This window comes from Lepisosteus oculatus, chromosome 13 (assembly GCF_040954835.1).
Source record: "Lepisosteus oculatus isolate fLepOcu1 chromosome 13, fLepOcu1.hap2, whole genome shotgun sequence".
Lineage (NCBI taxonomy): Eukaryota > Metazoa > Chordata > Actinopteri > Semionotiformes > Lepisosteidae > Lepisosteus > Lepisosteus oculatus.
In genome coordinates, this window is record NC_090708.1 from 17,918,464 (window position 1) to 18,047,636 (window position 129,173).

Genomic DNA, 129,173 nt, shown 5'->3' on the forward strand with positions numbered 1-129,173 from the left:
TATCATAAAGCACATTGAAGGAATATTGAAGTCACACAAATGCAAACTGTGGTGCAATATTGGAAAAACCAATGTAAACATTTGGTAAACATGCAAATCTCCTGCTTTAAATATTAAGGTAAACAGCAGTGAGTAGGCATATGGTAATTGCACAGGTTAAATCTGTGCATATTTTACATGTCCTGGTCCTGGAGAGCTACACTGTATAGTCTTGCAGGTTTTATAGACATCTTAAAATGATCAGCAAACAGATTAGATATAGAAAGAAGAATAATATGCCCTAAATAAGCAACTGATTAATCCAATTGACTCCACTGCTTAACTGGAATGAAAACTAAAGGCACTTCAACTCTCCGGGCCCAGAGACTCAGACTCTTGGTTTAAGGGTAGAGTTAGGGTTTTGGCCAAAAAATTGCAAAGTTATGAACTTGACTTGAGAATGTGCTAGTGGTGCCAGTAATCTTGGCTGTGATCTTCACGTCAGTTTGTTTTTTGCTCAAACGTGTTGTTCTTATGCTTGTGTCCAACAGGGAGCTAAGAGATGCAGGCCTGTGTCCTGAAATTTGCCTCCCTGTTTTCTGAGACTCCAAAATATGGTATGAATTCCACTCAAACTTTTCCCTGATAATTAATTTGCACAAGACATATAATCCCTCACATGCCTTGACTCCTTGCCAGAAAAACTACATAATTTAAACCAGTGGCGACATTTCAATCAAAAGACCTTTTATTCCTGGCTGTTCAGTTAAATAATATAGTGTTTGGCAAGATGTAATCGTGTGTGTGATTATGTATCTTCTACAAGCTCCTTCTCCAAATGCACCATGGATTATTAATGCCCTCTGAGAGTGGAAAATGGTGTTATTCATTTGTCAATGTTCATCCATCCCCTATCACTGAACTCACAATATTAATGTGGCCTATAGACAGTGCTCAATAAGGCAGACACTGTTACAGAAGTATGTGAAACACGCACTCTGTCTGTACTAAATTAACACAGAACACAGCGCTCCCCTTTTAATTTCAAAGGACACCCTTATTAAAGTACATTCTTAAAAGGTGACACTTGACATACTTATTGACACACACAAGGCCTACAGAGTCATAACTCTCCAAAAGACTACATATATCAGTATAGCAACACTACCACAAAGATGTGACTTTACATGTACAAAACTCATGGACAAGATATGCCCCTTTGTAAGGTGATGCTCTATTGAGAGCTATTGATTGGTGGGTTACTATCAGACATGTTAGTACAACTGTTGCTCAAGGGTGTGACTCTACAATCTTACCCAGATAACTGCAGATGGGGAGATAAATAGGGCACTGGGTCTCTGTGTGCCGGTATCAGCACAGCTGTTTCATTTTATTTCATATCATTATTATGACTTGTTATATCAGCTCTTATTCTGACGGTCTACCACCTAAGGCGACCATCTCTCCCTTCTGGAGACAGCGTTGAGGTCGAAAGTTCAGGCTCTAATTTTGGCAGAGTCTGTCTTTGAAGTCCTGTCATTGTGAGGATTATGCAGTAAAAGCTTTTGAAATGAACACGCGCAAGATAGCCTCATTACAAATGTAATGCTAAGACCACGCATTTCAAATTGGCAGGTTGATTTGTAACACACAATTTTCTCACTTTGACAGGGTTAAGAATCACATTAGCATTTAAGGGTAAAAAAGGTTTTAAAATCTATTTATTTACAGCATATATTAAAAGGCAGCAGAACAAGCCTTCAAGGCACATCCCATAGCTGGGAGAGCAATACACAAAGGAGACTGGCATGGCAAATTAAGTTATTCTTAGCTTTTCTTTGTGTGCATGCATTTGTTATATACATCGCACCGATGTCTTGTATCCACGGCAAGCCCCTTCCTGCATTTCACATTTTAAACTTACAGGCAATCCTAAAAATGCTATATAACTGCAAGACTGGGGACACTGGTTTAATATGAATATAAAACATAAATAACCTGTGCAATATGTTCCGTAGGCAATAACAAGATGCAGCAAGCACAAAATATTCAAGTAGGGAGATGTGTCAGCATGCATAGGCTGCAAAGGAACAAGTGAAGGTCTATTCCACGCTGAAAAAAGAAAAACAGACACAATGTTTTGGCTGTGGAGCCTTATTCAGGTGAAATACAAGGTGAAGGCACAAAATATGTTGAGGAATTACAGCTCAATGATATAGAACAGTCAGACTGTTCAGACTGAAGCAGAACATATTAACAATATAACACATTGTACGTAAAATTTGCAGTAGTATTACGCCACAAAACTGATATTTTTCATGCAAAAAACATCCCATGCTGCCCAAGCCAACAAATGTTATGCTCTTCTTTAGCTATTAGTCCAGGGTTTATACATAGAACTTGTTTGCATCTTGAGTTCTTTAAATTTCCTTATTCTTTTTGTGTATGAAATATTTTGTTTACTAAAGCACGAGGATTCTTGAATGACAGAAGCCTGGTATTTCAGTAATAAGCTTTAAGCATTGAAGATGGGAGTAGTTTTTCACTTATATGGATGCCCACAAGGGAACATCACCAACGTGCTCCAGAAATGGTAGCAAAGTATATGTAAACAGTAGGAGGAGAAGAGTGGTGCAGAGTGTTTAAATTAACATCCAATGGCATTAGGCGGAGGGCATCATGAGAACAGTCATGGTGGTGCAAGAAGCTCTCAGCAGCACTTTCATTGGTGACTAATACATTTTTGTTTATAAAATAAATAAAATACATTCATTATAATTAATACTATTTTTCATTCCTATATCACAACTTTATTACTACAGTATTAAAAAACTGCATTATTATTTGTATTAGTAGTATTAAATACTGCAACAAGATCTATCTATCTGTGCATCCACAGTCTGTGCCCTATGAAGACTGCAGTTGCTGATTTCTTCGAAAGACTGCCAGAGAGAGGAGACGGGAGATGGAGTGATGGGGACAGAACTAGGAATGTGGAGCGGTTGTGGCTATGATGTCAGCGACTTCAGGAGCATTGGAAGCCCTTCTCTTTTTTCACTCTCTCTGTGAAGCAAAGTTCAGAAGTTCAGCACAGCGGGATCCCATTACGGCAGCCCACAATCCTGCCCGCCAGGATTACAGCCCTGTTTAAATGCTCCTTAATTGGATTTAATGAGCGATTTAACAACAACTGCAATCCCTGATCAAATCAAATTGCTGCTGTCCCAAGCACTTAATCCCAGCCCAGTGATTTCTGACACCTGCAACTCCAAAGTCCCCTGATTTCCCTGAGAGCTCACCCTTGCTGCCCCTCTCTTTTCCAGCTGATCCTTTTCTCTGTGCCTTTGGTTTCCAGAGTGAACACATCCAGTCACGATCGAAACCCACTGAGTAGGAGCAAAACAAAGAACGCTGGGGTCTGCTCCATGAATCTGTTATGATTCCCTGTTAGGAAGTTTGAACCCTGGCAAACAAGGGATCTACTCTGTGGATCTATCATGATTCCCTGTTAGAAAGCTGGAATCCTGAACCACAAATTCACTCCCTCACAGTTTTGTATCTGGGGCAGTGAAGATTTATACCTGCAAATTCAGAATAAGCTACAACTTAATAACTCAGTTCTAACAACATATACTGTCTCTTGTAGGTTCCTCTGAGATCTGAAATTGATCACATTTTTAAGAGTTGTATTTAAGTTCAGGATAGGCACTCGGCTTCTCGACACCCTGCCATGAACTTAAATACAACCCTCACTTTAAGTATTTAATCCTGCTAATTATCTGTTAGAAAACTAAGAAGTGGATAAATCGGAGGATTGTAAGGTCCACTTACACAGGAAAGGTCTCACACATGTACCCTAGATCTGAACTCAGGGGAACTGTGTAGGGTATTTAGATGCGATTCCTGTGGCAACTATCCCTAATAAGGATTAAATAGCTGTCTGTGGCTGCTGCCTTTGACTTCATGCACTAAAGAAAAAACAGAATTAGAAGTCAGTTAAGATACTTCTGCCTCTCCACATTGTGAAACAGTAAAACCTAATTAATATTAATTTTCACAATTAATATTGCAGTATCTGTCCATCCATTCATCTGTCTGACTAGTCATCTGTCCATCCTCTGGTTTGAATGCTGGTTGTCTATGAGCTTTTACTTATTCTACTCCCTGTGCAACTGTAGTCAGGCTGAATGACAATGTGCTGTATCTGACCCTTGCTTTCACACTCTGCAGGCTTTCCTTTTGAGTCTCCTTGTCTGTCTTGGGCTGGACAACAAACAGCCAGTACCGGACTGATGTTGCCTCCCATGTTCTGTTTCCCTGCCCCACACAAAAAAAAAACACAAGCATGGGCATGTTAAAAATGGGACTGAATGGGATCTGGGAATTCCCTCATTTCCTTTTACCCAGCAGGCTCCATTTCACCACATAGCTATCCTCACAGTCGGGTCTGTAATCCTGCCGAACTGCCCTGGGCCTTTACACATTTCATTTACAACAGACAAAAAAACCTCAAGTTCGGCAATGTCGTAGGACGGGGGTTTAGAACCCCAGTTCTGGGCTGCTGGTTTTCATTCCAACTGGGCTATTTATTTAATTCAACCCTTAATTGAACTAACAAGTCGCTTGACTGGGGTCATTGTAACCTTTCTTTCCAATCATGGATCTCACGTTACATATGAAAGCATTCAATTATGTAACTGAGACTCAGCTAGAACAAAAACTAGCAGATGTGAGGGTTCCCTAGCCTGGGATGGGGACCCCCTGTCCTAGAAGATCAGATATCTTTCCTCAGGTAGGATCCTTGACCTCTGCTCTTTGTCCATTCTTTTTGGCTACAAATTCATAATGAACTTCAGCTGCAAGCCACTGGGCTGCTTTTAAATTCTGTTCTGAGTTGGATGGTGTTTAAGTCTATACAGGTCTTGACTTTGAGCAGTTAGCTAAGCCACTAGGCCAGCACTTTGGTCTCAATACACTCACGTACTGTATATGAGTTCATGCTGTGTCCATTGAGTGGCACCTGTGCAAATGATTAAAAGTGAATTTCAAACTTCCTTTCAGCCTCAGCGCAGGTCTCTGCAGGCTGTAAATCTCCAGTACTTGAGAGAGTCATTATGATTGCCTCAATGCCTGTGTTCTCTGTCCCTGCGGCTGAACAGAGATCCAGTGGTTTGGTTTTACTGGGTTTTAATTATTAAAGATCCTGTGTAATATTAGGTGTTATTCACTTAAAGTAATAAATATTTCATCAGCCATCTACGATAACCCAGCCTCACTGCAGCAGAGGATGTGAGTGTTAAGTGTGTGTCTGCACTCTGTGACTATGTACAGTATCTGTGTGTGAGTGTGCGTTGAGTGCTTGGGCATATTTTTGCGGGGTGCGGTGAAAGTATTCCACCTTCAAACTTAGAATGAGGTTGACAAGATGGGCATTATGTGCCCCAACACCCTTAGCCATTTATTCACTAAAGGGACATTATGAGAAGAAAGTGTTTAAACTTTAGAATGTCCCAGTTAAAATTTAGTGAATCAGATCTGGACAATTCAACCCTTCACCTTTATAGAGCCGATATTTCTCAAAATTGTTTCAATTTGCATATACATATGTTTTTTTACCCTAGGACATCCTAAAATGCTTCAAATATAGGAGGAAGATACTTCAACCACTACTAACGTACAATAACCGAGCATGAGTCCTGCAGCACAGTGTCCTGGGTCACAAATGGGGCACTGGTTTTGGAAATATTGGTCCTAAAGAATGAGTGCCACCTGGTGGCACCTGGTCCATCAACACCACTAACTCACAGGTGAACAAATGAGAGAGAGAAACAGTTCTCACACGCTTTCAGGGACAGAACATGAAAACCAAATCCAAATGCACAGTGTCAAAAAAAAAAGTCGGAAGTAGAAGAACATGTGTTGACTCAGGTACACTGACTTGCATCTTCACAATTCGAAACTATTGTTTGAGTGCAGGACAGGTAGGAATGGCAAAGTGTTGCAGGCTCTGTGCAGGCATTTGGTGTAAGCTATAAGAATCTGCTTGTCTCTTGACATAGTAACACCATAGGAGAGAGATGACGAGAGAGATACTGTAAAAAAACACCCATTTTTCACTGAAAAATGCTACTACTAAGAAAAATTGCCTACTTTACTTTTTAAGTCTCCAAGCAGTTTTATTAATGAGCCAGACTAGAAAGTACAGGCTGAGAAAGGGGGAAGGGAGAATTTTGAAATACTTTGCAAAACAGCAAACAGGTTTTTAAACTTTTGACCTCGGTTTCTGTTTCTTTCCTGCTCTCTCAGTGCAGGAAGGTGGTGGGGGGAGGCCCACAGGCTCTCCCGGGGAGTAGGAGACACCCTCCCTCCCCAGCGCGCACTCATGGTTCAGTGGCAGGCCAGTGGGTCATGCCATGTGGTTGATTTTCACACCGTTTTCATCCAAATGCCACATCAAGTTAATCGGGGTTAACAAGCGTGGTGCTCAGTGGGCAGAGTAGCGGATCGGCTTAGCAATTCCTAACGCCGGTGACACAGATGGGATGATAATCCAGCCCTGTGTGTTGGCAGGAGGCAGGAGGGATAGGAGATGGGGAGGGGGTTCCTTTGATGAACTCTGAGCTCCTACTGTACCGAAGCCTGGCCACGGCAGCTGGCACTTCTCCACAGCTGCTGCTGGAGAAAGTAGTTCAGCATCATCCCATCCCACACTGTGTTGCCTCATTTCAGAGAGGTCATTGCAGAGGTAGCCCACTCCTGCTGGCTGGGAATTAGCAGTAGAAATACTCATAGCCACATAAGAGAGTGTAAGTCCTTACCAAACCTAAAGGGAAATGTACTACCTGCCCCTGATGCATAGATGGGGCAGAGCTATGAGTTTCATCCCCTTGGGAATCAAGGATGCAAATGGAAATAAAAGAAACAACGTGGAGTATTTTATTTTGGTTCCATGGAAAACTTTTGCTGCACTATTTTAATTTCAGATGATGTCTTATCTCTTTCTTTTCGAAGTCTCCTGTTGTCTGTGACTCTTGTCAACAAAGGGTGGGCAGAGGATCTCGGGGGATGAAGAGTGGTGAAGGTTCTTGCATTAGCTGGCCTCTTCCTCGTCTCCCTGTGGGGGCTCTTTGCCATTGGCCTGTTCTCTGGGCCCAGTTGGCCATTCATGACCATGCTTTCTGTTCTCAACTACCCCCTCTTGTTGCCCTGTTCTACCATCACCTGACAAATGGCCTTGGCAGCCTTTCTCTCTGCCTCCACAAGCCTCACTCCTCATTCCTGCTTCGGGTGCATCTTGCTATTCCTGCAACGCTTCACCTCGATCTCTGTCATCCTCCCCGTACTTTCGCCCACCGTAGGGGCCTATCCACTCTCAAACAACTGCTTGGGGTTTTTACTTTCGGTTCACTTCACGTACACCGGTATTTAGTGCAAGAAGATTATGCGAAGGCTTTCTGTATTTTTGTTTGGCAATCAAGAGAAAGATAGATGAAAAAAACAATCACATTAATAACGAATGACAGCGCTTTGTTTTGTAAAAACACAGCTGCATATTCCGAACGCCAGCACACCACGGCTCAGCCCCCCCCCCAGTCCCTCCCTCTTTCGCCCTGTCGTCTGAGGACACCGCCACAATCGTGCGTTTCCCAACTACACATGTCACAGCAAACAGGTTCCTAAACTTTTGACCCCGTCGCTTGTTTTACGAGTTCATGTTGCGGTCACCCTGAGGCTGATAGACCCATATACAGTATACCCCCCAAACACACACAAAACCCAAATGCTGACATCTTTTCAGCCAAGCCCCCCTCCGGTCGAGATTGAGTTCAACAAAAGGACACGGCTTTCCTCGCCACGCCCTCACCACGCCCACACGCTAGCGAAACAGAGAAGGAGGGTCCACAGAGACCCTGTGGTACTCCTCCCCCAACTGCTAAACCCTCCCCTGGGACACAATGTTCCTCGTTTCCGTCTCATATGGGGATGCAGCAGATGTACAGCGACATCCACTGGCCGCATGCCCCTACTGCAGCAGCTGTCCAGCGGCAGGCATGAAGGACTTCTCCAGCCCTGGTCCACATTGACCAAGGAAATAAACCGTCTGCTCAGATACTGCACTTCATACCAGAAATATGGATCAATATTTAGATATGAAGATGAATCCACCAGTGGTCAATTCTGAATCTATACATGAATGTCTTTATGTGTATATAAGCACGCAGTGACAAACATGAGAAATTATAATACTGTATGCTAAAATATGTAACCTGTTGTAACATCTTCACCATTTGTTACGATGAATTAATAAACTTGACAGCAATGCTTATTACATTTGTGTCTCGAGTTAGAGGCATGCCACGCCAATATCATGCCTTCAAAAATAAAGCTTATTATATAACTAAGTAATTTCATGTTTACAAAAGTTGATATTATAATGACAGATTTAATTATCTGTTCCATATATGTGAAAAGAAAGGTTAATTAAATTAAGCGTTAAACCACATTGTTTGCTAAACAGTACTCTATTACTACTAATATAACATATATTATATATATATACATAATGTCAGCTTCTTTTTAGACACCCATAGCACTAGACATGTTCTTTAATAAATTGAGAAGAGTCATCATTGTAAAGACAATTTTGTAAACAATTGTCATTACATTAAAAAAATCTGAATACATTTTTATATACTCTAATCTTCAGGTACAAGACACTAAGCATGCAATTGTAATGTTAGTAATTCATCGGAAAACAACTCATATTGTCAGTCTGGGTAGGGACATTTTTTTCTAATTATTCTTTAATACTTACCTTTTAATCTGTAAAATAGCAAATTAGTGGAATTTAGAATTTTATAAATGTAACAGAAGATTCTAACATGGATTTGGATCAATAAGTGAACCTACTGTACAGCCAACAAGTTCGATACCTGAATATTAGACATGAATATTTACACAGACATTTACTAATTAATTTAAAAATATTCAAACCAAGGTCAGAAATAATGGTGTATATAATACTCTTGGTTACAATATACAATATAAAAATATATATATATTTTTTAAGCTCAACTCTTCTACAGTACATTTACTGGATACTATTATCACAGTCTGGCAATTAAGATATTCCAATACATTATTTAAAAGGCACAGGACTTCATGTCAGTCGATCGGTTGATGTCTATTGCGCTAAATAGTTAACAAAATCTCGCTCCCGTTTGACTTTCTTTAAACGTTTGGTTTCTTAAAAGTTTTAAAGGAGATTTAATTTAAAATTATATGGTAAATATCATATATATAGATATGTTATTCCAGAAATGACTACCTGGCCATTTTGAATGTACGACTAAATATATTTAGAAATTCATACATTTAAATTTTGAACAACAAATTAAATTTTAAAACATACTGTAGCTGTTATTTAAATGTTAAATTGTAATTCGCTCTCCTATTTAATTCATACTTGTGAGAATACTGTAAAAGTCCAAATAACCATCTTTAATTAATAATTGCAATTTGAGAGAAAAACTCAAAAGAAAAAAAACATTTTTACAGATGATACAGATACAGTATAAACTATTTATAGCCTGTTAACCCATTAAAGAATATCACCATTAACAATTGCTATATTTTTTTTGTTAGATTTTTATTGTATGATCGATTTATATAAATGTATTTAATTTTTTTATTCCATGTTATTAAAGAACTGTGAAAATAAATGTTTATCTGGCTTGGTTCTTTATTGTTAAATTCATAATTCAAGAAATTATTACCACTTCTGTCTCATTCCCTTAAAATTCTGTCACCCCAGAGAGTGGCACTTACTAAGGTTTATTGCTTTAACTAATTTGAGACATTATGGTTTCTTCCCGTGAAATGAGCAATTCATTCTGTGTTTAAAAATGTCCCTTGTAACCCTGACCAATTAAAAAAAGAACTAAAAAAATATTTATCTTTTGCATTATTGGAAAGCTGTAAGATATATTATTGCTTTATCATTTATATAAACATAAAATTTAAACAAATAATAAGATAATCAAGTTTTACAACCCAGACCACAAAATAGGACATTAACGCCATTCAATTTAATTATTCCTCTTATAACATTATTATTCATTATTATTATTATTTTTATTATTATTATTATTATATGGCCTTAATAATTGCAATCATTGCATTGATTAAAGTCTACTGTAGGCAAGTAACAATCACATACTGCACAGTACAAGCAGGGTTCAATGTGAATATTCACCAAAACAAAACATGAAGACCTAAAACAAAAGGCATTTTTTACCACCGCTCAAACAAGCTGAGGACAGATTGCAGGTGTGTACTAAAAAAAAAAAATGTAACTTTTAATCATTACTAAATCATTCATATAATTCTGTTAAAGTGTTATTTAAATCAATTATTAATATTAATAGGTCGATAGCAAATAATCATCATCGTAGCTATAAAAATAATATGTCATATCATACAGCTACTGGTACTATGTATGTTTTTTGCCTTCAATTATTTTTTAACTTTAATAATTGCTTTTATGCTTTAAGTTGCTTTGATTAACATCTACATAACAATAAAAATAATAAAATAATAATACAACACTCTTGCAGTTACGAATGGCGGTTTGGATACGGTCTTTTCTTTGTGTCTGTGTGTTTCTTTACTATGGTTGGTGAACCGTGGGCTGCTTCACACTCAAAGGTGGTTCCAGGTCTGAAGATGCAAGAACCATCTGAATAACTGGGTGGATTTTCATTTTTTATTAAATATCTTTAGAAGGAATTTTCTAATTGAATGTTAGGTTTCGGCCATCATAATTGTTTCACAATTTCTAGAAAGAGCAAATAAGAAAACTGGGTCATTGCGTGTTTTTTTAAAAAAAACGTATTCAACTCAAGCAGAAAAACAAGAAGTATAAAGACTGACAATTATTGTAGCTTTTTTAAAGTGAGTATATTAATTTATTGTTGAAAAAGTGAGAATGGAGGCCATACTGGGGTTCATCACCGCTTGGAGCTCATCGGCGAATCTGAGTAAGGAATTTAGGAGAACAAAAACTCTTCACATATTATTTATTCAGTGCCGCAGGGGGAAAAAGTTCAATTTTAAATCAAAATGTTTTGGCTTTTTTAAAGTTATGAGTTCGTTTTCTTCTGTGGCAGACCGGCTGTAGATTTTTACTTATGGCAGTTGTGGCCAAAAATGTTATTTTTCAAGAGACGGGAATAATGTTTTCAATCTGCTTGTGAGCGAGCTTTCAATCTCAGGGGGAGGCGTTACATCCCAGAAAAATGCTTTCCACTTTTTAAGAAACAAAACAGTCATCATACCATTTTGGCACAGACCCACAACCGCAGAGGGAAGGGATCGCTGGCCCAGCCCCCTCAAGCTCTAGAACCACTTCATGCTGAGAACAAGCCATTCAGCCTTGCGCCGATCTCCAGTTTGCAGAAAGATTTCAACACAGCTTGTGTCAGAGATTGCCAATGACTAGATATTTGTCTTCTACAATGGTAACTTCTTATATAACAATGCAGACGTGATCCTAGAACGTCTCTCACAGAGCCTTGTCGGAGATGAGGAGGAGAGGGAGGGTCTTGAGTTGTTTGATCTCTGGCATCTTGTCATTTTCTCTCAAGACACCTGCATTTCAGGGATATGAGGGGGCACAAATATTCCATAGATAACCTTCAAACTCAGAAGGCAGGTGGCATTCTCTCTCAGGAGGGGTCCCAGGTGGGAGACTCTCTCGTTGTTGCAGTCAGCAACAGGATGATTTTTTTTAGTGTGTTTAGTCCACTCTCACCAATCTCTGCACCAGGATGACTTACCTTTGGTGACATTGAAATTTAAAAAATATATTTGAGTGGAAAAACAGTTAAAACAAAAACCCATATTTGTGATGACAATCACAGGACTGAACCCAGAACATTTCAGCTACGTCCTCCTTTTGATTAGACGAGAGTCCCTAAATTGAGGGCAAATGCTCACAAATCACAGGACTGCTGGCCACATGACCTATTATTGTAAAATGGGAACCCAATTGGTTTAAAAGACATTTCTCTGCATTACACATTCTTTTCAATTAACATACACCACAGCTGGTGATTTTCTGGGCATTGCAACAGCACAGAATTGGCCAACCCTGACCTGATAGAGCCACAGTCCAACAATTATGAGCAATCATGATTCTCCTAAATCAGAAACTGTCAGTTTTGCTTCTAGACTGTTGCAAGGTTTTAGTATTTTCATTTCAAATGATCTCTAATCTAATTGCCCAAGTGGTCAAGATGAAATTGTGCAAAATATTTTTACATTTACATTTATACTTATAAATATTAAATACACAAATTGTGAGTAAATTGGTGAGTTAACCTAGCTAAACTAGTTAAACTAGGGTTTGCTGGAACCAGAGTGGGCATAATAGTAAAAATGTCAGATATCAACAATTAGTGCAAGTTTAAAAGTAATGATAAGCATACATTAATGACAGTTCAACATCAGAAGACCCAAAGAGAAACTCATGACAGCACAATCCAGAAAGGTTTCTCATTACAGGTTGTACAGTGCACCACAGTCAGATACCTTGAGAACAGAACCTCCAGTCCTTTTAAAAATGGGGAAGATTGTCATTACTTTTAAAGCAGAATGAGCAATATGTTCTTGATAAACATCTTGTTCGGGAAACTGACGTAAAAAGGAGAAAGTAGTCTTCAATAGACAATGCTTTGTCATTGGATTTTTAAGCAAAAACACCCCCCTCCCATATGTAATCAACATCACTCTACTTAACATTCTATATTTAGCCAAGATCTCTGGCACATGATTTATTCAAGGCTGTGGAATTTGACAGAGTACCAATAATCTGTGAAATGCCAGGTCTGTGTACAGCCGGGGAAAACACTATGGGTAAATATTAATAACCTGATTATCTGTGTGCATCAGTATTTCTCAGGGGTGTTATAGTTATTGATCTTATCGCACCACTATAACATTACAGTGGAATGCTCACACTTTATGAAGCAATTCTTATTATTTCCTCATCACTCAAGCTGTGAAACAGGCAGTTTCCCAGACTCCACTGAGTTGATGGGCTCTCCACGGAAAGACCACCCACAGTGGAGAAACACAGGCCAGGGCATGTCTCTCTATTTTAGGATTGAGGTGCAGCTGACTCAAGGTGGAGGCTGGGGACAGTGATGGCAGATCAACACCAGTTGACGCACTGACAGGAATCAAGGCAGACAAGATCACATTCATCTACGGCAGTCTATGATGGCGATACCCTTGTTTCAAATGTATTCCATTTTTGGGTGCAGAGCAGTCATGGCCCTGTGTTCCATACCCACACCCCAGCTGCCGAGCTCCACTTGGCTGACATCCCCTCTCGAAGGAGGCAGGGAAAGCTGCTAACTTTGCAGAGAATTTATAGCAAAGTATGAAACATAATTGACATTGTGTGTCCCAGCAATCAGTGGGCGCAAGGCAGGGTATGCCCTGGTTGGGATGCCAGTCCATCACACGCATTCATGCACACATCCACACACCCAGGGCCAGTTTTCCCAGAAGTCAATTAACCTACCTGTATGTTTTTGGACGGTGGAAGGAAACCGGGACACCTGGAGGAAACCCAACTGCTCACGGTGACAACATACAAAAACTCCACACAGACAGCATCCCAGATCCAGAATGGAACCCAGGACTTCAGCACTGTGAGAGAGCAATGCTAACCAAAGTGCCACCCTTTCATAATTACAGCTCGTTAAAAATAATCCAACCACCCCAATTAATTTTCACAGGGTTTCAGCCACAGCTTGAGGAAACGAAAAACACTTTGCAACCAGCTTGTCCGTGTGAGAAAAGTCCAGTCTGTGGGGTAACAGCTCCCCCACTTGGCCAGAAGAGAGAAGCACAGTCTAAAAGTCAATCGTTTCAATGGGAACTAAAGCAGCAAACAAAAAATGCTTACTTTATACTTACTGTTGCTACCCAATGAACTAGAAAGGTTTCTTGTGGTAATTGCAAAAAGTAGAAAAAAATGTAACAATATAAACATTTAACACTTTTTGACAAACTTTATGAGAACAGTGGTAAGTGCTCTTCTGCATCTCCTGTTCCTGGTATTCTGGAAGCTAGCTGGGTGCCGTAACTGAACACTGCATTGCACCGATTATAATAAATAATTATATATAGTTACAGTAATTCCACAAGTGTATGTTTACATTATTTATATACTACAGCAGAAATACAGAGGTATTGTTCAAATGTAGGCCACAAGAATGACATACAGTAGCACCACTAGCAAGAGATAGCAAGGTTTTCTGTAATATATTCTGCAACATAAATGTAGTACACTGCAGTGGAAAACAGACAGACTGAGGGGGGTAGCATGTGATGCGTTAACAGTTTTCTTCCCGTTTGGACCCCTAATGCTTAGCTTCAACCAACATGAAAACAGTTTAATATTTTATTGACAATATATTTTCCACAGGAAATATACGGAGTTTAATTACATTCATTGTGCATCAATACAGACTACCCCACCAGGAGACTCAAACACTGTGCTGAGATTCTGTGCTTGCACTCCATACTGACACTGAAACTGTATATTAAAACTCCATATTATGTCTCTATAGCTCTGATGGACAGCAAAACCGCAATCCCAGCAGGTCTATGGCTCAGTTGTTAAAGACGTCTTTGCTTTCTGTGCTCTTGTGTTACGGAGGTTTTGCTTGAGCAATTTAGAGTAAAAGAAAACCTACAGAACTGAATTCTCAGAATGGGAGTTGATCACCACTGCGGCTCTGGAGAGTGGCTCAGCTTTGTGGAACACTGGACTTGTAGGCCAAAAAGTGATGAAATCCTCTGAATCTTTCTAAACGCAAATAAATTCATCCTTTCAAAGTGGAAAGACACCGGCTGTATCCAGTTCTACCTTTAAAATCAGCAGCAACTTTAAAAAGCAGAGAATTTTAAATAGGCCAAATTCTTGAGCCCTGAGACAGGGATCACGTGGACTGTGAAGTAAAATGCTAGTGGATCAAAATTGTGTAATTGTGTAATTCAGTGTATAGAAGGACCTGTAATGTTAGTGTTATGAGGTGAAAACAGGGATGCAGGATGCTCAGTCTGGAAAAGTATCCCAGTACACTAAGGTAGTACTCCAGCCCTGCCTTGTCCCAGTGCTATCCTGAAGAAGACCTCTTCCAGCCAGCAGTCCACAGGGTGGGCAGTGGATCCACCAGACACCTGTGTTAATCATTCGAGAAACACAGCAGTTAGACTGGAAGACAGAGCTTAGTGTGGGGTTCAATCTGACCCAGACACTAAGGTGCAGGGATCAGACTGACCCTGAATCGGAGGCAAAATAAACAACGTAAAATAGCTTTAGACTGGAGAATACAGACTGTTGAAACTGGTTACAGACACAAGGCTTCCACATTGTATGATTTTTGGCAGAGAGCACAACTAAAGAAAAAGCACATGAAGGAAAAAATTAAAGATAGGATAAAACAAGGTACAGAAATATAAGGCTACTAATAATTATGATTTAATACCATTAGCAATTATTTCAGTGTAAACCATCATGAAAAGCATAAAGTCCCACCCCTCACCTTCCACTGCTCATCTCCTTGGAGACCACAAGCAGCCCCTACCCACAGTCCTCTTGGACATCAGTATGGTTTATGATGACAGTGGGCTCCACTAATTGATCATAGGAGAACACCATCATCACCTAAACAAATATGCAAACTGCCATTAGTACAACACACATTTACCCCTATTGAGACAAACAAACACTCTGCCATTGAGTGCCACTACTGAGTCAGCCTCTACTACAACAGTGGGCATGCAGTAACAACAGCATGCACGCAAGTCGGAGGTCAGGTGTACTCACAGTAAGCATGAGGAGCAGGGCCATCATGACTCCCAGCATAATGTACAGGTTCCCTGTCAGCCCTCCTGCCCACAGTGGCCCCAGGATTGTCGCCAGTCCCCCGACAGAGCGCCGCAGCCCCTGACTGAAGCCTGCCAGCCAGACCAAGAGCAAAGCGAGACTCACTGCAGAGGGAGCACTTCACAACATACAGATACTGCACCACACAGGAGACTACCCCCATCAGTTATAAACTAAACAAGGAAAAGAACTGAATAACTGCCGAGAAACACAGTTAAAAGGAAAGTGATCTTATAATGGCTTAATCTCAACACTTGATGTGATCTATTGTTCAAAGTGCAGCAAAGTTTTTGACTGCCCTTATAAGTGGCTTAGGCTGTCTTGCCAAGGAAGCAGTCCAGACCTGATCATTGTGCCTGCATGAGCCCAAAACATGGAGAACCCCATCGTTATCTGTATCTGCATTGCTTATCCGTGAGGATGCCTAAAATGTTAATGCACATGCTAGCCTAGATCTTGGGCTAGGGTGAGAAAAATCATTGAAGTCAACCAGTGTTACAATTACATTTCAGTTGGCTTTACTAGAATGATGAGAGGACTGCATTGTGCTTACTTTGTCATTTAAACGCTAGTACCATTGTTAGACCTAAGGGCAACACCATTCCCACCCATGTTAAACGTTAAGTACAACATGGCATACTAGCAGTCTTTTCAACTCAACTTAAAATGTAGCTGTAACATTAGTGGAATCCTAACTGTAGTGTAAGTTTAACCCTACATCTAGCTCAACTTCACTGGATTCCAAAGTTTAGCTCAATCAGAGTACCAGTCTTAAAGAAGTCAGAGATAACATGAACACCACAACCACCTGGAACAATAACTGTAGTACAGTTAAACACAAACACTGATACACACCCTGAGTTTTCTCTGCCGTCACTTTGGAGAACAGAGAAACCTGAGAGACTGCCACAAATGGGAGCCCCAGAACCTGAAGGAACACCCCGATAACGAACTCTGTCAGCTGCCAGGGTAATCCGCCTGTGAGAGATAAAGAGAGAGGGCAGAGTGAGTGATGAAGCAATTAGTCAAGCATATCTCAATACGTTCAATTGAGCCTGTGTATAACCTATCATCTCCAAAGGCAACTGAGGCTGCCCCTTGAGGGAATCTGAATGAATCTCAGAGTTTTAAAGCATCTTAGTCTTTGAGCCTGAGTTTGTCTTAATATCTCTTGGTGTGCCTTAATCCATAATGTATATGGAGATACCACATTATATACATCTCGGTACCCCCTCAGTGGAACTGGCAGGCACCCTCACCCTGTGGGTTTGCGAGGAAGATGAGGCACCAGACGCAGGACACGTTGGAGATGATGAGCCCCACAGCGAGGACCACGCGGTCCGTGCAGCGCCGGCTCAGCCAGCGCACGAAGAAGAACCCAGCGATGACCTCCACACCACACAGGCAGTACATAATGCTATTCTCCAGCTCCCCAAAGTTAAAGTATTTCTGGGTCAGCGGGGTCACCATAGTCTGGGGAAAGAGAAAGAGAAAGGATGGTGAAGGCAGATGGATAACAGCATGTACATGTTTAAACTTTGCATCAAAGACCAACTTTATCACCTCCTCCCTTTTAAAATAACATGACTGCATAACATTTTAAACATTTTGTTCATATAACATGGCATAGTCAGTCATAGTCTGAAATAACAACAGATTAGGCTATTTACAGAGCACATCAGCAAGTCAGTTAATCAAGACAGAGACAGCTCACTCTGCTCTGCACTGGGAGTCTATCCTGTACACTCAGCGGCTCCTGCAGCAATCCCTCATACCTCCAGTGCAGTCTGGTTGAAGAGAGTGATGAACTGAGCTGTGAGAAGCACCACCACTTCCTCCCGCAGGTACTCTGGAGCACAGATCACAGTGTCACTCGCAGAGCAGCGTGTACACACACAGATACACACAGCGTGTCAGAAATAGACGGGGTCTACACGTGCACATACACCGCAACAAGACGCACAGGTACAGCATAAAATTACATGATCCAAGACAGACGCAGTTAATAGTACTGAGAGCGATTGTACCACAGGGGCAATGAGACAGCAAGGATGGGTTATGGTAAAATGTGCAAGCAAGCACTACGAGAGAGAGGGTACACGCCCGATCAGGAAGCTGAGAGTAGGGGACACAGACACTCACCTTTGCTGGCGCTGAAACGGTGGAAGGGGTTGGTGAGTGTGGATGGAGGAGGGGAGGGTGGGGGTGAGGGGGGGCTCACGGTGCCATTGGGGAGGACATGATTGTGTGCGACACCCACAGAGCTGGGCACACCAGGGCCAACACTGCCGTACGATGGCTCAGGGGTCACTGGAGGCACTAGGAGCTTCTCCTCTTCCTTCTCAGCATCCCCCTGGGGCTGCGATGCCCCCTGTGGAGGGATGTCCCAGTACAGGAATAGGACCACCAGCTGCAGCAGCACCCACAGGAAACACATGAACAGCTGGAGAGAACCAGAGGCACAGTCACTTCCCGCCCATCCTAAAGATGGTTGTCACAGGCTAGCGGGCCTAAACGTGACACTTCCGAGGTCACAGAGGGCACTATATGAGCACACTGCAGTTTTGGACTTGACAGCCTGTATGTGGAGTGTTTACAATAGTCACACACAAGTGTGCCTTCCTCATGGTAACAACACATTTACTTTCTAGTTGGTTCCTCCATAGTTATTACATTATCCAATATCACAGTTATTCAAATACGCCAATTAACTTTACAAGCACCTTGTATCATCACTAAAATACGAGATACCTAAGCAGACTTAACATGTGAGGCCAGAGGTAAAGATTGGCTCTTATTTCTAAAGAAGGCTTTTCTAAAGAAGGCTCCACAGCTGAAACATTGTGTTTTCTTTCTTCTTTTTCTGGAATAAACCTATCACTTGTTTCTTTGTAGCCTACGCATGCTGACGCAGCTACCCACCTGAAGATTTAATTTAGTTAAATTTTTTTTAAAAAGAGCACCATGCAAAAATGCTGGCACTGCTCCAGTTTAGTCAGTTTAAGTTCTCTCCACTTACCCCTGGCGATGTGTACTTATTCACAATGAATGGTCCCAGGTGGAAGTCGCACAATCTCAAGAACAGGTTGAAGGCCGGGCCTGTAGGTGTCAGAGAAAGTCAGAGATAAGCAAGTAGTTTTAAATGACCATGTACGCGTTTATGAGCTACTCCTTCCATAGCAATTCACACTATACTGCCACAGTTCGATACCTATACCTGGGTTAGAAAACATTCCCGGAATCATGTCCAGTTCCCAGCATTTTGTTCCTCATTTCCTTTCTGTTCTGCATTTCTATGTTCTATTTACAAAAACATTACCAGTTTCTTGCCCCTTGAACAATTGGCATCAATCCCTGATCAGCACAGGCAGACAGGTGGGTGTTGGAGGTGTGCTAGCACAGAGATCTTTGGCTCTGGACACATTGCAAGAAGCACTACACCATAAAGAGCTAGCATTGCATGGAAGAGGGGTGAATCTCTCACTGATACCTTGGGTATCTTACACACTGGTATCTCAGGCCACTGCTAATGGGGTCCAGTAAACCATGTGTTAATACCCACTTGGGAATTCCAGTCACTGGTAAGTAATGGCAGAGCTAAGGACGAAATTCCTGGAGAGCCTGGCGTCTTCTTGTTTTTATTCGATCCAAGGTTTCAGTTACCTGTGCAGCTAACGAAGTAGAACAAATAACACTTATACTTTAAATGAAGTTTCTAGTTGTTTTATAAGAACATTTTCTGTAATCCACTAAACCTTATTAAAGGTTGATCACAAATCACTTTCTTTATTAATTAATAACTTCCAAGTTTAACCGCTATAAAAAAAAAAGATTGCTTAGAATGATCTAGGACACTAACTGGACTGGGAATTACTAGAATAAGGGCTGGAAACCTCTGCATTAGGCCCACCAAAAACTGCATTTGATACCTCTAGCCTAAATTATAGGGAAGAACCATAACTTTAAGAAAGCAAGATCAGTGTTTGAGCCCCTTCGGAGACTTTTTTTATATACAATGCATTGAGCACCTTTACAAGAGTACAGCCACTTATTCAGTTTCTGGGAGGATTTGGGCATAACAATTTGGTTTACAACCCAACACCCAAACTGTGACTGACTTAGAAATAACACACTGCACCAGAAACCCCTTTCTTCCTCCTTTGGGTTCTGTACAGTAATCCTTTCAGACCTGGGATTCAATGGGCAGGAAATGTTATGGTTATGGCTTTGTGTCAGAAGATCACTATCCAACAGTGATTCATTGAGCAGGTTAGTGGACCTTCCTGTTGCCTTTCCTGTGGAAATCTGTTGCCTTACTGTAAGACAGCTGTGTAGAAGTACCTGTTGACAATTCTCTTCATAAAAACATCTACAAGTCAATTATTTTTGTATTATTAATCATTGACAAAATGCACCTTGCCATCTCCCACTCATAAAAACTGAAGGAACATGATGGTTTGTAGAGTTCAAATCGCATGTGGACAAACTAGTGAGCATAGTCATCTACTGCAATATCATGTAAAATTCAGTTTTAACATTGCAATCGGCAAAACATGACTGTAAGCTAAGGCTTAGATCTTAACATTTTTAAGCAATTGTAATATTTTTTAAAACACTTTTGCCTCTTTACCCACAGTTATGAAGATGTTTTTTTAAAAGAGACCCTTATAATCTGTTAAGAGTAGGACATGTAGCACTACTTCACAGAGCTTACAGTTTTAAAGAAGTTACAGTCCATTATTGTAATTCAGTAACCTTATCAGTTCCGATATTGTTTATATCTCCTGCTGAACAAAGCTCCTACTGAACACAATGGCGAACTGACCAATCAGGAGTCCAGCCTGCCGGCAGGCCATCACAGCTGCAAACACAGTGGCACGGTCCTCCGGCAGCGTGCTCCGCGTCAGGTAGCCAAAGATCGAGGCGCCTGCACCCGTCCCGATACCTAAACAAAAAGCACAATTAAACTCTCATGTCTCTGCTTCAACACCCAGCCACAGCCCTCCTCAGTACATCCAGACCTGGCAGCTCACTCACTGCCCTCTCTGATCTCAGTTTAAGAACTCCAGCACTCATCCCCCCACCTAACTTAAATCACTAGTCTCTCCGGAAACATCCCTTCTCCCGTTATTAATTGATTTATTCTGGTCTACATTATTCTTGCCATTATTTTCCAGGTCACAACTTATTAATGCTAAATTAGTAGCCAGACGTCATACATCTTTGGGCACACCACTAGCCACAAGAGGACAAGGGCACAGCATGACATATTAGCTTAACTGTACCACACAGACAGAGAGCCCAGGCTATACTGCATGATGGAGTTTATACACATCACAGGGGTTTGACAGGGTGTTACTGTTCCTAGGAAATAGGCCTTTGCACAGAGCCCATCTCAAAACTGACAGTACTGTAAAGTCATCTCTGAACTCAGTGTACACCTCTGGGCTCAGAACAGACAGCATAAGGAAAAAGAGTGTGTGTGACTAATCTTCTTAGTACACTCTGTGTGGAGATGAGTTTAACCCCTTACCTGCCACAAGCCTGCTGGACAATAGCAGCCATTTTGAGTAGCCCATAAAGTACATGATGTTTCCTGGGGGAGAGAGGGGGGTGGGAAGAAGAGAGTGTCAGAGTTGCAGCTGTTTTGACCTTTCCCAAATGCAGCAGGGAATGAGCAGGTCAGTTTGGCCCAGTCAGCCAGAGCAGATTTCTGCAATTTGAATTCCCCAAACTTAAAACTTAAGGACTGAATGTGAATATCTGCATTTAAACAAAAAGACCATGAAGGGAAACCAAATGGGGAAAAAAAAAATTGTAAGATACTAAGTAACACCCTACATTCCTTGCCTTAGCTAATGGATATTATTTTAACAGTGCAATAACCTTGAGAAAATGCTGCATCCAATCAGTTACGAGTATAAAAAAATAAAAGTAACAGAACAATTACTATTAAATGTTATAACAATGAATGTGACTTTGCTTTATTATTTTATAATAAAACAGAACAAACATCTGATTAACATCCGAGACAGAACATTTTGAACATGATCACCATAAGACTGTATGCATTATGTACCTGGACTTGGAAAGGCAAACTCAAATCTGCTGGATAGAATCTCTCTAAAGACAAGAGCTTTCCCACAACCTGATTATAAACACATTCGTGGAAACAACGCTGAGATTAAAAACAAGATTCAGTCACTTAAGTGCACTTAGGTACTAACTCAGCAGAACTGTGACCTCCAGTTGCCCTGAATCAGTGCTGATCTACAGATGCAGCCATTCAGAACATGCGTCAGAACTCATGGCTGCAGTTGTGGTGCGTTATATGTTAGTAGCTTCATTTGATCTGTTGTAGTACTTCTTAATATTCCATATTAAGTGGGTTTAAATACAAAATCATGTAACTAAAAGGACATTTTGGTAGCTGAAAATAAATAAAAAATAACTCAAGTACAATAAACATCTTAATTTACTAATATAAATATTTATGCAGGTAGTAGTAGCTGAACACTTTTTAGTTTAGGTCTTTTTATTTTAGCTGGTTTTCCAGCAGCGATCCATTTTGTGGCCGCCGAGAAATGGTGGCAGGAGGCTGCAAACTTCTGCACTCAAGTTGGTTTGTCAAATCGCAACACACCCAGCTTTCTTGAAACTTCTTTTTGCCTGCAACAATCTTGGGATCACTGTCTATGCTGTGTGTCCACCACTCAAAATATGAAATACTGGCTACACCACTGCTCCAATGTCAGATAATGGGTCTGACGTTATTTTAACATGTAAGCAAACCTGAATAGCACACATCGTGACCAGAAAAGACTATACAGTAAACTGTATATATCTGGGTAACTGACTTACCTTACTTTGTGAAACAGGCACACAGCAGCTGTACACTACATAGGTCCGTCCATGATATTGTTACTTTTATTATTTATATTTAACAGTGATATATAAAATTAATAAAAACATCAATATAGTATACACAATTTTTATTATATTATTAGAGAAAGTCTATTACCCCAATTTGTTACAAGTACAACTTATGCATTGGCTGGGAATCAAAACTGTCTCTGCCTCCCATATGGTAGAATGTAGGAGAATTCTTCCATTGAACTTCCAATGCATCATACCAATTGGACTAGCTAAAGAAAAAACTACACGCGTTTCATTTTCCATTACACTGAAAAGAAACATTAAAAGTAATATATAAATATATCTAAACAACAAATTACCTGCAGAGGAATTGAAACCAAATTACACCAAAATGTTTCAAAATGAAAGAAGGGGGTAGAACTAAGAAAAAACAGTTCCTTTCATTTCTTCTCCAAGATACTCGACCAACATGGTCGGCATGAGAACACTGTAGCCTTTGCCAGGACCGTTTCCAGAAAGCTCCATACAAATCAACAAATAATTGGCTGAAGTGTATATTCCACACTCATGCACCACTTTTTTAGGAAGTTCCAGTCATATGAATGGTTTTGCTGCTCACTTTGGAAACCTTGAGATAGAAGGAACAAGGGATCTGTTCTTGTTTGGAACAGATCCCTTGTTCTTCCTTTACACAGTACTGGGGGGGGGGAGTTGGGGGATTTCTAATACTTGACCAGGACAGAAGGGCTCACCAGCAATCTCGAAGAGGTTGGCGAAGAGGATGATGGCTTTGGTGCGGCGCGTGCGGTCTGACCAGTGCCCGAACAGCGGCCCGGACAGCAGTCCGGTCAGGCTGAACGCAGACAGGCCCAAACCCAGGAAATAGGGCTCTGCTCCCAGCGTCTGCAGGTACCGCCAGATAGTGGGCAGGATCACCGCTGGACACGGAGAGGAAAAGGGCCAGTGGGGACACAGGGAGGAGAAGACCATGAGAAGAAAAGGTTGAAAACGGTACACAGTATATGCCTGTTCCACACCAGTTTCTCAATGAAGATGAATCACCACTTTAAGAAACTGATGACAGCAACAGATCTGGCTTCAGGAACTGGGCAATGAGAAATAAAGCACAGAAACCAATCAAAACAGTCCTGATTAGCAGAACTGAAACAAATGCATTATTTTCCACATACTTGACGTAATGTGGATCAGACGTCTGTGAATGGAGACGTGGTCTTTTGTGAAACTGATGGAGACACGAGCTGTTTAATCATTGCTACTGTAACTGTACCTGGCTGTTTACTGCACTACTGTTACAGGAAAGGGTACCCCCCTCAAAACCACACCACCAACAGAAATAAAAAATTAAGGAACCTCTGTGCTGAATCAGCACAACCCAACTTCCCTCACGACCCCAGCTTCTGTTGGTTAAGCGCCTGCCTGATTATAAGGTAAAGCAAGCCAGCCTGCTAGATAGGCAAGCAAACACTCCCCACACAAATACTCTTCACTTCCACAAGGACAAACGGCGACACTCCCTCGCATTCTTCTCTCACAGCCCGGTTTGTGTCTCGGCATAAGCAACCTCTACTAAAGAGTAATATTAAACAACCCTTTTAATATCGCTGCTTTATTCCCCGCTAAACGAATACATAGATATTAATGTTTGAATACGAATCGTGAAGTTCACGCCTGAAAATGCAGCAATGCTGCGAATACCCAACTCGCGTTTAATCCAAGGAGAAGAGGCACTTGGTGCAGAGAATCAACCCGCTCTGGACATCAGTCACATCGGACGTTAGTTAAACCCCCATGACAACAGTACGGACTAAGTTCGGGTTATTGTATTAATGAAGGGCCCATCTGGCTAGTGATTACAGTGAAAGGCCAGCGTTAAAATGAAAAACTAAGTTCGATCCAATACAAACCCACACTATTAAAAAATAATTTCGCTCACCGTATTCAATGCCACTCAAAAGGAAGATGAGCCCGATAGTGAAAAAGGTCAGTTTCTTCTTCTTCTGGTAGTCCATCCTGCCGCCCTAATTTTTAATCTCTATTTTTATTTAGTTTAAACTTAAACCTATGTCGTCAGGATGGACAGGGAAGAAGAGCACTTTCCTCCCGTCCAGCCGGTTTAATAATGAAAGAGGCGTTGCGACCAATTACAACCCATGGGTCTATAGTGAGAAACGAGTCCATCCCTCACAGCACTACCTGCGCTCAGGCTCAGCTGCTGTCCTACCACGGTGCTGGGGAAAACACAAAAAGCCATAGACCTGACCTGGCGAAACAGGTAAACTCTTCTTCTTAATCGTTTTACTCGTTTCGCCTTAGAGCTGGAGCCGTATCTCCGCCCACTCCTCTATCGTGGTAAATTCTTCAACGAACATAATCTTCTTATTTTAATCCATAACACATAAAAATCTTGCCTAAATCATTATAGCAGATCTTTTCTACCGTGAGTATGAGTCTGACCGAATGTGAATAATATACCATTTGCACTATACGGAACGGATTACTTCATAGCCACTTCCGGTTCAGGGACAATCCTATGAACAGATAATGTGAGTCGTCTGCATGTCTAGTGTCGAGTATGGACGTGCACTGTGCAAATTCAAAATATAAAATGCACACTGAATACAGGTTGGATGTAAAAGAATCACTACTGTATTTCCATTTTTATCTGGTGTGTTGCATTTCATTTGCATTTGTGGTCAATTTGTTTGATCGCACTAATAGATTATTATGTGTTTTCAATTATCACTAACTAGCTTTTCTCTTCTATTATGAACCAGATTTGAGGGTGATTCACTGAAATGAACACACCACTGTATAAAAGTCCATAATTTCAGATGCATAGCCATCCTTTAAGAAATCATTGTGTGTCTCTGAGAAGGAATGAGATGAGGCAGATTTATGATTTTCAACCACCTGCAAAGTGACATAAGTATTAGAATGGACTGGCCAGCCCTGATCCTGGAGAGAACCAATATAGCAGGGTTTATATATCATCCCTCGATCTCATCATCTCTCAAAGTCACCAGTTTTTACACATGTGGAACGATTGCTTAATTAAGCACTGAAGTGAGTGATTTTTTAATTAAGTAGTTAGGAGATTATTTGGAATTAACATTACAAATACGTCACTCAAGGTCAATACCAAACCACTGAAGAACCACAGATTAATTAAAGCAGGTCTTCTTTACTCAATGAATGTCTATCTATATACTATATCTGCAGGGTTCTGTTCTGATGGTATAAAATTGGATGTCTATCCACAGTGTAAATGAGAAATGAATGCCAGATGGAATATGAAATAGATTTAACATGGAGATCCCCATCCTGCTTGACTGTGTTTCTTCACTGAAGCTGAAAGCCATAGCAGGCTGCAGTTGTTCTTGTGGGGCTCCAGCAGGGGAGAGCCAGGACACAGGCTGTATGGCAGCAGTAGGCCGTTTTGCTCCTGGCAGATCTGTGTGTCTACAGCTTCCAACACAGCTCTTGACTGCCTAAATCAGATCCTTATTGTCTTGATGGGACCAGCTTTACAACTTCCCCCAGCTCTCCATGGGCTACTCCTTTGAAAAGTAGGAAACTTGCAGGCACGCTTGTCCTCCAGGCCCAGGACTCCCTGCCTTGGAGCCTCTGTGTCCTGGACTACGGCTTTTCTGTTTCCCCGGAGAGGAGGGGTGGGTACTAAAGTGTTCATCCTCCTCGTAGTCCTGACTACCACCTGACACCCTGAATCCATTATTCAGCACAGCCCGCAGCTCTCAACTCCAGTTTCCTCCTGGACAGCAGCCCAGGGTCACAGCACTGCACCTCATTTTCTTACCTTGGCTGCAAAAGGACTAAGATATGTATATTGCTAATAATGCATACTATTTATGGTAGATGTCATCTACTACATTGCTGTCCAGTTGCATTCACTATATTCAATAATGGCTTAGGCTTAGTTTAATAAAGCCTAATGGTGTGTCGGAGTGCGTAGAAGAAGACCATGGGTGCAAGTTAGGATACACTCTGAACGAGATGCTAGTCTTACACAAACTGGGTGCAGTTTAGAGACCCCAGATTATTTAGACAGCATGTCTTTGCAATATGGGAGGAAATCAGAGCATCTAGAGCAAATCCTTGCAACCATTGGGAAATCAAGCAAAATAGAGAAATTACACCAAGCCAGAACCAAACCTGGAATCCTGCTGTGCTACCCTAATTGCTTTCACTTCCAGTCAAGTACCAGATCAAACTAAAACTGCTCCGGCTCATTCCGGACCTCTGGTAATGACCATCCTGTGACTTTTATTAACACTCTCACACAGGCCTCTCTGTCTTACAGGGGGACACACAGACGCTTGGTTTTATACTAAAACTCACAGCAAATTCAATTTACCTGAGCTGTGGTCTGTGCCCAGTTATCTGGACTGAAGCCAGGGTGGAGCTCCATGTCGCACAGCCCAGAGCTCTGCTTCCTGTGTGGCTTGTGCTCTCCTCCGGTCCTCATTGCTGTCGTCACAACTCATGTTCGGAGATCTCACCCAGGACAAACCACCTTCCGCATCCTGTGAATTCAAATCCTTTGCTGTTCTGCACGGCTTCTCAGCAGCATTAAAATGCTATGAGCATATTGAATTAAATGCATCTCCAATACTGTGTCTAAATTTTTTATAACCTCTTTGTTACACCAGCTATCTATACCGTGACTTTGCTGTCTTTCAATACTCCTGCCTGATCTGCTCAGTAAGTCCCAACAGACACAAATGCTGATCTAATGATGTGATTTACAGAAACTTGTGTCAGCAAAATGTGAATCAAGAAAGTGTGCTTTGACCTCATGCTCAGTTCATTTCATGTCAGAGGCAACTAGGAAAACCTACAGTATTGTGCCTCCAAGTTTAGAGTTAATATGAGCCCTGGCCAGCTGTGTGTAGTGTGTGTGTTGTGTGTAGTCTACAGTTTATATTTAACAGTTCACATGACCTGGAACTGTTTATATACCATGTGACTTTTTACAGTATGCTGTAAGTATAAAGCATGAAAGTGCAGTGAACTACTTAACCTGCATATCTCTTTATACTTGTTGTTTTTTTTGGAGATGAGGAGAGTTTGTCTAAAGTACATACACCTGTGCAAACAATTCACCCCATGGGAGTAACTGGCACGGTCTAGAAATGACATCTTGACACAAGAATTATCCACCACTTGATAATAAACTGACATTCATCCACTGCACGTGTTAATGACAATGTGAACTCAGAGGTCCATTCCTCAGCCTCACAGATGTGCTGCTCTGTCGAAGTGTCTTTGTGGGAGGGAAGAGGGCAGTAAGCTCGGTGAGTGCACAGCTGTGGGGGAGGGGAGCCCAGGGCCATCAGAAATCCATTTTGTCCTGAGCTGGTGTGTTGCCAACTGGTCTAGCCAGGGACAGCAGTAGCCGAGGAACTGCCACTAGAGGTCGTCCAAGGACCTCTAACAACTTGAAATAGTTTCACTTTGTGTGTTAAAGTATTACATTATAGGTCAAGGACTCGAGAGCATATTCTCACAAGATGGTAAATAGTGGTGTGCTGGTGTATAAGAAGGGTTTGTATGGTGTTCGTGTCAGTTAGAGTTAGGAAGTTGTTACAGGGAGACTGCACGTGAGATTAGTAGTAGAAAAGAGAGACTTTTCTATTCTTTCTGTATATAGACTTAATTAACACTGCAATAAAGCCTCCTGTACATTAACCCAATGGCCATTTTGGTGAGACATTCAGAGCCACACTACTGAATGGGGGTGTCAGGCACATGGTGCTTCTGGACAATACTCAGGATTTTTAGAAGCATAAGCCCCAGCATACATCCAGGTGGATGCTGCACATTAGTGGTGGTGGAGGGGAGTCCTCATTACCTGTAAAGCACTTTGAGTGGAGTATCCAAAAAAGCGCTATATAAGTGTAAGCAGGTTTGTTTTCAGTTACATTTGTTGCTCTTGACCAGTTGTTGGCTGCTGCTATTTTATTGGATCTGTAGCAACCCAATACAATACTGTTCACTATCTCCATTTACATTTTCTTTATTTAATATAGCGCCTTTTTTAACAAGCCTTTAGGTGTTTCAAATTGGACTGATGTATCCTCCCCTCCTACTGTGAATGCTCTCTTCTCTTAAAGTACCACAGCAATTCTTGACAGAGCACAGGAATTTTGTTATTAACTTCATTCAACTACCTAAAGGCAACACAGAACTAGGTCCTGCTATTATGTCTATATTCTACAGGTGATGTCTATGGCCTGCTGAAGTCCACAATGACACTCTGCTTTTTAATGTTGCCTCTCTTGTCTTTTATTGGACTTGCAACTGTTCTCAGGTTTTTAACATGCACTTCAAATCCTTCAAGGCAAGGTTTGAAGAACTGAACCACTTGTTGATCTGTGACAATTCTCAAAGTCACCACATGGTGGCACCCATCTCAGTAAACAGCACTTTGAGTATCCAGCTGATTTCGGAACCCTTTAAATCCTTTGCCTGTGAAGAAAATATTTAGGCGCGTCACGGGTTATCTTTCCAACCTAAATATATTTTTAGTTGCAAAATCAACATTAAAATAACAAATGGATTTAATTTAGTTCTGGCTACTTCATCTATTAATTCCCATTGCGGGGAATACATTTTTCCACCTTTTAACATGCATTTGCGACATGACCAGCTTGAAGGTTATTTTAAAAATAAGCATCACTTAATTTCTGGTCAATTTTAAATCCTGCCCCTGTCTCAAAGCATCATAATATGTGGTTATACTAATAATGTAATACTGCTGCAGTCCTCAGGCCTCTAGATCACACTCACACCCGGAGAAGGCTCCACAGCCAGTTTTCTTCCTTCTCTTTTCCGCATGGAATAAACCTATTACTTGTTCCTTCACATTATTATTAATGTCTTGCTTTATATAATTCTCTCTGCACCTTAACTGGAGCTGTTCCTATCTTGCTTCTTATGCAGAGCAAAGCTCATTGAGCACTTGATCAATCACTCGAGTCAGAACTTGCGCCACACTCACCTGGCCTGTTCAGGCTGTGGAGACAACTGAGGGCTGCGCAGGTGAGGGGAGGGACAGCTCTCAGCCCGAGAGAGACGTTTGGGAACAAGGAAACCGCAGTAGTGGTTTGAAGGTTAGAAGCAGCAGCCAGAGGCAAATCAGATCCCGGAAAGCTGAGTGTTTGACAGGATCTCTCGCTGCCTCCTGTCCTCTGGGCCACTTGCTGACCACTTGTCTTTGTCTTCAGGGTTTGTAATTTCACATTTTGAATTGATCTAAACAGCTGTGACAACCAGTGTAAAAGGTCCCTTCTTATTATAATAAATGTAAAATCAGCTTACAATGTGAGGTTATTTCTTTTTAATATTTTTTTGAATATATGTAAAAACTAAACTGGTCTGATTAGTCTAGCAATGTTGTTCACCCAAATTAAAAGTTCCTGAATTTGGCTTTAACCAATGAATGAAACAAGAGGAGGGAGAGTTGTGCTTGCAGTTTAGTAACAGATAAGAGCTCGGCTATAAATACAGTAGGAACTGTGAGAGTGTATTGGGTGGTGCTGGTGAGTAAAGAAACGTACAGTATTTTAAACTAGAAAGAGATGGAGGTCATCTTGACACAAGACAGCACAAACCACAGCGTGCAAGAGCAGGCAGATTCAGCTCTTCACATCCGTTAGAGACAAAAACCAGGGCTGAATGACTTTTTCATTTTAAGGTGTCTAACTGGTAACTTTTAATAAGCTCTTCTGTAAATGTTTATCATTTATAGGGCTGGCACAGTGAAGCAACGTTGACTTGCAAAGGACTTTGAACCCATTCCTTGAGTTCATTTCTTCCACAATAATGCACCTGTTGTTCAAATTGAAATAGACTCTGAGGTGTAGTGTGGTTTATGTCCGATTGAGATACTGTATAATAGATGATTGTGTGCTCTGGCCACAAACTCAGGTCTTTGATTGCTTGGAAGGACAGAGTCATATATGATGGACTGTGCTGAATTGTGTTAAATCTGGTCTATCAGCATCTTGATCAAGCAAGGTCATTTGTAAGGATATTATTTGTTGACTTTTCCCCTGCTTTTAACACAATACAACCATTGTTTCTTGCACAGAAACTCTCAGAGAACTTGAAGCTAAAGAATATCATAATGACATGGGTCTTAATTTTTTTTTAACAAATAGAATTCAAGAGGACAAACTATGGAACTGGTAATCTGATATTCGCTATACTTCCACTGGATCACGATAGGACTGTATTTTGTCCCCCTTACTGTACATTTTGTACACTAATGATTGTAAAGTTTGCTGAGTTTGCTGATGACTCAGCTATGGTCAGCTTATTAAAGGACCCAGAAAAACATCATGGTCCAATTCTAAATGATTTTGCTGAATGGTGTGATGAGTTGTCTTTGCAGTTAATTTTTTTTTTAAAAGGAGCTGGTCATTGATTTTAGGAAAAATGCAACACCTCTCCAAGCTACTGTAATTAATAGTCAGACTGTAGTTATTGTCAATGACTATAAGTACTTGGGATTGGTCATAGACACAAACCTGAGGTGGGACAAATGATGTGACACTAAGGGAAAAAAGCTAGTCACAAGGTTAATAGAACTATCCTAAAACTTTTCTGCATGTCTTTAATTGAAAGTGTCTTAACGTACTGTCTTATTGGTGCCAGTGATTGTGAAAATTAGTCAAAATAAGTAGCAAAATAATTGGGGCAAATTGTCTTAAATATCTTCTACAAACCAAGGGGTGGCAAAGAAAGCAAAGTGTATTCTGGATAGAGTCCCTCAGCCCCTCCACTGCAAGCTCACAGTTCTCCCACTGGGAGACACCTCTCTGCCCCCCGGTGTAATACTAATAGACACAGGAAATCTTTGGGCACCCTGCAATATCTCTTTCAAACAATGTATCATAACTAACTTCTCCTTTATCTTATTGTGTCACTGTTGCACTGACATCTTGGTTGGTCAGATTTTGTCTGTCATTGTGTTGTAATGTTGGGAGTAGCCTGTAAAACGGATTTCCATTCCCTTCCTTGTTTCATGCAAATCAGATGAGCACACCCCCAGTGACAGAGCGTGTCAGTGTGCGTGTATGCCAGTTCTGTGGTCTAGGGGACTAAGACGCTGCTTGTCGTGAGCAAGTCACTTTGACCACCAATCCTGGTCCTGCAGTGCTTTTCAACAGGTTTTGTAAGGAGCCATTAAACTAGTTTCTAAAGACTTGGAACAATTCCAGTGAGATCAATTGAACAAGTGAGCTGCTATATTAAGTAATTAACTGAGTCATTTTGAGATTGTTTAGAACATCAGCCATTGAGGACTAGAGCTGCTTTAAAACTGAAAAAATACTCCCTTAATGGATTAATTGCTTAGGATTTTTTTTCTATGTATTTGAATGTTTAAAAAAACAGGGGTTTTTTGGTGACTCATAGCAGACAGAGGTCTTCAATCCCGGAGGCTCACACACCTCCTGGTTTTTATTCCAATCCAGCTCTCAGTTACACAATTGAATCCTTAACTGCCTGTTGGAGGTTGCCTTTTAACTATTGTATTCCCCAAGTAACATACTAGAAGAAGTGTTATTGGGACCAGTAGGGGGCGCTTACCATGCAGTTTGTGTGGGTCCTAATGCCCCAGTATAGTGACGGGTACTGTAAATAGGCGCTGTCCTACGGATGAGACATGTAACCGATGTCCTGACTCTTTGTGGTTATTAAAAATCCCAGGGCATTCCTTGAAAACAGTAAGAGCATTACCCCGGCATCCTGGCCAAATTTCCCATTGGCCCTTACCAATTATGACCTCATCTATGAACTGGCTTCGTCACTCTGTTCTCCTCCCCACTGACAGCTGATGTGTGGTGAGCGTACTGGCGCACTATGGCTGCTGTCACAACATCCAGGTGGGGCGGCACGTTGGTGGTGGTTGTCTTAAACCTACACAGATCCAGTTAATTAATAAATTAATTCCTGAGCAGTATACTGGATGTATGCCGGAGGCTAAGAATGTACACACATTCACACATGCATTATTCAGAAATCGTGAAATATGTAATTTAATGTCACTTGCAGCAAAACTAGTAAAAATTATTTTATTTTCCTGTTGTTCTGTACAAACACCCTAGTCTCCTCTCACAGTAAGGGCAGTCTTGTTTCCAAATGGCAGAGTGTGTTGTGTACAGCTCTTCATACTGAGGTGGAGCAAGAAGTTTCCATTTCAGTTTGTTAACAACAGGACAGAATGCAAGATGCCAGAGTGTAAACATTCCCTGTGGTCACTGAAATAGAAACAAAAACCTTAATCTATTATTTGGTAAAACATCAACAACGAAGAAGCAAAAGTAAAAACAAACAACTCTGTTAGACACCAGTGCAGGAGAGATCCCTACAATGTTTTGTCCATACCATTAAAACATTATTCAAATTAACAATCAATCATTCAAACAAATATGACATTGTTTCTATAGCCATTTCTGGCAATTAAAACTCCCATTCTTTATCAAAAAAGAAAGTGCTAAATCGAAAGTGATATCTGGAATTTTTGTTTAAATTGTCAATTTAAATTTTTGAAAATTGCAGTTGTGGTAAAATTGTTTCAGATCAATTTCACATAAATAGTACACATTATTTGACCTTGCTCACTGCACTAGCTTAATTTCTTTTGTCTTATTTTCTTACGAAATTCAGAATCCTCCACTGTTCCAGGAGATAAGGAGAAGGACAACTCCACCTGATGTGAGACAATCGCCTATTGTTTGTGAGCACAGAGTAATATATAACAGTATTGAAGTCACAGTTAAAGTTCAAGAAAAATGACCTGTCTTTGTAACTTCTCAAACATAAAATCCTACTATAAAGAAACAAAAAAAGCTAATTTAATAATTAATAAATATCCCTTTTCTTGTCTTATTGACAGAGGCTTCTTGATTCAGCAGAGTGGGTGAAGGAGCCCATGAACATGTCCTTTCAAATGACAGTTCTTGAGTTATCTGTGGATTTCAGGGTGTGACCATCTGTTCTGTGTGTTAACTGTAATCAAAGGGCCACCTTTTGTTAGAAGAGAGTTGCTAATTGTCCACGGCTCCAGTCCTTACGAATATCATTTTAATCTCTGTGGTAATTACACACAAGAACTGGAGACAGAGATGCTTGTCTCACTGTTGGTGATCTGCCTTTAACATTTAACATCTAAAATAGCATTCATATACTTTGGCTGTGTAATTGTTTTATTAACCTTCCCAGAAAATAGGTGAGATTTTCTAGGATCCCAGAAAGTCAACTTGTCAACTCTGTGTGAAACAGTTTTCTGGCCCTTAGGCCCTTGTGTTACTGCTAATTCTGAAGCTGGTCCCTGAGTAGACTCATTGACTCTATTTTGGGGATTTTGGAAACGTGAATCAAGTTTCTCCATCATCTTCTCCTCTCCAGGCAAAAAAGCTTCATTTCCCTACGTTAAGTTCAATAAATTAACCCAAGCACACAATCGGTCAGAAAAACGAGAACAAAAATTAGTTATCAATTTGCATTGTGAATATATTTATAATTAAATATGAGTACTATAGTACTATTTGTATGAGTACTATACAAATAGTGAGAATGTGCAAAGTATATGATTCCTATGAACTGGATTCCTCATGAATAAACAGCTTTTTGTATTCTAAGTCCATGTCAGTTTAAGTGACAGACATACATGTATGTGAGATGTAAAACTGGTAAGTATTTTAAAAATCCCTTGGATCTGCATATACATCTCCTTATGGGGGGTGTCTCGTGTCCTGGTCCTGCAGAGCCCTGATCCACCATTAGATCACCATTCAATCAATTAAGCAGCTAATTTGTTTGGAAAAAAAAGTAAATTAAAGATCATCTGTGATCAAAATCCAAATTCTCTTCCACCCTCAAGGTGTTCTCCTAACTGAACAGATTGCTGTCTTAGTTGTCAGTAATTTTCAGGTGTTACCATCTTTATCAATAGATGTATAAGATGACTGACCCTTAGACACGAATCAATATGCTGAATCAATATACATTTCAGTGCAGACAGTGGATATAATCTTCATCCAACAGGTTCAATCATTCTCAAAATTCTCATTGCCACGTCTGCTCATACAGTACAGTATTACAATTCTAGGGTAATAATTATAGATTCTGTATAATATTAAAACAGCAGACTAACAAGATTAAGGATTTAGTCATTCATTACAGGTAAAGAAGGAATATTGTCTTTAGGTAAATTCCTCACTGACTAGTTTACGTCTGTCTCTTAACCCCTACGGCACCTGTTGTTGGCACATCCACGGTAAAAATGACATCTTTCCGGGTTTAGCACAAAACCTGGGCTTATAAACAGTCTTTCTTCTCTTCCTGCGACCAGGTCATCTTGGCGTGACCTCGATGTTATTATGATAAAAAAAACACGTGGTTTCCTTGACTCTCCCTTTAACAGCTGGAGTTTAAAAGGCTTCAGTTTACTGTCGCTCGCTCGGCCAATGGAATGACGACTTAGGTTTTCGAAAAGAATAATCGTCAACCGGCTGTTAGGTGTATTTTTGTAGGGCTGTGAATTGAGTGTGGGTCTGTGGAGATTGCAGTGCAGGATAAAACGCACAACTATTTGCCTTAATTTAATGCGTATTTCGTTTTTCTAACCTAGTTCGGGACAAGTTACAGGTTTTGCACTTTCGTTTGCAGAAAACGAAAGTAAAAAAATAAAGGTTTGTTACGTTTTGCACTGAGAACTCCACTGAGAAGATTTTAACACCCCTCTCTATGTAATCCATACTGTATATTATTCCCAGCGATGCGACCTTTTTTCATCTTCATCTTTTTTCAGACTCTGACTATTCCTGTCACTGCAGGTAAGGTTTTCATAAATTCCATTTTTCTTAACTAGTAGGATTAAAGCATACACAGAACCTTTTTAATCCTGTTAACGCACACACATTTCGTCAATATGTTAAGGTGGCGGAATAGGTATTGGACGGCGTGCTGCTACAGGTGTACTGTATTTAAAAACAGAGACGCCTGAATTGTTTTTGTAGCTAGTGTGTTGATTTTACTTAATTAATTCAACTGACAACCTTATTAACCGACATCTCTGAGGATAAAACAAAAACAGCAGTTTGTAATGTCTTCCCTAAACTGGAACGACTGCTTGTCACTTTCTAATAAGTGCTGGAAGGTACAGATCCAGTTTAAAAGGTCCACAGTTCGTAGAAACGGGAAATCCCTGTAAATCAATTAAGAAAGACCTATGTTTAATTAAGATAACTTTTCCACTTGTGCACTGAAGAATATCCGGCATTCGGTCTCAAATGTGCTCTAAAAGTAATTAAACAATTCACCAGCTGAACTGAATATAGAATAAAATTGCTACAGGAATTTAGATATTGACTTTAATTCCTTGCGACCTAGAACGTTTGAGTGGTTATCTGCGGAACCAGAGTTGGAGTCCCCTGTCTAATCGATGCACGAATCGGGCTAACTTGGTGCTTAGTCATTTCTGTAAAAGCGATTTAAAAGCCACATCCCGTGAAATGCAACCCGCTGAATTACAAAATTCAATTTGAGTTGGGGATGAGAAGACTTTCAAGTTCTGAGGATCCATCTTATAGCAATCACCAAGACAACTCCCCCAACTATTTTGAAAGTATAACTTTAAAATGAAGTCACACATTCGAATAAACTCGAAAATAAAAACGCAGTAAAAGCCAAAAATAACACAAGATCAAAGATGTGAAAATCAAGAATCTCAAAAATGTAAGCAGCTTTTAAAAAGATAAGCCCATTGTAACACTGGACTATAGCTGTTCCTTGTCCAGAGAGATGGTCTTATGATTGCTAGCTTTGATAAAGATTTAGGTGGAGTAGAAGTAAAGTGTCTTTAGATTGCTTTGTTTCTAACAGTGTGAAATTTGTCATAGCAATTTGCAATTCAAAGTTCCGCTGTTCACCTTTAAATGCTTGAAGGTTTTGGTCCTGACGACATGAGGGAGTTGTTAACTCTCGACACACTACACATCATCTGCACTCTCTGGACTCGGGTTTGTTTCATTTCCCAAATCAAGGATCCAGACACAGGGAAACCCTGCCTTCTGTTCTGTTGCTCCAAAGCTGCAGAATGATATCCCAGCCCATACTGGATCAAGCTCATCAATCAGCATTTTTAAATCCTGTCATAAAACTTGCCTTTTTGTACTCTAGCCTTTAATGTTCAACTTACTGCATTTTGTTCACCTGTCTCTGACTGTCTTGTTATATTGTAAAGTGTCTTGAAGGGTGCTGTATAAAATAAAGATTTCTTCCCAAAATTAATATTTTTTTTGATACACACCCGAACTCTATAAAGTTTCTCCTATCTGAGTGTTTTACTGTGAGGGTGTATGCTAGTGTCCCTGAAACATCCCGTTGCATTTGGAAAATATGTCTCAGAATTAGTGTTAAACTGACCACTAAGGGAGTCTTGAATCATATGAAGTGGACACACAGGTGACGTGGTCATGACTCCTCAGTCCAGTGTGCTTTGGATACACCATCTTCTGGTGGTGTTTACTTGGGTAATACTGTGTTAAAACAATTGAGCGGCCTCTCTACACATTCAAGTGCTATTTTTCTTTCTTTTAGGCACATTCACTCTGCGGTATCTCTACACGGGGGTGGCCAGAGATGTGGACAGATTCAGCTTCAGTGCAGTGCTCACTTTAAACCATGTCCCCATCCTCTTCTACGACAGCCGGACTGGAAACATAGTCCCGCGCCAGGAATGGCTGAGAGAGGCATTTGACTCGGCCTTCTGGGACACCGAGAGGATGAGGAACAGAGAGCAGTTGATTGTTTTTGAATCCACCATGCTACTGATGATGCAGAGCTTTAATCACACCACTGCTGGTAAGCAGGGAGTTGTAAAAAAAGAATAACCTACTGCTCATTACCATCCAGCCATTTTTTTCCAACTGCTTTATAGAATTCAGGGTTGTGGTGGGGAGGGGGTGCAGAGCTTATCCCGGCAAGCACAAGGGAGGGTACACCCTGGACAGGACACCAGTCCATCACAGGGCACACACAGACAATCACACTCTTGCGCCACAGTCAATTTTCCCAAATGCCAATTAGCCTACCAGTATGTCTTCAGGCTGTGGAAGGAAACTGGAGGAAATCCATGCGCAAACAAATCCAGAATTGATCACAGGATCCCAGTGTTGTGAGGCAGCAGCCCTCTCCTCTGCACCGCCCATGCTGCCCTGTAATTATTAGCAGTGGTGGTAAATCCCTAAGCAAAACTTTGGCTGCAGAGTTTGTACAGATCAAATGAAGCATTAGAAATGGAATAGGAACATAGTTTTGGTTTGTTCATATGCATGTGTGTGTTCCAGAGCCACACACGTACCAGCGGCTGCGGGAGTGCAAGCTGGAAGCTAATGGGGATGTCCGGGTGTCTGACCGGTTTGGCTATGATGGAGTGGATTACCTCAGCCTGGACCAAGGCACGGGCACCTGGATCCCAGCTGTCCCGCAGGCACAGAGCGTCAAACAGAAGTGGGACGCTGACACAGCCAGGACACAGGAATGCAGGGTGTACCTGGAGGAGGAGTGCATCCAGGTTCTGAAGACACTCATTCGCAACGGGACAGGAGCTCTGGAAAGGCCAGGTAAGGAGTGGCTGACACATTATAGGCAGAAACCCAGCAGGCATGTCCCTAACAAATACTGGGTGTTGATTAATGAGCTCAGGCTGGGAATTCCGTCTGGCCTCAAATTTGCTTAGTTTTCTTCTAAAAAGGTGTTTTTGTTCTAAAATAGATGTTGCAGTATGTTTATATGGATTACAGTTTGCTGTAATATAATTTAATAATATATGAAAGCTGCACAACAGCAGGCTGGTGTGCATAAGTGTGAATTGATTTGTCTTTGAGCAGATGATAGAGACATGAGTAAATGCTGTATTATTTTCGCAGAGCACACATTGATGTGCTAGAACATAGGAACATTTCTTGATAGATCCCAGTCAGTGTCAACCATGTGGCTGCTGTGTTTGAATCAAGATGGCCTTTTAACTGGAAGCTTGTTGTCTGCAGTGTACGTTGAAGTGTTCCAGGTGGAAAGAGAGCCATGGGAGTTCTGTTGCCTTGTGACGGGGATCTCGTCGTCGGGAGCAGAGGTGCAGTGGGTGGTAGACCAGCAGGGGGTGCTGGCAGAGGGCCAGTGTAGGGAAGAGCTGCTACCCAATGGGGATGGGAGCTTCCAGGTGAGGCAGGTCCTCAGAGTGAGCCAGCAGGAGCGGGAGAGACATAGCTATGCCTGCCAAGTGAATGGAACCTTGCAGGAGCCCTCTTTTCCTAAACTGCGGAGTAAATTTGGTGAGTACATCATTGCTCACCACCTCGGTAAGAATGATTGAAACTGAAGAGCAATGTAAAGAGGTTTTCTAGATGATCTGAAAACACTTTTTTATTGTTTAATTTAAGTAGTGTTTTATTTGGCATTAATAGCATTGGATGCAGTAGCAACTGAAATACCATTAAGCACAAACATAAATGATATACCATGTCTTGAAATGGTTTTAGTTCTTGTTACTATTGCATATTATTATTGTTTATTGCTCGTTGCTTGGTAATGAGTACATCACTCAAATGAATAATAAAAGTAAGGCTTTTCAGCAAAAAAAATAGTTTAATTGAATCTTCTTGTTTTTAACTTTTTAGCTGTGACGTTTAAGGAATGACAGTGTTTGCAATCTCCCATGATCAGTTTAAGCTCTGATTTAAGGGCGGCTTCAAAGAATACATCCATTCCAGGCTGGAGCCAGCACGAAAACAAGTGATTATGAAAGTGATCACAAAACATGCCTGGCCAGCGCCTGGCCTTTGAGAGGACATGAGGAGGGGGTGGGGTGTAGGGTCTGTGAAGGGTAATAGAAAGGCCCTTTGTGCCGCTGTGTCAGGATTTGAAATCTCTAGCTGGCACTGGGTGGAAGACCTCAGTCACAGCCAGGATTCGTGCGTATAATATACTGTCCTACCATCACACTGATGTGAGACTGTAATGCTAATAATTACAGTCCTCATTGTATTATGATATTTATATCATAATACATAATACATTTATATCTGAAGACTGTGCAAACTAATTTATGTTCTTCATTCCAGCCTTTTTTGCATTTTTGTTCACAATCCTTGCACTGTCTGTGCTGGTTTGTGCCGGACTGTACTATCTCAGTGTTGTGAAGACAAGAACACAAGGTGAGTGAGAAAGACACCAAGAGAAGACAGAATTACAGTATTAAGAAATTCCAGAGATCTGTCTCCTCAAGTCAGGTGCTTTTGGTAGAATTCTTCAAAGGGCAGTGCTTTGGGGCAGAATCTGGGAAGCATTAAGTACAACCCCCTGCAGACACATCCCATGCTTGAAGAGCTGCCTCACAGTTCCAGGGCTCTCAGCTTGTCTCTAGTTGTTTGGCTTTTCAACATTTTTCCTTTCATTGTGGCCTTGCAACAGGACGGAGTCCAGTCCATCCATGTACTTCTGGATTATGCTCCAACTGGCCAGAGCCCTCACGTGGATAAGCATCTTATTGATCACGGGTGGATTAATGCATTTTGCTTTGAATCAGAAAGTGGTCAATGTAACTGATCAAAGTTAAATTTTATATACTACAATATAAAACACATAAGTAGTTTATTAATAATTGTATTGTAAATTTCTTGCATTTACACATCTCTTTTCATCCCCACGGAATTCAAAGTGTTTTACAAATAGTACCTTGTAACATTCATCCTCTTCTAATATCCCATTTTGTTGAATACACAGATGTTGATTTTTCTTTACAGTGTTCAATTGTATGCAATCAACAAACCAATCAATGGAAAATGGGGAAATTATTTTGCAAGTCACTGTACAGTATATAGGGGTGGATGGCATGGTGGCACAGTGTTTAGCTTTGCTGAATCACTGCGCCGAGGCACTGGATTAAATTCTGGACCTGGAGTACCATCTGTGTGGAGTTTGTATGTTCTCCTTTTGTTTGAGTGGTTTCCTCCCATAGTCCTAACACATAATGAAAGGTCAATTGTATTCTGGGGAAATTGGCCCTGGTGCGTGTGTGGCCCTGTGATAGTCTGGCATGTCTTTACCCTGCCTTGCTCCTGGTGTTTGCTAGGATACGCTCCAGCCCCCCTGTGAGTCTGAATTGGATAAAGCAGTTAGAACATTGATGGATGGATATATTCACCCCTAACGTACTGGAGGATAAAAGTGTTACTTAGAAGTCCTAAATTGCCATACACTTCTTTAGCCTCACTTATTTACTTGTATCTTTTAACATTTGCATATCTTTTTGACAGGTTCGGATCAGCTCAGATATGTGCCAGGTAAGAGCAATTTAAACTTGTTTTACCTGTGTGTCATCCGGTTCTGTCACCAGGGTTTGTGGGGTAGACAAGTACATTCTCCCTCTGCAGTGTGATAGAATGCAGCCTGAGAACATGACAAGCCCGAGAGCCAAATATTTGGTTAACACGTTAATGAAGTAATGAAGTGTTAAGGCCTTCCCTGAAATAAAAATTAACTTAAGAAAGAATCATGGAATAGACCTATTGCTTGTTCCTTTGCAGCCTACGGATGCTGACGCAGCTACCCACCTAAAAATTAACATGCACACTTTACTGAAAGAAAATGCAGTTCTGCCTGGCTGCCAACTTTAAGGAGTAAATCAAGTTTTTGTGTGCCAGTAGCTGTTTGCATTATTTTGCTTACCATATCATTCAGAAATGAATGTTAGCCCTCCCACATGCACACAGATCCACAAGGACTGATAGCCTTTACTATGCTTTATAGTGGATTCACAAAATGAAGAACTGTACATAAACAGAGAAACACATTCTGTTTCCAAAAATACTCTTGGTGAATAGAGCCCAGGTTTTTATAAATATGTGAAAAATAAACATGAGATTTTTAAAAATATCTCATCACTTTGTGGTTTATTTACTCCAACAGTATTTTACATGACATTAATAATGATGATATATAGTAATGATTATAGCATTGGATTTGTCATAATGGAGGAGGATTTCCTCTGCATTTCATTCGTACTGTTCCACTGGGTGGGCTGTAGTAATTATCGGTGTGTATATATATATACTCATGACCTTTGTCTAGAAAGCAAGCCTCTGTAGGTGTAGGCTGCACTATTGCACAGCTACTGTATAGAATATACAGGTATAATTAGAAGCAGACAAACTCTTGATTCCAAATTTTATTCTTGCTTGGAACGTAGTGATGGAAAAACAGTCCACCTCAAAAAGAATCCATTGATTTATCAATGTAAAGGTCTTGATGGGAATAGTTTTCAATCTGAAAATTTTGCAACACTCTGTCAAGAAAAGAGAGAATTTTAAAGAGTGAGTCATAAGTGGGTTGGTCCCTCTGATTTCACAATGTTGTTGGAATGTAAGCACAAGCTCAAAATTTGGAATGGCTGCAGGACCTGACTTTGGAGAAACTGGTGTTGATGCGCAGAGCATTTTTAGTTCCAATAGATAAAAGCCAGACCACTTTCAAACTCCTTCTGGTCTGTGTGCTTCTAGTAATTGAGACAAGAATGGGGGGGAATAATGTTCTGACTTGGACAAATGCTTCAAAATATGTTTCTTTCTGTGACAATTGACTTGATTATATTGGAGACAAATATAACCAGGAAATAATCATAACTGTAAGCATTACTCCATATACTTTTAGAACCTGATCAGGTATCATGAATCTCTACCAGGGCTGCGAAACTACCTCTCTGCCTGTCAGTTCAGTTTATTGCTGTCTTGCTTCTTCTGTATTCATTCACCCTTTCTCCTCCTTCACAGTAGCAGTACTCCTCCTTCACAGTGGCTGTCCCAGTCGAACACTTGAGGTCCACCACTTGATACACCCTTATTAGCCATTTATTTTCTCCTGACTCTTGCTTGGCCTCATAACACTCCAGTATTAGCATCTGTACTAATTGCTTTCCTAAGAAGTGTCTCTCGCTGCTATTTGTAAATGGAAAGCCTAGCAAAAGCATTAGATTGTCTCGAGAAATACATTCCTTAATTATGCATTTTGTTGACAGTAGGCATTATTATCATCCTAAAGCATTATCAGACTGGGTGACTATAGTCACCCCAAGGCAGTTAATAACTTAAAAGGCACAGACCGAGCATTCACGTACTATGCTGAAGTTGTCAGCAGATTGAAAGACATGTGCGATCTGTCCACAAATGTCTGAACTCACTACACCAGTGGTGTACAATTCCAGTCTTGGAGGGCTGCAGTGTCTGAGAGTTTTCATTCCACTTCTGCTCTAAATAACTTAATTGAGATAGTCATTATCTTAATTGGACTAATTTAATGCTTTCCATAGGTCATAAGTTGTTGATGTTTTAAAGAGGCTTACAAAACAGGCAGAATTTTGGCCTTGAAGAACTGGAGTTCACCTCTACTGGTGCCGGTCATTGCATTTATAGATTTTCATTCCAGATCACCAATCACTGACCTCAGTTTGCTAAGTTCCACTTAATTTAGTGACTTTAACAGCTTCTCCTAGCTCTTCAGTGTTACCGCTTTGAAGAGATCTAGAAATCATGCAGACACCCACCAGCCCTTCCAGGACCAGGGCTGGACAGTCCTAAACTAGATCAGATCTATGTGAGGTGAATTTTAAATGAATTTGCAAATCTAGCAAAATCAATTAAAAGTGTTCAGGTTTATATGGAGATAAGGTCAGTGTGCCTCCGATCAATGAGCTTTGATAGTACATCCTTGTAAATTTTGTTTTATTTTATGAACAGGTCCATTGGGCTCAACAGGCTTTTATCACCCAGGAGAGCAGCACAATGAACCTTAGGTGTAAAGGAACAAGAAAGAAAAAGACTCAACAGCCCCGAATGCAGACAGCAGAAGAGAACAACAAACTTAACAAAAAATTATTGTGTGACAAATAGCAAGCCTTTGTACACCAACAAAATCGCAAAATCCACACTTTATCAAACTCTATAAAAATAATTATGATAATTCCTGTCCTTGTCTTGTGGTTCTAAAAACTTCACTGAACCTGTGGTAGGCATTTGACACTGCTTGATACACCCACTCTGCACAGGAGACCCAAAGCTGCTAGTTGTGAACTATGCATCAAGCAGCAGTGGATATTAATGATAAGACTGCCCGCTCATCTGAAAGACAAAGCACAAGGAAGCTCAGGCTGATGCACAGTGGATTCGTGACACAGCAGGGGTTGGAACAGTTCCAAAGCTTTTGCTTCAACCACTGGACCACAACTACTGTAATGTAACCAAGCTATTTCTGATTATGCATTCAAAATACTAAGCTTTGAGTTAGTATTTTGTTGCTTTCATGTATTTGTTGTAGATATGTACTGTACATTTTAGAAATGTAATAAAACTGTACTTAGGAAATTAAGTATGTTAAATCTGAAGGACTGATGATGGTTGAAAGTGTGAGTGATTGACCATGGTAATATTTTGTACTTTGTTCAGTGTACAATAACTTTGTATTAAAGTAATAGCTGAAAAGCGGAGCCTTTCAGCATATTCTGTGTGTGTGTGGTTTAGTGATCTGCCCAAGGAAAGAGGAAGTTTAACATTACTGGACTACGGTATATGTGGCTAAGAGGTGTGGGGATGTAGATGATGGTTTAAAACTCCTGTCCAGCTGAATACTCAACACCACTGTCCAAAAATACATATTTCCAACTTGCAGATGTGAAAATGATGATGTCCTCATTCTCTGCATTCATGTGGTTCCACAGATGTGAAAACATTTTTTTACATACTTGTTTTTGTTAATTGGTAAATTTTTGCATACTAATCTGATATATTTATATCAGATATAAATATATATCAGATATATTTGTGTGTGTTAACTTTTGCAGCACATGTAACCATTTTGTTTATTTTGTTTATTTTTGTAACAAGCGATTGGAAGAAAGAGCCCCAGTTCGATAAGGGGTTTAGAAGACAGAAACCTAATTTTCAACTGCTGAGATAACCACAGCATGGGATTTCTTTTTAGTATGAATTAAGGATAAATGGAACAGTTACTGTAAGTTAAAATTGATTGGGGACTATTTTAGCATCATGTGCTTGCTGCTGTTAATTTACCTGAATAAGAAAGGGTATGAAAAAGAGGGGCCCATTTGACCCATTTAGCCTATTCTGTTGCTGGTTCTAATGGGTCGGATCTCATCCAGCAATTACTGAAGGGATTCCAGAGAATCTGGCTATTTTTTCACTTTCCAAAAAGACATTTCTTGATGAAAGATAACATGATGCTGGTTTATCATCAAGTGATGGCAAACAAATGTGTTGGCATACTGTATATTCTTATTTAATTTGCTAATTAAATAAATTTAATAAATTAATTTAATTTGCTAATAATTGTGCCACCTTAGTCATTCTTTCTCAAATCAGGGCTGAAAGCTGGAGAATAAACGCAAGCATAGATGTAAACCATTTTACTGTTTTGTGACAGTGAATCTAGTTTTAGAAAGTGAAAAATTACATTTACATTCTTTTGCTGGTCCAAAAGCATAACTCTGTACTTTGTTTGGAACACGAGCTCTTTCACCATACCTGTTCTGTTGCATGTTTATGCTGAAAACACCATACTGAAGAAAGATGGTTGAAATTCTTGGATGAAACAGCTGCCATCCTTCCACAGTGAGAGAACACACTTTGACAATGCAGTACAACTTGACATGGCCCAGCTGTGAATATGTGCTAGTTTGTTTCTCCCCTTTACAACTTGCAGACAATGAAAAAAATCCCAAAACTGCTCCTGCAAAAGTTCAAAAAACTTTTTGGATGATAGTCAAAAGAAACAATTTCCTTAATAATGTAAACCCTAGACCCTACATATTCGGAATCCAGCAAAACTGGGAACTTGGAAGAAGAGCTAAATTCTTAAATTTTATACTTTCTCCACAGCCTTAAACTGTTGATGATTTACAGACAGAAGTCCTCCAGATATCTGTCCTCTGGTGTCCAGGTCTGGAAGCCCCTGAAATAGCCATGACGTTTGAAACTACTGCTCTTATCCACACTCTGTTGATTGCTGGCAGATTATCTTCATTATTATTACAAGATAGAATTTATCCTTAGGGCATGAATATAAACACAAGCCAGTGTGTACCACAGTGTGATAACCATTTTACAGCTATTGTTATGCTTACTTGTTCCGAAGAAAAGAAACATCAAGACAAATGTTTTGGTTTTTCCATGTGACAGGAAAATTTGAATTCTTTCAGCGCTCTTCATCCCAGAGGATCCCAAAGTGTTCTAAATATACAGCTCCACACAGGAGCTCAGGTGGAGGGTTAAGAAAGTGCTATAGCAATAGAATTAAGTAAGAATTTCTGAGATGCCAGAGTATACAAGCCCAGTATGGAAATAAGTAGGTCAGTTTTAACACCCTTTCTAACAATCAGTGTGCGGGGACCTTTCATGACTGGGTGGCCAGGGATCTGGTTTAATGTGGCATCCTTTAGGTTGCAATGTCACTGATCACCATACTGGGACATTGATTTGAAAATTGTGTTCTACAGGGAAGAGTACCAACTATTAGTCCACCAACAACACTTAGAACAACAACCTATTTTTCATTGAGGGTTTCCCGTTTTTCTGCCCAGCAAAGATTCACCCTTGCTGAGCTCCTGAGATGTGACGAAATAAGAATAGGAAATGTGAACACAACTTTCAGTTTCCTCTTTCATGTTGTGTGCTAAGCTTTGCAAAAGAGCAGACGTGAGGCAGCCCTCTTGGTTCTGTTGTGTATAACATCTCCAGTCTATGTTGTACACTGATGTTACACTACCTTTCTAGGATTTGTGAGCTGGATGTGGCTTTAAAAAAAAAAAGTGGAAGGACAACAGGGGGAGATGAACAGGATGTTAAATCACTGCAGCATTCATGTCTTAAATACAGCTTTTATTTCTCTTTTGTTACAGTCCTGTACTACAGCAGAATGCAAATGCTTCTCCTTCTCCTTCAATGCCAAACGTGGCTCATCCCAGCTAACTTCTTGCTTCACGAAATAAACCCAAAAAATTAAATACTGCAGGTCATCTTAACAATCTATCAAAAATGAACATCGATAGTATAAAATAAAATAATCACATACAACAGTAATAATTAGTCCCATTAAATTAAATAAGGCTTTAAACCAATATGTGATACCAACAAAAAAACTTGTAAGGTGAAAATCAACACTGAAGTGGCCACAGATATATTTTCTGACAGGACAGAAAGTGGTTTAAACACCACAGTCCCAAACCTGCCAGGTAACTGCAGTGTGATCACAGGGTCTCAAGGGACTGTTTTCCAGCACTTGGGTAATAACATTGGCCATTGCCCATTTCTGCTTCCTCAGCTGCTACTTCTGTAGTGGAGCTGTGGTGCCTCTCTCTGTCCCACAGCTTCAACAGTCAGTCAGTCTGCAGGAACAGTACTCCGCTGATAACAAAAATAATTGACTTGGTCTCCACTCCAAATAAGGAGGGTCTCTCACACTTTGGGGTAGACCTCTGTATAGTACACAAGAATCTAACCCTAGCATCTAATAACATATTACTGACGTACCTGTTATGGTCTTTTAAAACAATCCTAAACAACTTTGATTTTACAGCATCATGTGTAGTCTACCTAGGTAAGACTGCATTCAAACAAAGCAAGATGCAGTTATTTCCCATAACAATGTTCGAATTGTCCCATTTTGTCTTGAAGCTGGTCCGTTCAGACTACTTTAATAAACCAGATGGTGAATATGTGACTCCAGTGTGGAATATAAAGACATGTGACGCCCCGTCAGGACGTCTTGGGGTGACCAGAGCCCTTTGTAGGAAACCTGGCACGTTATCTACAGTTAATGGCACAAGCTGTCTTATTTAAAGGCATCAATACTTTAAGTTTCCATTTTGTGCACACATACAAATATTTTAAGGCTCGATCTTGCTTTCCTTTCCCTAATTCCCCCAAGCCTAGTCCCACTTTAACCCTACTGTGGACCAGACCAGACAGGAATCCCCTGCTAAGCAAAGATGTCTTCCGGCATGGAGCAGGGCAATAAACCATGGAAAAATTAATTATAAGCACAAACGTTTAGTTTCAAAGGGGGGAAACTACTGGAAAGACCAATTGGATTGCCTTGCTCTCTAACAATAGCACATGGACCAGAACTGGAAAATGAGAACAAAGGAAAGACAACATAGAGAATGGTATTCAAATCCACTTTGTTTCTAAAATTCCAGAATTATCACCTGTATATTACGCAGCCACCCAATTGAGAACTGACCTTCTTCAGGTATCTCTCACATCACCCACACCTTGAGTCATTCTTCAAAGCTACACGGTGACCGACAGGAAGATTCACATCGATCAACATTACGGTAAGATTTAAGGAGCCCAGAAAACTGCAGGACTTACCCTTTAACAGAGCTGAGAGAGGCCTCAGTGACTAATCCTGCTCAGTATCTTGGAGCAGCTGACTGATCACACCCTTCAGCTCTCCAGCACATAATTTTAAATAGATCAGGTGAAGAAGTAGCTGCAATGATTAATAAGCTGATTAGACATGGCACTCTGCCATGTGAAAATGACAGTGGAAATCCCTAAAGCATCGATTGAACTTTTCATGTTTTCCAGTGTGAATTCCTCACCCAGAGGATCAATATTCATCATCTTCTACACCTTCTAAAATACAACCTACTGTACATCATGTACGAGGCTCAGGTATTGCAGTCAGCTCTGCATTGTACCTGGTGCTGTGAAGTGCTTTTATCTTTGTGTCAAAAGATTTCAAGATCCTGTACATGACACTCAAACAAAAACACCTGATGTGTCGTCCAAAGGCAAACGGTGTGAACTTTCACAATGAACTGCACGTCTTAACTGTTTTGTAGTCAAAGAATTTAGCAAAGGAACCAAGAAAGAGCTGTATGATACATGGTTTTGTCTATATCTCCAGGCTCAGCTTGTTGTTTTTATGTTTCCTTACAAAAGCAAATCGCTTTTTGCTTAGGATAATAGTAGTTAAATTAAGAGATCCTGAATATACCAAGAAAGTCCTAAAAACAGAATACAAATCAAATGCAGAAGGAAAGCCTAGACCAGGGGTGCCCAACCAGTCGATCCCAGAGTGCTTGTCAGTCAACCGCAAGATGTTTGGCAAAAAATAAATGGGCTATTTGACTACTTTTTTCAATAGCCTAAAAATTCATTCAGATCTGTGCATGTGATGTCATATGTTTTACTGCCCTTGTGTATGTTTAACCCTTGTTGATTGGGTGGTAAAGGTCTCTTCCCTGAGTGCTGGCTGACACTGAAAAAAAGGCTACAGGAGCTCCGTAAATAGAGTGTTGTGTGGGCTACCCAAGAACATTCTCTTGGTTATTGCCGCACAAACCCCACATTAGCTACAGCGCATAGTGGAGCGAAACAGACTGGCCGTGACAAATTCATCAACAGTTTGATAAGTTTGATTGCCTATTTGATAGTTGTAGTGTTTGAGCGAAAAAGATGAAGCAAAGAGACCGAAAACTTACTGTTACCACAAGGAATGGGAGCATGATTATTTTTTTGTACTATCGCCTTCAAATCTGCAAAGCTAGCGTCTACATGAAAAAGGGAAAGAGAGACCAACATTTCAAAACTGCACACAAAACGTATGATGTGGACTTTCCCGCTAAAAGTAAATTACGAAAAGGAAAAGTGGAAAAATTAAAATTTCAATTAGCCGCAGTCAGGTTTTCACGAGGCCTAATACAAGAGGGAAAGCAGCAATCATCGCATCATTCCGTGTGAGCCAAGTCCTGGCTAAACACAAAAAGCCACTCAGGGATCGAGAAGCAATACAAAGGCTGCCGACTTGCTGTTTGGAGATGTCAGAAACAAACATTTTTGTCAAGTTTCAGACAGCTGTTGCCTGAAACCAAAGAGTTTCTCAAGTCGTCTAAACATGGTGAATATGCCCAATTAAAGGATGATCAGCGGCTTCTGGATTTAGCATTCCTCACAGACTTGACTGAACTGCTAAATGAGCTCAATGTCGAGCTGCAGGGACAAAATAAAAAAGTCATCAACATGATCAGCAGTGTCAACACGTTCAAAAAAATTAGAAGTGTTTTCAAGTAAGCTTCTCAGTGCCAATGCTCACATTAAGGTAGGATATTCTTTTTTCTAAAATGGGGAACAATACTTGTTCAGCATGAGTCACTTGCTTTTATTTGCTGTCATGTTAGTGATGGGTATCGCTATTGCACTGATGTGCCCACAGTCTGGTTTTTCCTAAACAGAGCTTCAAATTCACACTGGTTGGACTGGCAGATGAAAAAGTTACATTAAAAAGGATTGGGCACCCCTGACCTAGACTAAAACCCTTGAAAAGGTTAACCCAGCTCTTCCTAGATACTTAACTTTCCAATCTGCTCCAATCCAAAATTTGTGTACAATTTTGTTTAATTAGCAAATTTAATCTTTAACATAACTAAGCAACTAGCTGAACCAGAAACTGGCACTGGAGTAGACTGGAAGGCCCTGTATCGGACTACCATTGGATTGGGTATTCGCACAAGTTCTATCACAAAAAAAGGACACTTTTACCAGCAGTGTTTATTAACGGATAAATTCATTGATAAAAATGCCACTACTGACATCCCAGTGTGTCTGCCCGTGTCATGATTCTGTAGCATTCTGAGGAAGTACCTTTTCTATTTGTGCTGCTCTTAGTCTTCGATGTCATCTGATATAAACACACAGCTACTCTTTGGCAAAAAGCAGTTAAAGCAAGGGTCTCATTTTAACTTTGAACACGATCCACATCTGGAAAAGAAACACGCAGGGACAAGGAATGGACGACCGTGGTTCGACAGGCTATCCCCTCTCCAGGTAAAGCCTGGCATTTTCGGTACTGCTGCAATACTCCATCCCTCCCATCCACTCTCGTCACAGGCGTCTAGGGAAAAGGGTGCGTGGCTACAGCAAAGAAAAAAACAGGAAAGCAAGGAGGAGGGCAGTACTCATCCGACAAGGCGTTTAGTCCAATTATGCTGTGGGCCTCTCCGGACATCAGAGGAGCATAAATAAATAAATCAGCCGGCAACCTGAACTAATGAGGGGTGGGGTGCGTCAACAATCCGTCAAAACAAGAGAAGAGTGAAACAGCAATAACACAGGGAGGTTACGACACCGCTGCAGTGTCATGGCATAAATATCGAGACAGACAATTCCCCTCTCCGTCTCTGTTTGTCTCTCGTTCTCTGCCAACCATTTAAGATTCCAGCATTGTTTTCTTTATTCTTCTTCTACAAAAAAATAAAATATGAATAAAAGGTCCAGTGCCTGGAGGGATCCCCTCTTCTTCCTCTTGCCTGATTCTCGCCCTACCACACTTCGCAGCGCCGCCCCGGGTTCATGGGCGACCCCCCTGGGCAGCTGAAATGCTCCGCAAAGTCTCTCGAATTGGAGAGTGTGCCGATGACACGATACTTGGGGGGACTGTGGGGGTCTGTCATCAGGCCTTCGTGGGCACTCTCTGGGGTACGTACTGAGCACCACACCTGAGAGAGAGAGAAAGAAGAATGTGATAAAGAATAAGTTAGTATAGACGAAGCTTTGGAAAAGGGGATTGAGACTGCATAGGAGATGAAGAAATAAGGAGAAAAAAGAATGGGAATGGGAAAGAGAAGCAGAGTACAAGATCCAGGGTCTGGGGGTACAAGTTAGCACTGTTAAATTACTAGGATTTACAGTACATGTTCTGGATTGCTTGTACTCTTATACAGAATACAGAATAGTATACAAAATAGTTACTATTACAACAGTAATAACAGTTATACAGAACAGTACAGAGAAAAATGAACAAGACACTTTTCTATAGCTAAAGTGATGTGTCTGACTATTTCACTGATTACAATACTACTATGAACGTTTGCCACAGTGCTGAGCTGCTCAGTGCTGCCCTCTGCTGTTTCACCTGAGCAAATCCCACGAAGAAGAGCTGGTCATTCGTCAGGTCCACTGCCGGCAGCCGCTTCTCCTCACCGTTTCTCTGGACCCAGGACTTGTAAGCCTGCAGCACAGACACAGGGACTTGAGAAGTGTGTGTAACTTCAAAAAGTCAAGGTGACAATGTTTGTAACACCCTGAGAGCACGATTTTAATAGTTCCTGACACTTATATAGTGCTTTCCTGGACACTCCGCTCAACAGGTAAACGGGTAGATAGTGCTTTACAGGTAATGGGGACTCCCCGCCATCACCACAAATAAGTAACCCCCACCTGCCAAAGTACCTGTATGCTCACCACAGCTAGCTACCAGTGGGGAGGAGAACGGAGTGATGAAGCCAGCTCATAGATGAGGATTATTAGGCAGCCATGGCTGGTAATGGCCAGGGGGAAATTTGGCCAGGACATAAGGGTTAGGGTCAGGTGACCAGATTCAAGACTGTATCTCAACATCCTCCAGTTTAATCAGTTCTGTACTTACAACCTGAACATGTCACAAACTATGTATAATTTATATGATTTACAAAATATTTTGTAATATATATATACACAAAATGTTTTTTAAACACTCATCTTTCATAAATCTGGGGCGAGTCAAAACAGAAAGCCGACGTTTACAAGTTGAACAGAATCCAGGCAGCTAGTCAGTCTTTCTCTTGATATATTTATATGTCAGTAACAGAGAGAACCTACGTGATATGCAGCTTTCAGTCCCCCATTGTCAGCGATGTTCTCTCCCAGTGTCTGTTTCCCATTAACATGCTCCCCATTGATGGTGTACTGGGAGTACTGCTCCACCATGCACTCGGTCCGGTTCTTGAAGGCGTCCACCGAGGAGTTCTGCCACCAGGGGCGCAGATTCCCATCCTTGTCATACTCCCTTCCTGTTAGGAGCAGAGGTGCGTGGGTCAGTCCCCCTTCCCTAATACCACCAGGTATTGAAATGCAACCCTTTTTAAAAATATTTAAACGCCAGGTTAAGATCTTCACCTAATAATGTTTGTAACTGCCTGTCTCCCCCCTAAAAAGCCCCAGCTCTCAGTGTTGAGTTTCTTATGACAAGTTCTAATGGAGATGTGTGACCAACACTGAAACACAGGACAATGAAACTAGAACCCCAGAAAACAAGCAGACACAAAAAAGTGATGCATATCCTTACATTGGTAAGCTACCAGCAACCAAGATCTAAAGACACATCAATTTTATTTGTTCATATGTCCAATGTATTTTTATTTCTATTAATTTTACACATGTGGCCTTTGTTTCTCAATCTCAAATATCCCGTGGTTACCACAAAGTGCCCTGTTTGAGAAATGACTTCTGCTTTTATCCTGTAGAGATACGACATGAAACAGATCCTGCAGTATTTACATCTGTGCCATTTGCTCTAATTGTATACCTTGAGCTCTGCCATCATAATCCGACAAGCTCAAAGAGATGAACGTAACTTTACGGATCCCAAAGATTAATAATAATAATAATAATTGCTTACACTTATATAGCGCTTTTCTGGACACTCCACTCAAAGCGCTTTACAGGTAATGGGGACTCCCCTCCACCACCACCAATGTGCAGCATCCACCTGGATGATGCGACGGCAGCCATAGTGCGCCAGAACGCTCACCACACATCAGCTATCAGTGGGGAGGAGAGCAGAGTAATGTAGCCAATTCATAGAGGGGGATTATTAGGAGGCCATGATTAGTAAGGGCCAATTGGAAATTTGGCCAGGACACCGGGGTTACACCCCTACTCTTTTCGAGAAGCGCCCTGGGATTTTTAATGACCACAGAGAGTCAGGACCTCGGTTTTATGTCTCATCCGAAGGACGGCGCCTGTTTACAGTATAGTGTCCCCGTCACTATACTGGGGCATTAGGACCCACATGGACCGCAGGGTGAGCGCCCCCCGCTGGCCCCACTAACACCTCTTCCAGCAGCAACCTTAGTTTTTCCCAGGAGGTCTCCCATCCAGGTACTGACCAGGCTCACACCTGCTTAGCTTCAGTGGGTTGCCAGTTGTGAGTTGCAGGGTGATATGGCTGCTGACATAATCCCAGATTAAAGGGATACTCATAATACTGAGCTTATTTGTTGCATTTTCAATAAAAACTTGTCGGTTGAACAAAAGCCATATTTTACACACTTGAGTAAAAAGCATCACATGAGTGTGGACACTGCAGGAGCTCCACCGTTTTAAGGCTGGCTGTTGGAAATAATACTGCCACTGCAGTAAGAACCATGGAGTGACACAACAGACAAAACACTGTTGCAGTTCTGCTCCACATGTCAATGCATCTCTCAGGGTACGTTGTTCCTGCTGGAACACTCCAAGCAGAAGCATCTCCGTGAAACCAGGAGGGTACGCAAGTGACCGAGGACAGCCAGATCAGGAGAGGCTGCAGACTCACCCTGGTCGTCGAAGGCATGCGTGAGCTCATGCCCCATTACCACTCCAATGCCCCCGAAGTTTAGAGCCCTGCAGAGATGCAGACACAACCTTACTGAGGTACAGCACTTCCTAGACATTTAACATTGTCTGATCTTCCTCATTACATTTAGGAAATCTGTTGTACTCTGCACCTCACTCTTGGTTGACGTAATAATTTAATTTATGAATGTTATAACCTCATGACCTTGAAAACATATTTCTTGCAGATCAGATCAAGCTAGGTCACAGACTCCAGCCTCCAAGAGATTTCAATTTCTCCATCAATCACCTAGAGGCATCAGGCTGACAGCACAATAAGGGATTAAGCTGGGGTGATTTATGATTGCCTGAAAAGCTAAAGCTTCAAGAATCCATTCATCAACGTTTAATAAAACTGCACCTTGTGCACCCCTTTTCTGGCCCCAAGTCTGTTGGGTGGCGGGCAGATGTGATAAGAGAAAGATTGGTGCCAGTGGAGAATGAGAGATAATACAGAGGAGCAGGGCTCACTTGGGATGGTCCCTGGCGTAGAAAGGTGCTTGCAGGATACCAGCAGGAAAGACGATACCGTTCTTGGTTGGCATGTAGTAAGCATTCACTGTCGGTGGGGTCATGCTCCATCTGAAGGGAAGAGGACACACAGTCAGCACAATCCACACCACAGAACTTCTATGTGCTGTATGTCAGTTCTATAGAACAGTGTGTCAGAGCAGCACTGCACACTCACTGGTCCTTGTTGGGTGGTTTGCGGAGCTGGTCAGCCATCACCTTAGCAGAGAAGTTGAAAAAGTTCAGCGTATTCTGGAAAAAGTTGTCTTCTGAAACTTCATACTAAAAAGAGAAAGAGAAGAAGGGAGAAATCACTCAACTTCATGAGAGTAGCTTGGGGAAGGGTATCATGGGATACAGTGAGTAAGGACACCAAGCAAAACATTGGGTAAGGGTGCCATGTTACACTATCGTTTGCCTCTTGTATATTCATTTTTAACACAAAGAATGGGGGCTGACTGCACACTCAAGTTCTTAAACATCTGCAATCCTCTGAAGCGGCAGTAAAGATTGTATATTTGCCTAGAATATTTGAGCTGGTGAGACCTCACTCACCCCATCATAGACATCATCCAGCTCCTTGTTGTCCAGAATGAAGTCTGGAAAGCCAATCATGTCGTAGATGGCATCAGCCTACAGGATAGGGGTGGAAATGAAGGCAGGAGTCTCAGGCCCCGAGTTTAAATTTCCATGATGTTCTAGGAGTTTTCCACGATTCTGTACAGCCTTGTCATCAAACCTCACAATGTTTTGATCCCCACAACCCTTCATTACTTTTGTTTCCTACACATTTAGCACACAACTAGCAGCTCAGCACGATAAATTTCACCACCAGCATAAATGCAATACAACAGCCTTTTGTAGACACCAGTTATGTTAACTGAATCACAGCTAAATCAAGGAGATGTGTGAAAAACAAGATAGACGACCAGTGTTGTAACTTAACACCCCTTCAGACCCAGATATCTGAATACATTTTCATATTATTCTATATTATTCAAACCTGAGGTCCTGAATATGAAAAGGAAAGAACAGACATAACTAGATGAAGAATTCACAAATAGCAATAATCCTTAAGAATTGGCTGCATTTAAATAATAGTCTTAATTCCAAAGGATCAAGAAAAGCCTTCACATATCGGAGAGCAGTCACTTTATCCACCACTAAAGTCCTTCATCCACCTGATACAAGGCAGCCTAGCTGCATACAGTAGATCGGGGGGGGAGAGAAATTGCTTCACCAGCTGAATTAAGGGGGACCTTTAGATAGATCAGACCAGACAATTGGTTTAAGCTGCTCAAGCGCAGCTCTGAGCGCTGAAGATTTGGTTGGTGGTCTTAATTTTTTACGAGAAAACGTAAAACGTCTACGAGACCAGTGTGAAATTTAGTCAGTACACCAGTTATCAGGTTATCAGCTTTGAGATCCTTAATAAACAAGTAGTCCTCACTTTAGCATCAACCCAAAGGTTGGCACAGTGTACATGATGTATGTTTTGGGGGTTTATTCCAGGCTATGCTCTCAGTCACATGGGCTTGTGATGACATCTGCATGCTCCAGTCACTACTTACTTTTTCTTTAGCTGCCTGTCTAGTCTGGGTGTCCATCCAGTTCAGCTTGTCCAGGGACTGTTTGAAGGCTGTCCGGATGTCATTGATCATGCCCTCCGCCTGCACAGGGAACAATCTTATCAATTAATTTGACCCACTGGAGTTATTTATTATTATTTAAGTCACTATTCAAACAGCAATACAGTATGTGCTCAAAATCTAAACATGCAATCTTAAAAGCAAGGATTAAAAATAACCACAAGGTGGCACCACAGCCCAGGTACAATCATGGGTTTCCAGCTCCAGACCGCTGACCTGAGGTTTGCAGTGTCTTCAAAGGTGTGGAGAAAGGTGTGGAGAAGGAATTAACTGCTCTGATCAATTTAATGTTTCTCCCTGTTAACAAGATACAGTGCTGGTTTTTGAAGGTTTGTGAACCTCCAATATAAAATGCTTATCATGATGCATTTGTTGAATCAAAACCAGTTGTATTAAATAACCAAAGGTGTCTATATGTATTAATTCAATGTATTGTGAGATGCAAATAATTAAATAATTAAACGAGGACTGCATTTGGGCAGCTCTGTCCTATGTAATGGTCTAAAAATTTTTGAGTTTGGGCTTCACTATGCAAGCTAGTGAATATCAGTCATGCCACAATACATTTCAAATAACTTCAGTAAAAGAGTAGCTGATGTTCATCCATTACAAGAGGGTTACATATCCATTCCTACTAATTTACTGACAAACCCACCCATTTGCCAAACTACCAATAGAAAATATTTAAAACCAAACTAACTCTACCCAGCTCAAGAACTCTAGAGTAACAGCTAAGGATCTGCAAGACTCTCTCACAGTGGCTAATGTCAGTGTTCATGCCTCAACCATCAGGAGACGTTTGAATGGGAATGGTTTTCATTAGAGGATAGCTAGTAAGAAACCACTGCTCTCTAAAAATAATATTTTCCACCCATCTTAAGCTTCCAAAGAAGCAGAAGACCACTGTAAGACTTTTCTCCGAACAGATAAGTCAAAAACCATATTTTTTGGCACAATAAGAAATGTTTTATATGGTGAAAACCAAAACCACCTCCCAATAGAAGACCCTTATCCCAGCCATCAAGCATGGTGGTGGAAGAATGCTGGTTTGCCTCAGGAACCAGATGGCTTGTCATGATTGACAGAACCGTGCATCTGGACATGTATCTGCAAACTCTGGAGGAGAATTTCAGGCCACTTGTGATCTGCAGCTGAGCTGAAAGTGGGTCTGGCAGCAATACAATGACTCTAAACATAAAAAGGAGGTCTACACCAGAATGGCTTAAGATCAAATTTAGCATTCTGGATTGTGCAAGTCAAAGTCCCATCTTAACCCCCAATGAAATGTCATGATAGAACCTGAAAAAGGCTGTTTGTACAAGTCCGCTGTGAAATGCCACTGACATTTCTATGGTCAGTAGAACAAGCAGTCCTGTAAGGAACAATGGACGAAAATTCCTAAGCACTGATGAGAGAGACTGATAAAACTGTTACAGGAAACGCCTATTTAAAGTCATTGCTGCTGAAGAGGTGCCACCATTTACAGAATCTAAAGCTTCAAACATTCATTCCCACAAAGATATTTTTTACTTTTGGATAATTTTGTGCTTATATAATCAGAATATATCTTATGTCTTTTTGTTATATGTTTAATCAGCTTTTCAGGAGGTTAAAAAGGTTTTGCAAACTTTTTCAAAGCACTGTAGAACCTGCTGAATTTCAAACTACACAGACCAGTTATAAATATTCTTATTATTCATTTTCTTATAAAGGGCAACAAACAAAATGTACAATGAAAAGTAGCAAAAATGAATCACTAAAATAGAGTAAGAGACGCGTAAAATATAAAAAACAAAAAAAACAAAACAGTGAGGCATGTAAGGTGCTAGGCAGAGCTAAACCGATGTGCAGTGAATGGTAAGCAAAGTGTAAAGAAGGAATCGTTACTCTGAGGAGCACTGTAGTTTGAGCAGAGTTCGAAGAGTTAAAGTTCACAAAAGTGTGAGAGGGATCGGAAGTGCTGTCTAGGAGCTGGGTGCCTGCTGCAGCAGTGCAAGGACTACTTTAACCTTTCAAACCAGCAGGCTCCTTGGGCATTTATATTGGAAAATTAGAAATCGGTAGGAAAACAGGTCTGTTTTTTTGGGAGAGGCTGGGTGTTAAATAAGAAATGTGAACTCTCACACCATTTGCAGTGACAAGTGAAGCAATGTGACTTCAGGTTGAGGGGAGTCCCCATTACCTGTAAAGCGCTTTGAGTGGAGTGTCCAGAAAAGTGCTATATAAGTTTAAGCAATTATTATTATTATTATTATTATTATTCAGTGTCATGTGTGATACAGGCTGCCTAAGCTCACTCTCTTATATTGCTAAGGTAGTCTGCAGTCAACAGTTTTCAGGTTCTGCATCACATTGTTCAGAGGCATAGTAGCACAGGATGTGTTCATGGCATGGGGCACTCACAATCTCCTTGCTGTGCTTGTCGAAGGTGGCCTTGACGAAGAGGGCGCCCAGTGCGAAGCCCAGTGTGTCGTCTGTGTCTCCAATACAGGTCTGCCACCTCGGGGTGCATGACTGAGGACAGAGGTACACACCGGCATTGTCAGTACCCATGGCACAGAAAGACACTTCACAGCCAAACCTCTGTCCGCTAGCGCTGTAAACAAACATACAGTTCTACCACAGTACAGATGCCGTTTATGGGACTGGAGCTAGGAAAGGACTGCCAACCAAGCACTGTTAATACAAAAACAGGTCGCTAATACCTGACCTGAGACATTGTCCAAGTGCTGAGTCAAAATTAAGTCTGGGACAGGGGGTACCACCTGGATTTGATAACATCTTTTACATTGCCCATGTTACCAACAAGTTCACACATCATAGTTAACAGTGCCGTTAACCTGTCTCACTTAAACACATTCACAGACTTTTATTGTAATATCTGGATTTATGGAAATAGTCAAGGTCTGACTTTTTCCCCTCTAGATATCCATACATTTATGGTTATTTGATGAAACCTAGATTAGAATGACATGATTAAGACTGATAAATGGATTTGAAATTCTGTATTGTGTAATCACAGCACATTAATTGTTTAATGTCGACATTTTTACATCTGGTTCCTGTGAACCAATGATCCAACAGGTTGATTTTGCCAAAGTCACTGATGATTTTGAATACTTAATTAATGTACACAATACTTAACTGAAGTCTTGCAGGACTTACCCCTTATTGTGAAAAATAGTTCAGAGGAAAGGAATTCTTTACACAATTTATTGAACTTAGACAAATGCTAATCACTATGGAATTAAACCAATTCTCAATGAAGTAAGCAATGCCCGGTTCGTTAAAGATTTTAAAAAACCAAATACACAGAATACACACTGCATAAATATTCTTTTTTGACAACTGTCAGTAAGCAAAATAGAATATGTCATTTAGATAACAATGTATAATCTTCACACACCACTGTAACAGTGTTCACTCCATACACAGACATTTTGTCTTGAACAAATGGAAACTGCAAAGCAATTATTCAAAATTATTAATGAATTATTGAAATTATCAAGGTGATGGGAAAGTTACTGTAAGGGATTAAATCAAACTCAACAAGGACACAGGGTGTTCAAAGAAAGTGCCTTGTGGAGTATCAGGAGGTATCACTTAACACAGAGGGTCCTGAGCATCTGGAACAAACTACCCCAGCCACATTTCCAAGGCCAGCTCTCTGGGCTCCTTCCAGAAATGGCCAGATGGGATTCTGAGATTGATTAACTGCTGAGTAACCAAAACAACAAGATGGGAGGAATTGCCTCCTCGCATTTACAACTTTTCTTATGTTTCCACCACTCAAATTGCATCAGAAGCAATTTTTAGATACACAACTAAAATGCCTGCTAGAAGGCATTTTAAAAGATCAAGCTCCTTCCTCGGACCGTTTGTAAAAACAAGTGGCATTTAAAACCACTGTGCATCTTCCGCTACTGAATACTTCAATGACAGGGTTCCGCATATCCAGCAGACAAAGCTGACCCATTTTGATACATTGACGGCTCTGTGAAAAGGACTACACCAACGCACAAACAATGCAAAAAACACATTCTTAATGTGATGGCTGAGACTGCAGGGCACATGGCCAGTCTTGTGTACTGCGGTGTCTGTTCCATGCCAGGCGAGTGTCAGGAGTGGGTGATGCTTTACTTCCGTGTAGCTCTCTGCACCTAGCGACCGTCTCCTGTTGCTATGGTACCCAGCTAAAGATCCCAGTTAAGGACCCCCTCTGTTAGCCACTAGACATCTCTGTCTGTCCGTTAATAGAGATGAGGCTTGCCTTTTCTCTGTGTCTCCTCTGTTGTTCCACCTTGCTCCTTGCTCCCCTCTTCCCCTTCCAATCCAATTAGCCTGAAGATCTCCCGGGAAGCAGCTTTTAAAACTTCCATTAGCATCAACAGTCATGCAGTGCAAAACAAGATCCCTTAATAGCAGGAGGTATGGGGGGAGGGAGGGGGCATTTGCTTAACATGGCAAGAGATGGCAGGGACTGAATTTCCACAGAAAGATCAGTCACACTATGGCTGTAAAAAGGAAAGAACTTCAAATGCACATTATAACCCAGGGATCTCAAACAGGGAGCTACAGTATCACCTTCAGTCCAAACCAGCTCCCACTTTCTTACTTTGACTCCGTGCTGGTTCACTGAATCAAAGGTTAAAGTGATCTTTAGCCACTGAATGAGGATACTACAATAACTCCAAATGCCATTTTTCAGTAAAAATACAAATACAGCATAAATGTCTCTGCTAAGATCACATCACAGAGCACTTCAGTCTTCAACTGTGCCTGAGCATAGATTACTAAAGATTGCAGTCTTCAGCTGTGGCTGACCCTAGATCACTGACCACTGCAGTCTCTAGCCATGACTGACCCTAGATGACTGACCACTGCAGTCTCTAGCCATGACTGACCCTAGATCACTGACCACTGCCGTCTCTAGCCATGCCTGAACCTAGATCACTGACCACTGCAGTCCCTAGCCATACCTGACCCTAGATCACTGATCACTCCAGTCTCCAGCAGTCCCTGACCCTAGATCATTGACCACTGCAGTCTTTCGCTAAGTCTGTCCTGGAATCAGTAGATTTTTCCACAGGTAATCAAGAACAGTGTGAAATCCTCATATGGGCCCCACCCACAAAAAATCACCTGGTGCCCTACAGTACCCTCTCACCTTCTTAGTTCCATACAGACTCTCCAGCAGCTTGTCCTGAGCATTCTCAAAGCGCTGATCCAGACTGGAGACTGTTTTCTGCACCAGGTTCCAGATCATATAGTTGTTTAAAAGGCTGGGAGGACAGAGAACAGAGAGGAGACACTTTGTAAATGCAGCTATTTGCTGGCAATTCACATGCTTTAACAAAATATGTGATATGTTTTCATAAAGCATTGTAGATCAAATTCTCAAACATGTTCATTAGACTTATAAAAGATTACTGTTTTTAATACATAAATTGTTATTTTAAATAGATTTAAATAAATTCTATTTTATTCTTATCAAACCAGTCTTCGATCCTTACAGCAGCAGCTCCTGTGCTGTCCTGTGCAGTAATAATACCAACCTGACACCCACCCAATATAGCCACTCAATATGTGAAACACTAGTACACCCCATAGTGCCCTGCAGATCCAAAGGAGTTGTTATGTCAAAAGCTGAGAAGACCTTTGGCTGAATTATGCTGATTTATTTCCAGCAAAGCTAGGATTGCCATCGCCTGGGGAATGATTGTTACTTTAATTTTTACTTTACGTAATCTGACAGATGAGACTTGCTCAAGAGTACATCATCAGTGACCCCATCCAGGACTTAAACCATAACCATCCAGTTCTGCCTCCAGAGCCCTAAACCACTACTCCACACTCATTCCTGGTTAAACTGAGCCAGATTTGTCAGGTCCACAGAGCTCAATCTGTACCATGGAGAAGCTCAAGAGCCTTTCTTTAAATGAAGTTTGTCTTTTGTGAAATTGCTTCCTTCACGCTTTCAGTATTATTCAGTATAATGACGTGTCCCAGAATGCTTTACTAACAGACTATAGGCTGCTGCACATCTGTGTCCACGTGGTGGAGGGAGTTGATCCCTGGTAGGAGACACACCTGGCACAATGCGCTCACCTCTTGTCAGTGTTGTTGATGAGCTCGGACACCTGCTGCAGGTACTCCTTGGCATAGAGAACCACGGGCTCCGTGTCGTTCAGATCCAGGGGAGACAGAGCAGACGACAGGTAGTCCAGCCAGTCCACTGCTGGAGCCAGGAGCTGTCAACATCACACACAGGGAGGGCAGGGACTCAACACATCATACTAAATCATAATCATATAACACTCACATGCTATAGCCTGACTGTGACAGATCCTCCCTAGAAGATAGTGCAGCAGGGGGGTCCGACACATGAAACCCAAGTCCAGTCAGAAAAACAATTTTACAACTCAGGGAACCCGCCCATTATTATGCTCTTCCCATCCTAAAAGTTGTAATACCTGTATGTGCTACATGTGCTGTATGCAACCCGTAGCAGTGGAAAAACGCTCACCCAGCTGATTCCTCTTGGCTGGGTATGCTTCCATCTTTCTCATACTGGTATTCTGACATGGAAATAATCGAAGCTACTACAAAGGATGTGCAGTCATAATCTAGTGTATACTCCACCAGAATATTTCTGCTTTAATAGAACTCTCCCAAATTTGTTCTCCCTCAGATATGTAATGGTCACTGTAACCACGATGGTCTTGCTAGACAAACTGTGACTCTTCAGTCACTATTTACATAGGGAACCTTAGGTGCAGTCAGTTTACCAATTTCCTTGTGAGAATGCGAAGAATGCATTTCTCTGATTATTGCAACGCCACCCATTATGTGCAAGTCCGACCATAGCCTGAGATCAAGATCAGAATTTTATGACTCAGTTGATAAAGGCTACAAACTGGTGAGGGAATTCGAATGACAAACAAAACAGTACAGTTGCTGGACAAGCAAACACTGGAATCAAGCTCTAAAATGAGTCGGGGGTAAATCCAAGGTAAGTGGAGAAGCACAGAAAAAAAAATTCACACAGCATTTGCAAAGATCACAAGCCAGTCTCATGTACTGAATGGCTTAAGAAAGGATATTAAAAGTAAACCTTTTAAAATGAGTTTCTCTGCTGGGCCTGTTGGGATCAAATTTTGATGTGATCCAGGATGGTGAGAGTTTACTATTGTAAGCCCACAGGCTATGTGAACCCGACCAAAAGAATCAATTTGTCTAAGAGACAGAGAGTAGCTTTGTGATCTGTTTATTTTATATATACGAACATACATGTGTGAGATATGCACAGAAGGAGAGGTGGGCTCCGTTACTCACTGTTATAGCTACAAAACCATGCCCATTTCCACAAGGGGCAGTCCAGCATTTGCCAACTCTACAGCCTCAGCTGTACACCCATACTCCCACATCCGTTTATCCTCTGGTTTGTGTTTCTCTGTTCATTCAGATGAAGTCCACTAGTTTGACTTTGTCAGTATCTTTGAGGATTTTGAATATTAACATTAAAACAAAAAAAAGCTAGTTATTTCAGCTTGTCAGCAAAAGACATTCTTTAAAATACTTGGATACATCGCCTTCAAATTAAATTTTTGTACACTTTCTTTCCATTATGGCTAACTCTTGTTAAATAAGTTGCATGGCTTTGGGAAGTTAAACATTACACTATTTTAATATCCTGCGTGGATTTTGGAGCAAAGACAAAACAAACTGCTGCATTTTCTAACTTCCTTATGTGCATCAATGAACACCAGAAAGAAATATCCAAACTCAAAAATCATGATGTGCTCAACCGAAAGCTGATCTCCAGTACTGCTGTCATGACCCCATCGCCTGAAAATGCTAACCATTAGCGCCTTTATGCAGAATAAAAATGAACAGGATGAAATGTCTGCTTCATTAATTCAGTTCAGACAGGTGCAGCTACTTCAGCAGCAGGAGACAACTCAGCATTTAACCTGAATATCAGTTCTCCTGTAAAACTGCAAAACCCGAGCTTGCTGGCAGTTTTTTTTTATTCCAGACACTTTCAGCTGATGGCTAATCCATGGTTTTGAACACATCTTCTGTGGGTGTGTCATTGTTTTGGTTATAACAAATGGCCCAAGGCTGGGTTTCTCAAAATCACGCAAAAGAGTACAAGGAGCCAAGCTGGCTGGCCAAGTGACAATGACACTCCATTACAATAACACTGCTGTGCACCTGTGGCCCATTTACAATTCAAAGTAAAAACAAAACCCACTGCAACTTGATCTGTTTGCTATTCAAGTCAGATCCTCCACCCAATTCTTTCCTTCTCCACTTCTGGATGTGCTGTTCAATAATGCAAAGACAGAAAGCCCTTCTCCAGAATTTCAAACAGCTGGGAGAGGCACAGCTTATGTCACCCAGATAAGAAGAGAGGAGGGTCGGGATGGGGATTAGGTTTTTCTGCATTTATCTATTTTTTCACATTAAAGCATCTTTTTATGATTGCAGAAATTCCATGAGCTGCCTTCAGACTCTGTGGGAGAGCAGGACTCTTGGAAACAACAAAGGCTTGTTTATGACCCTACGATAGTCCCACTCTGAGCCAAAACACAGTAATAAAGGGCTCATCAGCAAAGACTTCAACATGCACTGCTTGTATGCCAGCTGATTGTGTGCTACAGTGGGAGGGTGACATGACACAACACACCAAGTTTCACAGTAAATAGGAATTTTAAAGACCATCTAGATAAAGCATTCACCAGTAAACTAAACAGACGCCACTTTTTTCCCCCAGAGAAGAAAAAAACACAGGCAGTATGGGACCCAAAGAGCCAGATTGATCACCTAGGAACTTGCACAGACTTCTTTTCGTATTTTGTCACTTGGTAGTTTGATCTATATGCTTAAAAAAGCACATTAAACTGAGTAGAAATCAGTTTCTGAAACAATGTTCGCTTAAACTCATCACAAACCATTTAGGGATTGGTAAAGCAAAAAGTTACAATGGAACAAGAAGTCTGTTCCTCAATGTGGATGTATATATTGCCAAATTCTTGTGTTATGTTTGTGGACTGGCCGTAGGCGCACAGTGCTGACAAATGCCCTGGCAAGCTGAACAGTTGCATGAACATCCTGTGCATTTAGCCAGCAGCTGCTCGGACCAGGAAACAAACAAGACCTAAGAGGGAGGCAATCTCTCAATTTACACTAGGATTACAGGACAGCAACAACTAGCTCTTTCCCTTTCAGTACCACTACTTCACTACCTGTTTCATTTTGACACCTCCCATTGTAAACATTTCACCTGGACTGGAATAATTCACTGATCCTGTACTGGTACTCTCTGCTCCCCTCTGACATCTGGAATTGATGAGAAAAATTTCAAAACCAAAACAGCCTCATCCTGTAAGTGTAAATCATTAGGAGCAAAGTGGGAGATTTATGCAAGGCCATTCAATTTTCCAGCAGAACAGATATCTTCAACTCAATATGTTTTTTCCAAAATTGTATTTTTTTTTACTTCACCTACAGCACCTCCTCCATCTAATTCTATACACATAGCATTAACTTGTGCTGCATGCACTAATCCCATGTAACAGGAAACTGTATTTGTTAATATATTTTCCTACTGAGGTGATTAGAACTAAGCTTTTAAAATTTAGTCTGCTTATTTTGCTCTGTCCCATTTACCATTGTGTAAGCACCTTGCTCTTTAGAATTTTATTTTGTTTAGTGAACCATTCACATAATTTAAACTGGGAAAAAAATGAAGCTTATAAGTGCCCAATTAGAATGTGTAATGTGTTTGAATTATTTCTAACTTTCATAAAATGGAAACTAAAACAAAAACATCCGGGCTGAATAAACATGTTGGCTTTTCTTTTAATTAATCAATTTCAGCTGTCGTGCAATTGACTCCGGCACAGGAAGATCTGGCACAGTTAACAAGTTGAGTGTTGAATTCGGCACAGACACAGCAGGAGTCTGAATGCTCAGCTCAGGATTCAGAAATTAAAGAGAAAGAGAAGAGCATTTTGAGTGCTGCCCAGCAGTACACGGATCCTCGAACCAGCATTGAGACAGGAGATAGGCAGATTTGTATCTACAGCAAGGGAAAGATGCACAGCCACTTGCCCACAGATGTAGCCACATGGACTGACAGATAGGAACACAGATCCACAAACAGGTGAGTCTGAACTTAGTGATAACTGACAAGCAATTATCAGAAACCGAGAGTGAATATAGCTTAATAAACTCAGTCTTTCAGTCCATACAAGGACACAGCTGCACTGATAGATGTAAGTGGACAGTGATTGTCCATATCACACACTTCCTCAGAGAAACACAAGATGGATGCAAACAATACCTGCAGCTCAGCAATGCTCATCTTGTGGTAGATCTTCTCCTCGTCTCGCCTCTCGTCCTGAGGCACCGTGATGTTGGCCAGCATGGTCTCGAAGTCCAGAATCTGCTGCATCTGTATGCGTGTGGACTGGGGATCCCCCCTCAGCAGGTGTCCCAGCTCAACCATGTACTCCAGATAGGCCTTCAGCACCTGCAAGAGCAACACACAATCCCTGGCCCATCTGAAACTCGCCATGATTTCCATGGAGCTTTCACCTTTTCTTTAGTGCCCACTGAATTCTTTCACCCTCAGTGTAGGGTTTATAATCTCCCTCAAAGGAGATTTCCAAATATGCCTCCCTTTAAACAGATCTTAATTAAGCCACCAGATACCACTGATACATGGGAGAAACCCATTAAAGACTCAAAGCTAAAGCATCTTTAAACACCCCCCATTTAATTCCTTCATTTTCATTCCACTCAGATTTTTATGTACCAATAACTGATAAATGGAGAAAAAAACTCCTGTTCATCAACTGAATTCAACATTTTCAGAGTTTTAAGAAATCTATTTTGCAATTTATAATTAATTATATTAACTCTTTTAAAATGGTATAAACTCTCTGAATGAAATCTCTTAAGGAGATTAAATTCATAAATGGCAGGGAAACATTCACAAAGGCCTGCCACTGCAAACCAGGTCTGTATTACAGATGGTCAGAAATTACTTTGCTTAGTATCAATGAGTGGTGGAAAAAACAGAAAACAAAGGCATTAAACTCAAGGAAACGTTTTCTGCAATTAATGCAGACTTTTCTTTAATTTTTTCTAACATATTTATTGATTCCTAAGGATTTAAACCATATTTAAAAAGGAGAAATACTGAGAAATCCCACAGCCTCCACTCAAAAGCTTCTTTGCATCTTTTTACTTGACTACCATGTACTGTATTTGTTGTCCAGTGTGTTTATTGTTCTGTACTGCCTGTTGTATATTATTGTGCTTTGTTGTACTGTCATTAATTATTATTCACTGTGTTGTAATGTACTGTGCACATTGTGTAAAATTGATGTCTTTTGTGCTGTCCACATCCCAAGAGAACAGCGTGAATATGAATCCCAATGAACATGTACATATGGTAAATACACTCCTCTCTCGAGCATGTCCTTTTCTCATTGCCTCTGCTCAATGATACATCCTGTAGCAGGGAACCTGCAGACCACCCTGCGACACTATTCAGCGCCATACAGTTCCATCTGAAGGGAGCATGGATAATGGGTGATAGAACCGGTTTACTCTACACAGCAAAAGAACAGAGAATAATTGGTTAGCTCCTCCAAGTAAAATTTGGCTGTCTTCCATCTTTTCAGATCTGCTCAGGAATTCTATGACGAGATGGGATGTAAAACTGGGAATTCAAAATCAGCCCCTTAATATGGGAAACAAATGTGCTGACTGGATGCCCATTTTTTTTTAAGGAAAACTAATTATATGGTTAGTTTAAGCCAAGTCAAGGTACAAATGAAAAAATACATAAAGTATTAAATCTAAAATCCTCAAAGTTAACCTTTCAGTGGAAACAAGACACTGATTTAATCTTCATAAAACTGCAATAACATTCCTGTCTCCATTTCCAGTGAGGAAATAAAATAAATAACGAACCGTCTTTATATACTGGCATTCCTCATGAATTAAAAATAAGGTCTTTGGAATTGTTTGTTTCTGAGGAGCCTGCAGTTGGATGCGATCAGGGAATTTATCTGAACTCTCTCTTCAGTACCGCAGCCTGGGCAGTGCCAGGAGGAGCATTGTGGCTGCGTAGAGGCCTGCACTTCAAACCACTTCACACACATGCGCGCACGCACACTGCTGGCACAGGCAGGCAACCAGCACACTGCTCAGTGTGCCGGCTCCCAGGATCAGAGTGCACATTTACACAAGCATCACGTCAGAATCTGTGCATCTAGCAGTCTTCACATCAACACCCATTTGCAGGAGTGCTTGTTACAGTCAGGTGCGTGCACTCACAGTCACCGAACAGAGAGCGACAGCTTATAGCCTAAATAAGACTGTTCACTTAATGACTGGCTGTAATGAGCCTACCTGTCACGTACATCTCTGCTGCACATGCATTCAGGCACACAGACTCGGGCCGCCATTTCCCTGGCACCTCTGAACACCTGACCCGCACATCCCAAACGGGCAGGGGTGAGCCTGCTTTTCCAAATGACACAGGGCAGCTGAATGCCCTTGGGAGTGACACTGTAATAGTCTCATTTCACACTAGGGGACCAGTGAGACCTCCCATAATCATCCTGAATTCTTGTTCATCCAAGCATTGACACCCTGAATCTTAAATTAGTTAAGCTAACTCACTAGCACTTCTTTACTGACACTTTCTGTACTTCTCACTGATTCATCTTCTAGTATGTATAGTACAAACACTTGAAAAGTGGTGTCATTTCTCACAATGGAGAAATTATCTTGCTTGCATCATGCAACGTGTGTATTTGTTTCTGCAGCTGTGTAACTGCAGTATAACACCTCCACTGTAAAACATCAGCAATCAAACACCACTGTGCAAGATATCTAAAGTCTAAAAAAGTGGGGTGAAGTTCCAGGTTACAGGTGTCCAAGCACTTGTGCCCTTACACCCCCTCCCCCTCTGTACCTTCTCATTGGCCGTCTTGTTGAGGTAATAGTCTCGAGAGGGCAGGAACAGACCAGACTGGTCCACCTGAAACATAAGATAGAATCTTAGCAAATTCACTCACTGGTCAGGCACAAACCAAAGAGGAACCTCATTTTCACCTTGATTCTAAATGACAGTCTCTGTACTGCTGTACATGATTGAGTCACCCCTTAATAACTTTGTCCATCCATCAGTGGTGTAATCAGGGGTGGCACAGCATAGCTGATATGTTAATAGAGGCAATGAACACATTAGTTGTCTGTCCCATCTTAGAATTTCCTTTTTTTAACAAGTTCTATTAATACCCACAGAGACTGAACCCATTTTTATTGTACTGGGGACTGTGCCTCTCATAAGAGACAACATTTTGGAAGGTAATGAATCAGATTTTTGACATTCATGGCTAAAAGAGTAATCCTGAAACATGGGGTTGAGAGTTTCAATCATATAAAAATAGGTGGACAACTTGTATTCTTGCATCTGTTTTTAACTACGTTCAGGCAATTATTTTATTGCATTTTTAATTAATGGGATTGTCTTGGATTAAATACCATTAGGTGCAATAACTTCTCCAGTTCTCTCCACAACTCTGGAAGCAATTTTGCTTACTATGTTGTTCTAAGCACATTTTCCCAGAAGCAACTGATTTCCATAAAGTCTATTAATATTTATTATGCCCATGTTGTACATGTACACTGTAGCCATTATTTAATGTTAATCTCTGTTTTCAATTGAGATACTGGAGACCCAACAAAAAAAAATGCAAAACTACTTCTTTTTCCCAGTACAGAAAAAAATCATAAATTGCCATGTGCGATTGCCAGAAAACTCAGAAGTTCATATTAGAAAAAGTGCTGGCAATGGACTCTCTGCAATTACTGACTGCAGGTATTTGCCAAGAAAGACTGCCAATAACAGACTCCCCTTAAAGTCTAAATCAAGATTACCTCTAAATTGGGTTGGGGGACATACAAGAGAACAAACAAGAACATAGAACATGGGGAACATACAAGATTTCAAACCAGAGATGGTTTTACAACTTTCAGTTCACCCTGTTTGGATCTTTTTGATAATAAATTCATCCAGGTGGACAGACAAGCTGCAAAAAGGAGAAAAATCTAAAAAAATTGTTCAATTTTAATAATTTTGCAACAAAACAATAAAAAGGATTCATATTTTAAAACAGAAAAAAAGGTATTGAGATTAGAAAAAAAAGAAGATATTGGAAAGGTCTTCACTGTAATCTTTTATGCTCTCCCCTATAGAAAGAAATCGCACTGTGAAAGATAAGCTCTTCTTCTTCCTTATAGCACACAAAAGCAAGAATAAAAAAAACAGCCTAATAATGCAATAGTATTTTTTTAAACTTTGGTGGTCACATAATCTTTGACCCAGTAACCTGTGACCCTGACCTGAATGACATTGCTGTTGGAGTTCTTGGGGTCCACGCTGACACCAATAGTGAAGAAGGGCTGAGCTCTGTAGGGTCCTGAAACTGTCTTCAGAACCTCCATGAAATTGTCCTTCTCCCAGGATCCTGTGATGTTCCAGCCCCCTATCTGCAGAGACATGCACAGTTTCAATCTTCCTGGTGAGTGGTACTGTCCACATAAGGACATAACAGATTCCAACACCAATCTGAGGGTGCTTGAGTATTGCAATGTTTCCTAGGCATACACACTCCAGCAAATTGCAAACATATTATTCATTATTTTAAATGACATATCATCCATTCCTATTTTTTTACTTTTAATTCATATTGCATAAAGACATCAGTGATATTATCATAATATAAATCCTTATTTCACTTTTATTCAGCATGCTAGCTTTCTCACTGTGACAGTGAGCACAACAGACTTCTATCATCTACATTTAAAGTTCTGTTGCTTTACTAAAACAGCTGTGACAACCAATAATGGTAATGTGCAATTTGCTGGCATCAAATCTGCAATTTACCAGGTGTTTACAGACACGTGAGGGAGCTTGACAAGGCATAAAAAGTCCCAGCAGTTATATCACCCTGCAACTCACACATGGCAACCCCAGTGAAGCTAAGCTGGTTTGAGCCTGGCTAGTACATGGAGGTGGGGACTTCCTAGGAAAGCTAAGGTACTTCTGGAAAAAGTGTAAGTAGGACCAGTAGGGAGCCCTTATCCCGTGGTCTGTGTGGATTCTAATGCCCCAGTATAGTGATGCGGACATTATAGTGTGAAAAGGCGCCATTCCTTGGATGAGAAAACTTATGAACTGGCTTCATAAGTCTGTTTTCCTCCCCCCTGATAGCTCATGTATGGTGAGTGTACTGGCGCACTTCAGCTGCCATCTCCTCCTCCAGTTGAAGGCTGCACATTGCTAGAGAGGAGCCTCCTTTACGTGTAAAGCACTATGAGTGTAGTGTCCAGAAAATATATAAGTGTAAGGATTTATGATTAAAAAAAACATAACTGTGTCGACAGTCCAGCATTTGCGGACTGGAGTGGTACCACCTCTCTAACCTGCTCCACTGCCTGGCAGTCCTACCCTGTTGATGAGATCGATGAGTGGCTGGGCCCCCAGCTCTTCAATCTTCTGCTCATTCAGGCAGGACAGGTAGTAGTGCTGAGTCTTCCGCTCTGCCTCGCTGCTCGAGTTGAAGGTGGTGTTCTCTGCCATAGAAAACAGCACCAGACAGCACTCAATGGTCTTAAACCTCTTGCATGCATAGCTCAGGAAACAACACTCCCAGCACACAGCAGCTTGAGCCATTACAGATTTTATTAAGGAACAGACTGTTCTCTATCAGCCAACAACAAAGGGAGCCCAAAAGTCCATGCTCGTTAACTAAATCTGTTACATGGAACTGAAAATTAATGCACCTATTCCCTTCTCTGCATTGTCAGTACAATTCGCTCAAGGGTCAGCGTCTCACTAATCTGATGACAGGATAAAACAAGTTGAATTTAGTGTGTGGTTACTGCTTTATTTGGCCCACCGGCTCCTCTCCACTTCACTTGTGCTTTCTCCAAAATACTGAATAAATGAGATGAGAGACACTCATGAAATACACGTTTACAGTCTAAAACAAAGCTATTCCTTCAGAAAATAATGTGTTCATGGCCATGCGTGGGTTTCCGTGCTCGATCACAACAAGACAAACATGACAGCCTGGCATTTGCAACCTACCCATCAGCCCCTTCTCCATCAGAACCAACAAAGACCTGCAGCAGTCCTGCAAGGACACATTGCCTAGCAACCTAAGAACTGCAGGTTTAAAAAAGGAGCAAGCTGGACTGAGAGACGGGGCAGCGTGAGCTGCTGAGGCGGAAGGTGTGTAGCAATTTCTCCAGCTGCAAGAGGGGGGACAGCTCACTCCTCTGGAGGCAAAAAGAGTCTCCCCTGTCAGAAAGGATCACTGTGATAGAAAATAAAGCCTAAGGGTGAAGACCGTTCCACAGAGACAGAGAGCCAGGGTAAACAGCTTTGGCACTCTCACTGCAACCTCGCATCCGTTATAAAAAAAATTCTTAATCTGAATGATCTGAAGCAGCAAGGAAAATTTAGGAAATTAGGGTTAACTACGTAAAGAAAGTGCCAGGCGGATCACATGGAGAGGCCAAAATGTCCCTCCCCATGGCACAGCTTCTGTTCATTGCCTCTATTAACAAGTGCATTTAATACACTTCAAAAAAGCATAGGTGTCACAAAGTTAGTTACAGTTTTCAACAAATTGAATTGTGAAAGCTCAGTACCATGGTGAGATGAAATGTGGTAAACTTACAACTGGGACCATGGGGAATACGTTCCCACACAGACAACAGCTTCTCCAGCAGGCAGCACTGCTGTCTATGGTAATGTATTCCCCATGGGCCCATTTCTATGTTTAGCATACTCCTCAGTCGAAACGATGCAAAAAGCACACTTACTTTAGAAGCGCTATGTATTTCACCTAGAGTATACGAGCTGATTAATAAGTGAGAGCAAGTTTGGAAGTAGCCACTCCACACGGCTCTCTCAACTCCAGGTGACAGAGTGTCCCCGGCAGCTTCCCAGGTGCATACAGGCATACGGTGTTGTCATTAAGGACACCACTTTCCTCTAATTAGTACTGAACGTCCTGCACGGGGGGTGCGCTTGGAGCTCTGAGTCAAGACGTGCAAAACACAGCATTGGAGATTCCCAATTCAGTGGGTTGATCATTCTAATTTAAAAAAAACACAAAGCCTTGGAACAGTAAGCTAAAAGTCATCAAAGGATTTCAATAAGCCAAAAAGCCTCTCCGGCTTGTAACCTTTCTCTGATTCTTAAGTAGCACAGCAGAACTCCCTCTGTCCCCTAAACCAAGGAGACCATAATCAATAAACAGAAAAGTGGTTTCTGCTACCGAATTAACACCACCCAGCTCACCACGGAGCCCCAGAACAGAAGGAGGAAATATTTGCAATGAATTAATTAATGTGTCTCCTTGAAGGCTGACGCATTCAATTTTGTGCACTGAAACAGCCCAGGAAGGCAGCCTTCTTTTCTGGCTGATATTAAACAGATCCCACCTGCTCCTGATCTGCAACCAATTATTCCTTGGTGTTTAGCGTCAGTGCACCATTACAGAGGTTCTCCATTATCAATCTCCATTCTACGCCACATGGAGTCTGTCTCAGAAATTGCATTAGGGAATACAAGGTAAAAAAAAACCCAAAACGATACAATATATTGCAGCAAAACTAACCACCTTCCTGAATCTGTGCTTCTATTTATTTAAATGCTCATGGCACCCAATACTACAGAAGCCAGATTCAACATCTCCCTGATTGCAGATGTTAGATGCTAAACATCTGTTTAGCTTTCTAAATTCTCTAGGGCTCAAGCCTTCAATTGTCTGCACTGCAAAAAGTATTTTAAAAATGTACTTGGCAAGTTAGCCTCATAAGATGAAAATTTTCTTTTGATGAGAAGCCCACAGCTGGCCTAGAACATGTCGACAGTTACACACTGTCAAATTGGAGACATCCTGTACGTCATTAAACAGTTTTAAAGGGCTGCTGTACTACACCATAAAACCTTAAATAACACTAATCACTCTTATTCCTTATTAGAATTTATATATCATGCAATTCATTTGCTTTTTTGATATCTGGTGTTCAGCTGTTAAAAATTTAAGGAATTTAAAGGTTTGATCGCAAAAAGGTATTGTTCTCTTGAGAAACAAGGTTTTCTCATTCATGTCTATGGTTTGTCATTCTTGATTTTTGCCAGGCTTAACATTCAACAGGTTAAATCACCTCATAACCTGTGCCCTACTGTATATAAACTTTCTCTAATTTGGCAATTCAGTTCCTAAAGAGCTTTCAAAATCTCTCAGAACATGTGATCAATGTCCAAAATCCACACAACTGTTATAAAAACATATACAACTAAATATAATAAATCTCTTTGTATTCTCAGTATATGCAACATATCGGTGTATAGTATATAAGAGATGTCCTATTGAAAACTTATAACAGAATTACATTAAATAATGTAGTAGACCAGGGCTGGCCAACTGCAGTCTTCAAGAACCAGATTCCTGCAGGTTTTAAAGTTATATAGGTTTTTTTTTTATTTGAAACTGATTAAGTAATTAAGATTAGATATGGATTGAAAATGACTAGACACTTACATCTTAGTAAAAGCCTGTGAACTACAGAAACCTGAAGCAAATGAAGACTGGAGTTGACCATCCTTGCATTAGACTACAATGTGAATGCATTTTCTCAGGCTGAGAACTTACTCTCTCTTATGTCTTAGGAGAGTCTCTTATGACTCTCTTATATCTGAATCCACTGATATTAACTCATGGTTCTGGAGAGCATGTATCTTCTGATTTTCATTCCACCCTGGAGTCTTAACGACTCGTTTTGAAACAGATATTCACTTAATATCTGTCTGTAAGTCTACATGGACAGTATCTTGGTCTGTACATGATAAGGATTGTGAGGTTCCTATAAAAGGGCTTAGACTAGTAGTGAGCTTTACTGTCTTAATTGAAAATTCTGACCAATGAGCTTTTCTTTTAGCCTTCCCATGTCATGTTATTGTGACTGACAGCTGGAAGACAAAGGAGCTGCTTTTGTACTGCGAGCCAGCTAAACACTCACCCTAACCTAGAGGCCCTCTGCCAATTGTGTGATGCCACCAGGGCAAGGATACCCAGTGCTGCTCCTGAAGGGCCTGTCTGTCAACACATTTAAACTTAATGAGCTCATTATTGGCTTAAAGGGACCAGCTTAACAGACTCTCACAGCTCTTCAAGCACTGGTGCATTAAGACACCTGCAAAGAGTTTTTTGTGATGAAGAGACATTCAGTAACTCAGGAGAAGCTCAGTTTCTCTGCAAGAGCTGTGGCCAGTCAGCACATCAACAACTCAGTATTCAGCACGTGTCCACCACACACTGCCGACAGCCTAGCCTTCTGATGGTTGCTTGGCAACAGAAACATGTTTTTCTTTTACTCCTTTCTTTTCACTTGGCTGCAAGGAGTTTTCTCACCCTAACTGTAAGCCCACAGGACTACATGTGTGTGTCTGTGCATTCACAACTGTGTGCCTATCTGTGACTTTCTGTGCAATTAAGGGTTTATATCCAGATTAAGAGTCCCTCCCTGTCTGTGAAGCAACACTAGGTTTAATGTTTGAAGGCCACATGATTTATTAAACAAGGAGCATTTGTTTTTAAGAGACACTTTCTAGTCATCAGCAGGGGAATAATTACCAGCTCCTCCTCCCACAAGCTTTTAGAGATTTCTGCATTACTTCATGTGCTAGGACCTTAACACTGCTCTTCATCACAGTCTGCTCAAATGTCAGCCCTATGACTGTGGCTCTACAGCTTTTCCAGATGTGTGTATTTTAACGCACAAACACTCTTCCAGTACACAACGGTGTGCAAAAAATGTATGGCAGCAAAAATACATAGCCTGTATCTTACATGATGTTGAAGCTGGCTAGATTTGATTGGACAAATGATTTTTCGATACCACAGGAAAATGCAGCATCGACAGGATTTTTCAAAATAATATTACACAAAAGATCTGCGACACCCTTGTATCAGACAAGAGGTGCCAAAGCTTAAGATTACAACTGTATCTAATGAGCACTGCCAATATTAAAAACCAAAAGGCAACACCACAAAGAACAGTTTTAAAGCTTTAAAGTTTTAAAGTTTTGGACAAACTCCAAATTTCAAATAGCACTTGCTAGGCATAATTTAATTAAAAACCATTACAGTAATTTGTTTCTGTAGTAAATCTCACGATGCCAGAGTTATGGGACAGACTCATCTGTGCTGTGAGAGCCACTTTGCATTGGAAGGATTTTTGGGTCATGCTGAATTAACGGACTTAAGCTACTTTTCTTGCGACCCAATGATGAAGCTCTCCATCTCACTTGGCAGACTCATCCCTGCACAATCACATACACAGAGCCTTGCCTGCTTTGAAAAGTATCCCAGGGGACACCAAATCCCCTGTCCCAGATGGAATTCTTTACCTCCATTATTTACTTGCAACTACCTTGAGTTTCTGTTCTCAAAAGACAGCATTTCTCCACTTGGTTTTCCCCACAAATAATGTTTTGCTTTCTAGTTCCAGATGTTTGTTGGCACCAGGACTTAGTCTCAACAGTGATGAACAGATGTGAAACTGTGCCCTCCTGTGGTACCTTAGCCTGGTAACACTATTGAAGTAGACAGCATAACCAACAGGGGGCATTGTGGTTGCTGAAGAATTCCATTAGAACCTCCACAGGCAAAAGCAGAATAGTTGCACAAAACATCTGTTGATACAGACCTACTATTACATATTACCAAAGACCAGCACAATACTGCAGTTGTAAGCATTGCTGCCTTGCAGCCTTGGGGCCCTTGGTTAAATTCTGGACCTGGGGAGCTATTTGTGCAGAGTTTGTATGTTCTCCCTGCGTTGTCATTTGTTTCCTCTGGATGCTCCACTTTGCTCCCTCAGTCCAACAACATACTGGTAGCTGAATTGGTTTCTAGGTAAATTGGCCCGATTGTGTGTTTCTGTGTGTGTGCATGTGCCCTGTATTGGACTGGCATCCCATCCAGGGTGCCTTGCACCTGTTGCTTGCCCTTGGGTGGATGTAAAAGACAGGTGTATGATATTAAATAAAACTGCTTTAATATTAATTTGATTGTGAAAAATTTCAATAAATGATTTAAAGTCAGTCTGAAGAATAATCTTAAAGAATTCTAAATGTAAATATGTCTGTCATTTTAGAGGGAAAAATACATTTACTAACAGGGTTATAAGAACCCTTGTGGTATGCCCCTTAGTTGTTCTCTAGAGTGTCCTTTAAGTTTAAGGATTCCGCATGGAAAAGCTAAACACATGCTAATCAGTAAATGGAAAATAATTTAACTCACTTTCGACAGTCTTGGACCACTTACTGCATGTACAGATATAGAACTCCGCTCATTTGTTCTGGAAGCTTTTTAAAATAATTGCCAGAACAAGGTTTTTCTTGTGCTTGCTTGTCCAGTTCGGTAAATAAAGAGGTGAGGGTAAAGATGCTGTCTGGCACCAGGACAAGAGCCTGTTCCAGCCTCGGAGATGGTTAATGCAGTCATTTGGGAATCATTTAATTTAATATTTAATGGAGCGTGAGGCACAGGGACCTCCCAGGGCAATCTGTATTTATAGTCCTAGTGCTGCAGGTTGCAGTGCTCACAGCACAAGAAGGAGACTGCAGAACATAGACTGGAGCACAAATTGTCAACAGCAACAAAAACAGTCATCCATAGAAGCACATGCACATGCAGTGTACATAAATCCAGCTGTGAACACACAAAATATTTTGTCAACATCAGTTAAAAACAAATACATTTCCTTTTCTTCCCCATCTAAATAAATCTCATCCTCAGATATTTAATTACTTCCCCCATGGAATTACCGCAACCCCACAACTTTACTTGGCATTACTAAGTGTGTCCACCATAGTGCGTGTTGTCAGTCACAGGGTTAAACACTTCTTGGTCACACTTTCAGCTCACTGAGCCATGCAGCTCAAACACCTACTAAGTCTGCTGCAGCAGGTGATCTATCCCCTGATGTGAGGGATCTGAATACTCTTGGGAGCTCAGGGGGAAGAGACCACCGTGACAAACTTATTATATACTGGACTGTATGCACGGAGCGTCAGGTCATAGAACATCTGGGACGTAACTTGTTCCTCTGACATGCCTGCCTGCAGAGCCATTTATCTCACATGTTGAGAGCTCCGTAGCTCCCAACAGCAGAGCTACCACTGACTGGTGACGGGTATCTTTCACTCACGTCACTGGAAGTCAGAGGAGCTGTTGTTTGCTAGACAGACAAGAAAGTTGTGGTCGAATACCCCAGTTCCAAAGGCACTCTGCTAGTTGGCTACTGGCATGAAACAGGGTAGCACTAGTGACGTACTGTAACTGAAAAACTGAATGTGTAAGTTATTCATCACCTTGGCAGATTCTATATTTTAATTTGCCTCTGGGAAGACCTCTTGAAAATACAGGGGTGGTGGTGGTAGTGAGGTTTGGGTGATGGTTTATTTGAAATGGTGGCCCTGCCTCTGTGCTCTTTTACACCTCTCCCCAGCTGTCAAGAAAACGATTTCCTGTCAAATACTTGGCAAGATCACCTCTATTTCCTCTACAGTGACAAACAGCACTTATACTACAGTATGTCATTTAATAAAGTTAATTAAATCCAGTGTAAATGACTAATTTAAAAACTCAAACTTTCAATCAAAATAATAACTGCCAAGATTTTATCATGATTTACACTCTTAATTTCCCCAGTGAGGAGTCCAAGTGCCATGGAGCTCTGTGCGAAACACATATAACGCAGTCTGCTGAATACTTGATGCCTAACTTCAATGGAAAGCTTTATATCATTAAAGTTAAATGGAAAAACAATTTGTTGGATTTAATCAGCATGTAGATGCCATTGTCTGCATGCCTTTGGCTTTTTGCTGTAACCCATTTCCATTCTTCTCACACAAAGTACAAAGTGTCGCTTCATAGTGCAGTACGGTGGCCACTGTCCTGAGCTAAGTCATGTTCAGCACATAATCAATATCTATAAGAGTGCAATCTGTAAAGCACACCACTGAAAATATATGTAAAACGGGTTCAAAACAGGTATAACACAAAGACAGTTGAGCTGCACAGATTTCTGTGGCAGACAAATGGATGGTAACAAACGTTGTTGCATTTTCACATTCTAAATATCTTTTAGACATCTGTGTCTTTGCAGCAGTTGAGGGTACAGGAGAAAAAAATGAGCAGTCTGCAAAGTACATCAGTGGCTAGGATGTCTGCTTAAGCCTGAGTAATGAAAGACATGTCTAAGGAAGAGTATAAGACAGGAACTCTGGACCCTTATTCAACTTGATTTCCAGTCTGTAGTAAATATATATTTTCTCTGTCGATAAGAAAGAGAAATAAATACTGCAAAAGGATATACTATTTGTAAGGACCCATGTGTTAAATAAATAAAAAACAATTAGTAAATTTCCTAGAAGCTATATGACAAAACTGAAGACTTTTGTTTTTAGCTTCCCAGCCAGTTAAGATAACTTAAGGCCTCAGTCTCAACCTGTCAGAATGCTTTTGTAAAAGATTGTGGCCTAACAAATATTTGCTCATTTAATGGAAAAGATGAAACATGCTTTATCTTAATTAATCAACAAGGGGAACTGAGATTCTTCTGCATGAACTATAGAACTGGTCCAGCACTTCTGGCTTTAGGTGGAATCGTAACCAAACCAAGGTTTTTGTACTTGACTGTAGCTGGCTGAGAACTCAGCAGTGTCATCAGTGAGAGCTGCAGTGGTCCTCCAAATAATGCCCAAGTACTGCAGTTAACAGGTGCTCAGGCAGGTACATCACCTGTGCCCACATTATGTCTGGCACGTTATGCATCTTATTCCTATATGCCAGAAGACCAGACTTTTTTTCATCTCCATATTCCACTTGACAGGCAATGTGTTCTATCTGTGTGGTACTGTACATAGTGTGATGGGTTCATATGCCCTGGCTCGTAATGTTGTATTTACATGTCCAGGCTGGTATGTAAACTAGTTCATCCTGCAGTCAAGCTACTGTGTGTGTATTTTGACCCATAAGAAGGCCATAGGCAGTTATGGTGATGATTACTATAGAAAACCACTGTGCAGTGTGATTCATGGCAGGGAAGTGAGCCCTCCAGCTCAGGTGAGAAATTCCTCTCTTGGCTGCCCGGGAGGCTCCTCGGGAGTCCAGGAGGTTGTGGGGGGGGCGGGAGCCAGCTGTGCAAACACCTGGCATGTCTCATCTTTTCAGCTGCTACAGATTTTTTAGGCCCCTCAAGAATTCATCATGCCAAACTTCACAACCTCCACAATGAGTCAAAAGATTTGTGCTCCTATATAAGCAGTAGCTTAAGGAAGAAAGCAGTAGACAGCAGAAACACATAAACCTATCTTGATTATTTTCAAAAGACCGATCTCTTACTTACTTTGGGATTTATACAGGGAATGAACAAATACTGAGCAATTCAATAGTATGTTGTACTAGGAAAAATGATTCTTATATATTGCTTCTACATTATGAATTAAAATACAGCAAAACTACAGTTGACTTCACTGCTGCCATCTACGTTTGCATATCCGGTCTTAGATCTTTACTCCCAGGAAGACACAGGGTTTCCTGGTTACCATTTCAATCTAATTCCCAGACTCTTAACTACACCAAATATTGCCTTAATTCGTCAAGAATAATATGATCTTTAGCCACCAGCTTAAGACGCTTATAAAGCTGCAGGACACAGGATTGGATGGACTACAGCAGCAGGTTATCACATTATAGTAGGCTGTATTCTTCCTCCAGTACATCTCACATTGCTTTTAGCTGTACATATTGCTCATCAGATCACTGTACAGAATTATGCGGCCGCTGTCTGCTGCCTAGGCACTGTCCAGTAGCTAAGCACACAATGTGTCATAGATTGTGAGATTCAAGTTTCGCCTTATACAGTAGGAAATCAACATGATCAATGAGATACTATACTATGGCAAATAGGGAAACTAATAGGGAACACAAGCTGGGTATATGCCATTGTGAGACAGGTTAGTTTCACACTACTGATGATGTGTTGTTGCAATAGTAATTCTGCTTGGCTGAATTGGCACATGTGCAAAGCTGCCATCTGTAGGATTATGCCTGTACACCTCTAAGCCAAAATCCCCCCTAAACAGTTCTGAACAGTTCTGAATCTTGCTTAGATGTGTAAAAAAAGTGTATGCCACAGAGACATCTACATTGGACAAAGCATTTCGTGCTTTCAAACAGCACCCTGTATGATCACAACTTCACATCATTTCAATCAAGAGGTTAAACTTTGTTTTAAGAAGAATAAATCACTGATGACATACATGACACGTATCTGTTTTTACATCATATTAAAATATGCATGTTGGAGTGAAGAGAAATGCCCTCATTAATCTTATGGTGTTATGTAGTACATACTGTCCCTGCATATTTACAGCACAGTTGTGATAACATGCTGTATACATTTTTGCTTAACTATACCACCTCTGTACGTCCAGATCTGGGCTCGTCAGACTGAAGTCCACTGAAATGGCCCCTTGTGTACTCAAACCTGGACAAAGACACTCGTCCCACATTTACACTCAAAGTGCTACCAAGCTAGTTAGGAGACAGATTCCTGTGGCCTACTGATACCAGCACATAGCAAGTCACTACACCAACAGCCACCAAAGGACAAACTGTACAGATTCTCTCCGTCATGGCAAGATGAAGCAGCACTACGCTTGGGCTATAAATGGAACCTCCCGGGTCAGAATGACCGGCGGCCAGTCCATTCAGGTCCACTTACCCAGCAGGTGCTTGAGCACTGCCTGGTTCTGGTCCCAGATGCTGTTGAAGGTGCTCCAGCGTGATCGCCCATCAGGCAGTGGGTTCTTCCTCACCCAGCCCCCACAAGCATACTGGTAGAAGTCCTGGCAGGGGTCGACACTGCGGTCCAGGGCCTCCACGATCTTACTGCCTACTGTGATGCAGGCCTCCGTCAGGCACAGTGTGCGGGCAGGGTCTAGGGCACAGCAGGCAACAATCAATTCAGGCCATTTGTGTCGAGGTCAGTGTACGAGTGCTTCAGCCCATGACTCTTGGAATGCACCTGTCAGCTTACAGGTATGTGAATGCCTGGCTCTACAGTCCTTGTGCCCGAGTATGTGCGCGAGTCTTTGGGCCCCTTATCCGCGCCTACTATGTTTTTGAGTGTATGTGCCACTGCACCTGAGAATCTGTACAGAAATGTCTCGATTTGTTTGTCTCAGCGTGTGTCAGTCTTTGTATCTCTATCGGTCTGTGCAAGTGTGTTGTACCTGTGCTGTAGCGCACCCCCAGGGTCACAGCACATCCGAAAAGTGCCAAGAGGGACAGCAGCAGCAGCCCAGACAGCAACATCTCCAGGTAGGTGCGTCTCCCCAGGGGGCCCAGAAACTGGACTCCAGGTTTCTGGAAACCCACCTACACAACAGCACACCAGAGCAGAGGGAAGAGGTGAGGAGCCGTAGGGGAAGCTGAGGGTATACAGGCATGGAGAAGATTTGAATATCTGAAGCAAGGATAGAGAACCCCGTTGCCTCTTTAGCGGCATGAAGTATCAAACATCTGTTCGCTCCCAACTTGAACACAACAGAACTCCTACAGCCACTAGCAGCCTGCTGTTCAACAAATACAAACAAAAAATAAAAACCGTGGAAAAAAAGATTCCTTAATTAACACTCCACGGGCATGATGATGTGTTCAATGTATTCCTTTCAATGATTACTCTCTGTCAACATTTTCTTGAATAAACTCCTAATATCAAGTTTTTGAGAAAACCTATTTATTTGAACCTTTGTAGACGATTCTGGTTTCTACTAACGCAATGCGTTGTAGTGTACGGTATATACGTCCTTAACAATACAATTCAGGAAATAATCTCAGCAGTTATCTTATACTTTTTTCTGTAGTGTTACCAAAGATAAACCCAGGCACACTTCGCGTAAAAACAGTTACAGACAAAACTAAAAACCAATTCACTTAAAAATAGCACAATTTAAGCGATTTAAGCGATATATTCTAGCATGTCTGTGCACTTGGGAGTTAGCAAGCAGCGACTGAAAAAGTGATTTTACGTTGGTTTTTCAATTCTTATTTATAATTTATAAAAATACAATATTCAAGTGATGAAGTTAAAATAACGATTCGCTCTGCATTACTACTGAAAGAAATTCCATTTTAAACCGATAGATATTTTATAATTAAAATGCAGTTCTTTTGCTACAGTGAAGAAGGCTCCAGTAATTCGCGATCAAAAATTGTCTTCGCTCATCATTTATAAGTATGTCCCCACAATCTTATGGGATGCAAAAAAAATGTACAGTACAGTATTAAATGTGCTTGCCTTCATCGTCCTTCACTTTAATGAGTAAGCTGCAAAGCCAAACACATTTCAGTAATGGGTTTGAACTAGAACGCCCGAAGCTAGATGTCTCCAAGCGCAAAGGTTTCTGGTAAATTTACTCAGGTGTTAGTAGTTCCTATTCTTCTGTGACTCTCTTAAAGCATCTATTCACTGCATGTTCTGCATTATTTTACATGAAACTAAATATGTAACCCCTTGTAATGTGTTCACTCCTGTATGTAATGTTAACTAATATTCACACTATTGTGTATTAATGTCATGTTGGTGTTTCAATGAGAAGTGGGTCTTTTTTCATCCTTGAGGGGATCTAAGGGCAAAGCTCAGTGCCTCTGTTGATCTGGTGGGAAATTATTTTAAAAAAATTGATATACGGATAAAGGTACTATCCAACATTGCCATAGGTACAATAGTTCTGTTCCAGTGGCAGCATGGTGACAGTGGTCGGTATTGTTGTCTTGCAATGCTGTGGCCCTGGATACAAATCTGGACCTAGGGTAGTATCTGTGTGTAGTTTGTTCTCACCATGTTAGCGTGGGTTTCCTCCTAGTGCTCCAGCTTCCTCCTGCTGTCCTAAGACATACTGGCAAGTTTATTCACAAAAATTTGCCACGGTGTGAGTGTGTGTGCATCTGTCCTGCGATGGACTGGCGTCCGACCCAGGGTGTATCCTGCCTTACTCCCATTGCTTGCCGGGCTGGGCTCCGGCTCCCCCGCAACCCTGTAATGGATAGGGTGTTTGGAAAATGGATGGATGGAAGTTCAGTTCCAGGTGTCAGCCATCCGGATTATCACAGCTGCTCTGAAAGTCTGAAAAAACTAATTTCCCAGGCTTGACAAAAAATTGTACCCTCTATATAAATGTATTGGAAAACAATAGTGCATATGTGTCAAGAAAAACAAATTCATGTTTAACTTTAAATGCTAAAATAGAAATAGCATTTTCTGTGTTCTTGGGAATATTTAAATAGATTTCAGCGTTGCCATAAGCCAGCGATAAGTATATTGTTTTCTTATTCATTGCGTTCAGTAGACAGATTTTCCATGGCAACTGCTCCACTCTCTGCTAGCCAATCATCGGCACTGATTTTCATCTCCACAAACCACATACATCTCACTGAAGATATAATGTATATGCTGCACAAAGAATGCATTCACACCACCATTATTACTGTGTTGTGAATATTGAATACAATTGTGTTCTATCCATTGGACCGATTCACACTTAGATAGAGAGAGAGCAGACAGAACAGTGATAGTGTGAAAAAGCCACAGAAGACGGAAGGTGAGTTAGGTCAGACATCTGGTAACTTCAAGAAGGAAATATTTGTGCTAGAATGAACTCCTTGTTTGTTTTTGTCATACAGACTTCTCAATCATAATGACGAAATGTCGGAACTCTTTTTAAAAAATATTTCTATAACATATTTTGAATTCAGAAAGCTGTTAATGTATATCTTCTAATGTCAAAATAATGCCGTATTTACATATTAGACTCTAAAAATGCTCTCTGGGGAAGTGCGTCTCTGGATCAGTCTAGAATTTTTTTTCCCATTTTCACTTACTACAAGCCTTTTCACTTACAGTTACAAGCCTTACTAGGAATAAGCATATTTCTGGTCATTAGTTACTGAGAAGATGGAGTTCCCTATAAAATCGCTGGGGCTGTGACTCTACAAAACCAGGAGTGCAAGGGCTGCTCTAATTTTATCAGTCCTTCAATGCTCGCCAGTTCCTGCTGGATACCAAGTATCCCATGATAGGTGATCAACTCCAGTACTAGATTTGTGTACAACTAGCATGCGTAGCAGTTTCTGATTAATATGATAATTAACTTTGACATTTTAACAATTGGTTGCACAGTATAAAGGACGTGTACTGTAATGGACTGACAGATCCACATGGATGTGAATTATAGAGCTGCCAGTTGCTGTCACCACTTCCATTAAAGCTTACAGAGTAAAGATGGTATCTAACACCTTCTCTTTGGAGGGGGGTTGTAACCTGTTAGTTCATGGGGTAGATTAAACCATCCTAAGCAAGGAAAGATAGCAAAGCAAATTAGGATTATTAACAACCGATGCATAATATATCAAATCTGTAACTAGAAATAAGGAAAAATAAATAAATGAATTCATTTCTATAATAAGAATTGCTCATCTTTATTTCATTTGGAATCTGACAGATCTCTGTTTCTCTGCATTGCAAGGCACTGACTATAATTACACAACAGCATCATTGTAGCAACTTTTTACAGTCTAATATCCACAATCAGTTTGCAAGAAGCTTTACATATCCTGGAATTTACAATTAATTGTACAGATGTATTTATCTAGAGAGTTTTTATATTTTCTGCATGACTTTGTAGTTGATTTAAAATGAGCATTTACACAGTTCAAGACATAATACCTACACACTCTCATCAGATGTGCAAAGATTTCATACAAAACAAGTATAGCCTCAGAGATCAAGATTATACTGTACACCCAAGATGCGCAACTCTAACTTATGAAGTTGTTCCTTCAGGAATAATAATTAAATTATTACTAAAAACAGTCATAATAAGTCTTAAAAAATAATAGATCATTACTGTAATGCATTCTTTTCTTGTGGATCTGCAGTCTATGGTACTGTAACAAGGATTACTGCAGATCTCTATGAGAAAATACAAATTTAATAATGACATACACTGTAGGTAATGGAAAGAAAATCAGTCTGTCCTATGATAAATAAGTAAATAACCTAATCCTTTGCACCCCTTCATTACTTATAGCCTCATTTTCCCTTTTCAAACATTTGCACTGAAGAATTGAGAAAATAAAGTAGGAAGAAATGCAAGGAACATGTTAATTCAGATATGCATACCAGGAGATCTATATGCTGATTGGCTGCTAACAGACCACAACACAATTAAGTGTGCACTCAGCAAAACTGTGAAAGACTACGACAGAGAGATTGAGGAAGAGTGCACTAAAAACCCACATGAAACCTGCAAAAAACAAAGCTCTGAAGAACGGTCAAAAAAGTTCAATATCTGCAATGTCAAGAGATTTATTACCAACAGCACCATGAAACAAATGACTACTGGGAACAAATACACAACTCCAAGACAGGGAAGGTATTGTATTTCTTTTTTTTATAAAGGAGACATAAAATAAAGAGACCAACCATCCCTTTAATTAGATACATATGGCCAAACTATATAGTGTTTTACCTACTGTATTTGATTGTACATTTTCAATTTTTTTCCATTATCTTATGATAATTTGCACATTATCTGTGAATTGAAAATAAAGCAAGAGGACGGGTTAAAGTAAATATTGATAATGGGTTATTTGTCAAAAGGATTTTGCTTTGTCAGTCACTCATTACTAAAGAGACTACTGTGTAACATTTGTGCCTTTCATAAAAAATGAAGAATGCTTAGAATGCTTTTTCTTTGTCACCTAGCACTTTTTGCTTCTCCTAACACTGACTAAATAATAAAACCTTAAATAATATGCAGTATAATAACTGAGTTTGGGGATTTGCATTGTTCATATTTACATACAATTCAATTACGGTAATCACCTTATTGTACATATAGGATTGTTGTATTGGCTGTTTAACTACTGGACATAAAAGATTAAAAGATCTGTTATTTTTCGTATTTTCATGCATCTGCCTTGGATTATGCATGTAATTTATGTTATTTTAGAAGTAATCACTATGTAGTTGGTGGTTTTATGGTTAAGCTACAAAAAATACCAAAGTAATAAAAAAACAAAAGCTTCACCTGTTTCTAATGATTCATAAAGTATTTTCTTAACCCCTGCAAAACTAGATGACAGAATTTTTTAACCTAGAATTTTAAGATATAAAGGCTCAAGCTTTGTAAAGCTATAGTGACCCGGGAAATAAGTGTAGACTCTAGATTTTCATTGGGATCAAATTGTTTTTGTGTCTATGTATTTCTACTAAATTAATATTAAATACCCATCCATTTTCTAACCACTTTATCCAATATAGGGTCACAGGGGATCCAGAGCCTATCTTGACATCTATCTTAACAGGCTCGAGGCAGGATACATCCTGGACTGGACACCAGTCCATCACAGGGCACACATATACAAACAAATACACACTCTCACACCAGTGCCAGTTTTTCCAGAAGCCAATGAACTCACCAATACGTCTTTGGACTGTAGGAGAAAGCTGGTGCACCCGGACAAAACCCATACAAACACAGGGAAACATACTGTAAACCCCATGAAACCCCAGGAATTTAACCCAGGGTCCCAGCACTGCAAGGCAGTAATGTTAAATATTAATGGAGATTTCTCGTATCTCTCATGAATCAACAAATTCCTGTCTGGTTCTTATGTGGGGAAAGAATATCATCATACATGTAAAATTATGGTCTTACAGTCTGAATCTTAAACATAACATTGCAGTAAAGGAAAAAGGATTTGTACATGTGATTCTTGTCTTACAAACAAGATGGCTACCCATTATTTGGTTTTAGCTTTCATGGGCCATAGCATAGGAGCAAATTCTCTCCTACGATATGATACAATACACTTTATTAATCCCCAAGGGGGAAATTAATTTACCCCTTGGGGATTAATATCACCAATTAATTAATTGGGAAGTAGCTCATAGTCATAAAATATCATAAAAACACTACACAGACATATAACACAGTACATTGACACAGTTGATCAATTGTGCACTATTCTTAACACAAGAACTGTAAAAAACAGTAAAAGTCCAAGATATAAAATCTCAAAAAAGCTTTGGAGCTATTCAGTGCACAGATGACTGAGTACAAAGGATCTAAACCACTTATCCTATACAGGTTATCTTGGAAAATCTGCATCCCATCATCAGTGTATGCGCTAAACCACAAGTTCTACCAAGATATCACAGCATGTATTCTGGCTGAAGCTACAGATGAAGTGCTTGTAAACAGGATATCGTACTGCACACAATACCCACTATACCTTCGGAGCTACAGTTAGCACCATCAGTTTGGAAACGGGCTGTCTATGGCTTTTATTTAAAAATGTACCCGCAAGATAGAATGAGTCTGTGTTCACAAGAGGTACTTTTGTGTTCTTACTCACGTTTGTGGCCACCAATGGGTGAAGACCATTCATGTGTCAAGAACAGCCTTGGGTGTATTGCAAGATTTTCTGTGAATTGTGATATTGTGTGGCCCTTCCAGCTCACTAGCCCCTATAAACACAAAAAAACTGAAACCCAGTCTCCAAACAACTTTGATGATGTTTTGGTTTTATCACCTCACATTTATATTTTAAATGATGCCTCATTGTCGAGCAACTGGCTGTGCAGAACATAGAGTTCACACACAAAATGGAGGATTGGATCAGCAGGAAGTCAGACTGGTTCCTTTTCCAAGGGATGGTCAACTAGCCAAAAAATGGATAATTAACATGGGCACTGATGTTGATCCGATCAACAAGTAAAATATATATGAAGTTATAAAGTAGGAACCTTCGCTTGGTCTACTGCTTGTGCTATAATGCAACAGGAAAAAATCAAGAAATCAACACAGTAAAACTGAAGAATATATTTTAGAATTATTTGTGCATGTTAAAAATTTGAAATTATATCCTCTGCTGTTTGAATAAGCACAATACAGCAAGCAATCAATAATGTAATGTATTCTAGTAACTCTTATCCTAACTCTGAAAAAATGATTAAATAATCTTCTGATATATTTTTGCAAAGGAACAGGTAAACATAAAATATTATGTATAATTGCAATAATATTTTTGTTAAACGCGTATAAATGCAATAATTGTTTTTCTCCGTGGCTCTAATAAGCTTCCAAAGATTTTCACAGAATCTCAAAACTAAATAAGCTGAGGAAGGACATGGTCTGCAAGATGCAGAAAAAAACTGTAAGAGACTTAATTAAGATGTGTGATGCGTAAGTGCAAAAATAAAATCAAACACCATTTCAGGAAAAAAAAAATGGTTTTGTAAAGGTTTGTTAGATGTGTGAAGAGCATCATAATAAAACCAAAGAACCATTTAGGAAAATCTATTGCCTTTTTACCATCTGTATTGTCACTGATTTTTTTTATTCTTAACATTTTGTGCTGAGTAAATATTGCATGGAAATATGGAATTTCTGTTACTTTTACAAATATTAAAATTGTACAACTAGTCTGAATAAATGTTATTCTGCTAGTCTTTATGGTAATATTAACGAAGCACTTTTTGCTGATAAAGACAATCTGTAGCTGATATTTCAACTTTACAAATAAAATACCACATAGGATCTTATACTATGTACAAAACAAAGGATCATATAGAACTGCTAAAATATGCTACTACTCTATATAACATATAATATTTTTGTAACTTTTGGCATTTTGGATGTAAACTGTAAAATTATTGCCCTTGAAAAATTACATTTGTCCTTGAATTTACATTACACTACAGGAATTCAGTTTTGTTCTTTGTTCATTTACTGTTTTCTACTTCTCTCGAAACTGTACTCTACACAGAGTGGAAATACGAACTGAAACCAATACTGTGGGATTGAAAAGAAGATGTCATCTGGTTTATAAAAATGCATTTTCATTTCAATGTCACAAGTTTTTCAGGGCGCTGCAGTTTTTAAAGGGGCTTCCTATAAATATATCAAATTGTCTTTTAGTTGATAGTACTACATGAATACACTTGCAGTCATACAAAAATGTAAAAAAGCAATTCTATCCCATAACTCTCATGATAGTTTTGTTCTGAAGTCAAAAGCTGATCCGTCCACTAAGAAGCTCTGTAAGAAAGTCCTAATATCCTCAGAAGCTGTAGAATTTTCATACCTTCTTCATTCTAGTTATAGTGTTTTTACTTATGGATATGGCTGGGGGAGCTGTCACTGTTACACTATTACAGCTAGTGGAGGAATGGCTGCCTTTCCTTGCCCACTGACCTCAACGCAGTCCGGTGAAACTGCTCCATCCACAGGAACGTCGGTCGCCTCGTCGTCTTCGAAAGTGGCGCGCTGGTAATTCGGCATCTGCAGAGGGGACAACAACAGACAGCATCTCAGTACAGGGAAGAGCTGAGGCGCGTTTGGCCGAAGAAGAAGAAGAAGGAGCCGAAGGAGGACAAGAAGCGAGTCAGAGGGGAGAGGAGAAAGGAGACTGGGCTCCTCGTCCTCTTGAGGATGGTCCAAGAGACATGAAGAACATGAGGAGGAACCAATGACGGAGAAAAGAGTTCCCAGCCTAGAGAAGGAGGGGTAGAGAGGAGGAGAAAGAGGAGTGTAAGAAAGAAGAAAGTCACACTTTAACATAACGATGCGTGTGGTTGGATCCCACTAGAGCCCACACAGTATCAGATCTGCTCTGTCCCTTGGACGAGTGGGATTGGCACACCCTTGAGAGCCCAGGGGAGTCATTTCCACTGGAAGAGGCTCTCAACACACTCTGAGCCCTGTCAAACTACAGAGGAGCTGGAAGTCACAGTTCAGAAATTAATGCAGCAGATTAGGCAGCACATGGTGCTGGAGCTGCAAAACACAGCTAGAGAGCTTGTTAAAGCACACCAGAGACTGAGGTACACTGGCGTGGAGGGTTAATTCATCCCTACTGCATATGACAGGTCGTGGACAAGGTCAAAGTCTTCATTTCTCCAGAGACAGGACTGGAAGTCTGGAGATCAAGAAGAGAGGCATCGATGATGAAACATCAGGGACAGCTAACTTGAGTTCCATGTCCTGACAGCACTATGCATACAGCATTCACTCTATCTCACTGACACTCCTGGTCACGTGTCCCTGTGACAGAAGAGGGAGCTGCTTGCCAGGCCCTCTCTCTCTGCGTCTTTAAAGACTGCTAATGCCAGCTAATCTCCCCACATCTCCTCATCAAAGTGCATCTGCTGCCTGTGCTGTGGCTCCCCTGCCAAGCCTGTCAATAGCGCCCAAGTGTCAAATTGGAGATCTTCACTTCATTTTCAATCCAATGGCTGTCACGCCTCTCATCTGCTCTTAGGCAGTGAGGAAAGCTGAGCCTTGTTAAGAAGATTTATTTTTTTTCTACTTTGATACACATGCAACCAGAAATACAAGAACAACTGGAAATTTCTCAGCCTGTTAGAAAAAGGAAGTATCGCTCACTTTTGCCAGAATGTTTCATAGCCCGTATTGGCCACACTCAAACAGTCCAGTCACAGTAGTCTGATCTGTTCTGACTGGTCCTTGTGCAACAGATCATGTTACTTTTCAATGGTACATGGTAATGAGAAATTTCATTGAACTCAAGAAGGCTGCTTTCTTGAATCTATCACCTTTCTGTTTTTCCAGTTTTTCCGTTTTCCAGAACTAAAAAACCTGCTGTTTCCTTCTCTAAGTCCTTTCTGATACATACAGTAGCTACTATCAGAAAATATCATAGATGCAGAAATTATCAAGTATCATAGATACATAGACATACCTGCTATAGTCTGTCTGCCTCGCACACACGGTTCTCCCCCACTCTTTCACACACTCCTTGCCTTTCACTTTCTCTCACATACAATATGCAGTATTTCTCAGCAGTTAACAGGTTCTTTAGTCAGCATTATTCAAAAGCCCCCCTTGGTCTGGCCTGGGAATTTCACCCCTTGGAATAAATATAAAGGAATGCAAATATCCACTCAAGACAGATCCTGTCCCTCAGGAATAACAGAGTCCGAGAGCTCTGTGATGGGAGTTGTGTGGGTCTCCAGGGAAAGACTGGCATGCCATTACTGGAAATAAAAACAACAAAACTGCTTTCTAAGATGTTTGAACTGAAACTGAAGAGTTTCTATCTGCAGTTCAGACGCCAGGCTTGAGGGTTGCTGTATAAAAACTGAGACCTGAAGCCAATGCTTTGAGGCAAGGAGCATTGTCAGCCTGGTCTCCCAAGTGCCTAGGTGGGGTGGGGTGGTTCTAGGTACTGTATACAGAAAAATTGGCTCGGCAGCAGCAGATATGTGCTGTTCCCCCTTTAAATACTGACTACTGACTACTCGTACTAAACAGAAATGGAGAAGGCTCAAAGAGAGCAGGAGCCTGCTCTCTCTCTGTAAGGGCCCCAATTTCATACATTCTGTTTTGTCTATTCTTTTCCAGAATCCACAATGAAACACAAACCAGAGGATATAACTGGAAACAATTGGGAAGTGCTTTTAAAACTGTGAGCCGGAGGTGCTTTTTTCCAGAAAGGTTAAACAAATTTTGAACTTCCAGGCCTTGCTGTCAAAGCCAATAACCCATTTTCATTTCCAGCAGCTGGATTTGGATTAATTAGCTACTAGCACCCAAACTAGATGGTCTCAACAGCCTCCTCTCATCTATTACGTGTGTAATGTTGTTATGGATTCAAAACCCACAAAAATAGAAGTGCTCCTGGTGCCTCCTGAGACACTGTTCAATACAGCCAGGAGCTGTAGATGCTACTAACACCCTTATCACATGAAACTGACTCCACAGCTCTCACCACTCTTAATAAAATACTCAATGGCCCTTTATTTCTTTACAATTGTGTAGAAAACATGGTATAATGCCATGTGACACTGTGTAATGAGGAAACATATCTGTCACCAGAGAGTGAATGATGATCAGTTTTCTGTGCTGACAAAGGAGCATTTGAGGCACATGGATGAATACTTCTCATGCTGAAAAATGTCAGTTTACAAACATGCCTTCTTTTTCATGCATATGCATGTAGTTTTAAGTCAATAAGCAGAGCTATCATTGGGTACTGACTGCCAATACAGTATAATGGTGATTGCTGCTGAAAGCCAGGCAATCAAATCTATCAATCTCTTCTCTGCCTCTCCCCTCATCCCTGTCCCTTCCACTCACACTTCCCCCAGGGTTTCTCAACTCTGCACTTCAGCAAGTTTCTATGTATTTTTAAGGTACTGTATGACCATCGCTTCAGCTGGCAGAAGAGCTAAATTGATAAGGGTATCAAATTAAGGTTTAACCAGATAAAACTATTCCTTCTCCACAGCCTTTGAGTGTCGATATTTTACAGAGATCTAAAACACTATCCCATCATTTCTGATGGTAATTTCATGGAAACTGAAATAATTTAATATCATGACCCTTTATTTGTTTTTTTTCTAATTTGAAACAGGTATTTTGGATACCTCAGGGACTGGTTACCTCCACTATCAGACTGAAGGAACTGATCAGCTTTAGTTTTAAATACTGAAGAATTCTGAGGGAACACATGGAGTCAAACTCCTCAGAGGTATTAACAGCCCACTGTACTGATTCAGGCTCCAGCGCCACACAAGTACCTTATGACACAAAGGAAAATTACATTACAGACCGAAAATCGGAGGAGGGGGAACTTTCTTCACATTTGTTGGTGACTGAAACAGACTATTCAGTCATGGTTGTTGAGGCTTATTCCATCAGGAAATAACAGAATGCAGCTCTTGAGTTAGTGAGTTACTGAGAAACAAATTAGGAAAATAATTAGTCCTGCTAATTGTGGCCTTTTCCTATTTTCTCACATATTTTTACACTCTATTCAAACATCTCATCCCACCCTACCTGTTTTCCCCCTCTAGTTTAAATGGCTCAGTAGTTTCTCTTCTCTCCCTGATCTGCTGCGTGTCTGAGGTGCTGAAGTCAAACAGGCAGCTCTCACTAATGCGGGGGTTGCTCTTCAGCTGAGGATGATGTGTGACCCTACCTGCTTGTGAAGATCTGTAAAGATGCAAGGAATTCCAGTTTAACACTTCTTGTTTCAAGTATGAAACATCTGCCTCAGCGGTAATAGCACACATTGTCCTAAGAAAGCAACACATTTTTTTTATTCTCATTCTCACAAAATGTGCTTCAGGAACTGAGCCCCCAGACTCAAAGTACCACCTGCCAGACGGAAGCAGAGAAGAGCCAGTTCCCTCAGAAACAGAAACTCCAGGCTAATTCTCTCAAAGGTGCCTGTAAAGCTGTGACTTTTCACTTCCTCAAACCAAGGATTCTTGTTACTCAGATAAGGGAGCAGAGAGGCAGAAGTAAGAGGCGATGTCAGAGAAAGTTTCGTGTCTAAAAATGGATGCCACTTCACACAAGCCAAAGGACCCTCTGTTACATATGGAAAAGAGGTACTCTGTGACATTTTTGCCAGACCATCAATCCCAGCATTTCATGGCTACAGAAATAATCAAAACAAAAGAATTTCTTTCAGGATAGTTTTCTAACTTATTTACCAACAACTTTTTAATTTCCTGTAAAATTAAAATGACAAGCCATAGAAGCAGGATAGAAGTTCTTATATAGTAAATATAGAATTATTAAGTTCCCAGAAGGTCTCAGGCTTGTCATTTCAGTGGATGCCTAGTAGAGAGACCTAGGCAATTAATCTCAGCTCTGTCCAGGGCTGTTCCGAGGCAACTGGGTGTTCCTAGCCGATACTGATCTGCACTTCCTCACTCTTCCCATGTGAGTTCAGGGGTCATCGCTGTGGGTCGAGATGGAGATAGAGATACAGCTAGTGATTCCCATCTGAGAGGGTGTATAATAAAAATATTGAGAATTACACATCTTACAAAAGAAAGGAGAATGACTTAGCTTGTCAAGACGTCCACAAGGAACAGTGTTTTATGTTAATGTGAGGTCAGAGAATCATTGAGCCATCACAATCAAAACATGGGATCATTGAAAGTGTTTTTTTAATTACCTTCCTTATGTTGCTTTATTCTGGAATTTTTCTCTGGACTTTATGAAAAGTGCCTGAATCTCATAACAAGCTTTGCAGCTCTTTGTAAATAATCAAATTCTTCCAGCCACTCTGGAGAGCTCACTAAACTGAGGAGTCCTTTGGCTGTAGCCGAGACAGCAGCATACACCCTGTGCCATGTGATCCCATGCTCCCAAATTAAAACAATCTGTTCTGTACAATTGCTAAGAAAATGCCTGATTGGCTCAACATGGGGTCAGCAGCTGTATTCAAACCAATAGGGTCACAGCGACATGACAGTAAGGGGTCAGCAGGTTAGCAGAGTTCAAAACGATCTCAGCATGAGGGTGGCTGACTCTTCCCTAGGAAACAACATAACTAGGGCAGCAGGACCGATTATTAAAGAATTTCAAGAATTCATTGGGTTCTAAGGAAAACACCACTATTGTATAACTAAACTGGAAAAGAACACCAAAAACAGAAAAACAAATAATTAGTTCAGAAACCGTGAAAAGACAAACCAAGTATGAAACAGCTGGCAGTGCAACTTGAACACCCTTGAGGTGTCAAGGGGTGAAGGGGTGGATGCAAGGGGGATTCAGTTTTAGGCAGGATCTTAAGTCGTTCCTAACTTTGCATTATCTGTTAATAAAACCAGCACATACTGCTAAGAGTCTTAAAGAAGATGAGAAATGTTTCAGTCATCTGTCTTCTTTAGTACGAAAACTGAGGTACAAATGTTCACTACACGCTGCTCATATTCCAAGAAAACTAGAACCAATGTTAGCTGCTACTCCTAGCAAGGATATTAATCTTCATTATTGGGCTATTCATTGATTTTTACTGTATTAATCCATCAATTATAAACAGAAGCCCCCCCCCCCACCCATAGGTACCAGCTCTATGGGTGCTGTGTGTGCTCATGTGAACACATAGAATCGCTGAAACAGACACTCTCAAATACACATCCATAAGATCAAATACACAGATGGAGGCTGGCTGAAAACAGTTGACAGGCTCACTTACACATATTCAAAATGAGCGGGAGGGGCAGAGAGACAGACAATCATGACATAATCACACACTCATCCACACACCTGAACACACACTCCTCTCTCTCCCTGTGCTGTGCCTGGCAGAACCCCATTGGAGTCTGAGCAGCGGTGGGACCTGAGCTCCAACTGGGAATAAAACTCTTCCAACAAGCCTGACCTGACTGTTTCAGGCCCTGGCAGAAGATGAAATGATTACGTTAATCCCAACACAGGAACCACTACTATGTGCTCAGAGATTTAATAATATTAAACATTATATTAGTTTTAAGGTTAGAATGAGGGTTATGTGGAATAATGGAATATTCTGCAGTGGTGCTTCAGTGACTCTCACCTAGGCATGTATAGGAGATGGGCAGAGTGGGGACTTCCCACTGGGGAAAAGTGGGGTAGGCAGTGAAGGAGAGATCAGATACAGTAAGAAGAGAATCACATTTGGCTGCAGATGGGATCGATAGCTAAGGAGCTTCATGGGAGAGAGTATGATTTTCCAGACAGTGAAAGCATCAGAGCAGAAACTGTGGAATGTAATCGTCTGAAATGATTTCCTGCTGCACTGATGCTTGTGTTTTGATGGAAGCTGCTTTTTCAGGAGACATGTCTACTGGAGAGCAGCCTGGGGCCAGCCCTGTCACACTCAGCCACAGGTGGCTACTTGCAAAACCCTCTCAATCCTATCACATTGCTGTGCTATATAAATGATTACAATATAATGCAAGAAAATAAATTGCCAGATGGATTTATGTATATACCATGAAGCTCTCACACTGAGAAACCCATGAATACTATATTCAAAAGAGTTGAGTTGCTGCCTCCAGAGCTCTAGAGTCTTCAGTTTGGAGTGCCTGTGAAATTTTCTTCTGTTTGTTCAAATCTTTTTTCTACAGGTGCACTGGTTTCTTACCATCTCCCAAAGAGATGCAACTTCATTTTGATTACTCTAAAATATGCTTTTTTTCATGGAGATTTAATTATATTTCAATTTGAGGGTTTGTTCAACCAGGGCAAGCTATATATGGAGAAGAAGAATCAGAAAAACATGTTGGCAAAAATGACCTTCTGTCATCTGTGACCATTCTGATCTGTGCAGTAAAACAAGACGACTGAGATTTGTGAGTGTTATGCACTGCATTACAAATCAGCTACAAAAGAGTGCCTTCAGAAAGAGAGGCTTTAATTTAAAGAGCCTGGGGCTTCAGACGTCCAAATGCCAAGTGGACATAGAGAAAGGCAGCTACTGAGGGGCTCTTTATGGTGAAAGGGTTTGTTCTGTACACAGCACTCACTGGTCACACAGTGTCTAATACTAACTACTCCTCAGTACATATACTGTAGGACAGACCTTCCAGGGCGATGCTTTATTCTTTGTATTTTGACCCTCGCCAACTCTCACTAATTAAAAATAATACTGTAATAAGCATATGCACGCATGTTTACTTACACACACACTTGAATTCCTGTTTGTAGAAACCTGTGTACTCCTATTTTAAAATATCAAAGACCCAGTTTTATTATCCTATTCCCCACTGATAACAGCATTGAAAAACAATTAGCTGCCCTTAAATTCCCACTACACCCCACCACTTGCTCTGCCTATGCTGACAGACATCTCTGTTGGAGGCCAGACTGACACACCTGTTTTCCTGCTCACGTGAGTTCAATTCACACTCACTTACATTCTTGTCCACGTCGATTTGAAACAGCACAATCACTTATCTTCTTTCCCACGCACTAACATGCGCAACAGCACAGAGGAAGCTTCGTTACAAAGGCACCATTGACAAATGGCATGCAGGAAAAACGGCAGCAGTAGTGACTGGAATACTTAACACTGGGCGCAGGATATGGCTCAACAGGAACGAGTTTTCTCTGTGATGACATGGGCCTGGAGCTGACCCCACCAACACAATAGGTCACCAGCATCTAGGAACACTATGACAGACAGGCTGACGCCAGGGCTTGATGCTTTGGAGCGGTTAATTCACAAAGTGTCACTGAACAAGAGACTTGTGTATGCTTAATTGCTCAAAAAAAGACCATTTTCCCATCTAAAGTACATAACATAAAATACATATAATTATTTCTGACGCTTTGCTGTTGGTATGGTTGTTATCAGCACTGCACCTTTCTGAGTAAATCTGAGTATATTAGAGTTTTGGAGCCCCATTCCAAAAGAAAAAAGAATGTAAGAAGACTGAACTGCAGATGCAAATAATTGGAAAGCACAACATATGTCAACCTTGGTAACAAAGTTTTAGGTAAAATTCTACAGATATATGTCACAACCGATTCGTTCTTTTTTAAACTCCGAAATTGCTGTTGTCTTTTACATGGTTAGGGTAGTTGCAAAAATTTGGATCACAATCCTCCCACTGATTCTTAGTGGATTCATGAGCCTAAATACCTGTGCAACTCTGGAGAAGGGCTATGAGCAGAGAGGAGATCAGAAGAAGCTCGTGGCTGAAATCCAGGATGGAACAGGAAACACAGATGACCCTCAGTGACACAGATGAGGGGGATGAAGGAAAAGCAGGAAGTTGTAAAGATGCAAGGGGAGCAGCAGGGTGAGGTAATAAAACAGCAGCCCAGTGCAAAAAGTAGGACCCTTTACCCCAAGGCACCCCTGATACACTTACACACTGATTTACACTCATCTGTTTCCTGTGGCAATAATGACATTGTGGGGCTCTTCGTGCCACATGGCATCATTTTGCAGTGGCTTTTTGTAGCTCACTTTTGGAATAAAAATTCAAATGGTCCCATATGGAAGAGTACTATAACAGTTATAAGACACACTCTCCCTAGTTTTGGATTATATCCACCCCCTGATTCTGTTGTCCAGCTGCCCCAGAATCATGGGCTATTTAAAGCACCTTGAAGTGGAACGACATCACTGTGGCTCTACAGAACTAGTACTTCACTGCAGCCTCTCAGTGCCCCCTGTGCAGGGCTTACGGGACGTCACCACCTGCTCTTCACCTGAAGAAGTTCATATGAGTTTATTTAAATGATTATTACTCTTGACCAAATAAGACTCCACACAGAGGAGCAGAGTTAAGGAAGTTTCTGTGAACCAGTTCCAAAGGTGTTTACTAAGCCAGTAGTGTGGAAGAAGCTAATCATCATGGCCAAGACCAGCACTCACAAATCCATAAGAAGCTCAGTGTCCTGTACTGTGGCCTGTGTAAAATCTGAGGTGAAACCATGAAGACACCATTTTAATCCAATCGGGAAGTGACCTTAAAGTCTTTGCTTCCATTCAGCTGAAAAAAGGTATGAAGCTAAATACTGTTTTTTGTTTAACATTTGTCCTGGTTTTTAACTTCCTGGCTATCATTTCAAGTGGTCTCAAAAGCCACTTGAGTTTCCTGAGTGGCTCAGGCTGTAAAAAATCTCACACAAATGCAGGTTGGGTGCAACCTATAACTGCAGGTTCAAGCCTGGCTCTGACACGAGGTGACTGGCCCCCAAGTGGCAGCACACAACTCACTGAGTGTGGCCAAGAGAAGGAGGAGATTAGTCAGCCTGGGCTGTCTTGGTTGTCAGTGACACAGTGACCCATGCAGCCTCCCAGACACTTCCAAGCATGTGATACTATTAGTGAGAGACACATATTTCTTTCCAGCTGGTGCCTGATAGACACATATTTCTTTCCAATTGGTGTTGAGCCTTAGGTATGGGTCTGTTGCCTATGATGCACCAAAGATATCTGTCTTGAAGGGGGCGGGATGGAAGCAACTGCCTGCAATTTCTCATTCTCCTCCTAATACAGCTGTTGGGTTCTTAACTTTGAGCCAAGACGTGAAACATGCACACAATCAGCTATTCCAAATCAGGTGTGCAAAACAAAACTATTTGTGGATCCTAAATTAAAAACAGATCAGCTGGAAACGGCCCAACTGCAACAAACCAAAATGCCAAACCTCTTTGTAAGACTTTTCCAGTTAGTAAAACTCAAACTTGTATTTACCTTGTACGGTGTATTTTAATATTGTCATGCAGTTCAATGTTCTGATCTTTTTGTTCAATATTTTAGTCAGTAAAGTTTATTGAATGCTGTTTTGGGGTGTGTTATTGGGGTATAGTAACAGTAGTGGAAATAGCAGTGGTGAAAGAAGTAGTACTCCAAGAAAAATGCTTCAGAGGATTAATTGTTTAGCCTCCTCCCTCAAGAGGAAAAGTTTAATTTGTTTTTCATCAGGCAAACTGAAGAATAGGGAGGGTGCATTCCCGTAAGAGTCTAATACAGATTGTATCCTGTTGTGCTGGTGAAAGTTATTTTCTGTGGGGACTTCTTGATTCAGAGCAGGTTTTTGCAGAACGGTAAGGATTTGTGGAGTCTGATTCCCATTACACAGCCAGACTCCCACTTCTCCTACTTGAAACACCACAGAACTTCTTCTCCACTTATCACGGTTCCAGAAAATCTATGCAGTGTTGTTGTGCCATGCCTTTCCTGTCCCCATACAATATATTTACTCCATTGTTTCAATGCTTGTGCCTTGCTGTGGTTTACACCATGAGGGTACAAACTTTACCTTATTCCATTAGTTGCCATGGTAAATGTCCATATGGACTGCAAGCATTATTGGTGTTGTAATACAGGTTCAGTACCAGTCTCTGAATTTTCATTAACAATGCACTAATTTCTGGAACTCCTCTTGCTACAGGAGGTCATTCTTGCTTTCTGCCATAAGACTGTACAACACATCCATTTCGTGTCTGGGCAATAGGCAACATTGACATTGACCTGTTTTTGGACTAAGCAGTAAACTCTCTGCTTACATCTGGCTTTTCCCATTTATAACTGTTTTTTGTGCAATATATTTATATTTGTATTTGTAATGTGCAATACAACTTTTTGTGTACTGTTCTGTTTTGTTCTTTGTATATTCTGGACTGTGAGCAACTCTTCTTAGTGCACTTCTCACTGACTGTACTGATTGTATTGTATTGTATCATTGTATTGTATTGTATTATTGTATCATTTCGTTACACTGTTGCTGTGTTGACTGTGTTAAGCTGCTGTTGCACTGCAATTTCCCTCACGGAATCAATATAGTATCTATCTATCTAAGGGGTTATCCGAACAAAGCTATGAAGCCCTGAGGAAGTGGAAATGAAATAAGCTGTTTCCTCAAAATCACAAAGTCAATGTGTCAAAAAGATCCCCATTCTTTAGAGGACTTGGAGGCATGCAAAGTGGACAAAATAAGACCCCCCCCCCCCCAAAACACACCCCTATTTTTGATGAAGTTGTGCCGACACTGTTTTGGGGCTAATGCTCTATCTCCATCTCTAGAGATCCAGTGTCAGCAGAAAAAACAATCCAGCCTGTGTCTGGTCATCTTTATAATTTTATACTCACAAACCCTGGGACTACATTGGTAATGTGAACAATAATTAGTTCACATAACATACAGTAAGTACAGATGTGTATATACAGAATATATATATACACCACCTGAGTCATAACCTATAAACCCAATTATGTTATTTTACAATTTACTAGGCATACTATTGTTACATATATACTCCCCTAATAAAATCTCTTATATATTTAATTTCACATCATTAGAGTTTGTGGTATATTAAGAAATGAGATACGTTAAAAAACCCAGATGAGTTGCTCATGCAAATTATGTCTTGACAAGAAATTCTAACTATCACTTTCTAGGACAAATGAGAGGTCAATAGATACAGAATAGGTATTTCGATACATATTACGCTTAAGAAGATAGCAAATACCATTGGCGTTTATATATAATGCTTTGCAAAACTACTCAGACATTTGCAGTTTCCACATTTTGTTGCTTTAAACTCTGCCCCCTGAAGTCAAGATACTTTAAAATAGCTTTAAAATGTCATAATTAATGTATGGTTAATCTTCACAACCTACTCCATGCATTCAAAGCAAAAAAAAAAGTACAGATGATATGAAATATATTAAGTTATTATATGAAAGAAGATGCAACTACATACATATTCCAATCCATTGCTGTCACATTGTTAAAATGATTTAGATAGTTTTTTACATAATTACCTTAATGAGTCACACAAATAGTTCTGCAGCCTCCATTTTCACTAATAGTGGTTCTCATGAATAAAAACACCTTTCTCTGAGGCTCTTTGGTAAAGTAGGCAATCTGAAACAAAGACTCAATCAAGAAGAGTAAAGAACTTTCAAAGCAAGTCAGGCATAAAGGCAGTGAAAAGCACAGATCAAGAAAAAGATGCAAAATATCTCTGAATAGCCCAGTGAGCCCAGTCTGTTCAATCAGCAGGAATTGGAAGGTGCATCATACAACCCAGGTACTGCCTATCCCACACTCCCTCCAGGCTGAGCTGCCAGGCCAGGAGCAAAGTGGTGTGGGGTGCCACTGTGAGGCCAACAACGACTCTGAAACATCTAGAGTTCAATGGTTGAGATGGGAAAAAATGTGCATCAGTCAACATTGTGACCTATATTACTCTTAGAAATCTTCAGTGTGAGCATTCAGTTTTTGACAAAAATATTAGGTGAACATAAGACCATAAGACGCACAGTACAATATTTAGTATATAAATGATGATCTCTGCTAAAGTCAGTCAGTTTGAAGGTAAGATTATAGGACCCTGTTTCTTGCAAACATGAAAAGGTCATACATGTGTGATCAAGAGAAACAAAAAAAATGTTGCTTATGACTCCTTTAAATCTACTTTTCAGGGCTCACCATTATGAAATAATTAATATGTAGAATCCAGCTCAAGAAATATCTTAAAAGAGTAGGTCAGATATAAATGTATCATTTTAAGAACCTTGAAAAAGCCAGCATGCCCCTGGAGACTGGAGCTGAGAAGCATAAGAAAACTGAACCTTCACCTCTCTCAGTTTACAATCAACACCTACTAGGCTGACAGTGGCCCCACATCTGCACATGGCTGAAGGGGAGCACAACCCACAAGTCATACAGTGAGAAGGCAGAAACACCGTGAGGAGCAATCACAAAAAAAAAGGACATCTCGAGTCTCTGAGACATGACTGGGTCTGCAAATCCCAGAAAACGGGAATCTCCAGCTGTCAACATCTGCTTACAAGACCGTAACCTTAAACCTTGTGCCCGTTACAGGAGCTGGTGTTCTGGTTCCCTGAACATGTCTCTCTAGGGAGTCCCGCAATTCAGAGAGACGGACAGAAAGACAGGCAGGAGACAAGCAGCTGGGATCTTACCTTGAAACGAAATCGGTTCTCTGTAAGGAAACTCCAGGGGAGACTGAGAGAAAGGCTCCACTCTCGCTCTCCGGGTGCGCTGCCGTCTCTTAATGACTATAAACACCGCGCACACAGCACTTCAAGACAGGAGAGAGAGGGAGGGAGCGAGAGCAGGCAGCCAGCACTCAGAGGGGCTCTGATAAACCACATTGTTGTTGAGGAAGAAAGCAAGGGAGGTGGCGTGTGAGGGGGAGCACAGAGAGGGCAGGGTGGGGGCGGGGGGATGCAGACAGGAAGAAAGAGAGGGAAAGAGAAAGGAAGAGACAGGGAGAAAGAGGAAGAGAAGAGAAAACAGAAAAAGAAGCAGAAACAGAGAATGGTGAACGGGTGGTGGGGGGCTGTAAACATTTTTGGCAAGGCTGCGTTATTTTCTTTTGAGGGGATAATAAAGAACAGAAAGTTCTGAAAGAGAAAGAGGAAATGCCCGGCCCTCTTCCCAGTTCCTGAGCACACTCTTCTGATGAGGGGAGAGAGAGATGGGGGTTGGGGGTGCTCAGCAGTAACTGTGTCTAACTGTTTCTGGATTACGCATTGTGCACTGAGACATTCACACAGCGCCCCCCACAGGACAATGCAGCCACTGTACAGCACCACCGTGCCAATCCCGGACAGCACATGCCCCGCATCTTCTCCTGTGACCCCATAACGGCAAGCCCAAATCATGCTCTGGTCATACAGGCTTATCAGTGTTCACCCACCACCATCAGTCATCCTCTGTTCCAAGTAATCAGCCGAACCAGTGCAAATGAACCAGAGCTTAGTCTCAGCACTCGCTCATATCAATCAGTTCATCACTCAGCTGGAGGAGGGGGGACTCTCATAGCAATCTGAAAATTCACTTTAGGATAAGGACACAGTTAATACCATGTACCGCTACAGAGAAAAGTGTAAACAGTACGTTTCATGAAATTAAAATAACCGCAATCCAGGACAAATGCTGGCTCACACAAACACAGTGTGGGCTCTAGAGATAGTCCTTCTCATACTGTTAGTGCCGTGCTAGAATACTGATGAGAGCACACTTTACAGTTTATAACACTATCTTTCTGTGTTTAATGCACTGGGAGGTTCATGTCACAGACTAGGCCATTTTCCACAAGTCACTGAGTCATCCCAGTGTCGCCAGCATCAATCACCACACTGCCATGTCTTTTATGCTGCACATGTACAAATATTCCACAGAACCAAGGAATCCGATCATCCTTAGCTCTGCTGTCAGACAACATCAGCTGACGTCAATTTCCAAATGTCTCTGACAAAGTGTCAAGTCAAAAGAGAGTCTTTCATCTCAGGAAGAGCTAAAACATGCTTATATTTCTAAATTGTTTGAAACTGCCCCAAGAATGTGAATTTTGGAAACAATCAAATCAGATTAAGTCATTTGGGGATCCTATTAAGTGACTAAAGGTATGTGCTTCTTATATATTATTATATATGCTTATAGGTCAATATAAGCCCTTCAAGTTAAATCTGTCCAGTTTAGTCTCCCAGGTGATAATGTGCCAGAAAATCCTCCATGGTTTACAGTAATAAATAATGATAATCCACAGAATGAATGCTTTAGAATAGATCACAAAAATGTTGTAGTATTGCAGCACTACCTTTTCCCCACATATGTATGTTCTATAGTGCAATGCACCCCATATAAACATTGTAAAATACAAGTATTGTGTTTTACTTTGCAAAAAAATTATTCTTCCAGTGGTCCCAGGATGTGTTTATGACACTGCTCATGGAGATTGTGTTTGGCAGGAGCTCTCTGGCGCTGACAAGTGTTGCCACACACATCTCCCTTGTGAAGACTATATCACAAAGTCTGTTGTGAACTAGCGCACACATTCAGACAACAGCAGAGACACCAGGAGAAAGGAAGGAAGGGAGAGATCAGGCTGTTCAGGCTGAGATGAGAGAGAAGCCCATCTCAAAGAGGGAAATGTTCTTGTCATCAGTCTTCCTCAGTGAGGTGTATTTTCCAACATACCATTGAACAAATGACTACTGCTACACAGCCCAGTGAAATGCAACACTTAGACACAGCAGATGTACTGTAACACTAATGTAACACTGACACACTGCAAAGCAAATTGCGAAACTGCTACACACACTAACACACACCAGAACCACCTACAACTGGCACACAAATAATGTTGCCCACAGAGGGTTGCACATTACAAAATACTCATTATCTGCCACACATCTTTTCAAAACTAACTTATCAACCTTAGAAAGCCCACTGAAACACCCTGCTGCATTGCCAAACACAATGACTCAATGATACTCAACAACCATGAAACAAACACTGCCAGCCCTAAGTCTTTCTGAAGGAAAGAATAAACAAGAATTTACCTTTTTACTAATCAGCTGAAAGCTATGACAGCCACTACGTTATTATTTAACGTTAGGAAACAGTCTTGAGCTGCAATCCCTGTGCTGAAGCAGCGAAGCAGATCGACTACCTTCCCCATCCCTCCCTCTTCTCAACAGACTCAACTGAATAAGCATGGAAATGAGAGAAGGGAGAGAAGGGAAGGCAGTAAGACTGGGTGAGAGAAAGAGAAAGATTGAGGGAGAAAGAAACAGATTGCAGAAGAGAGAGGGAGGCAGAAAAAATAAGGAAAATGAAAGTGGAGGGAAAGCGAGTGAGAAAGAATGTGATGGGGGGGGGCAGAACTGAACGTTGAACCTTCTGGGAAAAGGTTACCACAGTTAATCATGGTATTCCCACAGTTAGTCCAAGTTTTAACCAGTTTACCAGGTTAAAAGGCTAATACTGTGCCTATAGTCATCCCTTATTGAAACATGCATTATTCCTTGCTTTGCTGTGGTTTCCTACTATTCGTGTCAAACTCTCCTTTGTCTTCACCCTGGGCTTTCCCACTTTTCAAAAAGACTGCCTGCAGGGTCTAGTTTCACAACTGGTTTAGCTATCAGGGATGATTGCTTGGAGCGCAAGCTGATCCCTACAGTCCAGATGTCTCTAGTTTGTGCCAGGCGATGTCTGTGACCACGATTCCAAAAGCAACAATGAGGAGTTGTGGATGGACTGGACTGGGTTAAGGTTTGTTTGATTTGCTTGGTGAGCACTGGGAGTTGGTGGGCAGACAGAGCTCCACTTCCTGGGGCCACTGAAGGCACCAGAAAGCTGACATCATGACAAACTTAAACAGGTGGGCATGTGGGAGGAGAGCAGACTTCATCAACAAGTAGACACCAACCAGAAATAATGGGTGTTCCCAAAAGTAAACCCAAACAAGAGTTGAAGGCATCATTTCTGAAAGGGGGAAATAAGCAACAAGTCCTTCTGCTGCTAAATAATAAAGCAAAAATATTTTACATGAACCGTACAACACACAAAGACCAGTCCGCTATCATGAGAGGCACTGACCCAACCCCATTATTCCTCCTGCTCCAGTGCAGGTTAGGGCACGCAGTGGGATTCCCATGGTTGGCTCATTGTTGCATGTCGACACTCCAGATTTCAGAACATAACTAGCCCGTTTGGTACTTAGTGGCTAAATAATCGAAGGCTCTCGCCCATCTGTGTCTTGAAAGAAGCCGGGGTGTCAGTTTCAACAATGCGACAGAGCAATCTTGCAGACACTCACAAATGCCTGGAGTTTTTAACTTGATTTGCAAATAAACAGCAAACACAGACGAGTCTCCAAAGCAAAAAAAAAAGTGAAAAAAAGATTTTCTGTTATTCTAGCTGTCCAAAATTAAAATGTGGAGACCACATTTATACGATGTGGGGTGGGTGTCAGAACTAATGTAACTCAGGGGATTATGTAGAACTGGTGTACTAATTTAACAGCTTGCCTTTTTTGGAAGTAAAGCAGCAGACAATCATGCTAGGACCCCTTGTATAAAATGTATTTACTCACCTGGGAGTCTTTACTCAAGCTAGTACACATTTGGATGAAAAAATCAATTTGGATGAAAACATCTGTTCAAAAAAATTACATCAATGATTAATGACTGTATTTAAAGAAGCAGTGTTTAATGGACGCAAACAAATTGGTGCCTAATACTGTTGCATATGAAGCGTTCAAACACTGGTGTCTGGGATTATTGTATGCCTCACCTGCAGCAGAATAGGACCTAGGTGCTTTATCAGGCATGTCCCTGTCAGGGACTGTGACACTGCCCATCACGAGGCCCCGACTGCAGGGCACTGTGAAGTCCGGAGGCCTGACACTGCACACTGGGCAGCAAATGAATGTGTTAGTGTTTTGAAGAGGACGGCAATCCCTGCGCATTCACATTCATCTGTAATGAGGTGTTATGTAAGGAGGGGGGGGGGGGGGGCTCTTCTAAATGGTTGCTTCCCTGTGCTGTCAGGAGGACAGAGAGAAGGGGGTTACTGAGACATGCGGCAGAGATCTGGATCCATACCATCCCACCTCCGCAGAACCTGCTACCAGCCTCCCAGCAGCTGCCTTCAGTGACACACAGTCGCATTCTCAAGAGCTTTTTTATTTATTAAAGTGTGAAAGTAAGGGCTGCTAATGACTTCCATCCACACTGCAAAGAAGGACTAGCTAGGAAAACATGGAAAACTGCAAATAAAAAAGGAAACGATTCATAGCAAACCCACAGACTACCTAGTGTGAAATTCCCTTCTAAATGATTTTTATGGATTACAATTACCACAGGATACCACGCCAAAGCCTCCATCACAGATTCTGCAAACAAGTTGTATAACAGCCTTCTGAAACTTCGTGTGAAGCACAAAACTTGTGGTGAGAGTACACAGAGAGAATGTGGTAATCAAGGGATTACTGCACACCCACCACTCAAGGCATGGTGCTGGTAGAATGCCAGTCCATCACACACAAAAGCACACTGGGACAATTTAGACATTTCATTCAGCCTGAGTAGAACATTTAAATTCCACACAAATGGTGCCACAGTTCAGAATTGAACCCAAAACCAAGAGCTATGACATACCACCATGCCACCCTTATATTGTTGTAATTCTGCATATATATATAAATGTTGGGGAATTACAATAATTTTCAATTCATTTGTATACATACAGTACATTGCAGCGTATGCTAATATAAGAAAATTCCCTTTACTAAGTAATTATTTTGAATCTTATTTTTTGTAAGCATGCAGGTTTTGCAAATATTTTTCACTTATCATGTCACTTATTCACTTATTATATTGTGATGTATATTTATGTAACTGTTCACCTCCAATAATGGCTTCTGCCCCAGACAGTATGAATAACTTAATATGGCAATGACATTCTCATGGGTCTGACATGGACACAGGGCTCTCACACATGAACAGTGAGAAAATCTCATAATGACACAGAACTCTCTCATGCATGTAAATTCAGAGCACTCTAAAAACCTAATTAGAAACCTAATGCGGGAAATGACATACCAATATTCTTTTCAAAGCAACACTTCTATAATGATTTTCACTGCATAATTCCTAAAAGGAATACAAACATTTTGCAGTTGAAGGAGAAATAATAGGTTCTGTACAAACCACCAAATTCCTGAGATAATGTCCCATTTGCTCTCCAGACTAAAAAGCCTTAGCTCATCCCCATCCTCCAAGTAACAAACTCATTTTTTTTCAGAAGCTGAATGCAACTGATATTACGCAACACACATAATATCACCATGTCATGAACCGCTGATTGTGTGGGAGGCGGCAAAATAATCACACAGCTGAATGTTTAAAGGAAAAACAAGAAGCAAGAAACAAGACATAATTTCAATTAAATATCATGACAATGAGATGATATTGATGATGTCAGTGATATTGCATTTCACCCCCACAGTTTATGTAACAACTGAAGCAACAAAAAAAGGCTTGGGAGGGATAACAACAGCCGAGAACAATCAGCCTCAGCTGTTGGTAATTCTTAATCAATCCTGACCTCATTTCTTCACCTAAACATTATAAATATGATTTTAACATCCCTCCTCCAACCCATCTCCACCTCTGCAGCTGCCCCTTAGTCACTCCTCATTCCGCATGGGGATCCCAGCCTCCTCATCCTATGGCCAGGAGGTTATCCCTCAGCCAGCACACAATAAACCTTTTAATACACCTAATTCTTGGGTTCTTGTCATTTTTGGTGAAGGTGGTACTTATGCATTTAAGACTTTCACAAGACAGTCTGAATGTTCAACACTGGGCAAATGAATAAGTAAACACATACAGTATATACAGTACAAATAATTTCAAACCCTCAGACAAGGATGCATTTTATGGATGGAAGCAGTTAATCACACATATGCTCCTACACGTTTTATCTGAACATCAGCTAGTGGGGCAGGTGTCTCTCCACAAACCAGAGCCCCAGCTCACTGAATCTCCACAGGAGTGCCCTGGAAGAGGCAGTTGGTGGACAGGTTTCACCAGATCCCAGACCAGTGCTCATGGGATATCTCCACTGCAGGTTGCCTGCACTGTATGTGGGCCAGTGCCACCACCATCTACAAAACAGCTGCAGGGATATTCTATCACTATCCCCCCTACCTCTCTTACTGTTCTTGTCCTCTTACCTTTTCTTCTCTGTCTCCTCTTTCTCTATCTTTTACCCATCTCCCTCTATCACTCTCCTGCAGTATTTCTTGTTCTTTCTCCCTATAACTTACACTCCACCTTTACCATTTTCTCCTTGCCCTCCTGCTGTCCTCTCTTTTCCACTATACCATTTCTCTGCCCGACTTCCTCTTCCTACATCATTCTAACTCTTCCCGCCCCCTCCATCATTTTCCAAGTTTGAAAGCAGGCCGCAGCGGAGGAGACCCTGTTGTGCGGTGGGGTTGAGCTGCGTAGAGGCAGCCTGCTCTCTCAATCCTCAGCAGAAAGACTTGAGAGCCCAGTCTGCTGACTACACGCGCGGCTTGTGTTTGGTTGAACAACGCTGCATTTTCACGCTCTGCTTTCTCCTTTCGAAAGAATCTCCGCAGTGCGCAGTTGGCAGAATGCTAAATAATAAGGGCAGTAAAATTCCTATCAACAAAAGCACCCAATAACAAAAGCTTTTGTGCAAAACTGTTCAGGTATTCTGTTTGTAAGAGGAACGTCACTGCACTTGCAAGAGCACAGAGAAAGCTGAACAAAGTCCCTGTCAGTCAAACACATACACAGTCAAGGGCCAGGGTCTGTAGCTGTGGTCACACAGATCTGTAGTACTTTCTGAATGGCTTCCTATGACCCGATGTTTGGAAGTTAACATTTTAACTTGACCTCTTCTCATTGACCATATGTAGGTCAGGTTGCCAGGTCTGCAAAACTACAAAATAATTACCTAAATTTTGATTCCCTGTCTGCATATATAAGGCAGATATCTTCAGCACAATACTATTTCAATAACTGAGGTGATAGTGCTGTTCAAGGCTGAGAATGAGTTAACCCAGTGAGTTTGAGTAGCAAGGGCAGAACAACACCATCTTCTCCTTCAACACCACCAAGCCTCAGCTTTCCATGGCTGGTCTTGAGGAAGCAAAGTGTAGCAAAGATCTGTGCAACATAATTCCATCATGCATACAAAAGGAACAACTTGCATCTGTATCTTATTTCTGTACTGCACACTGCCTCAGTGTTATATCTCATTGCTCTATAAAACAATATTCTTCCATCCAATTCCAGATAAACCTTAAATAAAATGTATCTTCTAAACCTAAAATGTAGCTTCCACTCTTGGTAATAACATATGTAATAACATATCCTTATTCTACTTATATTTCAGCATACAGGTTTGGCAGCAGATCCTCAGGTAGGTAGTACTGTACTGGCACTGCACTGTCTTTCAATAGGTGAGTGTTGTATGCAGTTTATCCTCTTCTCCACTTGTATATAATTCAAAATCCAAGGCGGCATAGTTAATTGTTTAAGAAATGTTTAACTCCATTAAAATCACGCTTGTCTTAAATGAGTACCCATGTTAACCAGCATTTTGTGTTAGCTGTGTTAGCAGATGTTTAGTGATTTTCAAAATATTCTCTTCGCCAACCCTCCTCTGTCTCTAATCACTCTTGAATTCTGCCTACCTACTCTAGGAATCTCTTGGCAGCTCTGTATCATGTCTAGAAAAAAACTCCAAAAAGAACGCCAAGGACAGGGAAAAACCTCAAGTAAATTTACCAGAACAGTACAGTATGTGATAGTTTTAAATGCAGGAAAATACTTGTCATGCTGAGGAATGTCAAAAGAAACAGGGCCTGACAGCAGGTCTGTCCAGTCAGGACTGAACCAGGTCCTGTCTGGTGTTCTTGGAGAAATTGGAGGACCCAGCAAAATCCCAAACCAATGTGTGGACCATGCAAACTCCACACAAACAAGTGCCTGAGGTTAATATAAAACTCTGTGAGAACTCTGAGGCAGTAACACCATCCATCACATCCATCATGACGCCACACTACAAGATTTTCAAATCCTGAAATGGATTGGCAAAGTCAACTGAACAGTCTGCTTCAAAACTCACAGTGAAACAATTGGAAACACAGAGGGTGTAGCTCTTAAGACTAAAAAGAGGAGGTATGACTTGTAGGTAAAGGATTGTGGGGGTCAGACATAAGCTCTCCAGTCACATCATTGAAGGTGATTCCTTGTAATCATTCATAAAACATTCAAGAAATGGCCTTTAAAGTCCTCAGATCAATTAAGCAACTAATAGGCAGACAAACAGGGTAGGGAAAGTGGCCTCTCTTGTTTTAACATTTCTCACATACCATGTGGTCTATGAAATACAGTAAATTCTTTGGTTGATTTTTATCACCCACATCCCCAAATGGGTGACAAAGCAGTAACTGCCAAAGATGTCAGAGGGCACAAAGCACCCAAAGAGCTCCCTGTATTTTTTAAAAGCTCACTCACCTCAGAGAAGCACAAATCACCTAAATAGCAAAAGCACAATTAATGAGTGAAGATATGTTGAAAATTAAGTGAAATAGATCTACAGTGAGAAAGGCTGAATGTTTGCTAAAAGAAGAATTACAAGTATGTTTCTGCAGCGTGTAGCAAGATGTGAGAGTGACACATGTTTCTACACACTGAAGAAACATACATGTAATTACTTGGTCTTTACAATCCTTCAAAAAGCTATTTTGCATACATAGACAATTCTAAACATTTAGAGCTGGAATGCAATCAGATCACATCTAATATCACATACAGTACAAAAGAAAACGATCTAAAAACAGAAATGCAATCTGCAGCCATTAGAATGAGCGACTGTTTATTCTAAATGTAAACTTTTGTTTATTGAATTTGTCAGGACAAACAGTAATCTGATCTTATCAAAATTTCCGTTTTTTACATCAGCACAAATACACGACAGAAAAACAGGCAGGGGCTTCAAAGATACCCAACCCGCAAATTCCCTCCCCCCCGTAGGTTGAACTCTACTGTACACAAGGGCAGTAACCGGAGATCACTGACTCAGTCCGAGCTCTCTTTGAAATCCCCTAGCAACGGGACACTATCAGCCAATTGCTGCTGGGATTGGGCGGGTTCGATGTTGGTCAGGGTTTCATCGGCTTACAGATGTGTCAACAGTGACCCCTGTTAGCACTCAGGCTTCACTGCTGTCATCTGTGGTGATGTCAGTGTGAGCTGCAGGAGTCCTCTGTCCCCTTCCTTAGCTTTGGCCTGCCTTCAGTAAGATGAACCTTCTGTTGTGGTGTTTTGAGGCATTGGCTCTGATCAAAGGATAATTAGACACAGTGCATTCTGACGGTAGCAAAATAGCACAAACTGTTTCTGAATCATCCTGAAATCATGTCACAAACATGATGACATTAGAAGCACACATATTTTAAAATATTTACATGGATTAAGGTAGATGAAAACAAGATTAGGACAAATTAGAGGCCAGAAGCAGGTCATTTATATTTTTATCCCTTTTAATTTGTACAATTAAAGCAGCTTGTCTGTATGAGACTTGTCTTTACTCCAGGTAGCTCTGACTGACTATTGCAAAACAACAGCCAAACCTGAACATAAGCTGATAAGTAGTTATAGGCGTGGGATTCTTCCTCAGCACTGAGCAGCAGTACTGTATGCTCCTGTTTGTGGATGAGTGTTATGTACAGTATGTAATTTACTGTATGCTGAGGAATACAGTTGCAGTTAAATAGAATGACCACTAGAGGCTTGGACACTTTCTGGTGTTTTCATTCTCACTTGGATTCATTCAATTGTAATTAGTGGGAATGTAACACAAGGGAGTTCAAAGTGGTTCCCCTCTCTTACAGATGGGAGAATCCAAAAGATGTGGCACTTGTTTGTAGTATCTCAAGTTACAATAATAATAATAATTGTACATAGCACATTTGATAAAAGTAGCTTCTCAAAGTGCTTTACAGGAAAAGTAAAAAATAGTTTTTTTTAGGATAGGAGATATCAAAATTAACACAATAATCACAAGGGATTAGAAATGCAGTACAAGGTGCAAGGAGCAGACACAGACACCAGTTAAATCAAAGACTTTCTGCAGAAGAAGGTTTTGAGACTGGATTTTGAATGTGCTCAGGACAGCTGACTATCTGATATCCTAGGGGATAGAATTCCAGAACTTTGGGGCCTCTGTCACCCACAGAGCGTCAACAAGCTTTGAAGACAAACAAAGACCAGAATTGGAAAGACAAAGTTTGAGACGTAGAAAGTAAGACGATAATAAGTCATATACATACTGAAGTACTAAACCATGTAGTGTTTATAGGTGAGCATAAGGATTTTGAAGTCAACATGAAATCTGATAGGAAGCCAGTGTAAGGACTCCAGGATGGGAGTAATGTGATCACTTGCATGTGACCAGTCAGGATTCTGGCTGCCAAGTTTAGGACATACTGAAGTTTGTTCAGTGTGGATTTAGATACCCCAGTGGGAAGGGCATTGCAATAGTCAGTTCTAGTGGGAAACTATGCTATGAAGCTAAGAAATCTGTTTTTAAGCTCTTTGGCTACAAGAAATGCTCAGAGTCTGGACCTAGAGATGTGTTTTTGTTGTGGATAAATACATTGGGCGAACCACACACATTTGTCTATCCTGGGAGCAATAAGTTTGCCCCAGGCACAGCTTACCTTTAAGTACTGTTCTCTTTCTAGGAGGAAAGAATTAAGTGGAACAGAAGAATGTAGGTGTAGACTCTGGGACTTGACTTGGCTTCAAATGTAGGATGAAAACGTTTCAGACCATGTACTGATAGAATTTCTACCTATCTACAACCAGACTGTCTTACACATTGGTGGTATTTGTGGGATTCTAGCGCCCACCCTAAACCCTTTTTATCTGAGACGTAGAAGTCATACTTTGCCTCAGAAGCATTTCATTTGGCTGTAGGCATTCTTACCTTTTACATCTGTAGACTTTAGGAGACATCATAAAAGCTTTCATACAAGCTTTAGAGGCACAGCAAGAAACAGAAAAGACACTGCAGGAACACCCTCAGGCCGAGCAGGAATCTACGTTTACTAACCTCAACCTATTAAAAGGACAACAAACTGTTCAAAAGGAGACTAAAAGTGTGCAGACATATTATTTCAAAGCACACTGAGACTGCCAACATGGTTCTGCATCTAATTGTTAAATTACCTAACAGTCCTGATGCCAATTTAGTAGTCCCAGTGACTGTGTAGAGTAAATTAACAAATAGTGATGATAAAGCAACAGAAGCTTATCTCTTATTTTGATTTAATTTGAGACAATAGCAGAGCATCACAAGTGGCTGATGACCAGTGAATTGTGATTAGTGACACCACACACTAGGCTTCCCTGCACAAAAATATTAATCCGGGGTGTATGCATGATCACAAATCTTTGATGTAATATACCTTGCCTGCAAAATGTTACAGCCACAACTAAACACTGCTGCAAAAGACTCTAAGAATGTAAAAATGTAATATGACATTTTGTAAACAATGAAATTGGAAATTGTGAATTCTCACATGGGTTTTGAGCTTCTCTGTGGAGAGCTGAGGTAAGCCTGAGGTCCGTTTCACTTCAGTCTAGTGCAGCCCGAAGTTCAACCTTTGCAAAGTCAGTTTTGAAGTAGTGCTAAATTAGTCTAAAACCTGCTGAACGTAATATTTGGTTCTTTATATGTCACCCTTCACAACAAGTTGCTATACAGTGCTTTATAGACATTCTTACATTTTCAATAAAGATGCAGAAGACCACTGGGTACAGAGGAGGAAAAAACAGCCCGACTAGAGAAAATAAATCTCTCAGGGTCCAAGGCCCAGTGCTTGCCTTCACACCAGGCAATGAATCTTGTGATAAATGCAGGGCTGTAATATTTTAACGAGAACAGGATCAACTGGTCCTTAAATTTACATTGGTGTCGGGAGTGTTTCACACGTGGAAGTCACACAGCCATGCCAAAAGAGACCGGGAACTTCCAGAGCATACAGAATGGAATAGGAAGGGTCTCTGATCAGGTGTTTTGCATCAGAGGAGTGGGGGCACATCTTTGCCAAATGAAACCAGGGAGGGGCAATTGTGGAGCCTATTGATTCCAAATTACCACAAAGAGGGGCAATCGCAGAGGCTCTGGACTGTACTTTAATCAAGCTGGAGGAACTTGTCACCCACCCTGACCTTCCCAATAATAGCAAATGATCTTCCTCTTTACTGTACTGTCGCTGACCGAAATGTTTTGTGGTGCCAACTTTCACTAAGAAGTGCCACCAAGAAGAAGAAATTGAATTTTTGCAGCGTTTAACTGGACCCATCTCAGGGTTCATGCACCCATTATTATAAATAAGTAATAGGTTTATTCCATGCTGAAACGAGAAGAAAGACAACACAATGTTTCGGCTGTGAAGCCTTCTTCAGGTTTTCTTCTCTTTTCAGCATGGAATAAACCTATTACTTGTTCCTTTGCAGCCTACGCATGCTGACGCAGCTACCCCATCTGAACTACTTCAACCATTATTTTGAAATTGTAATGCATTAGAATAGCCCTCTCGCCCTTCGCAGCATGGCTGTCACTGTTTTCACAGTATTGATACAATATTGATGGCAGAGCTGCAAGCCGATTGACCCACAGCAAACTTTAGCCCAAGCGGTTCTATTAGCGAATGAAACACTGACTGCAGCCACATGAGGATGTTCATTTTATCGCTCAGTGAAAAGTTCCCCTTGCTCTTTCTGGAGGGGATGCTTGAATAGTGTCCAAGGAGCCCGGTTTGACCTCCACTGCAACTCAGCAAGAACCCTGGTCCCTCTAGAATATTAGTCTCCTGTTCCCCACAGGCACCATATGGGACATAATCGGGTTATTAATTATGCCTTTTAAACAGATAATGAAGATAAAAGCAAACACCCTCAGTCTAGATGTACTAATTGATTTACAACACATTCAGGGTTGTTAATTAGCACAAACAACACTGTACTTGGCTATGGCTTATTAATAATCACATTAATTGCTTTTTATTTCTATCAGATGCAAAGCAGATTATAAAACTCTTCTCCTACTCTCCATGCAAGTAAATGCAAAATAATCACCTGAAAGGGAAAAATCCACAAATCGGAGCTCTCCACCTCAATTCTAGACTATCCATGTCTGATCTGTTGTGAGCTGTGTCAATGCATTCAGAGGGAACAGACACTGAGCACTTTCTGAGGCTCCTCTCCGTTTCTCACTATCTCCCCCTCTCTCTCACACACATACTGTTACTCTGGGATCTCAAGGAAACAGATAATATACATTAGTCTGAAAACCAGTTCATCTGGGAGGTTTGACCTGCCAGTGAGGGTGATAAAGGAGAAATTACACAGGGCTTTCTACACAGTAAAAAGGAGGCTCTATAATACAACCCCCCTGCAGTCCGCAGACTATTAAGACCTGTAATTCAACTATAACCACCTTATTACCTTAATTCTCAATACTGCCCCACCCCATCCCAATGCATTTTCCACGAACATTTCATACATATCATTATGTACAAGTATGCACACAAGGAAACTAAACCAATAATATCCAACATTAGCCCTGAAAAAATGGCACAGAACCCACTTCAGCATCCCAAGGCACAACATTTTAGGAGCACCCAAGAGAGATCACTTGAAAACAGTTGACAGAAGTCAATTCTGTTAAAATCTACAAAAGTGTTAAAACTGCTTTGACGTGTCTCGTGTTAACAAAACTCCGTTCTCTCGGCATATATTGAATTTAGGTAAAAATACTAATATTCCGGTTAGAACTGAAATGGTGTTGATAACAAACTCAGGATTGTTAAAACCACACATTGCGGGGTGAAATTTTTTCCACTACGGTCAGCGCTCTCGTTTTTCTGCATTGACAGTAGGACTTAAGAGGAAACCACGCTGGAAACAAGGATGAACGGGATCCTCTTGGACTACTGTGCTCGCAGCAGACGAACGGCCAAGCTGGACCGAAGGCCTTCTCTGGCTTATAATGTGTCTTCCGATTAAGACTAGGGCTGCGGGTGCTCACCGTGAAAAAGCACCGTCGGTCGGACCGACTGAATGCAGAAAAGAAGGCAGACGGCTTAGACTAATGACAGTAAAGCGAAAAAGCGCGAGTACGTCCCGGTAAGATCTTCGCAGAAACACCCTTTATCTCAGTTTAAAAATAAAAGGACTGTGTAGTTGGTTTACGTTAACAATTTTTTTTTCTGAAAACGTTATATTCCGCACTCCCCTCATAAATAATCAGGGTAATGAAGGCAGGGACCGTTCTCTTCAAACCTCCGTAACCTAACGGGAAGAAAAGCGAAATCTTCTCACCTCAATGAATGAAACGTACTGCTGTTTCTCCTGAACTGTAACAAATCATTTTTATAATGCAGTCGTCCATGCGCCCACTTGAACGTTTCTGTAGAAATGTACTGCGTGCATACTAAATGTAGCCAGGTGCACTACACAGCCAAAGAAAATACAATTAATGTATTACAACGGATTGAATCGCATTCAGTTGTCATCAACTGGGTATAATCAGTATTTCATTAAAAAATCTGCTGAATAAGATGATAATGTAGCAAATGTTTTTCATCAGTTCTGTATCATTACTATTAACTAGTTCTTATGCTACGTTACCACTTGCTACTCCTATTTCTACCACAAAATATATAGTAGCAATAGCAAACTAACTAGCAAACAGATGAAGGGTTGCGGTTTATACGATATTTGTTTTTAATTGATATCGCAAAAGTTTAACAATTTCTCACAGGGTGAATTAAGAATTAAAAGTAAACCCAACTCAAAAGCGCAACACGTTCCTACTCGCACTTGCTGCGGCAGGCACCAACATAAATTCGCATTTCCACAACGTACGGGAATACTGGGTTTCCCTCTAACTTGAACATTATAACTCCTTTCCCAGCGCAATTAAAAAAAACAAACAAGAAAATCTTTGCATCTCTGTGTTTATCTGCAGAAGAAGAAGATGAAGAAGACGAAGAGAACACAGCGGACTCTACACAGCTAACTATGGTAATACAGCGCTGACATATTGAAAGGCGGAGAACACCCGAGTCACAGGCAGAGAGACGGAGCAGGAGCGACAGGTTCTGCTTGTTCCGCAGCACCTTGGGCGTCTCGCAGCCTTACCATTTCTGCGAGACAGGAAGAGATCAAAATGACCCAAACGTCGCCACTTACATTGTTCCGCAGGTCTTGCAGAGCCACGCTCATCGTGCACACGGGAGCAGCATGGGCGAGCAGAGCGCCACGGGAGTCTACCTCTGCTGCGGGTGATGGTGGAGCGGAGACACTCCGCGGGCTCGCTTTGCCATCTCGCTTTAAAAGATACTGCACGGGCTGCTGGAAACCGCCGTCAAGCAGGAGGCAGCTATTTTTTTTAAAAATGACATTTAATAACGGCGATTGCTGTTCTCACGGCTGTCTTTTCACGTATGACAGTAGCTAACGTCCTCTTCAAAAAGCTGCGCGCGTGTAGGGAGGGGGGTAATGATAAATCACATTTGATTCGTTATAATTACCATTGTTTCCCATTGGCAGAAATCTGCCAGATTCGTCTGTCATTTATTTTCTCTCTCTCTTTGTGGTCAAAACTGGCAAAAATCTACCACCGCTGCAGATCGCGGTAGAGATACATAATATTGATCCTTGCCCTCCCAATCCTCTCTCTTACACACATACTCTCTCATCTAGCCTGTTACTATGACAGAAAAAAAAAACATATATTGTAGCTACGAGACGATTGCCTACCAGGGGCATCAGGTGTGGTCTTAGGGGCGCATTAGCAATTTCGATCAGTGTAGCTACAGACCGTGTCGTTTGATTGGCTGTGTGCGTTGAGGTCCGTGCGCGCATTACAGTACTGGAGACAAGCTGGTAAAAACAGCGTCTGCAGCACGCAGTACCCCATGTGCGCTGCTATTGTGGGGTATGGTTTACAGCGCTGGTGTTGCTCTTGTTGCTTACTATTATTACATTTATTCATTTTAAATTTAAAACAACAGCATTAGTTATATGATGGCTAGAATCGGGGGAACCCTTGACAGACGGAGATAGGCTACACCGTTGAAACCTGTTTTTTTTAACAAAAGGCTGGATGAGATCACCTACTACCAACCTAAGCAACACGCTGGACCAAATGTTTTCCTCTGGTTTGTTGAATATCTTACACCTCTTGTGCAGGTGTATAGACCACACAATACTGAGCACAAAACAGAGCAGGCACAAAAGTGTCTGGTAGCTTGTCATGTGTGTCATACAGGATTGGATGTACATGCTAATGCAGAAAGCTGATTTATATTACAGATGAAGAAATTAAACGGTGAAAAATTGCACTGTGAGTTTGTTGCACTCAAATTGAAAGGATTTTCTGTTATTGAATATTGTGTATCCCTGTCATGGTGTGACAGACTTAAACACACATGAATGATTAAAATTTTTTGGTATATAAAGCATTCTTTGTATACATAGGAAACAACACATTTTCTCCCACTGTTATGAATTTTACAGTACTAACCCGTTAACCTAATTTCTGCTTATGTCTGTTTTAGTGTGATGTTAACAGAGGGTGTGATACTCCTGTAGAAAATCACTCACATGACCAGATCATGAGATGACAAGTGTGTGAGAATGCATTTTTAATAAGACATATACATTTCTGTACTTACTTACGTATAATAGACATTCAAGTAAGTAGCTACGTCAGGATGTGCAGGCTGCAAAGGAACAGGAAAAGATTTATTTGACTGTGGATCCTTCTTCAGGTGTGTGACATGGGAGAGGTGACGATATCAGAAGGAGCTCTAAGATAAGCGAAGACATCATGGCGACTGTGATCAGCTGGTTGGTTTTTCACGGAACATGGAGCGTTTCCCTGAAAGGGAGGCTCCCACGATGACATCAGGAAAAGAGGATTTATAAAGGGAAGTGATAAAGGCACCTTAGGCTGGACTGAAGGTGTGACAGCTTGAACTCCAAACTTCCCCCTCTCCCAACAAAGAACAGGGTTCATAACTTAAGAGTTAATATACACATTGACTATAACATGTTACAGTCAAGCTTGTAGGTTCTATCTGTAACACGTATGTTCTCAGAGACAAGTTAATATGCACTGATTCTCATTAATTAATTATCAGACATGCATTTGGAATAATAGTTCAGCTCTCAAGAATTAGAATTTGAATAATGAAATTATACTCAACAATACGTTGGCACAATATCCTTGACGAGTTTGAACTTTGCACTGGTAAATATGAGCTGGGTGGATTTCGCCATTGTACAGTAGCTTCTCTGTGCTGGGAGGCTACGAGTGCAGACAGAAGAGAAAACGTTTGCCTTGCCCTGCTTAGCAAGTTGTGTTGGCCTGAGGCAGCTCTGTCAAAATAGTGTCCTGCTGACTTCAGTCTTTAAAATCTGTCTGTGTACAGTTTTTCTTCTTCGGATCCTCAAGGTAGACAAAAAGGGAAGCTTAGTTCATTCCATGATATATCTTTTCTCATGGATTTCTTGATTTTGAAAGAGTCTAATTTTGTTTATCAGGCAAAAATAACAGTGGGTTGGGAACATAAGATCTCTTCTGTTCAGGAAGAATATCCTGGGCAGAATTCAGAATTATTTACTGACTCTCTTGGCCTGGTGTCTTGGAGAAAAGTCTGGTCCTGACACGTACTGCTTATAGTCACATGTTTGGAAAAGTCAGGCAGTTTATTTGGAGAGATTGATATAGCTGGTAGATGAACCTGGCGAAAATGTGTTAGGTTACAGTTTATATGGGGTGACATCTCCAGGTGGTGATTGGCTGAGATTTCACAATTGGTGGATCTTCATTTGGGTGATGTAAATTGATCTTTGATCTGTGTTTTTTGGGAAGAAAACAGCCTGGAGACTTGCTGGAGCCCTGAAATATATATCATTAAATGTATAGCATTGATACAGCTTTACAATGTCTCTTATCAGAGGGGCCTCCTTAGCCACATTCTTGTGCCTTCCATAGACATGCACCATGCTGCTTGGTCAGGCACACAAAGATTATTAGAAATCTTTAACAACACTTAATTCTAAGTTAAATACTAGGCCTAGTCGCTACAGCATCTATAATCAACTCAGACCCATCATTTCTATAACACAAACAAGGAGCAACTATCTGAAGGATTACTTTTAAACAGGAAATATGGCTGCTAATGCTGTTTGTGCATCATGGAAGAGCCATAAACCTCACTACAGTTATACTGCAGCCACAGACTCAGGTATACAATGCATGTCTAGGGGTTACACATCTTTAATATTTACATCAGCTTAGACGTTGACCCCATTAGGACAAAGACCAGAGTTTTCTTATGAATTCCGGTTCATCCATTCATCATCTGGTGATGGCATGTGTGAAAGAAAATAGGAATGGCTGTCTTTGGTCTTGTTAAGGGTACCAGGGGGAGGTGAAGCAGACATTAATGTCAACTTTTGGATTAGACATGTTGTCAATAATAATCAATGGCATCTCACTGCAGTTTAAGCCCTATTTCAGCAATATCAACTTGTTTTAGAATTGTGAGCAAGAATGCTAATACCTCATAGACCTTAGAATGTTAGTAGGTATAACCATCTATACATATGAAATGCATAGCCCAGCTCTGTTGCTGAAACCAGAACTCCTGGCTTCTTTCTGTAGACATCTGGATGAAATCCTCAGATCAATTAACTGCTAAATACCAAAAGGGCTTTATGGGCCAAATGGACTCTTCCTGTTTGTAACTGTTCTTGTAATTTCATGATAGATTCTGCCTTTTTTTCAAAGTTATTATTCACAGTATGAAGAAGCTACAGGGAAAGATTTGGCAAGAATCCTGTTTCAGTGTTCAGTGCACACAGGGTCGCTCTGCCGCTCTGCTGCTCTGCAATGCTATGTCTCTTGGCGTTTCTGCATGAAACCAATCTGCTAAGTGCCAAGCCGCAGTGGAAGTGCTCTGTTGGACTAGGACCAAGACATTGATTGGGACTTGGCATGGTGAACTGACAGCATGTGCCAGCGAGATAAGTTGGTATCCTGACTCTGGTCAATAACTCACAGTCTTTGCTACTGAATTGTTTCTACGTGCCATTCATTCTACTGTTTTTTATAGCATCATCCTTCATCTTCTAAAAAGCCAAACATAAATACACATTTAGCCAAGACTGGAGGTGTACACCGTACAAATTACTGATTATTTATTATAATAGCCAAGAGTCAGTATTCTTATATCATATTTAAAGATCAGTTCCATAATATAACAAATCTGAACAATATGACGCATTGGATGTTATATTAGCAGCTGTACTACACCTCAAAAATAATATTGTTCATGCAAAAAAAGAAGACTTTAGGCTATCCAAATCGGCAAATCTTGTTGTATTAGTACAGAACATTATGGAACATCATGGAAAAAGATGCTGTCATCTAGTTTACCTTAAATTTCCTTGATTATTTTCTTATAAAAATGGAATGAAAAGCATACAAAATATTTTGCATACAATAGCAGGGGGCTTCTTGAATGACAGAAAGCTGATATTTAAGTAATAAGCATTAAGCACTGAAGTGGGGAATAGTTTTTCACTTGTATGGATGCCCATGAGGGAAGATTACCAGCACTACTCAGAAATGGTAGCAAAATAGAACAACCTTGTATGTAAAGAGTACACAGAGAAGACTGGTGCAGAGTGTTTAATGGCATATAGGCAGAGGGCATCATGAGAACAGTTCAAGTGGCTCAAGGAGCTCTGAGCATGCAGTGTTGTGTCAGCTGTCAACTGGGATGTCTGCCTCCAATCTCCCCACCTTCAGACTGGAGAGAGGGGAAACCAGTGTTTAACTGACCCGACTTATATTCTCTGCGACCTAAAGTCTATTGACGTTCCACAAGGAGGAGATGATGTCTTTCTCTTTAGAGGCCATCCAGTAAGCTGTCAACTTCAGTTTTCACATGAATAAATCATGGTTTTTGCTTAAACTATATTTAAACAGCTCTTAATAACTGTTTTGCTTTCTTTCTGGATGTCTCATTACATAACGCTGGTGTGGAAAGCCTAAGAGAGTCTGAATTTGCAATGGAGTTTGGACCAAAGTACAGCATGTGGAAATATTTTGGTGCTGGTTTATGTTTAATATGAAGGAGTGAAGTTCTCTGTCACATTGCATTCCCACCTTTACAAATCTGAAACTTTCTTTCTTTAGAAATAACCTACATTTCTGTACCTGAAGATGTGTATTACCTTCTTTGTGTTTTTCTGTGACATAAATATCTCTTCCTCTCAGCAACAAGACAAAAAGCTCCTTTCAGAGTTCCATTGCGTTATCTTCTTCTGCCACTTCAGGAGTTTTTAAATCATGTCCTCATGGAGGTTGAACCTTAATTTATTAACACCTTGTCCTGAAGCAGAGGACACACTTACATGAAATTTACTGCCCAATCAATAACCAGAGACTCAGCACCAACTTGGCTGCCATTACAGAGATCTTTTTTTCTTGATGGAGATCAAAGTCTATAAACAGACACAACGATATTTTAACGGATTGATGACTATAATGTATCTGCAGCATAATTACTGTACATTACATTACCACCCAAGGACTTGTCTTTCCCATCTTATTCCCTCAGCCTGGTCATTCAGAGGCTCTTTAGTGCTGCCTGTAAACAGCCCTTGGTGCTCTCAATACACTTAATGGGATACCCCTCTCCGCACAATGAAAATAAAAAACAATCTACAACTCAACACAGACTTTTCACAGAGTCTCTCCACAAGCAGCACTGAAGCATTTGGCTCTCTGAAAGATTAGCTTGTTAAACTTTTTGCCAAGGTGCAACAATAGCTTGGATGGGTATTTCGTTTTAAAATCTTCTACCAGCCAGGAGGTGAAGTCTTCTTTCTTTCACCTCCTACAATCTTTCTTAGGTCTCTGAGAAGTGTTTACCTGTTGTCCAAGCAAATTCAGGTAAATCATCCTGTGACCTCACTTTTAGTAGACCATGCAAGCACCAAAACTCTGGAGCTCATTTTGCTTTGACATCAGACATTCTGCTTTCGTACTACTCATCCATCCATTTTGTAAACACTTCTTCCAATTATGGGTTGTAGGGGGAGCTAGTGCCTTTCCCAAAAGGAGCAAGGGAGGGTACCCCCTGGACAGGTCGCCAGTCCATCGCAGGACAGACAGACACAGACACAAACACACTCACACCAGATCCAACTTTTCCCAGAAGCAAGTTAAACTACTAGTATGTTTTTGGACTGTGGAAGGAAACCGGAGCTCCTAGAGGGTATCCACCTGAACAAGAGAAAACATATGAGCTCCATGCAGATAGTATCTGAGGTCTGGAATTGAACCCAGGACCCCACTACTGCATAGTGGCAATGCTAACCACTGCACCATCATACTGCCCTTCCCTACTACCCAATCTGTGCATTTTCATCCATTTATGTCTGAATCTTTAGAGCATCATGTTGAGTCACAGTCTAAACCAACAAACCAACAGGCACAGGGCACAAGACAGGAGCACCACCTACTGTAGATGGGACTCCATCTCAGCGCCTCTGACCCAGGCATTCACTCACACATGAAGAGAGACAAAGTAACTCAGACACCATGTCTGGACTTCTGGAGTACCTCGAATGGCTTTAACACTAAATCCTGGAAGTCTGGAGTCTTCATTCCTGCTCTCCGCTGGACCTTGCCATGAGCACCAAGGAACTCACTCAGTCAGACACCAGGAGTCTGCTCGCTGCCATAACAGCACTAACCTTCCGTCTGCCTTGTTTATCACAGTTTTCTGTTTTCCCCTCCAGATGCAGGGCACAGGCCATTGCTGGAGAGCACATTCACCTTGAGAAGGGCCTTGCGTGCATCTTTTAATCTGTCATCCTGAAGACAAAACAAACAGATCTTGTTTTACTTTGTGGTCTGTTCTGGTTCTCTGATGCCTTTAAATAAGCAGATGAATTACTGACAGTTAAATATTAATTGGATTTTTTCATATTTGTAAAATCAATATTAGTGCTATTAGCATAGTTCTTGCTCCTGGCTAGGAAAACTGCCCTCCCCCACACAGCCCCTGCCAGCAGCTTTGTCTTGATTGCACCAGGGGACCCTGCGCAAGGCCAACAGACTGCCGGAGACAGTGTCAGCACCCTGGCCCTCCGCCTCCACTCCAATCTGCAGTGTTGGGGAGTCTACTAAGTACAGTTTTCTTAACTACAAATTGGTGCATGATGCTGCTGTGTTCAATTAGGAGCTGTTTCTGACTTGGTTAAGGCTGTGAACAATGTATGGTCCACCTAATCGCAGAATTTATGCAAGATAGTTTGTACTGTTTTTGATGTTCTACATTGTATTCACATTATACAGCTTGTTGTTAGAACACTATACACTTTAAATTAGTTTGTGTGTGAGTGTTTTATACTCTGTTTATAGTGCACAGTAAGTGTGTGTTGTACTGTTTGTGTTTCTCAGCATGTTCTAAGGTGCATAGACAGTTTATGATACCTAGTGTATGTTATACAGTGTGTTTTTATGTTACACTACACAATGTGGTCTAATACAGAGTTTATAATACACAGTGTTTTTCCTGGTGTGTGTTTATTTTACCCAGTGTGGTGTTATACAATTTGTCTTTATGCTATCCAGTGTGGTGTGTCATACAGAGTGTGTGTTTATGTTACCCAGTGTGGTTATACAGCATGAGTGTTTATGTTAACAGGGTGCTGTGTTATGCAGTATGTGCGTTTATGTTATGCAGTGTGGTGTGTTATACAGTGTGTGTGTTTATGTTACCCAGAGTGTGAGTGTTGGACTCTCAGAGCCCTAGAGCTGTGGTAACATTTCCATCTGATGTCAGGCTGTTAGCTCTTGTAATACAAGCCAGCTTCTTGACAAACTGAGGTCTTTGAACAATAAATGCTTTAATTAGTCTATAAGCATCTGTGGTTTTCTCAAAAGAGAAAATAACTTAAAAGTAACATATTGGATGATTGGATCTCTGGATGAGATTAAACTCTTTGACTGTTTTAACTGGCCTGTAGCTGATTGATCCCTGTTCTTCATCAAGATAAGTTGTAAAAGATCACAGTTCACACAGAACTCTCTCTGTTTGTGACTACATTTTATCTGTACAGCACTTTCAACTGTGCTGTGTTTACATTTTTAAAAAGAAAAACAACCACCTAATCTTAAAAAATCAAAAAGAAATATTTAAGGTATTTGGAGTTGGGATTCTTAAAATAGTGACCTTGCTACTTTAAAGAAAAGATCAGGTGTGAACATAGAACACATGCGGCTCACAACTCTCTTGCTCACCCTCTCTGTCATCTCTTATAGAGGTTCTCCTTTTCTTCTTCCTTTTGTTTGTTTTGATTTGTCACGTTACAATTTTGTCTTTCATCTGTCTTTCTCCCTGTCTCTCTCCGTTACCTTCTGTTTCTGTCTCTCATTCTGCTCGCATTCAGCCTGCAAGACCACAGAGGAGATTGGCCCAGGAACTGCAGACCAAGGGAGACGTTGGCAGAGGAACAGAGGTACAGCGCAGAGATGTTTAATTCTTGGAGGTAAAGACCAAAGAAACTGGCCTGGTGAGTCAAGACTGTCCCAAGGGGGATGTGGTGCAGTCTAAAGGAGGACTCCCGATATAGCCCAAACAGAGACTGGGGAAGCCGGACTGTTTGACATCCCTCTTCTATGCATGGCTGTCCTTCTCTGTGACACCAAGACTTTCTAACACCCTCTCCTCATCCCCTACAAGGACAGCCGACCCTCAGGAATTCATTAGAAACCTTGGAAGTACCTTTCCTTTCTGCAAATGCTGTTTTCGTTGTGTCTTGGGCTGATAGTAAATGTTACTTAGTAAATAAAAAGGGCACTTATGTGATATTAATTCTTGTTGCTGGTCTGTGTGTGCATTGGTGATTCTGGAAGATAAACAGAACCTGTAGAGGGGCCCTAGCAATCTGTTAGTATTGCTAGGTGGCGTAGTCGTACTGTATACAGGGCAGGAAATAATTATTGTTTGATGGGTCACCTCACTTTGACATCTCTTGTTTCCACTCCCTCTCTTTCTCTCCCCTTCCATCTCTCTCTGTCCAAATCTCTGTCTGCTGCTGGAGACTTGTCCTTGAGCTGAGGGCCTCCGTCCTGTCAGCAGGATAACTGCATCTTTATCTCCTCACACTCTCTCCACACTTGAATTTCAGGTGCTAAAGAAAGCCCCTTGTCCTGAGGCTGACAGTTAGGGTATTGACTCATGCCTTATCGCTTTGTGAAAAATTGTCTGAAGTAAAAATTAATATCATCCAAATTGTGTAGGGGCCCATGCAGAAATGTGATTAATGGAGTGTAACAAAGTTACAGAACGATAAAGGGAAATTGGGAATCACTTTTTTGAAAGGGCAGACAGCTTTCTGTGAGTATGGGACAGCAACATATCGCAGGATCTACAGATGCTGTTTGAACAGGAAAGAGAAGAGACACAGATAGATGGGGAAAGAGGGACTTTCACTCCAAGGGATAGGGAGTAATTAAATGTACTGGAAAAGGCAGGCATGAGTGGACTGAGGTTGCTTTTGGACTCTCGCACAGACACTTCTTTTCCACTGTTTTGAAGGAGCTACACTTGTGGTGTTTCAGGGAATCATTCCTACTTGGTACATAAACACATCAGTATTAAAAAAATAAAATAAAATAGTAATGTCCTACATAAAAAATTAAATGAGATGTTTCATTTTCATGCAGTAT

The 129,173-nt window shown here is 41.0% G+C and overlaps 3 protein-coding genes and 1 long non-coding RNA gene across 6 annotated transcripts; 1 reads left to right on the forward strand and 3 right to left on the reverse strand.

The window, feature by feature from the left end:
- Positions 1–14,438: 14,438 nt before the first annotated feature.
- Positions 14,439–25,345, reverse strand: LOC102690956 (major facilitator superfamily domain-containing protein 8-like). The gene is made up of 12 exons (XM_006637854.3): positions 24,774–25,345; positions 23,572–23,757; positions 21,477–21,539; positions 20,769–20,888; positions 18,963–19,042; positions 18,086–18,386; positions 17,719–17,792; positions 17,203–17,416; positions 16,799–16,921; positions 15,884–16,014; positions 15,600–15,721; positions 14,439–15,234 (listed from the first exon to the last, which is right to left on the reverse strand). Exons 1-11 carry the CDS (start codon positions 24,847–24,849, stop codon positions 15,638–15,640), a joined length of 1,452 nt encoding a protein of 483 aa, XP_006637917.2. The 5' UTR covers positions 24,850–25,345; the 3' UTR covers positions 14,439–15,234; positions 15,600–15,637.
- A 7,578-nt stretch (positions 25,346–32,923) lies between these two features.
- On the reverse strand, positions 32,924–35,213 carry LOC138242158 (uncharacterized). The gene is made up of 2 exons (XR_011191414.1): positions 35,125–35,213; positions 32,924–33,123 (listed from the first exon to the last, which is right to left on the reverse strand). It is a non-coding gene; the product is annotated as an uncharacterized lncRNA (long non-coding RNA).
- Positions 35,212–44,418, forward strand: LOC102691155 (zinc-alpha-2-glycoprotein-like). The gene is made up of 7 exons (XM_015361424.2): positions 35,212–35,703; positions 37,469–37,732; positions 38,218–38,493; positions 38,920–39,201; positions 39,991–40,083; positions 41,185–41,211; positions 43,660–44,418. The coding sequence occupies exons 1-7, from the start codon at positions 35,646–35,648 to the stop codon at positions 43,713–43,715; spliced, it is 1,056 nt and encodes a 351-aa protein (XP_015216910.2). The 5' UTR covers positions 35,212–35,645; the 3' UTR covers positions 43,716–44,418.
- A 2,373-nt stretch (positions 44,419–46,791) lies between these two features.
- Positions 46,792–120,250, reverse strand: ece2b (endothelin converting enzyme 2b). 3 transcript variants are annotated; one of them, XM_006637833.3, is made up of 19 exons: positions 119,603–120,250; positions 90,964–91,050; positions 82,933–83,077; positions 82,422–82,637; positions 72,055–72,179; positions 70,947–71,093; positions 69,514–69,579; positions 66,865–67,053; positions 62,622–62,764; positions 61,681–61,795; positions 58,917–59,027; positions 56,436–56,534; positions 55,420–55,497; positions 55,043–55,146; positions 54,826–54,936; positions 54,296–54,363; positions 52,579–52,769; positions 51,854–51,949; positions 46,792–51,437 (listed from the first exon to the last, which is right to left on the reverse strand). In XM_006637833.3, exons 1-19 carry the CDS (start codon positions 119,633–119,635, stop codon positions 51,261–51,263), a joined length of 2,301 nt encoding a protein of 766 aa, XP_006637896.2. In that variant the 5' UTR covers positions 119,636–120,250; the 3' UTR covers positions 46,792–51,260. The 3 variants fall into 3 exon arrangements, with proteins under 3 accessions (XP_006637896.2, XP_015216892.1, XP_015216891.1); XM_015361406.2 differs by lacking the exon at positions 119,603–120,250 and adding an exon at positions 118,730–118,748; XM_015361405.2 differs by lacking the exon at positions 119,603–120,250 and adding an exon at positions 103,964–104,221.
- Positions 120,251–129,173: the final 8,923 nt, after the last annotated feature.

Coding starts and splice junctions, on each gene's coding strand:
- LOC102691155 (XM_015361424.2), top strand. CDS start 35,646: ATGCGACCTTTTTTCATCTTCATCTTTTTTCAGACTCTGACTATTCCT. Junction 38,494..38,919: donor AGGAGCTCTGGAAAGGCCAG/GTAAGGAGTGGC, acceptor TGTTGTCTGCAG/TGTACGTTGAAGTGTTCCAG. Junction 40,084..41,184: donor TGTGAAGACAAGAACACAAG/GTGAGTGAGAAA, acceptor TCTTTTTGACAG/GTTCGGATCAGCTCAGATAT.
- LOC102690956 (XM_006637854.3), bottom strand. CDS start 24,849: ATGGACTACCAGAAGAAGAAGAAACTGACCTTTTTCACTATCGGGCTC. Junction 21,540..23,571: donor CAACCTCTTCGAGATTGCTG/GTGAGCCCTTCT, acceptor TCTCTCCCCCAG/GAAACATCATGTACTTTATG. Junction 20,889..21,476: donor GTCCAGCAGGCTTGTGGCAG/GTAAGGGGTTAA, acceptor CTTTTTGTTTAG/GTATCGGGACGGGTGCAGGC.
- ece2b (XM_006637833.3), bottom strand. CDS start 119,635: ATGAGCGTGGCTCTGCAAGACCTGCGGAACAAT. Junction 55,147..55,419: donor TGGATGATGTCTATGATGGG/GTGAGTGAGGTC, acceptor TTCTCTTTTTAG/TATGAAGTTTCAGAAGACAA. Junction 52,770..54,295: donor GCATGCCTTCGACGACCAGG/GTGAGTCTGCAG, acceptor TGCTCCTAACAG/GAAGGGAGTATGACAAGGAT.